Consider the following 135061-nt stretch of genomic DNA (forward strand, 5'->3'; position numbering starts at 1 on the left):
TTAACCTTTAAGACCCACATAAAATGAGGAGGATAAAAAAACATACTGATTCTTTCAAAAATCCTGCAAGAATAAATACGCTGTGTGCTGATATAATTAAAGGCTCCATGGCTCACACAGGCACCTTCCTTCTGACATTTCCTCGGACATTTTTAGGCAACTTGGCAACCAGAAGAATGTTTTTATTAGTTAATGGGTTTTGTGTCAAACTGTATTTGATTTACCTTGTATGCATAATTTAGTCTCACGCCTGGATACTTGAAGAAATTATGAATTTGTAAGTTCTTTTTCCATTAGACTACATGCCTTGTAAGTATATCTAAATCATGCCATACATATATTTAAAACCTAGGATAAAACCTCTCAATTTTTGTTCTAACCTTTGTCCACAATATATTTTGTTGCTCTAGAAAACTTTCCTTTTATCAGCTTTTTGCTCCACACTATCATCACTAAAAAAGAAATGTTTCCTAATCACCAGACATGACGGGGCTTGCTATGCTTTGAAACAGCAACATGCTTGGGTGCTTAAGAGCATTTGGCTTTGTGCTTTGCATCCAACCAACAACACACCCAAGTACGCTGCTATTGGACAGGGACTTAATCCCTGTCATGTTTAATCACTACATTAAAAGATTTAAAGACTAACACTAAAGGCCATTCAGTTTGGGCACCATAGATTTAAATGATGGGGCTTCTGTTCTGCATGACAACAATAAGAAAGTTATCAAGTCCATACTAAATGCACTGAAAAATCCCATCCATGCTCAGTGCATAACTCTCTGCAGCAAGGATGACTCATCAGTTCCCGAGTGCAGAAGACATGAGGGGGCCGTCTTGCATTTCTTCAAGAATGTGACCCCCAATACAAAGTCTCCTACTTGAATACCACATTGCTTCAGGATGTGATTGCTAGCAGCAGCAGCCAGGGCTGTTTCTGACTGTCCAGTTGGCTAAGGAGTTAAAAGCCTCTCTTGGAGGTGTGGACTTTGCTACAATTCCTCAAGTGCTGTTACTCCATGCTTAACTCAGATCTCAGGAATCTGCATGTTATGGTTTTTCCCCTAGGGCTACACATCTCCCATGTTGCACAAATTCCATTTGTTTCCAAATTCATTTCTCCAGTCTAAATCCAGTATTAGGCATTTTCAGCCTAAGTAATTCATCAGCCAGAGGACTCTGGTGCTACACATGAACTATGGGGCAAACATAATTTCTTTGTTGTGTCCTAAGATTTCAGTTCCTCAATGTCCAGATGAGGGCACTGATGGACGCCACCATGGATTCTTTCTTGAGCTTCTTACAGGTTTTCTTCCAATGGAAACCACGGTAGGCACTAGGGGAGGAGTGATGCATGCTCTCTTTCTCCATAGCCTGCTGTCAGGGTACAAGTACCACAGCTCAGAGGCATCCTCATACAGCTGCCTCATGTCTCAGAGGATATACTATTCAAAGTCCCTTTCCCTGGCAAAGACCAAGTTTAATCAGCTTCAGAAGATGCTTTAAGGATAATTAGTTGTTTAACCAGATCATTTCCAGAGCGTTATTGAGCAGACCAGAGAACTTGAGGAGTGCTTTTAGTCTTTTAGTTTTCACTTGCTCACATGTTATGCTAGTTAACTTTGTTGCTTAGTTTATATCTGTGTTAAGTGTATCTGGAGCTTGTATATAGATGCATCAAATAAAAGAACAAAGTAATAAAATTAATCATTATATTGATTTTAACCATATTCCTACAATAAAAATGGAAGTTGAAATTCCGTTTGAGATGGACACCTGAGATGATTCCATTGAGTAGGGAGAAAATACACTAGAATACCATAATAAGGAATTCTACTGAAGATACAAGATCTTTTTAATTGTTTTCATTAATTCATATTAAAAACCTCAAGGTTTGGAATTCAAATCAAAAGCCAGTTGAAAGACAATTTGGGTCTGCAGCAAGGTTTCCCCACATTACAACCCCTCTTCTTCCAAAAAACAGTATAAAGAACTGAACCTGCAAAGCCTGACTCGTATGATCTTCCCTGTGAACAACAGGGGCTGTCCAAAGCCTCTCTCTCATTAGTTTCCCAAGAGGGTAAGAAATTAGTATTGTGATAGCAGTGCATATATGATAGCAGTACCTTTATAATTGCTTTATTTACTGATAAAATTCCATTTTTCACAGACAATCCTACAGTAATTATCACTCTTTCCAGCTACTAGAAGCTGGTACACACTTCCAGGGAGCAACTCTCTTTCAATAATCAGTTTCTGCCAGCAGCTGTGGAGCAAAGACATCCCTCTCTGATGCTTTCCCAGAAGTCCTTCCTTCCTGTGCTGCCTTGACTGAAAATATTTTCACAGCCACAAAGCTAACAATATCACACATCTTTTCAAACATCAAGTCTTCCTGATATGGTAAAAAAGAAGAAATTGTAAAACAGCAGACCACACAGTAATAACCACTGATATAGAATCTACATGATAAGAAAGTCCTATCAGTAAGGTCATTCTTCATGAATGCTTAGTTAGAATTACAATGCCTCTATATAAAAAATTAGCAATCTATTCCATTTATCCTCATTTTATGTTGACAATATGTACAGTCATTCAAACCATGTAACATTTTCCTTTCTATTAAAAGTAAGCCACTGTTGTTTTCTGACCGGTTACTCATGAGGGTAGTAAAAATTGTCTTTCTCATAGGTGTATGACATCCCAATATGGGTAGGTTTTAATAGTCCAAAGCAACCTTTTCAAATATTAGCCTTTGTCGCACATTTGACTTGTCTTTTCATGCATCACTGCACACATACACACATATACACAGATAAATACAAAGAGCAAGCTAAGAAAAACAGAATACCTTCTAGCCCAACCACTGCTAGCAACAGACACTTGAAAATGAGACAAATCATGATCTCTGTATACAAGAGAATTATTTGTTCGAGTAGGTCAGGGAAGACTTGGCCTAGGATGTTGTTTAACGTAAATGTAATGTAAATGACTTCGCAGTTTGCTATATTCCATCATTAACATGACTCGCATACAGTCTGTGGCATAAATAGCATGGAAAGTGGGCTTCTCCTGTGCTAAGTGTCTTTATTTATTTATTTATTTATTTATTTATTTTTAAGAGAGTGGAAACAGAAATATGAGTACAAAGAAATCATCAATGGTTGTCACTTGGTGAGATGGCTTCTCCAGTTCTCCTTCATATGTGTCTCTGTAAGAAAGATAAAAGTTGTATGCCCTCTGTGTCTGCAATGGGACAGCATGAGAGGTGTTTTCTTCTTGTAAGGAAAGTTCAACATGAAGTACAGAGCTGCTGTATTCCTTTACCCAAAAATTTGCATATCACCACAGAAGGACTGAGGATCAGAACTTCACTTGTGTTAAACTTCAGAGCTCAAGTCTAGTCCCGAGTGTTTTGACATTAATTTTTATATTATTTTCAACTACTTTCATCAGTTCATGATTTTACAGATTTGGCATCACTTTTGAGTGGGTGGGGTGGGGGGAAGATTTAGGCATGACAGCTAGTGTTTTGGCTAGTTATGTCTTAATTAAAAATTAAGCATATGACACACTGTATGAAAGTACTATTTCCAGCATTACAAGCATTATAGCATTAGAAAACACTCTACAACTCTAATTCCAGTTCATAAATTATTATAAGCACTTACTATGCTATAGAACTCTTAGCTGAGAATCCCACATGCTTATAACTAAGCTTTTGAGAAGCCTGGAGTCTTGGCAGAGATATCAAACCACAGCATCCACTCTCAGGGCAAAGATTTTCTTGTGTAAATCTTGCTTTCATGTTCAGTAGAAGTGTTCTTACGGAGAAGGAAAAAAAAGGCATGGGGGCTGCTTGCTACATTTAGGAGCTCATTTGTTTAATTGAAGAGTGGAGAGCATAACAGTGTCTGTAACAGTGTCTGTAAGCATCGAATTAACCAAAATTATAAGATGACAACCGAGAGATGTTCCTTCTGGAGTGTAACATGTCAGTCTTAGAAACATCAGTACGGATACTTCTGTAAAAGATAAACCCCCGTCCTACACCATGCGTATTACCACATTTCCCCTCATTCTGAGGTAGAGACTCTTCAGCAATTTCCAACTATTTACTTCAAGTTGGAGAGGGCAATTTGTACCTTGAAGGAAAACTTCCCATTCCAACATGAAAGTTCGAATTGGTAATGTAGTCTCAAAGATGCAGTTCATACGATTTTGGCTCTAACTGCACACCAGTTAATATACCTTTTCACTTCCTTTATGGTCATTACAGATAAGAAGTCCTAAATTACAGACAAGCATCCAGGCTTGTTCATACAGTAAGAGCAAGAAACTTAAAACCGGAAGACTAAGTTCTGACGTCCAAGTAAGTCTTCTGTCTGCTCTGACAGAATCTACATTGGTCTTACCAATGTAAGAATATATAATGGTCTTACCCTTGAAGTTATGATTTATGAGTGCTCATCCAACTTTGTAATGTCTTTATGTCTGTAATGACATCAATTTTGACCAATTTAGAAGTGTGAGATTTTATTAATTTTCAATATCCTCTCTAGAATGGTGAGGACACCAGGTGAGGTACTTCCTGTCAGATGTCACTTGTGAGAAAGCATATAGGCACTCACCCACTGCTTCTTTTTGCAAAAGTGGTATCAGTTCAATCTTTCAGGGTTACAGAATAATCCCTGGACACAGAATCACATCTGCTCTGTGGGTTTTTTTATTATTTCTTTCTGTAATTGCAAAGCTGTCAGGGAACTTGTAGGCTTGTAGGCTTACAAAGGAAAACCTGACAAGAAGTCACAATTAACGTTTATTGTATCTGAATCTGATTCTCATGTGCATTAAGAGCTCTATATTTCTTCTTCAATGTCTCTAAACAGTGAGAAGAAGCTGGTATTTATTTTTAAGTGTCTGCAATAAGATCATTGTAGATTAGTAAAGAAACTAGTTCAAAGGAGCTTGTCCAATCTTTAGTAACACCATAGTTTGCTCACATGCTTGGCTTTTTCCATATAAGTAAGTACAGTAAAATCAGTATTTCACAGTTCACATAGATTAAACACCAGCCTAGAAAATCAGCACCAAAAGCAATACACTGTTTCATACCTGAGCAGACTTTCTGAGAGACCAGGGAGTGAAGATCCCATTTTCAAAAGATACTTATTTTTAGTTCAAATGAGTTCTGCATCCAGACAGCTCCAGTCATCATATTTGAAAGAGAAAAGCAATGGGAACAAGGAGCTCTGAAGAACCTTGGTAAAACTCCAAGGTCTATTTCCATCTCAAGGGCCAAACCTTTTAGTACTTATTCAGGCAAAACTCCCACATATTTTTCCTCTGTCCGGTAGGATTTCACTTTCTCAAGTGCAAATATCTGTATTTCTTCAACATGCTGTACAGCAAGCATTCCTTTCTAGCAAAACTGTGCAAGCAAAATCACAAATGCAAGGAAGATCCCTTACTGTAGATCTGTATTTGGGCAGTGGTGGATTGACATGTACGGGATAGATGTTCAATGCTTTTACAGACAAAACATTTATTGAATGCATTTGCTGGGTACATAATGGCCTGAATGATCTCTTCTGCACATGGATATTACCAGTCCAGAGTATATTTCAGTTCTGGGGTCAAGAGGTACAACATGGCCACATGCCAATGTTGCATGGGGCTCAGACAGGGATCATATAGTAGATTCCATAGAAAGGTGATGTAGGCACACAGATCAGATGCAGCCTGCAACAAACTCTAGCAGGAACCTAAGCATAGAACTACATCCTCCAGCAAGATATCTGTAAGATAGTCTCAAAATTCTTCCAATATTATGCAGTATTTCCCAAGATTACTGCTTCTGTGGTCAGCACTGGGGATAGGGGTTTTCTCAGGAGACAAACAAGCTATAGTACTTTTAAGCTCTGGGTTCAAACACAATTCACCTCCACTTTGGTAATAAATTAACATTTTCATCCCTTTCTCCCCAGCTACAATCAGTGATCAATGCCTCCCATGTCCTTGTACTTCTGCCCCTCCTCTGATGATCCTTGGAAGTCAGCGAGTAAGACTCAAAACACAGGAATTAAATTTCTCCCTAATACTAAAACCAGCCAATTCACTGGGACAAGACACGTGAGGCAGCTTAAACTCTCCTCCTTCTCCTCCCATCCCCTCTTACTTCTGTGTTTTCCTCCAAAGGGCAGCCAGCCAAGCATCTGGTGTTTATATACTGATGATAAAAATGTTGTGAGTTGTACATTCTACATTTTGGTTAAGGACATACTTCAGGGTAGGTCCCAATAGCTACAGGAGGTTGAACCTGGCATAGCTGTCTCTGCAGCAGCAAGAGCTACAGTAAAATGAGTACTGCTGCTGAGGAAAGGAGGCGACACTTCTAACATCTTCTAGCACCTGAGCCTAGAGAGGTTGGAGCTGTGGCTGATGCTTTTCCTTCTCAAGCTAAATAAGGTTTCATCTTCAAGCAGAAACCCCCTCGGGAGTGCCCTCCTTCTCAAATTAAAACCTCCCCAGACAAAAGTGCTATCAATGCAGCTGTATAAAAACACTGGGCATGGAAAGCTGCATATTGCATGCTAATTATTTGAGCCTTCAACTTTTCAATTATCTCATGATGACTTTTTACAATTATTTATTGACTGGAAAATATATGGATAGCTGTTTGGACCCAATTTCACCAAAGCACTGCTGCAGTGCTAATAACCAAAGCATACTTTGCATTCAAGGAATGAACTGTTTAAATAGGAGAGTAATTATGACATTAAAAGGCCAAAGGAAAAAAAAAAGGTAAATTGAGTTTGTCACTCTGTAGCACAACCCAAGGGTAAAGTGAGCTTCTGGCATGACACAAGTTTGTCTTGGAAAAATAGTGTCTCGTCTCAAAAGCAATTGGGCATTGTGCGGTCCCTTGTTTTAGAAAAATATGTGTTGTGTTTGCACTGGGATTGCTTGCCAGATTTTTGTTTTTAGCCACGGCAGGTTGATAAATGCAGATGCCTGCACCCTTCCAAGCATTATTAAGCATGTCACATTAATTGCACAAAGTCATTTTCCTGTGCTCAGCAAGTTAGACTTCTATATATATCTTGGAAAAATAATGTAGGCATGTGGTCAGAAAAGCAGCTGTCAGTCAGGCTCCTTTTTTACAACCAAAACAACAGTTACCCAAAACCTGCACAGCTATGTGATGTAAGGCAGTTTCAGCCATGCTGCGTGCTGCAGAACATACCAAGATTTCCTCATGAAATCTCTGAGTAAACAAAAGCATTTCTCCTAAGCATCTTTCACAACTACAGCAAGTACTCAAGACTTCTTTCTGAAACCAGACACCATGTCAGGAACCAGGGCCAGGCTGTGAATGTAGAAAAGTGTGCGATACAGCACATCAGACAGCAGAAAGGCAGAAAAAAAAAGGACTGAAAATCCCTGCAATGCTGGCATCCTCACAGCACAGAACCAGCAAGAATGCAAAACAGCCAAAAAAAAAGAAGAACATGTCCAGTTCATCTGTGGAGGTGACCAAAGGAAATATTGTGGAGATCTGTAGCAAAGCACAAACCCCTCACTCCATGGGAAGAATCTCTATGCTCTGCTCCTTCAAGAAGACTGGAGGAGGCAAGTGCAAGGCTGGCAGAAAGACGATACACTAGATTTGGAGATGAAGGCGTGTGCATGAGCTGCTTCTTCTTTCACCCTGTTTCCTTCCAGAGGCCATTGTGCCTGGCAAGGCATTCAGGGAAACAAGACTTTCCTCTGATGAGCTTATCTCAGCAAAATGCAGCAGGAAATCTCCCTCAGCTTGCAGGGAGGAACCAAAACAATCTCACTTGATCAAAATCAGCCTTCCAGAAATGGGAACCACTTTAAGATAACATGACCTTCCACATCACACCTTAACCACAGACCAGTTCATCTCTTCAAGAGAAGAAAGAAGAGAACAAGTGTGCTTTTCAGGACACAGAAGCATGCATGGCCCTTCAGAAATGCCCACAGAAAAGTTCAATCCCTAGGTTAAAATGAAGAACCAGATATAAAGTAGCTCAGATTCTGGAACAAAATATTGAAAGCCACTCTTGATTGTATGTTCACAGATCACGCATCATCTTTTCTTTCTTCAAGTGGGGGGATTTTAGTTAATTGGAAGCATACCTGACAAAAGGCAATGTGGAGTTTAGTCAAGGAATGAAATAAACTTTTCTGAGTATTGCTTACATTTTGCTTCTGTACTTTTCAAACTAATGTTTCTGTCTTGTGAATAAGAAGTGCAGTAATTTGGTAGAATTAAAACATTCTCTTTGCTATTCCTACACACCAAACCAATGACAAAAGCTAAGGGTTTCATACACTAAAAATTAACACTGGCAAAACCCCACACCTATATAAAAACATATGGGAGGTGGGGGGAATCATATCCAAGCCATCTCCAGAGGACTTTGAAAAGTGAAATGCATATGTCTTTATTTCCACTTGCTTCCCTTATATCTGACTCCATTAAGAATTTTCCCACAGCTTTCAGCACAAGGAGGACCATGTTTACCATACACGGCAAAGGGTAGAGTGGCTAAGTGCTGGACAGGTTTTAAGATTTCAGTGGCACAATATTAACCACTTTAAAATACTTATCTCCTCACCATCGTGACAGGAGTGAGAAGAGAAAAGGTTAGAAGCACGGCCCGTTTCAGTTGTGACCTGCCTTCTACATCCAGGGCTTGAGGTCAAAGCATCTCACTTGACTGCCAAGGCCTGGCTGTGCAGTCTCCACCACACTGTTTTTACTTCACTGCCCTCTTAAGCTAAGGATTACACTGTATTAAGCTAAATGATTTGCAGTGCACTATAGACAGCCCTTAAGGAGCTCAAGTCTCTCCATTTGCATTAAAAATGAGATCCGAGTCGAGAATGTTGCTCCCACCTTCAAATATCTACCACGGCAAGAGATGAAAAGATGAGAGAACAGATCACCACAGTCCATCATAATCACCCAGTCACTACAGGGATTTTTTATCTCCCAGTTGCCCAGACTAAGCACTAACTCAGAACTCTGATATTTCATTATATTGATGATGATCTTTTCCCCTCACTTATCTTTTTATCTGCAAAGGGATGCATAAAAGATTCAGCTATCAGCAAGTTGAAGCATTTGGCTTGGCTCCCAAAGGCTCATAGCACTTCAGTGTACTCTTTCTGTCTAAAAGGATTAACTAAGGTAGATTGTTCACTAAAAAGATGCTACTATCTAAGGGGTTACCCTTACAGAGATTCAAAATCTAATTTTCACTCACATAATTATTTGAAATCAACACCAAAAAGATGAATTATCAGGTAATTTGTATTGGGGGTTTCACATGAAATAAGAACAGCACACATGCATCGTTCTGTGTGTGCGTTTACAAAGACATCTCCAGAGGAAATGATTTTCTACAAAGTTCTGAAGTGAGACATCAAAATCTACTGAAATTAATATGCAGCAGACTTGGTTAACAATGGCATTTCTTCAGCATCACAAGTAAATGGTGAACGAGACTTGGGATTCTATTTTTAATATCCTTTTCCTCCCGCTGGAAACTGCTGCCTATTCCATATAACTTGTGTATGAGACAAGTTGGTTTTGTTCTATTTCAGCATCTAGAAGAGAAAGACAATAGTTTCCAAATGTTCAGATGCTAAGATTAGATTTTCTGCAGGGCTTCTACTGAGTGACCAGGTTATTAGCTCTAATTCTTAATTTTTTACTTTTTACTGAGCATTACTTCAGTCACGCAATTGAAGCACCTCACTGGAGCCTGCTCTGTGGAGGGGATTACTGCATAATACAGTCTAACCACTTGCTCTCCTCAGCTGCAGTCCACACCCAGGCCCTTGAGCAGCAGTAGGGATAAAGGAGGAAGCAAGGAGGGAGTGGTGGCTTTTCCACTGGGAATTCCAATCAGATTTCTCCAAATTTGGAGTCTGCTCAGCTGGGCAGATCCAGTTGCTTTCCAGCAGCTGGTTATATCAGTGTACAGTAACTGAAAACACTCGAGGCAGCAAAAGCATTTCTGTACCCTAATATCCTAGCATTTCTGAATATGTAACATACTTAAATGAGGCAGGAAAGTACAATTATTCCCTTTGTAACAGAAACAATTTCGGCACACCAGTGGACACCGTTTATCTGTGGTTAGTCAAGCTACTTCAGAGTAAGAAAAAGTTACAGCACATGCTATAAAACCTAAAAGGAATTTAGTACTTCCCCCAAAATAACAATGTATCCCTAGCAGAATCAAAGTGAAATTTATCATGCAGCTTGGTCACTTGTGTAACACCGCTATGGTGCAATTTGCTCTGGATATATTACTTAGCATTCTTTGCATGTCTACAGCCAACATGATTTGTCCCACACCTCCTAAAACAGAAGGAAGGCTGAGTCTTTTCATACCTGTGTCCTATTCAGAGAAGTTTCCTTCCCATACATCTGCATTCAGCCAATGCAATAAACCCCAGCATCCCCATCAGCTTGATCCACACTGCACATTTCCTCCACCTGCTATCATCTGCCTCTTCCTAACAATTGCATTGGTTTCTTCAGATGAAAACCTGCAACATCTCTAAGCAATATGATCTCAGAGCAGTGATGGACCATGAGCTGTCCATTGCTAACCAGGAACAACATCCCAGGATTGCAATCAGAAGTTCCATGGAAAATAAAAAAGCACTTGAGGTTCTGTAGGGGACAAAATCCCCAACTCCAAACCAAGTGTCAGCTACTATTTGATAAGAAAAAGGGGTAAAAAAAAGACAACCATCATACAAATCCACAGCATTCTTATCTTGGATATTTTGAGAGGCCCTGGTCCTCCCTGCTATAAAGGTGGGAGAAGATGACCAAATGTCCCAATAAAAGTCATAGAGACAACTTCCACGCAATGACTGACTGGGATATATTCCAGGAAGAGGTATAGAAGCATCATCTAATCATGCAGGGGGAAAATTGTGAAGGCCAAAGCTAGGCCACAGCTGAAATCCATGAGGGATGTGAAAGACAATAAGAGCATGTGTAGTTACACCACCAGCAAAAGGAGGACTAACAAAATCATGGTGCTGCTGCTTAATGGGGCAGAGCACCTGGTGGCACAGGACATAGAAAAGACCATATCAGTGTCATTGCTACCAGCAAGGTGTGGTCTTGGAACTCCCAGATCCCTATGGGTAGTAGCAAAGCTTGCAGGAGAAAGGTGCTGCTCACAGAATAGGAAGATGATGTTATGGGCTACCTAAAAAAACAAGACATATGTAAACTCATGGGATTAGAAGCAACCAAGCACACTAAGAGATGTCCAGCATCACTGTGAGGCCACCTTCTGTCATCCCCGAACAACTGTGGTGGTCATGGGAGGTCCCCAAGTGCTGGAGGCAAGGAGGATCTAGGGTATGGGGATCAAGGAAGACATGGCTCATCAGCTTAACCTGAAGTGATTTTCAGAATCAGTAAGAGCAAGATGACTGGGAACAGCCTGCATGGATTTACCAAAAGCAAACTATGCCTGACCAGCCTGAGTACCTTTGTGATGAGAAGACTGGCTCTGCAGGCAAGAGGGGAGCAGATGTTGCTTACTTGGACTTTACCGATGACATGCTTCCCCATAGCATCCTTATAGGCTAAGAGGAAATAACGACTGAACATGTGGGCTCTGCAACAGATCAAGGGAAAGGCAGCAAATGAGTGCATCTTCCAGATCGAGTTTTCTCAGTATTACTATTTCTGAGGTAACAAGAAAGCTCATGGCACAATAAACTTTGTTCTGAATCTGAAATTTTAATACACCAAAGCTGGCAGGGTTTGCTACTGTGTGGGAGAGCGTCCAGATGCAGAAGTCTATGTTCATTCCAGTGATTATTTTTAGATGAATAACAATGTCCATCTTAGCATAGCAATATACCCTGCTTTCAGACCACGCTGTGAAGTACTCTTGCACTTCAGTCTTACTATTCCAATTATACCTCTGCCCACCATATTCCTTGTGAGCACCAGGACTCTCTGCCTGATCTGTAACAGTGTAGTTTAAGTCCACCAGACTCACCAGCTATTGCCCTGTAGCGTACACCTTAGGTCTTCCAAAACTGTGCTAAAAACTATAATGTATCCATGCCTTCTTAGAGATCTTAAACACATTTCCTGGCCCAGAACAAATACTTCGCTTCAGTATCGTACTTTTGAGAATTTATGTTTATGGTTTTAACAGTTTATTGTAACATTTAAGAACTTCTCATGCTTCTACATTTATTTATTTATTTATTTGTTTGTTTTTAATAAAAAAGTATACTATCTGCAAGTGTAGAATCATTTATATTAATTTCCTTTATTAAGGAATAATATAAAAAAGATTCAGATCTGTTTTCCTTTTACTTTCTACTTACTCCTTCCTCTCCTTCTATGCTTGCAGCTGCACAAATTCAATGCCTTAAAAAAGTCAACATCCCAAAACCTCAAATTTTGCATGCGTTGCTCAATTTTGAAACTACCTGATCGACCTGCTTTCAACACTAACCTGCCAAAGCGCAAATTTTACCTGTGTTTTTAAAACCCCTCAGAAAGCAAACTTGCAATGCACAGGCATTAGTGTAGGTAGGGGAAGGAAAGAAATGACATATGAGTTAATGGAAAAACTGTTTTCAAGGGCAGGCGAGCGAGGCAGCCTTCAGGCACGGCTGCTCAGGGTCAGGGTTTCTTGCTCACCCTTAGTCCGTGTGCTGGGTCCTCAGTGCTCCCCAACCCTCCCAGCCCCAACAGCCAGTTCTGCCCTCTGTGCCCCCAGCAGTTTTGGGTTTGAGTAACATGGGCCTCTTGCTCTGCCTGTCCTCATCCTCTCCTCCGTCGCCTGCACAGGGGTCTGACACAGCCGGGACAGCCATGCTGCGTGCTGCCTGTCCTCATGTGCCTTGGCCAGCAGCAGCAAGAGCAGAATACGGCCCCAGCGCGGGCTCCCCTCCAAAGGTCATTGTCCGTTCCCCTTCTTGCGCTCCCTCCTGCCGGCCAGCCCTGGCACCCAGCCCGGATTAAACTTGATACACCCTGGGCGGACTGCCATGGGGCCGCGGACAGGCCTGACACTGCAGCAGGCCTTGATGGTGGCCGGGCTCTCCTTGCTGAGGGCTCAGAGGTGGCGTCAGTTGCTCTCCTTGCCCGCAACAGCTGTGTCCTCTTGCTGTGCCACTGCTCACCTCTATGTCTGCGTACTGTCCTGCCTGCAGCCCTGCTGCGAGCAGGGCATGTGTGTGTGAAAGCATGCATGCGTGTGCGTGCACATGGGTGCGCCTGCGCAACTGTGGTGTATCAGTGCGCATGCATATGTCTGTAACATATGCATGCGCATACATATATAGATAAGCATGTAAGCATGCGTGCACGTCCCTGCACACATCCCTGTGTGTGCGTTTACATATTTGTCCCTCGGCGTGAGTGTGGATATAGATTCACAGAACAATAGGATGGTTTGGATTGGAAGGGACCTTAAAGATCATCTATTTCCAAGCCCCTGCCATAGGCAGGGACACCTCACACTTATACCAGGTGGCTCAAAGCCAAGGATGGAGCATTCACAGTTTCCTTGGGCAACCCATTACAGTGCCTCACCACCCTCACAGTAAAGAACTTCTTCCTCATACCTAACCTGAACTTCCCATTTTAGTTCGAACCCATTGCCCCTTGTCCTATCATATGTATCCTATATATACCCTATCCTATATGTACATGCATGTGCCTGTCAATCCCCACACACAGGTGTATATATATGTATATATGTCCGTGTGTGCATATATATAGGTGTATATATGCATATACACACACATATATAAACGTGCGTGCGCACTGTTCGACATGCGCGTGTCACCACCGACCCCACGATAACTGCCGCACTCCTCCCGCCCCCGCCCCGCAATCCGCCCCGGGCCTTGGACACCGCGCATGCGCCACTCCGAGTTCCGCCCCGTCCTCCGCGTTACCACCCCCGCGCTCTGCGCAGACAGCCGCCCCATGCGGAGGGAGTCCCGCCCCCCGAGCCCTTCGCCCCATTGCCCTCTTCCAACATGGCGGCTGCCGCCTCATGCACGCAGGCACACAGGCACCGCCCCGGCTCCCTTCCGCCGGGAGCAGCCAGTGAAAAAAACAGGAAGAAACCGGCCCAGGAACTCTATGGTTTCGCGGGGTGGGTACCGTGGAGCTGCCGCCTTGTCCGCCCGCCCCTGCCCGCGTTGCACGCCGGGACGCAGCGGGTCCTCCTTCCCGCCCCCCCTCCCCCCCAACCCCCGCCCGTCCTCCGAGCTTGCGCCGCGCCGATATCCGCGTTGCTCCCAAGATGGTGGCGCGGGGCTCGCGCTGAGAGTGAGCGAGTCCGCGACAGGAGGCGCAGCCGCGGGCCTGGCCCGCCCTCCCGCCCTCGGCAGGCCGCTGCCTCACGCCTTCCCGCCAGGCCGCGTCTCCGTCTTCTCCGCACCGGGGCCCCAACGGCTCCTCCGGCAGCGGCGGCTCCTCGCCTGCGGCCCGGCCCCGAGTGCAGCGTGGCCCCCGCATAGAGCCCGGGCGGCGGTGGCTGCGGGAGTGACCGGGAGCAGCAGGCCGCGGCGCCCAGGTCTGTAGGCGCTGCGCAGCGCCCGGCCCGGGGGAGGGCCGGAACGGGGGATGGCGCCCGGCTCACGCCGGCCCTGAGGAGGAGGGAGCCGGGAAGCGGCCCTGCCCGTTTCCCTCCGCTTGGGAGATCCACTACCGGGGGTGGGGACGGCAGGCGGGAAGTGTCGGCGGCAGGGGTGCGTGGCCCCGGTGGTCATCCCCCACCTCCCAGTGAGGCACATGGGTGCGGGGCCGCCCCGTCTCTCCCCAGAAGCGGGAAGGCCGGGCGGGCTGGTGGCTCTGGGCTGCAGCCCGCCCCCAGAGAGGACTGGGCTTGCTGGGCGACCTTGGGTGAACCTAGTCTGTCCCTGCCTCAGTTTCCCGGTTCCGCGGGGCTGCCGTGGGCACGGGGCGCCTGGGTGCTCTCGGCATGGCCCGCTGGGGCAGCAGGGGAGGTGCGGGTGTGTGAAGTACTGCGAGGGTGCGTAACTAGTGTGCAAGGCCGGCTTAACAAAGTAGGTGTGTTCACTTGCTCCTGTTACCTTCTATCCAGTCTGAAGAGTCGGATCTTCTAACCTTTGAACAAACTGCTTTGCTAGTAAACGGGATCTGTTACTTCCCACTGCAGCACTTTCAGGGTTCCGTTTTTAAGTGTAGCGGCAATATTTCTTTTAAAGGAGCTCTGTGGGGCATTACAGTTCACAGCTGATTTGTATATCTGGTGTCTAAGATGAAGTGATGTGGTCATTCAGAAGTTAGTACTGCTGAGGGAACAAAGCATGATCCACAACTCTCCTTTAAGTGGCAAGAACCTGTAATCTGTAGACTTTTGGTTATGCTACTTTTTTTTCTTTTTTTTTTTTTTCCCCCCCCTCTAGTTAATGGAAATACTTTTTCTTTGTTTTCTTCTGTGTAAGCTGTGTTAAAACTCTGGAAGGAAACCTGTGCTTAACACATCACTTCAGGAATGGCCTTTCTGTGTCTGTATGGAAACTTCCCTACCTCAGTAGGTGGCTATGCAAACCTGAGGCTCTGTGAGAATCGACTTGTCAGATTAGTTTTACCATGCCTCTTGCAGGCCTACCAGAAAGTTCCTCAGTGGGAAATTGTATCTGATTTTAGCTTTGATTCCTAACAAAGTAAAATGTACATGACTGTATTGTTATTTTACCTTTTTGTTTATGTTGTTGACTGGTTTGAAAGGGAGAGGTCTAAAACATAAGATTAAGTTACTAATTTATGCAAATAGCATCCAGTTAGAGATTCCACATGAAGAGGGAAGCTAAACTCTAGGTTAAGTGTGTTGTTAGACATCTATGACTGGGTGGGATGATAACAGAGGTGGTGAGAGGTGCCCCTTGATAAGAATGAAAACTGCTGGAAAACAGGCTTTACAGTTTTAACAAACTGCTTAGTTTGGATGGTAGCACGGGATACTCTGTGCCCTTTCATCTTGGAAACAGTTGAAAGTTTGAAAATACTGTGAAACTTGGAGTGTGTTGAATTGAAAATAGGAAATGTACATTACCAAATTGCTATGGATATTCCATAGTTTTCCTTACACTCATTTGTCTTTTCAAAAGAAATGAAGTTTACAATGCTTATGACTTGTCTTTGTAACAGTAATGTCCTGTCAAATTGATATAGACAAACCTTGAAAGAAAATCTAGACCACTGCTTAGGTTTACAGGGCTGAAAAATACCTTTAATTGAAATTATTTCTGTGCAGTGTTATGGGATGCTTCATCTCTCTTTTATGAGTACCTTCCATTCCACTCTAAATGTTTGCTGTTTAATGTAGTATCTTTCATACTAGAATCAACAAGTTTTTTTTTCTGTTTACCATCACTGTTTGCTGGTTTTCCTTGCTGGACTATCCCTAGTATCTCCCAAGAATTTATAAATAAAAACATCAAACCAGATGACAAAATAGTTTGAGTTGTTTCGGATTTTCTAGGGGCATGATTCTGTGACTGCGTAAAGAAAGTGACTGAAGGGAAGGCAAGCTTGAAACAACAGAGGAGTTTAACTTGTTCATAGCAGTGTGTTTTAAAGCCTAGAGCTTGCAGTTCGGGTCCTCTTCAGAACTCTTAACATTGTGTGGGTTTTATCCTTTTTTTAATAGCAAACAAAGCTTTTAGTCTTTTTTTAATTACTGCCACTGCTTAAAGACATATGCGAATGATTATTCTTTTGTGGATGGGATTTAAAACTGTGTGTGTATGTTAAATACACTGAGGGATGTTCTCAGCTTGTTAGAGCACCTTGAGATTGTCCTTGTTCTAATTGACTTGAGGAAATAAAACAGGTTGTTTTTCTTTTCACTTTACGTTTGGTAGGAGAAAGCCGTTTTCAGAATTATGAAATATGTACCCCAGTATGAAGTCATGCTTATTTCATTATGAATATTTGCTTTTTAAGCTTGTAACATTTTGTATAAACAATAGTGTAGTACATGATATGGCATTTAATGTAGAATGAATATAATGTTTACATTTTTATAATTGCATCAAATATGTGTCACCTTATTTTTTGCTATGGAGTAAATATTTTTTTTTTTTTTTTTCCCCTCTGCTATTTTTGGTTTCAGTTTATTTAATGAATGTTCAGAGAGAATTAATCTTTTTTCTAAATGCAGGAAATGTCTTTCTCTCTCACCAAGGCAGTGTATTCAGTGTATCACTGAAAGATAAAAGCCACTAACTCTTAAAAATAGAACATGCAATTGAGGGACAAGGGGAAAGAATTCCTAAAATATGTAGGCATATATCTCATTTTCAGTGTCAGTCTTTGGTACTGTGGGCCAGGTCTTTGCTTCACTTTAGTTAATGAATTTATATTGATTTTTAAACAAAGGAGATGTTTTACACTTCTTCTGAAGTGTCCGGTATATTTAAGGTAGCTGTGAGTTTTACAGAGAAGCAGTGTTGAAAGATTTTTCTGTCATTAATCAAATGTTGATTTGTGCATGGAAGAGGGTAATACATTTGCTGTCAGGGTCTGTAACAAATAATTTAGAATATGATGTTTACTAAAAAAAAAAAATAAATCATTTTTTCCCCCACTCACAGGAGAGTGCTGTAAGCTTTGCTAAATGTTTGGTTCCCAGAGACAACAGCAATGAGCAAACCACATGTTAGAAGTGGCTTTTTGTCACCTTAATATTTTGACTTTAACTTTTACTGCATTAACTTCTTGTATTTACAGGCACTGCATGACAGCCTTATAAAGCTGTCCATGAATAAAAGCTTGGAAAAAACCAGGCTCATATGAACAATAATGTGTGTAATGTATCTGGTTGGTTTGCAGAAAGTCAGCAAATGCAGTGTAAAGGTAACATTTTGTAATGAAGCAGCACTTCAGTAGCTATGCCGGCTGGTAAGATGTTTCTTCAGGAAAATAGCCTTGTAGGATAAATATTTAAAAAAAAAAATAAAAAATTATAAAATCAAATAATGTTGAGATCCAGGATTTGTGGTTACCAATACAATACATGACCAAATAGCACTTTCACTTGCTATTTTTGAATAGTTCCATCTTCTTGTGGCTGGGAGTTGACAGGACTTACTAACAACTTACTCGTTGCAAAATTACATTATAAATTAAATATTACCATGCTGTTCTGTCTCACAAATACTCGTGAACTAATCTCTGAAAGGAAGCATTAACTAATTCTTACTTGTAATAGGTTGAGCCTGCTTCCCTGTATTATGAAAAGTGCTGAATGGAGAAAGAGGGTGGAAGTCAGTCTTTAGTGATACTCTTTCCATTGCCATCCTGCATGGTTCTTTACCTGTGTTTTACAGAGTGTTGAAGAATTAGGAGAAGCTGCAGTTGTTCAGCTGGGTGAACTAAATGGGTGGCTTGCCTCTGGACCCTGACTCTCACTTCACTGTCTTAGGTAAGAGGGGTGACCTGCTTCTTTTGAAGCAACTTGCATTTCCTTAGAACAGGTGTATGTGTTTTAAGAGAAACTTCTAGCTTGTGAAACAGTGGTTTGGGTTGGGTTTTTTTTGGTTGTTTTTTATTTTTTTTGTCACCTGGTGGCTTGAAAAGAACCTTAACAGCATGTGGCTGTTCCAGAATTGTCTGTCAAAAGCACTCCTATGTGTATCCTACATACCTTTGAAAACATGCTCTATGTTGACATACTTTACCTTTGAGAATCATGCTTATCTTGTGTGGTATTTCGACAGTGGAACTGTCCCATAGGTGAATTACAGCAGTGATGGTTTAGCACAAACTTGAACTGATATACCAGCTGACTGCTTGATATTGAGGGTATAACTTTTTTCATGGAATCATAGAATAGTTTGTGTTGAAAGGAACCTTTAAAGGTCATCCAGTCCAACCCCCCTGCAATGAAGCAGGGTCGTATATGACCAGATCTGATTGTTCAGAGTCCTGTTCAGCCTGACCTTGAATTTTTCCAATGATGGGGTATCTACCACCTCTCTGGGCAGCCTCTTCCACTGTTTCACCACCTTCATTGGTAGAATTGCTTTCTTGTAATTAGTTTAAGTCTTTTATTTTAGAAGCATTACACCTTGTCCTATCACATCAGGCCTAAGTTTGTCCTATCTTTCTTATAAGCCCCCTTAAGTACTGGAAGGCTGCAGTAAGGTTTCTAAAGTCTACCTGGAGCCTTCTCCAGACTGGACCACCTCAGTTTGTTCAGCCTTTCCTCATAGGAGAGGTGCTCCTGCCTTTTGATCATTTCTGTGGCCCTCTTCTGGACCTGCTGCAACAGATCCATGTCTTTCCTGTCTGAGAACCCAAGAATTGGAGGCAGTACTCCAGCTAGGGACTCGCTAGCGCAAAGCAGAGAGGCAGGATCACCTCCCTCAGGTAGCTGGTCACAGTTCTTTTAGTGCAGCCCAGGATACAGTTAACATTCTGGGCTGCGAGTGCACATTGTCATCTCATGTTCATTATTTTATCCACCAGTACCCTCTAAGTGCTTCTCAGGGGCACTCTGTATTGATATCACCCAGCCTGTGTTGATACCATGTATTGCCCTGACGCAGGTGCAGGTTTTTAACACTTGGCTTTGTTGAACTTCATGAGGTTTTCATAGGCCCACTTCTCAAGCTTGTCCAAGTCTCTTTGGATGGCATTCCATCCCTCAGGTGTGTCAGCTGCACCACTCAGCTTGGTGTCATCTGCAAACTTGCAGAGTGTGCACTCAGACTGTCCATATTAAACAGTACTAGACCCAATACAGAACCCTAAGGACCACCACTCATCACTGATCTCCATCTGGACATTGAGCTGTTGACCGCTACCATCTGGATGCAACCATCCAACCAATGACATGTTGAAACACATGCTGGTTGTCTTGAATCACCTCCCTGTCTTCCATGTGTCTTCATGTTCAATCCTGGTGTGACATAATTTCAAACCTGTGACCTAAGTACCTACATAAGACAAAGTACCAAAACCTATAAGGTAGTTTGAAATCCAGTTTAGGTTTGGTCTGGGTGAGCCTTGCATCAACCAGTGGGATCACAAGCATAAAATCATGGAACCTGTATTTGGGTTTGACTAATTGCATAGCTGCGATTAGTCTGCATGATTTTCTTTTTGTTCTGTCCTGTGAGGACTGTGGCAGAACTCCTGCCCTGACCAAGCTAGAGTTCTAAGGACAAAGCTGGTTATTCATCTGTCCTTCATAGAGGAGATCACACTTCTGCTCTCTTTGATGGGCCCTTTTTTGGACTTGTTGATACTCCCTTGATAATCGTTACATTAAAGAAATTGGTGAAATTAAAGGAGAATGACAAATGAACACTCCTTTTCCATACTGTGTGCAGGGGAGGCACAAGACCTGCGTAACATGTTGCCAATCTTGCACGGTGCTGAGAGATGCCAGACTTGTCCAGGCAGCTGGGCTCTGGCACTGCTTGTGTACTCCTGCTTTGGTATGCTTTGTGGGACCCAGGTTGGAGCAGCTGCAGTTCAGCAGGCTTGGGGTGTCAGGGGGTGGTGGAGTGGCTCTTAAAGGAGCTGAACTTCTAAAATGGTCTGCAGGTCAAAATACTTCAGAAAATGCTACCATAGTTGTACACAAGTTTTTCTTCTGCAGATGGTTAGTCATGTGCAGGAGCTGATTAATGCTTAAAATATTTTGATTTTACAGTATGGTAATTTTCATTTTCTTAAAAGCTATCAAACTTTTACAAAGCTAGATGATATTGAAGAGGTCTATCACTACTTCAGAATTTCTGTTTTCAATATCATGTTTCCAGCTTGCTTATTTGTATAGCCATATTAAGATAATGATTACTTTTTATTTCATAGTGAAATCTCTTGAGCAAAATTGTGGTAATAAGTGCTGTGGTTTAATATGTGTGTATACCCTATATTATTTTTAGGAAGTTCATGGTACATGAGCATACACAGGCTGCAGTGGCAGCACCTAGATGTGTGTCAGCTGTTGTAGCAAAACTTACCTATTTGGGACTATGGGATTACATACGTACAGTCTACACAACCTGCAGGTCCCATCAGAGTTCAAGGACATGGGAGCTCCTAAGGAAATGTGTCACTTTTGTGAAATACTGGTATTTCTTCGTTGTAAAGGTTGAGCCCTTCACATTTTAAGGTGGTGATAAATACTCCATTTGCGTGGCTCCCCTGACCTAAATATCTTACTGAAAGAAGGGTGTTTGTCAATACTTGGTGGTTGTTTGGCTAAAGTTATGTTAAATATGTCAGTCAGTCAGTCATGGAAGAAAATTATTATTTAAACTTACAGATTTTGTAATACAGTTTCAAATACATAATGCTATATAAAATACCTACTTTCTTTAAGGGTAGCGCTCAGAATTTTTTATTTTGCTCCTGTCTTGTGACAGCTACTGCAAAAAAAAAAAAAAAAAAAAGGGAAAAACATTGTTTAAGGACCAGATAGAGGGGATTTCATGATGTCTTTCATCGAGCCGGACGTGAAAGTTGCAAAGTATTTTTTGTAATTTAGAATTAATTTCTTAAATATTTTGCAGTTCTGTACATTATAGTTTGGTTAATTCAGTAGCTTAGCATCTTTGTTAATATTCAGTGTGCCTTGAAGTCTTCTTTTATTGAAAATATATGACAGTTGTAAACAAGCAGCTCTTTTGGCTTTGGTCGTGTGACACATCAAGATTTCTTCATGTTGAGTGGAAGGAAGCAAGCGTGTTAGCCATGCTTTTAGTCACATTTGCCATTTGCAATTTTTTAGGCAGTTGTGGTAGCCTAATGCTAATTAATGAGTACTAAAGGTGAACGTTGAAGCACATCTGACTTCATTAAATTATTTTCATTCCTTTTAGACAAGCATTACAAATTCTGTATTTCATTTTGATATTGGTCATGTAGCCTCTGAGTGTAGTTTTTTAGTAGTCTGCTGAACTCCTGCTCTGCTCTGGTGGTAACTGGTGGAGGGAGATTGAAGAAAGAGGACTAGAAGTCCAGGAGCTTTGGGTTTGTGTTGCTGGAATTGCTCATCTGCTGCTAGCTACATGTTACTAAGCAAGTCCTGTGTCTCCCATCTCCTCTGCTGTGGTCTTGTTTCTTCTGTAAATTGTACTGTCTTAAACTACATAGCTTCAATTATGTTGGGAACCTTTGTTGTGTTTTGTCCTATTGCTGGGTAATAATCATAAGTCTGTGATAGATGTGTGATTTTGATACCTTTTCATGCTATACTTCGTGCTCTGCTCATACTCTGTGCATACTGATGGTGTTTTTGTACCTTAAAGGAGACTGTGTAATTTTATATAGATGATACTGCTTTATCTGTGAATATGAACAGTTATATGCATTGGTGTTAGAGCTGGAAGTCTTGTGATACAACGTGTGAAAATATTGGTCACATTTGTCAAAATATTTCTGAGTTTGCTTAATGGCATCACTGTGAATGAAGAATTATTCTTTAATAGAATATAAAATAGATATTGTAGATTTCTGTTGGTATGGAGTAGAAGTGCCACCTCCAAACAGGAAAATCATCAGTTATTGTTTCATATTGTTCAAACAATTATTTTCTTTTTCTTCTGAATGGCAGTGAAGTTTCATTGATATAGTTGCATAACATTAACTCATTAATCCTAATTGTACATAAACCCACATAATTATCCTAATTGTTTGCTGAAATAGCAGTCTTGTTTCATGAAGCAGGTAGGGTGCCCTGTTTAATTTTTTCTTTAAATACAAAAAATTGTGGACAAACTGTTAGTGGTGTAGAGAGTGCTTTTACTGGCATGACTGTTTCAGACCAGGGTCACCCCATTTCACATCCCTGATAAAGAACTGGGCCTTTGGTGTACTGGATAGGTTCTCTGTGGTTTGACGTCTTTTGAGGCAAACCTGAATGTACTCTTAAGGTAACCAGATCAGTGTTTCCTTCGTGGGAGCCCTGATCTGTGTTGGAGATCAGCCTAAATCTGCAGCATTGGATTTGATTGTTCTAAATAGAGTTTTAGAACCAGAAATTAAGTATTAAATCGTTATGGTACTGAAAATGTCATACTCTGTGCCAAATAAGTAAGTTGAGTGTTTTGATTTTTGGTTTGTTTTTTTTTTTTTCCTTTTGAAAGTTGCTACTAGATTTCTTTATCTATATGCTTATTTCTCTCACTTTTTTCTCCCTGAAACTGGTTGTGCTTTTAGGTGTTTGTTGAAAATGTTTGAAGTATGTTTTTAGTCATGTGTCTATTGTTAGTTATGGCTTCCCGGAAAATGAGTGAATTGTAGAGAAGTTTATCAAACTCCACCAGTTTTGTGCAGCCCAGACAAAGATGTGGTTCTGTCTGTGACTTCTTTGAGCATTGGGTGGGTTTTTTTCTAATGATAATTACCATTAGTTAATAAAAAAAAAAAAAAAAAGCCAAAATAAAAACACCAAAACCCAAACAAATAAAAAACCCAAACAAACAAAACCCAAAAAAATCCAAAGAAACACACACACATAAAAAAAAAAAAAAAAAAAAAAAAAAAAAAAAAAACCAAAAAAAACCAACAACCAACCAACCAAACAAAAAAACCACAAACAAACCCTCCCCCCCAAAAAACCCAAAATGAAACAAAAGCACCAAAAAAAAGTGGGGGGAGCAGGAGGGGAGAGAGAAGACCTTGCCAGAATCTTCCAGAAGGAAATGGATATTCATAATGAGCTAGATGAATGGAATTGCAAAACTCTATTGCATTATTGTGGAGGAAAGATCAGGGAACACTGTATGTATGGGCTTTCTGCTTTTGTATTTTCCCTAACATAGTAAATATTTTCTATTGTGGTTTTTATGAGAAGTATGATTTAGCATGGGAAGTCGTGGTTTTACCTAGTCCTGTGAGAACAGGGGGTTGGACTCTTAACTTTATGGGTCTCTTCCAACTGGACATGCTCTGTGATTCTATGTTTCCTTTAGTTGCAACTTGTGACTGATTAAATGTATCATTTTGAAGTTGTGTTGAACTTGTACCAAGCACAGTGTGAAAACTGAAATGTAATAACGTTTTTTTTTTTGTATTGTAGGTACAAGAACTGTGGAAGCCCATTTTAAACTCTGAAAGAACAAGTTTCTGCAGCTCTGGAAAGATATGGTATGTTTATGTTTTCACTCATAGTGCATGTATGCTAATAATTATAATATGAAGTAATTATCTTTTGTTCCCTGATTTAAAAAATGAAAAGTTGAAAATAAATTCAGGAAGAAAAATGCATTCATTTTTCCTGTATTTTTTTAACTGTGATGTTTACTAGTTAGGCATAGTGCTCTAGAAAACTGACTTAATTGAGATTTTTATTTTTTTTTTTTCCTTGGAGAATACTGAAGATTTGGTTTTGTTTTGTTTGGAGTTTTTTTCCTTCCTGCTGAGCACATTTATAGTGAGACTTTTATAGGTTTTAGGAATGGCTTGAAAAATAAGTTCATAACTACTGGAAAACTTAAGTAAACATCAGTGTAAGTTAAATTTGCAAATTGGAATGCTAGGAAACAACATTGCCCGTAGAAGTTGTGGCCGCCCCATCCTTGGCAGTGTTCAAGGCTAGGCTGGATGGGACTTTGAGCAACGTGGTCTAGTGGAAGGAGTCCCTGCCCATGGCAGCAGGGTTGGAACTAAATGAACTTTAAGGTCCCTTCCAACCCAAACTATTCTATGATAGAAATGTAGCCTTCATTAGTAGTGCTAACTACTGGCATATGGCATTTGGCATATGGCATTTTTTTGTCTAGGCTCTTGAATGTCCAGCCAGCTTAAAAAAATATATGCATGTATTACAGCAAGGCTGGAAACTTAACTTGTAGTTATTTTAATTTTCATTTTCTAACTTTATGCTGGTGTAGTCCTGTGGAGATACCTGGTAGTACGGAATGACTGCGCCTAGGGTTTCAAATTCTGTAGTTCTGCAGCTTGGTACTTAGAGAGAAGTTTCTTGCGTTACTGCATTCAGAAAAACAATTACTGAGTTTTTTTTCTACCATATGAAATAGGTCTAATAATGTACATAAAAGCTCTATGTGAATATATGTAATATATAAAATTAACTGCTTCTAAGCTACATCTGTACTGTTTTTAATCACTTAAAACGTGGGAAGAAATCACTAACTGCTGATAGGAGTTTTATACACCATGGGTGTATATCTAGGGTTTTGTTTTGAAGATATTTAACATAGGAAAATATTTAAAGTTTTGGAATCTCAACCTTGCAGAAGGATTGTTTGGTGTCTGTCTTTTAAGTTCTGTTTCATAGAAAGCTGTAGACAGGATTAATTCTAAGCTATAACTTTAAATATAGTATGTGCTAATTAAAGATTGTAAATGACTTAAAAAGCTGTAGTGCTACATTATCACAGTCCACATGTTCCTGAGAGAATTATAAAAATTGGTCCTTTACTGTAGCAGGGATCTGGTAGGTAGCGTATATTCATTTTTGCACCCACAGCACCACTGGGACCACCCACTTGCTTCTTGCTGTCCAGTTCAATACCAGTTGTGTGTATGATGACTCTTCTTCAAACCTAAGCTGTTACTTCTTTCTTGCCATTTTTTCTACTGGCTGCTGTTTTCCGAATGTTTAACTGCTTGCTGCTGTATGTATGCATAGCCTGTGTACTGGTATGCACTTCATAAATTGATAAAGAATTCCCCCCTAATCCTCCACAACTTGAGTAATGAATGCTAATGGAACATCAGAAGAGCTGTATGTTATGCTACAGAATTGCATGATTGCTTGGTCTTAACATAAACTATATATAAACAAACATGCTGGTGACACTGAAGATCTGGGTGAACAGAGAGGTATTTTACATGGAAGGCTGCATGAAGGATGGGTAGCAAAAGAAAGCAAAATAAGAAAGTATAAACAAAAGGACAGATGGAATAGAAGTTTAAATATTAAAACTGAAGTGAAGGTGTAAAACTCTACCTGTTTGGAAAATAATTTGATACCTAGCCAGTAAAAGAAGAGCTACTAGAAGAAGTTTAAACAGATGATTGGATTCCACCTCCTGATGTAGGAGGGGCTTTCTAATCATAACTGTATATCATTTTGGAGGGAGCCTGAAATAACAGGCATAATTGAGTTAGAAACAAATGGCTCTGCTGCAAAACCAAGGAGTGTGTGTAGTGGAAAAAAACCCAGCTGTGGTCTAAGTGAAAAATGCAGAAACTAAAGATTATTTTGGATCTTTCCCTCTTTTACAAAAGCGAATAAAGTACATCTATGATCTTATTTAAATATCAAACCAAAAACAAATGTTGAAAGGAAAATCTAATAGCCAGAATTGCAGGGGTGGTTTTAGAAAATAACTCTTGGGCCTTTAGCTTTGGCACGAGGGGAGGGAATGGGGGCAAACACTAGACTTTTTTCTGTTACTGTATGATTTCTGGACTGTTGACATACAGGCAAAGTAAGTATACGAATATTACAAGATTAAGCTTTTACATAAATCTGTAGTTGATCTCTGTATATTGGGATGCACCAAATTCTACGTTTATTAAACTCAGTAACTTGTGTTTTTCTGAAGTGTGAATTCCAGAATGGTGTCAGCTTTAATTTGAAGATAATAGCAAATTCAGATCCCTACCCCAAATAATTTATTCGAGTGTTAATTATCCTTGCTCTCCTGCATGTTCCTCTTCCTACTCTGATTTGAATTTGTCAGCCTTCAGTTTCTAGTCATATGGGGGGGTTTATATGCTTTCTTTTAATTGGAAGCTCTTTTTTATGTATTCTTTATGTGCAATAAGAGGACTTAGTTACTTCCGGTATCCATATTGATTAGCATGATTGACTTCGAACTTTTTCCATTATCTAATCACAAGGCACTTTTTCCTATATTCATGCTGTCTTTGTGACTCTTTTTTGCTACTTCTAGAACACTACTGAAGAAAATTGAATAATTGGAGAACTGGGCACAAGTTTTGAACATGTCTGAAGTACTTTATGTAGATGAACAGGCACTTTTCCAACAGCCCTTCATATCACTTGTTCTAGCTGTAATACTGGGAGCACATGTGTGTTTGCACATCAGTTATGACTGTTTTAATCACTTCAGGTTGCCATTTTCCATGATAGAACCCAATTCTTTTGGTCTTCTAACTGTATGACTTTGTATTTGCTAGATGAATGGTTTGGCTTACTAGGCAGTGGGGAAAAAAAAAAAAAGTATAGATGCATTACTACTGGTTTTCTGCAGCTCCATTAGGATTTATGTTATCAGGTTTTCTTAGTGGATGTTTTATTTTACTTTAGGATCATTCAACCTCCTATTAGCTGCACGAAGAAAACTTCTGGTATCTTATGGCCGTTCATGTTTTCTCTGCTGGAAGCAGCATGCAGACAATTAAAATAATTTCTTGATAAGGTTGAAGACATCAATTAAGTCTCAAACATGACTATTACTACTTTTTTTTTTTTGTTTTTGTTTTTTCCCTCCCCTGCAAGTGGAAGTTAAGATGGAATTTAGGGATTTGGTGAATATTCTACAGTTTCCTCCAGGATACTTAAAACAATCTCAAGTTATAAAAGACCAGCTTTTCTATTAATTGTCAATTCCTTTTTTGAAGTAGTAACCTAGCAGGGGAAGTTCTGAGGGTACCTTTTACTGCGTAGATAACAACTGTTCATTTCGTCATGGTACTCAAAATCCAGGAGTGTATCAAATTCATTCTTGGAGGATTCAGAGTGATTCTTCAGAAAACATACGAAAGCTGCCTTTAGTGTTACCTTCATGAGATGGATGATTATTTTTAATTAAGCAACTCAAATTCTGGCACTGTAAGGTCGGGAAGGTCATGGTAGTTCGTTGTTACAGGTAAATCACCCCTGTTTTCATGAGATCACCTGTTAAAAGATAATCTTAAAAAGAAGAAAAATTGGATCAAAGATTACTTGGGTGGATACTTAAAGTTCTTTTGTAAAAGAAATTCTTACAAATGCTACCTCTAGGGCACTCATTCTTCAGTGAGGTCAGTAAGAAGTTATAGTTTAAATGAGAAAAGTTTTCCTTCTTTCTGGAATCTTCCTAGACCTCAGATACTAGGTGTCAGCTGCCAGATTGCTGTGCTTTCACAGAAAATGAACATCAGATAACACAGAGAAAGTAATGGGTATAGAAAATCCATTTAAGTGATAACTTTCAGTTAAGTGATTTGTACCTGGAAGTTTTTTGGCTTTATTTTTGGCTGCTGAGAAGTAGGTGCTTATGTTCTCCATGGTGTGGCTTTAAGGTCTGTATGTTGAAGTTGGAGACCTCTTCTTGGCTCCTGTTTGCCATCCTAGACTTCTGAGATTAAATGAAACATGCAAAGTGAAGATCTCATCAGGCTATGCAAAGAAGTTGCTTTTAGCCCCTTTTAATGCATCTGAACTTGTTTCTGACTTCCTGCTCCTACACTCATTTATTATTTTTTGCCTCTCTCTTTTTGAGTTCATAGAAACATTCTTTTCTGAAAATGTGCACTTTTGCCCCTTTGGAGAAGGGGATCTGAGTTGTCTCAGACTACTGCATAAACATTATTTATCCTGTTGCATCTTGATGAGAGCGATTCTAGGAAGCCACATAAGGTTCTTCAGATGTATGGTTTGAGGGCATGGATCTTGTGTATTGCCTTGCTAATTATAATAGGGGTTGTTGCAGTCCTGGTTGAATCTACCTCTTGTAAATAGTCACTAAGCAGATACAGATGTGTCTCTACTGGAGCCTGCCCAGTCCCAAAGAGCCAAGCAGCCATCTCAGATTTCTTTGACATACTCCACAGGCACAAATTTAGATATGTTCAGCTGCTCAGTGTGTTAGTGAAAGCCTAAACTGTAAGACGTGCTAATCATAATTATAAAAATCTGTTTGAGTAATAAGAATAAATATCTGCTCTGGGGCTGCTGTTCCTACCTTAGAAAAGGGAAGTTACATCCAGAGTGTGTTTTGTAATGGAATTCCTGTGACAGAAAAGTAGTTGGTTTAGGTCAGTTTCCTATTCTTCATAATGTCAGTTTCCAAGATGCTAGTATTCTCATCAGTGTAGTTTCCCTTCTCTGATCAAATAGTGTCCTTTAACTCTGTTATTTGTTGTGGGTTTCTTTGTTTGTTGTTTTTATTTTTTTTGCATCGTTTGGATCAACAATCAAAATGTCCTTTGTTCAAACAAGAATCAGAATAAGGGATCTTCTGATGGCAGTCTCCTTTACCACCCACCCTATGTTTCAGCATGCTGGTGTCTTTGCCGGGAGATACTACTCTGCTGATGCATGAATGAGTAAGGTTTTAGAAAAATTCTTTCATCTATGCTAGGGAATCTTTGCCTATCATATTCTGTCCCAAGGAGTGGCAGCAAGGATAGGTGGGAAAGGTAGGATAATAAGGAGATAGAAGGGAAAATGATTCATTAAGATTTCTAGCATCTGGATTGTTGAAAAGTAGCATGCGATTCATAGACCCCATACAGTAAATCTAGTTTTAAGGTATCTTGTTACAGATCAGAAATGCTGTAACTACCCATTTCAAAGCTGATTCAATCTGTAGACACAAATTTCACTACAAAACTTAGATGAGTTAACTTCAGCTTGGTGAGATTTATGCCAGTTTGGATGCTGCCTCTTCACAGAGCTGCTGTAGATACTATGTTCAGTGGTATGCTAAATTTGACTAACAGAGTTGGAGCTGTGTCAGGCCTGGGCACAAACTTGTCTTGGCCATGATTGGTAGAGGTGCCACCTCAGTGCACATTCTTTGACGTTCCAAAATCTGATGGTTTTTGAATCCAGCACCAACACTTCATGTGTTCTTTCACTGGAGACAGGCTGAGAAAGTTGCGGCTGTTCAGCCTGGAGAAGAGAAGGCTGCGTGAAGACCTCATAGCAGCCTTCCAGTATCTGAAGGGGGCCTACAAGGATGCTGGGGAGGGACTATTCATCAGGGACCGTAGTGGCAGGACAAGGGGTAACGGGTTCAAACTTCAACAGGGGAAGTTTAGATTGGATATAAGGAAGAAATTCTTTACTGAGAGGGTGGTGAGGCACTGGAATGGGTTTCCCAGGGAGGTTGTGAATGCTCCATCCTTGGCGGTGTTCAAGGCCAGGTTGGATGAGGCCTTGGGTGACATGGTTTAGTGTGGGGTGTCCCTGCCCATGGCAGGGGGGTTGGAACTAGATGATCTCAAGGTCCTTTCCAACCGTAACTGTTCTATGATTCTATGTTGATGGCTTCTATAATAAGAAACCTCAGGAAAACCTTATTTTAAGGTTGCTGTCAGCCTGTTGTTCTAACATGCTTCCACTTGAATGGAAGACTACTGTAACTAGCTTTTTGCCCATGGTCTGAGTGGTACAGAACGCAAATCCAGGTAGGGAGTGATTGATTTGGAACATGAGCTGGTACTGCCAGCAGTTGGAGAGAATGCAGATTTCCTAACACATGAGGAAATTAGAGATTAAACCACTGTCCTCTTTGACAAGCATACTGAAAGTTTCTTAGGCAAAGGTCTAGAAGCGGTGTTAATTTCTGCATGCATTTTTACAAAGCAATTTCACATCAGTTCAGTAAGCAGCAAGAATTTAGATTTAATTTTAGAAAGAAGCACTGCCTTGGAATAGGTGTCTGTTTATTTAAAGCAAAGGCTTGCCTGAAAGTAGACACTGTCAGGTCTTAAATAATCAGAATGCCATAAGAAGTGTTTTAAGGTTTCTTAGTTTTGCATCAGCACTTGGTTTTTGCTTTTTGCTTTTCTGTCCAGCTGATGGTCAACGAACATTAATTTGAAAATCTTTACCCTGTTTGTCGTTTAATGTTGACAGATGAGGAACCTTTCCAACTGACTCTTAATCATTGCACTGTGTTCCTGGCATTGACTCAGTTAAACTTTGACAACTTATACCTGTAAAATATAAGTACTAGAGAACCTCTGCTTTGTTTCAGAGGTTTTTGGTAACCTGCTTCCTTTTTACTTATGTCAACTGCACTTGTGTTTAGATGAGAACACACAAATATAACTGATGTTAAAATAATTAAATAACATTTTTCCTATCTTGAGGAATGTACCCAGTAAAGCTAATAAGCATCATTCCAAAACTCATACAGATTTGTTCTGTTGTGGGGTTTGTAGCAGAATAGCAAAAATCAGCAATTTTTTCTGCCAAATATTTGAAAATCATGGGCCTTGTTTACTTATAAGTGATTTCATATCACTGACAGGTCAGCAGATAACAAATTAGCATTGAGAATGCTTGATTGCTTATCGAACTTAAGTCTTTACTGAAGACTCTTGTAACAGGTTGGACTGAAGCACAAAAGCTTTCTTTACTGAAACATTTAAAGCTGTCTGATATGCTCTCTTAATTCTTGCACCAGATAATTGTGACTTCGGAGAACTACGGGTGTGGCCTGAATAGCTTTCTAGCCTTTGTACACCTTGCTTCTGTGTGAGGCTTCTTCATGGCGACCTTCAAATGTGGGGAGTTTTGTCTGGAGCTGAGCCACAGGAATAAACTTCTCTGATACTGTACAGAGGTCTGCCTTCATAGCTACTGGTGTTTAGAAAAAGATAACTTTTTACATACTAAACACAGTAATAACATTTCAGTTTTAATCAAAACTTTATATTAACAGAAAGTGAATAATGCTTTGTAGTCTGACTCTCCATCAGAGGCCTTTTTTTCTTTACAGGCTTTGTCCAGTGCACTTAGGAGCTTGGGTGGGAGAGAAAATGGGGTTGAATTGAGTGTTGAGGGTTATATTTGGAAATATTTTTTCAATTAACTTTAGCTTAGAGTAGATAATAGCAGTAGGTAAGAGACTAACTGGTTCCTTTTCAGCCATGGAAGTAATCAGCTGGGGTGGTCCCAGGGCGCTCTGGGCTCGAGTATTGCTCGGTGATCATTGGCTGCCACCTGCGTGACAAAATAAAGGACCAACCCTTCAATTTGTACCGTGGAGCCAGATCACAGGAAACAGTTGACAGGTAAAATACCCTTTTGAAAATTTAAGGGAGAGAAGAGTAGATGCAGCTTAAATGGAGCAAGGAACCTAAAATATTGGCCACAGATAGTAAGGGTTGCTCCTCTGAAACATTTACATAGCTTTAGCCTACTTTATTTTGGGGAGAGGCACACGGCAAAGTGCAAGTTACATGCTGCTCCCCTGGGAACACAGAGCCTCATTAGGAACCAGTATCAATTGAGTTCTGGCAGAGAAACAACCAGCGGAATTTTATTGTAGTTAGAAATCACAGTTCATATTTATGCATATGCTTCCAAATCTTTGAATGCTTGTTGTCCTGATGTTTGGTGCTTTCCACTTTTCCAAAAGATGGGTTTTAGTTTTTTTGGAGAGGCTAACAATAAGTTGATGAATTTTCAAGTTCACCAGTTGAGTGTACTGTAATGAGCTACTTCAGAAGTCTTAAAATGCCATTCAGAAATTAACTTTTTTTTTTGTGCAGTAGGTCTTAATCTTGCAGTTAAAACAATGCTTAACATTAGTATTTTTTCTTTTATTTTATGGTTTTTATTTAGCAGACTGGCTGAAAGTAATTTGTAAGGACTTATAACTAAATTATTTTTAATTATTCAGAGTTGTTGAGCTTATGCTTAGCCCAGCGTGATACAGGACTGGTGTGACAACTCGTTTTTAATCAGTGAATCAATTGTGATCACCCTGATGTCACCGAATGGCCACAGCTTGTAAAAGGTAAGTATCAAGTGTACTGTGTTGTTTCTCAGGATGAGTATGTTTCATTTTAATATTTATTTTTAAAGTATTTCATTTGTAAGACTTGAAGTTAGTTTTATAAATAGTATTAAGGTGTATTGTTTGTTTAAGATAAGTCAGCTGTCAAAGTTGACTTGCGCTCTTGCTTAGAGTGATTTCAAAGCTCGCTTAGCTTGTCTCTGCCTGCTTTTTAGAATAGGAGTACTGTGGTGCTCTGTGATAGTCCTCTTAAGACCCATATTATCACTTTTGTTTCTGGTGTTTTATACTGTCACACTGAAATTCTGTATAAATTTTTTAGCATTCTTATTCAAGGAGTGGCTTGCAGAATGGAGAAGTTGCTCCCTGTGTTATTGGAAGTGAGCCACCATTTCAATTTGCTAGCTCATACTGCAGTATTCAGATTAGTTAGTGTCTTGTGATCCGTATCTAAGATCTAATTCAAAGCTGAAATTTATAAGAGCATTTGCTCTGTGATTTTCTCTGAACAGAACTCTTGTTTCAGATTTTAAGCATGATGAAAAGACATCTTGCCATACTGTGTAGTTCTTTTTTCATACTGTTGCTTGTTCAGAGGAATAACAAGGTATCTTGTTTGTAAACAATTGGATATTGCAGAATAAATAGCTTCTCAACAAATATTACATTTCCTGTATTTAGATTGATGTTCCACATTGTTTTAATGAGTACTGAAAGCTCATTTTATTTGATGCTTACATCACCATGTGAAACCTTTTAAAATCTGGTTAGTAATTGCATTAATACTTCTACAAATCATAGTTATGCTAGGTCTGTTCATGCTATAGAAAACAATTAGCTGAAGGAGTTTGATCCCTGTTTTCTGTAGAATCATTTACCTTAAAGGACCAAACCTTTTTTTTACTCAGCTAGGTTTATTTTTTTATGAACTTTCCTGAAACTGTGTCTTGTATTATTTGTCTTACAGAAGAAAATTGTGGTTTGGTTTGGTTTTTTTTTAGCATAATAGCATGTACTAACTGTGCTGTCTCTTCAAAGCCCAGAAAAAACTCACACAAATGTTAAGGATAGAAAGAGATTTTGGGTATACAGATAGCTGTGACTATGTCTGTACTGCAAATTACCAGGCTACCTTTTTTACATGATATGTTTAGGTGCCAATCTGCCTTTTTTCCTCTTAATTTTTCATACTGCTGCATATTTTGGAGGCTCACAGCATACTCTTGATGTTTCTGTTTTAATGCTATTTCACCTGTACTTTCTTAGAAACTTAAAGCATTACTCTTACCCAAAGCTTCATTGTGTCGTATGACTAAAAGATCACAACTGCCTCAAACTTCCAGTCTCTTTGCTATAGTTTCTGAAGTCCTGGATGTGAATAGAGGAACTAGCCAGTATGAATATAATTAACACTCTTCTTTCCACTGTTCTTCAGGTCATACAGCTTCTAGCACTTGGATGCTTAGGTGAATAATTAGGGGGAAAAAAAAAAAACAAACCAAAACTGAGGTGTTTTTTTTTTCTCTGCTAAGTGCTTAGTGACCTGGTTTGGTCACTGGAGGTGAAGGGAAATGAAATTTTGATTTGTTTTGCTGTTGAGCATTTTTGCCAGTAACTGTCTTGTCAGTCCTGAACTTCAGTCAGTGAGGGGAAACATCATTTGGAGGGAATAAATAAAGACCAAATTTTGAAATTGGGCAGTTTTTATTATTTTCCAGCTAGAGAGTATTTGCATTTTAAGCATAAGATCAGTTGGATGGTAAGTTCAGAACTCTGTTGCTAGTGTTAGTTGAGTTTTATAACAGTGAAATATAAACAAATAACTTCCTATGTTCTTCAGCTGTCACTGCATGGTATCCAGCTTGCCTAGGAATTTTTAAGTTGTCTGCCAGAAATGCTTTCCAGGCACTGGATCTGTTAATGTAGTACAGTTTGGTAATACCCAGAAAGTTGCCAAGATCTGATATGTCGGTAAAGGAACTAAGATTTTAGTAGAGAATTGAGAGAATAGTCCAGGCTTTATTAGGAGGGACCACCCAGTAAGGTAGCACAATGAAACATATGAAAAAAAAGAAATGCTTCAGGCTACAGGTTGAGATTTGCAATAGCGTTTCGTATATATAGTAAATAGAGAAATTCAGGAATTCCATTCCTCTAAACAAAGATTTTCTCAGTGAAGCTATGGCAAAGCCTGCTTAGCTGTGCTAAGTGAAGCCCCATAGCAAACTGTTGAAACCCTACAAAGTGAGTTCTATTTGAAGATTTTAGCTCACTTCTGTTTTAAGAAAGCTGTCATGAAAGACATTTTTGTTCATGTAAGCTACGGGGTTTTACTGCAATGGCTGTGCTCTATTTCCACTTCTCGGGCAATATATCCTTTGTGTCAGTTATGGTCAACTGTACCAAAATCTATACCCCAGTGAAGGCTGGCTAATGTTCTTAAGGTATGATTCTCAAGGCAGCTTAAGGTGATTGAAGTCAAAACTGCTGCCTTGTCTCCTGGCTCATTGGCTACAAACTCACTACATAGGAGGAAGTCCTGAAGGAAGGAAAAAAATAATCAGTCTAAAAAAATTTTATTAAATGTTAACTTCTTGAATTGGTGCTGGCATAAGGAAGAAGATGGGAATAAGGAGGAGCTGTAATTTAGCCTGCTTAAGTTAATATGGAACTATACCCCTTAAATGAGTTTGTAAATTAAGTCAAGGGGGTTGGTAAGCTGCTGGTAAGGTGCTGCTTGTGTGTTCAAAAATGCTAGGCGGTAACATGTAATCCTGAATATTACTGTCTGACCTGTCGGTTGGAAGGAAGGAACAGCTGTCTGCAAGATTATTTCCATAAATTCAATTTGAGACATATGAAATTTATTTTGAGATTCTATTGAGACCTATTTTAGAGCTGCTGCTTCTTAAGAGTCCAGCTGTGCAGAGAATTTGTTTGTAACAGTTGATCAATGATAAACTTTGAGTATATGTTTTAGTTACAAAATTGATTGTGAAGGTTTAGCCCAGAAGTGGTGCAGTATGTAATCTGAATAAGGAAGTATTGCCAGCAGAACTCTTCTCTAATGGCTACTGTTGTGTAAGCTGTGAGGAAAAAGTGCTGTCCTCCTTAAAGAAATTTGTCTTAATTATATTGTCAGGATTTACATTCTAAACTGTCTTCTAGGGTTTGGTCAAACAAACTGAATGTGGAAGTGCATAGAAGTTGATGTTTTTACTGGCAATAATACAGTATCATCACTTTCCACCTTTCCTAATTTCATATTGTAATGACTTACAAAACTTTAAGCATTATTTGTTATTTTATCTGTATTTGCAGATCACCAGGAGAACCTCACTCTGAAAACATTGAAACTAGCCGAATGTAAGTAAATGAGTGTATGAGTTTAGTATATCTTGTTTCAAAATGTTTTGGACATATGTAACAATTACTCTCACACCCGCTTAAAAAAGAAAAAAGATGACCAAAGCTGAGGAGAGCTGTGGATTTACCGTAGAAAATTTCAAGTTAACATTTTGCTATGGAAAAATGAATAGTTTTAAGCCTCTATAGAAATTGATGATTTTTTTGTTCATTGGTTGGGGGTTTTTGTTTTGGGGTTTTTTTAATTGTTTTTTTCTGAGAGAATAGAGTGAATAGGTTGAAAGTTCAGGCGTTTCATTTAATGTGAACCAGTAGATGGTAGCATAATACAGTGTCAGAAATCTTCAGGCCTGTCTTCAGACTTGACAGTAGGGGTGTAATTTCTACCTGCTGTTCACTAACATCTTGCATGGGTTTGAAGACACTTCAGTACTAAGGCACAATACCTGCTAATATCTGTTGTGGCAAATGGATTGCTGAGCTAAAAAGACTAAAAAGTCTGAATTTGTCATGCACATACTAGTTAATTCTAGAAACAGAATGCTAGCTTTCTTCACTAAGTTTAAAATACTAAACAGTATTCATGTAGTGTCTTGCTCTTAGTTTTGAACCTTGTTTTGGTCTATCTTCATTAGCCTAGAAGCCAAGATTAACTAAAAGCATGATTGTGATAGGCTGAAATCTTCATTTCTAATTTAAAAGAGCTGCAGGTATGAGAGAAACAAAAAAAAAAAAAAAAAAGTTATTTGAGGCTTTATTCTTCCCTGAGTTAGCAAACACAAATTCTTTTGTAGCTATTCAAACTGTCCTGTCATGGAACCCTGAGAAACCACAAACTGCTTTTCTGGCTTAGAGCACAAGTTCCAAAATAATAGAGAGCATAGCTGAGTAGTTTGGGTACTGTCTGAAGCTTTGAAAGATCTGTGCTCATTTCTCTGCCTACAAACTTCTCTGATCTTAAACTGTCTCCTCCACACCCTCCCCCCAAGTGGTCTAGCATTCTACACACTGTGGCTGAACGCCAGTTTCAGGATGTTTTTCAGGCTTAGGGATATAGTGTGAATTGCTCAAGGACTTTTGTGCCGTAGCTGCCCAACTTTGGGATGAGCAAAGCTGAAGTGCCCACATTGGACTGCATACCTAACCTTAAAAGTGATGAGAAAGAAACAAGGAATGCTTTTCCCATGTGTTTTTAACAAGTCTCTGCAGTGAAGCCTTTTCTTGTGCAGGGACTTCTCCTGGGACCTCTTCTCCCTCTCTCGTGCACATCTGTTACAGAAGCGCTGTCTAGCTGCTTTTCTTAGGAGTACAGGCTGCAGGGGTCCAGACCTTAGAAGTGACTGGCTGTTGCTATGTGAACATGTGTTAGAGGCAGAGGTTGCAGAGCAAAAAACCTGACATAGTCTCTTCTGTTCCAGTAGCAGCCCCTCCTCCACTGTGTTTTATTGTTCCTGCAGCAAGTTGAGTTTTGTGTTCTTTTGTTTCCCTGGCCTAGTCAAACAGGGGAAATCAGTCTGTAGCCTGGCTAATAGTCTACTCTGCATATTGTCAGTTGGACTGCTGCTTTTTACACATTGTAAGGGAAGATATGTTGGAAACAAGCATCTTGACTGGCATGAAATAAAGACTCTGTAAGGACCTATGAAAAATGAGAAGGAAAAGGCAGTATAACTTTTTCTTTTTTCCTTTTTTTTTCTTTTTTTTAATTCTAGCAGTTTGACAATTCTTTTGTGTGTGTGTGTTATTATCCTTAAAACTGAACCTGAAAAAATATCTACAGTAGCAAGCTTTTCTATGGGAAAATGAATTTTTTGGTGCAGAATGATGATCACGAGTTTCTCTGAGGTTTCAGGTGTCTGTCTAAAATAGATGTAAGCCAGCAAGCTGTAGGGTTTCACATATTTGAGTAGTAGTTACACAATATTAATGCATGGTACAGTTTCAGAGCTATATTTTTTTAACCATAACACAACGTGATGCATACATTACTTAGACAATTTCTGCGATCCTGCTGTGTGGCTGCTCTTGCCACGTCAGGTGGAATGGCAGGCTGGGTAATACAGTGTGACCTGCAAGCCTACTGTGTAGCCAAAATAGTTACAATGTTATTTACATGCCCTTTATTCATTAATAAATACAGGCACTTAAGCAAGTGTTTTGTTATTTGCACACTGAGTGGTTAAGTTGGTTTTGCTCTGGTTGACTGACATAATTGCTATTTGTTTGTTTTGCATTGCAAAGCTTTATACCAAGAGCATAGTCATATATGTTTCACATGTGTGAATTAAAATTAAAAAAAGTCAACTGACTCTTTCATATTCTTAAGCAACAAATTCTTTCATGGAGAAGTCTTGCTTATCCAAAACTATTCAAATTCTGGCTCGATGCATGATGAACATCTTAGTGCGAGCTCAGCATTAAGAGTCTTTTTTCCTTAGAATTCATTCAAGTCTTTGAATTTTTTAAGATCCTGTCACAGGTCTACATTAATTTTCAGCTTCAATTTAGTATAACTTTCTTAAAATCTCTTTAGCACTAAATTGCATAAATTTTAATTGTTTAGTGTAACAATAACTTGGCTTCTTATCAGTTCATGTAATTACACTATGTGTATCTCGTCACATATCAAGGCAAAGGTTTGGGTATTTTGATATGGTGGCTTTCTGTGCATTCATCTTTACTTTCTGTTTTTGAGGATTGGATGCTTTCAGATATGAAACTTCCTTCCCCTTTTTTATATTAAATATTTGACATCACACACACACACACACACACACACATTTAAAGTGGAGTAGACTTGATAGTTTGCCTTTGAAAGAATGGAAAAATAAAAATTCTGCAGCAGCCTCAAAATATGCCAGAAAAACAGATTGCAACCACTGCAAATGTGTACAGTAACTGTATAAGTATTAGTGTTTCATACTACATACTTGCAGATGACATTCTAGTGCTTTCTAGACATAGAATGCCTTAAATTAGTTTCTAATTAGTCATAGCTGAAAGCACAGGTGGTTTTGCATGACATAACCATGGGACATGCTGTTCATGGCCTGTGTATCAAACTTTGACACATAGTGTGGTTTATGTGGCATTTGCTGCTTGTTCTATTGCCATTCTTCGGAGAAAAAGGTGTAAGAAATATCTTTATGTATACCTGCAGCCTTGCACTGTATTGTACATGGCAGGGGGTTTGGAACTAGATGATCTTAAGGTCCTTTCTAACCCTAACTATTCTACTAATCTGTACTGTGGTATGTCTAGGATGAATGAGAAGATTTCTTGGAGCCTCTTGCAATGCATCATTTATACCCAGACAGTGATTCCCCTCAGGAAGCTTCATCAGTTAATAAGACTGCATTGACCTACTCAAGAACTATTACTTTCTTAAATTTAGCAGCTACTTAAGTTACAATTAAGTGTCTGGTTTACCTTTACTTCCAAGAGCAAAAGTGCAGTTTTATAAAAGTGCAGTTTGACTGAGTTTTATAATGAAAGAAAGGGAATTCCAGGTTTTACACTAGAAGACATAAGTGGAGCAAATGTATTGTAGTCCTCAGTTCCCGTGGAGCTTGAAGGATGCTGTAAATTTACCAGTTAAAAATAGACGAAAAGAAAGCTTAAAGAGGAGAGATCATTCTCTCTGGAGCTGTCTAATCCATGAAGGGTAGGTTGTTGTTAAACTAGAAAACTTGGGTGTTTCAGTCTTATGATCCCTATTATTTGCACTTAGTTTCTTCATGATCATGGTCATCCTTCTAGGGCAGCGTCATGCAGAATGAAGGCATAATGAAGGAATGCTACCATGGAAGCCTATGAACATATTTTAGACTCTACTAACAGAGTTGTGTGTCACTTGCTTGTACATGGTGATGTTTCTTCAAGTTATACAAGATTGATCAGCACTTATGTCTCCTTGCAAGTCTTATGATGAAAAGGTTAGATATAAATAGGTATTTTTGTCTGAAATATTTTGTCTCCCATATCATGCTTTCTACTGAAACACTCCAGTGGTCTAGAAGTGGTTCCAGAATTGGAATCAGTGTCTTCAAATTACTGTCTATATCTTTTGATATCTCACTGCAATGCTGATATTAATCGTCCTTTCTTTGATTGGGCTGCTGATCAGGATACAGGATATAAATTTCGTACTTGACAAAGCTAAGCTTTTTCAGTAGAGTACAACATGAAGTTTAATTGTACTTGCTCGAGTTCCAGGACTTCCTCAATCAAGGGAAAGCATCATAAAAAGTATGTCTTAAGCTTAATGTCTGATTAAAGTATTCGCTATTAGTTTTGTCCTGAGTGTAAAAGGCTGAAGGATTCCTGCAACTGTGTGAAGTTATTGTTGTTTCATTACTTTCCAATACAGACAGAATTGGTTTTATTGTGGCCTAACAGCCAGTACAGAGTATTAGAGTTTAGGATTCTGTACTAGATAATTTAAAACAAAATTTGGAGAGCTGTTGAAATGTTTTGTGTGGTTAGATGTGATTATTCTTTGAGAGTTTAACAGCTGATAACAATCATGTACTTCCTTTCTTTAAAATACTAACATATTTATTCAAAGAGAGTAAGATGTTGTAAGCTTATGATCAGTCCAACTTATTACTAAGTTTATCCTGGCAGTAACTCAAATTTCTTTGTCGTTAAATAAATTTATGGGCTTTTCTATGAAGGGTATATTTCTCCTTTCCTTTTCAAAAGGTACTAATTCTGTAAAAGTGAGTGTAGTATTTAAAACACAGTCAAGTATGCCTGCAGTCATTACCAATTGCAATAATTGCCTAATAATTGTTTCCCTGTCATCAGTTGCTTAATGGCTTCAGGCCTGTAATATTGTGGGGCTTGGGCTGGAAAAGGTGGGGAGCAGGGATTGGAGATTTTTCCTGAAATTGCTTGGGTTAAAAGCCAGGATGTAATTGATGCATTATTCATCTCTCAATTTTATGGCTAATTGAATGTTGGAGGGATCACATAGGTGACAGGGCACTGCGATCCTTCTTAAGGACAGATAGGAACCACAGTATGAAACCATTTGGGGTGGGGAATGACATTATTTCTGAAGAGTCCTGAAAGTAATAACCTGAAGAGGAAAGGGCAGTAATAAAGAGTGCTTTTCTAATAGGACTGTAGGAAGGTAATTTGTCTGTGAGACAGGATTGAGAGATAAGTGCTGTGTGCTAGACCCTTTCTCTCTCTGTCTTCATTGCTCCATAAAACCAGAACAGCTCTTCTGTTCTCAGGTTCACGCTTCTTGAGGAAATGCCATGTCTTCATCAGCACATGTTGTTCCCATAGGCACAATGGATCTAAGATACGTGGTGGGAAGGGAGGTCCCTTGGGTGACGCCACTATGGTCCAAGGGGTTTCATGGTCTGCACCCCGGCTGTCAGGGCTTGCCACACTGGAAAGAACGAGGTTTGGAAAATGTGAGCTCCATGCGCTATGTGCATTTGCAGACATACATTCCCTGAGGTGCCAGTAGCTAAGGCATATAAGGCTGATAAAGGATGTTACAACACTGCTGGAACAGAGAACTCGGCTCCAGCTCTGGGTGGAGTGTTTGGCAGTTCAGTGTGGAGGCAACTTCAAAAGGGTCTGTGTGGGCAGTGCTTTTACGGGAAGTTTGTCTTCTCTAACATTGCTGTTCTTAACTAAACAGAAGCAGGAAACCAACATGCAAGGTTTGAAACTGGAACTCTTAGAAAGCAATATTTGACAGATGTTCATCCATAACCCACACTTTTTTAACAGCTTTTGGTTTGCTGGTCATCTTACATCCTAAGTATATAATTGTTGCAGGTGTGTAAGTCTCTTTATGCTCCTCTGTGTTAAGGAATATACTGAAAGTTGGTTTACTATTAGTACTAAAAAACCAGTTCCTGGAGTTTTCCTACCCAAAAGGCAAACATAAATTTTCTCTGGTTTCCATATACATTAATGTTCTTGTTGGGTTTTTTATTTGGTTTTGGTTTGTGGTTTTTGTTTGTTTTTTTGTTGTTTATTTGTTTGGGGTTTTTTTAGGGGGGCTGGGTTATTTGGTTGGTTTTTTTGTTTGTTTTGGGGGTTTTTTTGTGGTTTTTTTTGGGTTTTTTTTTTTTTCACTGAGAAAGAAAATAGCTTATGAACATTTTGGCACTGGTGAATTCCTAATAGTTGTGTTTAAACAGGCCATTATAAATTTCCATGTACTAAAATCAGTCATCCTGGAGTGATGTGAGAGACTTCTTTGTAGAGATAAAAGTCATGTCCCAAGCAGAAACCAATCAGAAATACGTAATTTTATACAGGTATTTCTAAAAAAGTAAGAAATATGTATGAAAGTTTCAAATTTAGGTGAACTTAAAGCTAAAATTACGCATTTATTTTTTATTTCAGGCAAGTTTTGAAACTTGGATGAAAAAATCTTTGTTTTGTAGATGAACTCTAAAGAATTATGCTTCACATTTTTTCTAGAATTCCTTAAATGCTTAAATTTCTTTTTTTTTTTTCTGTCACAAAAGTTTCCTTTATGTAGTTTCCTCTATGTATTTAATTTGAGAAATGAAAATTAGATGCTATTCCATAGGAACTTTTGAACCAGTGCACTCCATCTCATTTTGTATAGGTTTCAGACATTCAGAAATTACTTTACGACCCAAAATGCAGCCCAGTTTTGCCTAAGTATCTTGAAAGGCAGAGGCTTAGTGGTGCAAGTTTGTTGTGATACTCCACAGTTTCGGCAGCATTTAAATTACAAGTGCAAAGTATTTATCACCTGGCTTTTTATTAAAGAACAATTAAAAAGTATAAAAGCTTTTTTTTTTCCCAAGTACTACAAAAGTAAGTCAGTGAATATTAATGTATTTTTAAATGGAAAAATTATGCTTATGAAATTGTTGGACTTTGGGAAGGAAGATCATGTGTATTTTAGGTGCCTCTCCTCCTCACTGCAGTAGTGTGTCTTTGTTTGAGGAGGTTATACAAGGCTCAGTGTGTGAAAAGTTATCCTTAGGCCATAAGGATATGCCTGTGAAATGTTTACAACTGCAACCAGACTGGTGCAGTTTCATACTTGGATGTGCAACAGCACTGTGAGTCTTTGCAAACATACATGAAAGTCAGTCATTGCAGCCTCAGTAACACTAGAAAAGGTGTCTGTGTGCTATCATAAACTGGTAATCAGATTTATAAGGGACCAGTTAATCTTCACTAGATCATTGTATAGGATCTTAAAGGGAGCTGCAGTCTTCACTGTGTAGTGTGAGCTAAGAATAGAGATAGGTTTTACGTTACCTTGCTTAATGACCCAGTTTTAATGTCTCAGGCTAAGAACCTGAGTTTTCTGCATCCTAAATGAGCAAGGGAATGTGGAAAGAGATCAAGTTTTCACCTCTGGAAAGCAGGGAAGGTATGCTATGTTTTTTATTCTCAATAATAAAGGAAATGTGGCACTGGACATTGACAATAATTCATCAAGTACCAATGGGAATGGTATGGAGTAACTTACGGTTCTGTAAAATCACACACTGGCTTACTTGGAACTGCGTTCTCTGTAAGTATTTTCATGGATGGACCTCAGTAAGGGCAGCTCTTGTGGAAGGCTCAGTAAATTTCTTTCTACCTTTTGAGGTCTGTATCCTTGCTTTGAGTATCCACCTTTTTTATTTATTTAAATAATTTATCTGAGGCCGTGTCCAAAGTCTGTGGAACAGCCCACTGGGAAGAGGTGGGAAGAAATCCTAATATTGTTGTGTTCTTGTACTGTTGTGCTGTTTGCTTCCACAGCTGATTGAAAAAAAATAAAAATAAAATTAAAAAAAAAAAGATTAGCTTTCAGTCAGACTTCTGTCTCTGATAGAATTTCACGGAACTTGAGGCAATGAGTCTGCAGCTACAAGTCAAAATGAAAATGTTTATACAAACAGCAGTATTGCAGGCATGGCACAGTGTGACAAGTAATTGGTGGTTAAATATTGGAAGCAAAATATCTTGAGTCCCTCAGAAGTTAACTGTTAGACACAAGTCAAAGCTTAGCTTTGTCTCCTGACATCTCTGGATGTCATTGAAGTGTTGTTTAATGTGTTAAAATGTGTTGTTAATGTATCAGTGTTTATACTTTTACATATCTAGTCTGAATAAAGTTATTTTAGCTAGAAAGGTGTGCATGCCTCTCTGAGAGTTAACAATTTCTCCAATTTGAAAACATAAGTTATCTCTTCTTAAGAAATTGATCAGCTTTTCATGATGTATCTGATCTGAATAACAACTCCAACTGCTTTAGGTTCTTAAATACATATACCCATTTTTATACATGCACACACAGGGATATATGCAACACATTATAGATATACATACACTTAAAACAGCTCTGAGAAATAATCCATGTAATGTTTGTGGGTGTATTACATAGGTCAGAAGATTATGGCAAAAAACTTGTGATCTACATATAGACTGCAGTGGAGAAGTAAAATGGAAGGATAAAATGATAATGTGTGTGTGAAATAATGACCATTTTGTATGCATAGGAGAGACTGAAAGAGAAGCAAATACGGAGTGTTTTGGAGAGACAGGTGGTCGTAGTTCAAGTGTAAAAATTCAGTATTAACAAAGAAAGGCTTTCACATGATATAATTACCTGCTTACAAATGACAGTATTTCACACTGTAAATCTGAAGGTCCGGAATGACTGAAAGACAAGCATGATCAAAGCATGGAATCTTGTCATTCAGAAATAGGTGTTTGCGAAATCATGTACTGGTCTAAGCTGTATTAAGATGCTTGGTTTTTTTTAAAGCCTTTGTCCTGAAAGCTGAAGTAGATTGTCTTGAAAGACAAGATCAAAAAAAACTTGCATTTTTATGAGTACATGGAGAAACGCAGGTTTTAAGTCTACATATAAAAATGGGAGAGGCTAAGAACTCTTTCCTTGGATCAGAATGCCGCTATTCCCTGTTTATACAGTGGTGGTTTTGATGGTATTTCTCATGCTGCATTTTTTAATTATATATTTTTTTTTAACGATCTTTCACCTCCATCTCAAAGTGCCATGGAAACTTCTCAATTATTTTTTTTTTTTTGTCATGGAATGCACTAGTGCATTTAGAAATTCAAGTTGGCATTAAGGTAATGGTATTCTTTGTAAGAAGTATTTTCTTCCCTAGGCTCATGAGATCTAGAAGGGTGAAAAGAAAGGAGTAAAGGTGTGATTGCTGAATAATACATGGCTTGATAGTTTCTTTCAGAACTTGAGGACATTTTCCCTTCTGAAGCAGCTATCATTGAAGCTAGTGATATTTAACCAAACAGTATTAAGACCTAGAGTACTGAATAGTACCAGTCAGTCTAGCACTTCAGTTCTCTCATACTTGTTCTGCGCAGAATCTATGCATGCGTCAACATTGGAAGAGGCAACTTTAACACAATTTCTGATTGAAATCTTGCTTCACATGTTCTAATCCTTATAGTACTGTATCACTAAAATTAGGTAAAAAGCTTCTATGTTTCACCTAATCGAAATGTTTGAAATGCTTCATAGCTGGTATTTTTCATTAATAACTTGTTTTCTTCAACCTCCAAAACTTCATTTCTTGCCAAAATGTAGTCAAATATGTCACTCTAGGTGCAACATGCAGCTGCTTCTGTCCCAGTTACCTGCAGCTGTCCCGTGATTTCTTTACAATTTGCATGTTTCTGCATAAGTCTGTGACCTTAAATAATTGGCCAGTTAAATTTTCTTGTGTGTATATATAGTACTGAGCACATTGACCTACATAGTAATGCACTTGTAATTCTTCAGCATACATACTTGCCATGTATAATTGCAAGAGAAAGGAGAGGATTTGGTGAATAGCTTTTCTGAGAACCATATACCTTATTAAGCTGAGGGGAATTATATTGAACCTTGAGCTCATCTGTAGTTGTGGTTTTGTCATCAGTTTAATTAACCAAGCAATATTTTTCCTACAGATTTAAACAGACTAAATATCTGAAACCTTAAGTCATCTGGAATCTTGTTTAAAAAATGGTTTAGATTTTTTAAAGGCTTTAGATCGTATTGGTGTAGTATTGATAGTGTTACTAAATAAATGCCTGAATTGTTTGTATTTCATATCTCTTTCCTCTGTCAGTGGCAATCATACCTCAGTACTATACATCAGACTTAATCACCTGTGTGAGATCCAGTTCTGTTTCATTTGGAGCCTTGCTTTGCATCTGAATTGGTCTCTCTTCTAGTGATAATTGAGATTGTTCAGAACTGAGAAAGATCGTGTCCACTGTAGCACTAAAATGTAAAGCTGAAAACTACATAAATAGGATTTACCTTCCACTTACATAGGACCCACAAATTAAATTGTGTTAAATATAATAGCATTTGTCAAGATGAGAATCCTGCATTTAAAAAACCCTCCTGATGTGTCCTTTCTGACACAGAAATCTTGTGTTTCGGTGCCTGACTAATCTCTGCCTTGCTGATGCTTTTGAATGAGCTTTGTATGTGAAAGCTCTACTAATCCTTGTACTTACTGTTTGAATGTTTGCTACAGGAAGCGAGCAGCTGCAAAGCATCTAATAGAGCGCTACTACCACCAGTTAACTGAGGGCTGTGGAAATGAAGCCTGCACGAATGAATTTTGTGCTTCCTGTCCAACTTTTCTCCGTATGGATAACAATGCAGCAGCCATTAAGGCCCTGGAGCTTTATAAGATTAATGCAAAACTCTGTGATCCTCATCCCTCCAAGAAAGGAACGAGCTCAGCTTACCTAGAAAACAATTCCAAAGGTGCCCATAACAATTCCTGCTCTGACAGAAAAATGAACAAGAAGGAAATGCAAGGCCCGAGAGATGACTTTAAAGGTAAGAAGTTACTTTAGTTTTTTTCATAAAATACATTTCATATGCATAATTATGGAATTCACTGTGGTGGTGTTCTGCTGAATGCAGGAGGTTTCTGTTGACTTTAAAATACAATATTGGGCAATCAAACATTTTACTGTGGAATCTGAAAACTGACTGAATTAATGCTGAACGCTGATTCTAAATCTGTATCTTTACCATGTCCCTGTTAAAATCCATGTGCATTTGTTGCTTTCTGAGATAACTGGATTTGCAAATATTGAGAGGTTGAGGTTTTTTAAATGCTGTTGTATGTCTGCTTTAGTTTCGCAACTCTTCTGTAGTTAATGAGCTATAAAGGTTATGCTTTAACTAGTTCCAGTTCTGTTAAGAAACAGATGAAGAAAAAATGATACAGTGGATGATAGGCAGTACTTCGACCAAGCTAAATTAAGCAAAGTGATTTCTAAGCCAGTGTATGAAAATTAAAAACTGTTCTGTATGTCTTTTGTAACTTCTAGTCAGCTTTTTAAACTCTGTAGGATAGTAAATACATATTAGTGTTGCCAAAACCCGTGGTGCAAGCAGAAGCTAAATGAAATTAAAGCCATTAACCTTTGAGCAGACCTTTAAGTATCATTGCTGTAAGTGGTATAAACACAGAAGTTCAGATTCATTCATTTTAGCTAAAGAAGGTGAAACTGTTTACAGCAAAGGATTAAAAAGCCCTACAGAATCAGCATTAAACATAGTACTGTGTTATAAGATGCTCCAGTCAATACCTACTTGCATCTGTTTGTTCTTTATCTGGTGCACAGATAAATTTGTCCTGAAATTATTTATGATCTGAGTAAGCAGAGAGGCAAACAGTAGGTAGGGGAAAGAAAAGCCAGTGTATATGCCAGTTGTGAGATGGGCAAGAGGAACATTAGGTCTGTTTTGTGATTTGTCTCTTTTGTGTATTTTTAATGGAGGCGTGCATGTACAGAACTTTCCTCCTTCGTTCTGACCATACTGTCCTCTCTCCCCAAGATAGATGGATAGATGTCTGAGTCCTCTAACCATCTGCAGAGTCAGTCTGTTGTCTAAAGCAGTGACTCAGACTTGATCTGTTGCAGCATCTCAAATTATTGACCCATCTTTGTAGCTGTATGGACAGAGATCATTAATGCATTCTTAAAGCCCATCGGAGACTCTTAATTACCTCTGGAATTGGATGATGTCTAAGGAATTCAGCACTCTGAATTGTTGGGGTTTTTTTAAGATCCATCTGCAGTAACAGTTACTGGGAAAACTGCAGTTAAGCAAGCCAAGGATGAGGATATGCAGCTTGCTTTTATGCTTGACATAGGATTGAAAGATCTAAATAAAACAAAAGAAATAACCTTCAGAAACAATAATTTAAATTACTTTTCTGTAGTGCTAAGCCCTAAGACTATTACCTTTGGAGAAAAATGTACCTGTAGGCTGTTGTCAGGATGTCAGTAATATCTTAGATGGCTGTCCAAAAAGAGGAAGGGAATGGAATGGTGAAATTACAAATCTGTAAAAAAGCATGGGTAACAAATGTAGTTATAGAGAGAGAGTGCCATTTCAAAATCTGTGTCATTATTACCTGGTAAGCTTTTTTTAACTTGTGGAAACTTATGTTTGACCAAAACGTGAAACTGGAAGCAGAGAACATCAGTGGACAGGCAGTGAGCACACAATCATAACAGAATTTCCATAAGGGATAATGAAAAGAAAATTAATAAATTTGTTAATTGGGGAGTGTTGCTGGCAATATGTATGTCACATGCAGCCTTTCTCACAGTCAAGGATCATTGCTAAAGCATGACTTCATGTACAGATTTGTCATGGAGTATTACTGAGACCAAGGTCTGAGAAGAGATACACTTACTTTGCTGGATCACTTAGTTGTAATAGAAGGGGTGAGAAGAGAAGGATGTAAAAACCCACGTCCTCACACAAGTCGACTAAAATTGACGTGAGTTAGAAGAAAACTTCACTATACATTTGTTCTTCTCTCGCTACTGTACTGTACTACACTACGTTTGTTCTCACTACTGTAAGGTAAAAATGGGGCAGACTCTTCTGATGAAGAGGATGGTCAAAGGAAATTATTTAGAACTGTTATGAAACTGCTAATGATAATACTAAATATTTTAACTGGAAATAGCACATGGTTAGATTCTTTAATACTAAATACTGAAACCTTTAAAAGAATGACTAGGGAATTCCTGTTGTAAGTACAGAAATCTGAAGAGTGTTATACTGTTAAATAGTCAACTTTTGCTGATAATTTTTATGCTGTGAATAACCTGTGCAATCCAGAGTTGGTGAACTTGAGGCTGTGGTGCTCATTTTGAAGAGCTATGGCATAAAACAACATCTGTATCAGCAGTTAATTTTCTTCTAGTCAAGTTTGCTTCTGGAACATGTACCACAGCAGGTACAAATAGGAGATGCTGTGCTAAGCATGAATCCTTTCATAATATTTCCAATGCTCTTGTTGTTGTAACAGGACAGATTTTAGTTTTGAAGCTTTTTCACTGTCTTTGAGTTGGTTGGAAGTCAGTTTCAGTAGCATGACATAAGCTTAATCTTTCCTGTGTTATATGTGCTCTAACAATGGCTTAGGAATCTGCAGAAATCAATAGGTTGTCTTGGCATCATTTAGTTTGTATTTTAATTTAATGACTGCTTGGAATGAATATTAGTGTAGGCAGTCACATTTCAAAATACTTTTAACATAGAACTGTCTTTATTAAAATTATACACTTCCTTCTTTCTGCACAGATAGTTGTTCTAGCATGGTTGGTGAATACAGTGCTGTGATGAGAGTTTTTTAGATCTCTAGAGATGCTATTAAACAGATTCTGTTTTAGTTCTAAATTATGTGTCAGTTCAGAAGAATCTGCTTAAACTAGAAATCTTTTCAGGGTCTGATCATGTAGTAATCCTACTCTAAATCATCACCTGACGTGAAAGAATCTGTGGGTTCTGTTTGAGAAGTAGCATAGAAAAGATATAAAACTTTTCTCTTTAGAAAAGAGAAAAAAAGATTTCAAATAAAAAAGGACTTATTTCATATCAGGGGTTTCGGGCAGAGGCGGCAACAGACAGGTATTTGGAGTGCATGCAGATGATGTATGTAAACCAGCTTGTTCATCTGAATAGCATGTTGATGAGTATACTCAAGATGTTTGTCTCACTGAGGCCTAATGTACAAAGAAATAACCCACATACTCAACTGTAATTTAGAAGGCAGCATAAATTTCTGAGCATGTATTGTGGTTTTTGAGAGGATTTTCAGGCATCGGTTTAGAATAAAAACAGTTGCAGAAAGCATTAAAAATAAAAGTAAGATCTCATATTCCATTAATATTCACCAAAACTAATTATTGGATTTTTTTTTAAAAGTCTATTTCTAAGGGAGAAATAGTGTGTGAAGTCCATACATATCTGCTGTGTTTGAAAAAAGATGTTGATCCAGTTTAGTTGGTGCATAGTTTAATGACTTACACATTAAATGAGCAGATTTACCAGAAGACTGTGTTATCACAGAGTTGCATTCATTAAGGCTTTCAAAGATTAAACATCTTAGTGATTGATTTAGTTGCTCTTGTTTAGATGATACAATACTGTTAACTACCAAATGCAGCTAATAGGCTGCAAAACAGTTTTACTGTTGAGCATGTTTTCTATCAGGGATCAACATCCATAAATAAGATATTTTACACAATCATAGTGAATGAAATCATGATTCTTCATGCCAATGAAATTTTAAAGTATCTGTCTTAAATTTATCCAACGCTGACACTGTTTCGGGGTTTTTTTTCTGGTGTTAATGATGATACACATTGAGTAAAGCAAACCAGAAGTATTTTATCTTAATAAAATTAATACTTTATCTTTTTATAGATGTGACTTTTCTAACAGAAGACAAGATATATGAAATTCTTGAACTATGTCGGGAGAAAGAGGATTATTCCCCTTTAATCCGAGTGATTGGGAGAGTATTTTCTAGTGCTGAAGCATTGGTACAGAGTTTCCGAAAGGCCAAGCAGCACACCAAGGAGGAGCTCAAGTCTCTTCAAGGAAAGGATGAAGACAAAGATGAAGATGAAAAGGAAAAAGCTGCCTGTTCGGCTGCTGCTATGGAAGAAGATTCAGGTGCATCATCATCTTCGTCATCAAGAATAGGTGATAACACACAGGGAGATAATAACCTTCAAAAACTAGGCCCAGATGAAGTGTCTGTAGATATTGAAGCAGTCAGACGGGTCTATGATAGATTACTTTCTAATGAAAAAATAGAAACTGCCTTTTTAAATGCACTTGTGTACTTGTCACCTAATGTGGAATGTGACTTGACTTACCATAATGTGTACTCTCGGGATCCTAACTATCTGAATTTGTTTATTATCGTTATGGAGAATGGCAATCTTCACAGCCCAGAATATCTGGAAATGGCTCTACCGTTGTTTTGCAAAGCAATGAGCAAACTGCCCCTTGCAGCTCAAGCAAAACTGGTCAGATTGTGGTCTAAGTACAGAGCAGACCAAATTCGGAGAATGATGGAAACATTTCAGCAGCTTATTACTTACAAAGTCATAAGCAATGAGTTCAGTAGTCGTAACCTAGTGAATGATGATGATGCTGTTGTTGCTGCTTCAAAGTGCTTGAAAATGGTTTACTATGCAAATGTAGTAGGAGGGGATGTGGATACAGATCATAATGAAGAGGAAGATGAAGAACCCATCCCAGAATCAAGTGAACTAACACTTCAAGAGCTATTGGGTGAGGAGAGAAGAAATAAAAAAGGTCCTCGAGTGGACCCACTGGAAACTGAACTTGGTGTTAAAACTATAGATTGCAGAAAACCACTTATCCCGTTTGAAGAATTTATTAATGAACCACTGAATGATGTTCTAGAAATGGACAAAGACTACACTTTCTTCAAAGTAGAAACAGAAAATAAATTCTCTTTTATGACCTGCCCCTTCATATTGAATGCTGTTACCAAGAACCTGGGATTGTATTATGACAATAGAATCCGGATGTACAGTGAAAGACGCATAACTGTGCTCTACAGCTTAGTTCAAGGACAGCAGCTCAACCCATATTTGCGACTTAAAGTGAGACGTGATCACATCATAGATGATGCGCTTGTCCGGGTAAGTCATGCAGCAACATGGAACTTAATTTTGTTGGTTCTGACTACTGCAAACTATGTGGGCTTTGACTTTCTGAAAAGGACTCTGTGTGAGTGCAGTGGTTTATGTACTTGATTTCCTCTAGAAGAAACTCAAATAGCTGTACCATATTAAATTTGAATTTTACACATGCTGCTGAAGATTTGTATGTTAAGCAGAACTGCTTCTACTCTGAGTGGTTGCAGACTTAGGTATTTTAAAGTGTCAAATAGTTCTTACTCCCCATTAACAGATTCTGCAGTTACAGCTTAGTCTCATTTTAATGATGAGAGTGACCAACTTCTGTTTCAGTACTTCTCCTTTGTCCTCTGGAGTGTCTTGGATCATCTTCTGATAGCAGAATTTTTCAAATGGAAATTGGAATTAAAACTTTTCAGTTGTGTACTCTTGTTGTGGATTTCTGAATTTCAAGATCTAAAGTGTGGAGTGCTTGCATAAGTAGAACTACTCACTTCCTTAAGAGTTGTTGCAATTTGGTGCAAATACTGATACGACCGAGGAAGGAGAAGACAGACCTGTTGGTACCTGAGAACTGTGAGAGAAGCTTGTTTCTGAATATGCTGGCTTCCTAAAGTAAAACTTAAAGCCATTTGTTCACACATTTTTGGAAGATGGGACTTATACAGGATACAAATGATAAAGAATACTTCACAGAAAATTTTCCTGTAAACATGCCCTTTAAATTTAGGACTTTTCCTACTTTTAGTTTCTTGCTTAAAGCTGTTATTTTTCAGGAGCTCATTTTCCTGTGTTCTGTTATTAAAGCACAACACTGTTTACAAAACTGTAAATTCAAACATAGGTTTAAAGCTTGCTGAAGAGCCAGACAGGTATTTAGAGGGACTTCAGAAAAGTACCTGGTTTTGCCTCTCAGCTCAGCTGTTACTTTTAGTTAAATTTGATGACTTTAACTGCTACTGAAGGTCAATTGTGAGAGCCCTAAATGAGCTCCCACCTTGATTTTTCTGTGTGCCTATGAATTTCCAGATGGGTTAGCTGTTTCCTGGGAATTGCCACCCCTCACAGTTTTGTATTATCAGCAGACTTGCTGAGGGTGTACTGTCCCTTCATTCAGTGATAAGTTGAACAAGACTAGACTCAGTACTGACCCCTGGGGATCTCCACAAGCTACAGTCCTCTGACTAGACTCCACCACTGATGATGAAGCCCTTTGAGTGCTGCCATTCAGCCCATTCTCAATCCACCTCACTGTCCACTCATCTAACACACACTTCCTGAGCTTACCTATGAGGATGTTACGGAGATTGCATCAAAATCCTAGTCAAGGTGGACAACATCCAGTGCATTCCCCTCATCTACCCAGCCAGTCGTACAAGGCTCATTGATCAAGCGTAATTTCCTCTTGGTGAACCCACACAGACTACTCCTAATAAACCTTCTTCCCACACAGACTACTCCTAATAAACCTTCTTGTCCTCCACATGGAGATGACATCCAGAATGAGCTATATCACCTTTCCAGAGATGGAGGTGAGGCTGATTGGCCAGTTGGTTCGTGGGTTCTTCTTCTTGCATTTTTGGAAGACTAGGGTGTTGTTATCGTCTCCCCAGTCCTTGGGCACCTCTCTTGTTCTCCATGCCATTTCAAAGGTGATGGAGAGTGGCATAGCAATAACATCTACCAGCTCCCTCAGTACTTGTGGGTGCATCCCGTCAGGGCTCATGATACAGTTGTATCCTGTTATGTTTTGTCACATTAAAGTAATGGGGCTTACTTCTTTGACTGCTCAGCTTTCTGATATGTAAGTACTGGAAAAAAGGGAGGGACAGTACTATCCCTTTAGGAGAAGATGGGCTAAGAAAGGATATGAGCTAGTTTTGGGGAGATGTTTGTTTTGATGTCTGTTCTAGCAGAGAGAAAGGAGAACCTTCTTCCTCATGCTCATGATGGAAAGGAAAATCTGTAAATACGAGAAAAGGCCACATACTGCTTGTTGTGGAAGTTGAAATCTTTGAGGACAGTAAAAATATGTTTACTGTTGTTAAGAAGGCTCATGGGCAGCATCAGGTTAGTGCAGCTGCTGTATCACAGTGGGGTCACAGCAGTTACTGCTGCGCACGCTCTTGGTCTGTTGGAAATTTAGGTAATTTAAATCAGAAGCTCAAACATACTAATTTGTGGTGTCCTTGCAGCAGCCCTTGCACAGCCTAGCAGTCTGCAAATTCATGCCTGGGCAGTTGCCATGGATCCTCTTATGGCTGTTAATTTAAGCTGTCAGAACATGCTAAATTATGGTGATCTGACTCTGTCAAAGCCACAAGAAGAGTAAGATTTTAAAATTGTTTATTCTGGAACAGAAAATAAAAGAAAAAGATAAAATTGGTCTAAATTCAAGTAATCTGAGCTGAACTGTGCAGCCCAGGAATTTCTTGAAGGAAATAGATTATGTTGACTAAAATGGAGATGAGTGAAGGCTCGCTGTTCTTGCCAGAGAGTATATGCTATTTCAAACAGATGCAACAAGGTAACTGTTGTAAGATGATGTGGCCTTAAGAAAAAAAACATGTTGATAAATATATGTAAAGGGTCTGCAGAGTCACATTTTAGCTGTTGATACATTTTAACTGATGATATGATGTATCAGTGCTCAGAAAGAGATTTTGGATATTCCTGATGCAGTGTTAGAAGTTAAGAAGGGACCGAATGGAACATGTAGTAAACATTGTCTCTGTTTACTACAATGTGCCTTTGCCTGTCTCTTTTGTTTTTTCTCATCTTAATATCAAAACTAATGCAATAGAAATGCATTAGGAAGGTCTAGAGTATCTTCAGAGAGATTATAAGTCCTCTTAGTGGTAAAAAAGATGACAGTACATAAAAGATGGCATGAAGAATTGGAATAGGGAGTACTGGTTTTCTTAACTCATAGCACCTGCTCATATTATCAGGAAGCAGGCTTAACATAAGCAGCCTTACCTGACTACCTTAAAGTTGTGGATGTCTTTGCCCAGAACTTGTAGCTTTTTATGAAAGATCTATCTAAAGGTAATGGGCATTATAGGTATTTTGCTGTGACCAATGCACAAACCTCAGAAAGTCTCTAAGCTGCAAATCTGTGGGAAAAGTATTTTAAGGAAACTGCTGTTCCATGCTGTTGTCTCGCAGCTTCTTCAGTGAGTGCCTGACCTAAGAATTGCATGCTGTTGTTACAGGTACTTCCTGTAGCAGATTGAGAAGTGATTTTAGTAACTTTTAAACTTCATTTCCACTTCCTAATTGGTCTGAAATAAGTCTTCAGTCTTGAGTCCTAATCCTTAAAGTTACTTGTTCTATCTGTGATTCTAGTCAAAGATGGATACCATGCACACACAGCATATAAAACCTACGTGAAAGCTACACTGTGTGAGTTTGTTATCAGTAATGGTTGTGGTTTTGGGTGCACTACTGAACTTCAGAAGGGTCTCACTGAAAACTCAGAAAGATCGTGCCAAGATAATATTCTTAAGTAGTAAAAGCATATTCTTAGATCTGTCTAGTGGCAAAACATTTTCAGAGGTGCTTAAATTACAGGTAAGTAGTTATGATTACAAATATCTTTACCCTTGAATTCTGTATTTTTATTTCTGGAGTTTGAATACTTAAAGACTTTGATGTAATTACTACTCGGGTCATTGGACCCGTGTCTTTACAGAACAGTCAGTGCAGGCTGTTTTAACTGTATATGGAATAACTCTGAGAACTTCCCGATAAAAGCATTTTCATAAGTATTTATTAAAATGAGGCTGAGATTCTTATTCGTATTTTCCTTATTGATGCTGGATATTTTTCAAGCAAATATATCAGCCTTTATAATTTCTTCTTGCAAATGGACTATACCAGTCTTTTCTCTACTAATTGATCAAGATAATTGAGTGATCACCAAGCTGGGTTTCTCTTATCAATACTTAATATTTAAACTTCTAGAATTCAGTATGTACATCTCACTGTTTGGACTTCATTAAAACAAATATGAGCACTGGTAAGTGATTTTTATTATTATTATTACTGCAGGATTTTTTCTTGAGAATTTGAAGCAATACATTTTAAATGCAGTAACTTGTTTAAAGTTGCTTATTAAGAGAATCGCAGTTCACTCTGAAACATGTACATCTAAGCAAAAACTTTATTTACATATTCATTGTTCAGTTTCTTTGCATGTATGAAACTTGCATCAGAAACTTCTTTTTCATTTTTTTCATTGAAATGGACTTAATGAAACATGCTTTTCTGTATATTACATGTTTGTTGTATACTTGTATGTATGTTAATCTGAAAAGTCACTGGGGTGAGGAATGCTGTAATTGATAAAGCGCTAGTCCCCACTTTTATTAAGGAGCCCTCACATCTGGGAGCTGGTAGCTCAGTTTGCAGTTTTTGAAAGCAGTTAATATGCCTTTTTGCATCTAACAAGTTTAAGAGGTCAGCTGTACTTCTGCTGCATCATGTTATGTGGATGTGGTAGTATTGAAAGGAAGTTTATCCTTAAATCCCCTCTTCATAATCCCTTTTTTATCACTCAACAGCTATTTTTGTGTGGATTTATTCTCAGGTAGCAGTAATTTAATGGGTGTGAGCTACAACACACAAGTTGTGCAAGTGAAAATGTGGTGGATTCCTTCACCAGAGTCTGGCTGGTACTTGCTCACAAATTAGAAACTCAGTTTGACAAATTTCACATGGAACATAGATAGCTGGCAGGCAGCAGGCCTCTTGCTTGTATATATTGCTGAATATATTGATGAGTATGAACTCTTATGTGACAGCTGAAGCCGGCAGGCAGATTCTCTCAGAGTATATTAGCAACAAAGTACTTAAGGACTTTTTTGGTTCTTTTAGAACTAAGTTGATGTTTGCGTGTCCTGTTGAATATCTCAGCACCAGTACACCTTGGTTGCATGCAGAATGTGTGTGACTGTGTCACATGCAAGCCCCACTCAAGCGTATACATGAACCATAAAGTACAGCGGGCAAGGATGCTGCTTAATCATTTGACTTATTACTTCACATGCTGTTTTTCAGAAAAATGTAGTGATGGACTTGTCATGACGTGTCACTGGTACTTTCAAAATTGAATTAGTTGTGTTCATGTCATTTCTGTCTTCTAGTGAGGAAAGTATTCCTGCCACTGCCTGAAAGAGAACTTTTATGTTACATTACTAGAACTTGAAGGGGTTTTTGATTGGTTTTAACTGAATAGAAGTTAGTTCAGCTACCATCAGTTTTAAGGTGGTAGCCAAACTCTGGTGTTACATCAGGCTTTTTAATGTTGTCATACTGGTGTCATATATTTCGAAGTTCGTATGTCCTTGCTATAGAAACACTGCTGCAGTTCTGTTAAAATTAGTGCCTCTCTACTATCATGACTAATGCTGTATTTTCCACTCAGTTCCAGTTTCCTTGTGGAATGTCAGTGTTGAGACAGGATGTTCAAAGGGGAGCTAAACCCACAGCCTTCAGTTGAGCAGCTTAGCAACATTGTCCTGGTTATAGAATCTACTTCAACGAAAATTAGGCTTTGACTCAAAATGCTAGCTTTCTGGTAACCCTTTATCTAACTCCCTCACAGGCATCCAGTGCACTGTTCCAATATGTCCAGCCAGTGTTGCTCAACTACAAGTGCTTCCTTCCCTTTTTTTTAAATGCTGCGTTTCTTTTACATCACTCATTGCAGTGTAGTTCTCAGCCAAAAAATCATTTTTGAAATAATTTTAATTGCTTTATAAATATGAGAACTCTCCTTAGTAGAAGTGTATTTCTATGACTCAAAAGCAACAAAGGGTTGCTGTCCCAAAAGACATGCAAAGGCAATATTTGCTTTTTCAGAACTCCTCAAAATTCATGAAAATTGCAAAATAGAAAACTGCTGATGCTATATACTGCAGAGCCAACAGCCATAACTGGGGAGAAAAAAAACAAGCCATTATTAGTGCCACTTGTAAATGGAAGAGACTCAACTAGGAGAACTGTCTGTCCAGCTTGAATGTATAACGGGTATTGAGGATCTTAAAATAAATGCTGCTTCTCTGTTTTGAAAATCTCAGTTATATTTGAAACATGGCTTAAGCTCTTCATGTTCAGGAAGAAAAGATTTTACACACCTGTAAGGTGCATAATTTTAAGATTTTCATGATTTTACAAGATAAAAGATTACATTTTATGGAAAGCGTGTGATGAGAATAGCAAGGCAGGGGATGCACACCACAACATAGTTTTGCTGCAGAAGTATTGTTGATAAAAATTACAGTGAATTTCAAAGAATAAATATTATTTGATCTCCTTAGAGGCAAAGCCACTTCACTGCAACTGGTATGCGATAGAATACCAAATGGTTTATGTAGTACATAACTATGTTTTCCAGATGATCTCGTAACAGTATCGGTCCCAATCAACTGATCTGACTTGCCATCTCTGTTGGGGTCTTCACGGTTTGCCTGTTGTTTTGGGGTTTTTTTACCTGAGCTTTATATGATCTGAAGTTACACTCTGTTTCCTTGTGACACTAGTTTTCAGTTCCAGATAGTGCAATTTTCTCCACATGCTCTTTTTGCATGAGGAGCTTCAAAGTCTCCAGACCTGTTAATGCTAACTACCTTTAGCACTGTCTCGCATCTGCCCCTGCTGTGCTGCTTGAAACATGGGCTGGCTGATTTGGCAGTTACCAGGAGAAAATGTGTCTTACTGGTGGTGTCATTTTGAGTTGATGGTGTGATTATTGCTACCTTTATCCTCTCTGTTCTGTTCCTGTTCTCCTTTACAGTTGTGTAGTAAAACTCTGGGATGTAAAGAATGTGTTGGCGTGTGTGTGGATAAGGTAGGGTAGTGGAATAGAAGTGGGTTCGGTGTGTTAAGGACACCTGGTGGTAAGTACAGGTTGCAGTAGTCCGGATTAGAGCAAATCTCACCAGTAATACAGTCTTGGTGGAGGAATGCACAGGTCCATTTGTGCTTTACTGCTGTTGCATTTTCTTCTTTGCCACAACAATATGTTTAATATAATCATGTTGCACAGGTTTAACCAATATATTCATGCTTTTAAGCAACATATTATCGGCTGCAAGGTATTCTTGCATAATTTTTGATTAACTGAAAGGATATATTCTTATTGTAAGAAAGTGAAAGACCTGTAATGGCCTTTATGTAGACGTGAAGTCCTTTCCTGTGAAACATTATAACTGGTATTTGACCTTAACTGAATATTCACTTTCATGGAAGCAGTGCAGTAGATCTGTTTAAAGGCACTGAAGAAATAAGAGCAAGAGATTTCTGAGACTTCTTCATTCCAGTCAAGAGGAAAGGAGACCAATTTGACTGTAATATTAGTGTCTTCTAATTTCTGGGGTGGTTTTGTCTTTTTTTCTCTGGCTCTTTCTTTGTGAGATGCAATTATTAGTCAAAGGCTTCTGTCTTTCACTCTGAAAACATATCTGCTTAATCCCTTCACAAAACCATTTGTTGTCAAACATGTAGATCAGATTGCAGTCTCTTTTCATTGTCAGATGAATTTAATTATCCCAGTAATACATCTTGTTTTCATACTGTTCTGTGAATTTTGTGCAACACAATGCTAACTTATTTTAAATAAGTGCTTAAAAAAAATAGAAATGGAGAAGGCTAACAGCCTTAATTGGCTAACAGATCAGATCTGTGGTGAGTTTCTTGCTGTGTTAATCCCCAAATTCTGATACAGGCTTAGAGTGGTTTAGCATTACTATTGGTTTCTGATATTTTACCATTGACATTTATACTTGCTTTCTTAGGTTCGGAGGGTAGTTTTGATTTCATTTTTTGATATTCAGTTGACTCTTCTGGTAAACAGATTCACTAATGAAATACTTCTGTCTGTTCACTCAATAGCTAGAGATGATTGCCATGGAAAATCCTGCAGACTTGAAGAAGCAATTGTATGTTGAATTTGAAGGAGAGCAAGGGGTAGATGAAGGAGGTGTTTCCAAAGAATTTTTTCAACTGGTTGTGGAAGAAATCTTCAATCCAGATATTGGTATGTGCTACAATAATTTACTAATTTATCTAATTTTTCACACAAAAGGTTGGAGCAGATGATCTTTCAAGGTCCCTTCCAACCTGGGCTGTTCTATGTTTATGCAGTGCCTTTCTGTATCTGCTGCTGCTTCTTTCTGAAGCTCTCCAGATTTCTTGGTTATCATGAGAGTATTTGACCCCTTGAGGCTCACTGTGTCTTTATTATCAGTCATCCTCCTAAGGAGGAATGATGAAAAGCCATGTGTGTAGCTAGTGAAAGCTACCACTGCTTGTTTGGATATAAGTCAGTAGTATAGGGTTTCTTTGCAGGGTTCCTGTGTTTGTTCTCTCACCTTTCTCCTCGCTTTGCTTTGTGATTAGCTTCTAGAATTAGTAATCAAACCAAAGAGGAAGAGCTTCTGCAATAAAACCAGAGTAGGACTTATGGTGAGTTTTTATTTCCTCCCCTTCCTCCAGCTTTAAACATCTGATAGTCTCAGTTCTTCTAATGATTTAATCTAAAAGGGGTACAAATCCAAAATGTAGCAGTAATGTCAGATTTCATTGTAGTTACTTAGAACTAAGAGATTTTGATATATCAGAGCCGAAGTTTTATATTTGTGTTTTAACAGTCGCATTTCCATCTTGCCTTTTTTCTCTTTTCCCCTCCTTGCTCCCTGCACCAGTGTCTAAGGCTTCTGCTTCATACATGCAAGGACATACTGCTTTTAATGCAGCTGGTCTGCTGCTCTGAGAAGATTAAAATGTCTTAAAATGTTACTAATACTTTGTGTTAGAATAGAAATGAGACCTACCAGGTTCTTATACTAATTTCATAGTTTCTGAATGATGACGACACATTGCAGTTCCTGTTAAGGCTTCCATTAAAGAAGCTCAACAGCTTGTAGCCATTAGTTAATTTGGGTTCATTGAGCTGTTTTAAAAAATAAAGCTGCTGGTTTTGTAGCTTAGAAAATTGATGAATATAAACATAAAAGTTCAGTTTGTTCGGGTTGAAGAGGACGTCCCCAGAATCAGTAACAGCATCTGAACCTTGGCATTTGCCATTAACCGTACACAAGCCAGTTCTTATAACGAGCAATACAGATCCACAGACAAGTCTTACTCTGAAAACTACCATTAACTTTGAGGGATTTGGAATCTGAATTAGCAAGGTTACTTGGAATAAATTTGAGTATAGCAAAATAGGGATGTCTCACTACTTTGACAAAGGTGTATTTTCAATGCAAAATACATTTATTCTTTTTCTTTTTACCTGAGTTTAGCTAAGCAGAAGTTGCGTGGGATGCCTATATTGAAATAATCCCATTTAGTAACTGAAGTTTGATTCAGCTAAGATCCAGCCAGTGTACATATGCTCCCTGTGTATAGAGATGGGTAATAGATTAGATGTGCATGCATGTTTTATATTTTACTTCTGTGTTCAAAATACAAAAAATTAAAAAGTGCACTTTTTGTATTCATATCAACTTGGGGGGGGGGAGGGAGGGAGAGTATTTATTGGCTTTTGACATAAATGTGCAAAACCAGAAACTGTAGCTTGCATTCATACTCTTCTTTTGCACCTTTTAATATGCACTGCAGTTTAACAGTTTATACGCCATATATGCCAAGTGGTTTTTTGTTGATTCGTAAACACTTTATTTACCAGAGAAAATGAAGGAAGTCCTTTAAATGGAATTTAAAATGTCATCTAATAGGTATGTGTGAAGTCATGCATAAGCCTGTAAGTTTTGTTGCCATTACATTTTAAGTATTTTGATATTAAACTACTGTAAAGTTTTACTCAAAGGAGGTAATAACTTGAACAAAATTAGATTTATGACCAACAGTCACCATGGTAAAAGGGAAGAAGGAATAACTTCATATAGTATTCCAACCAATGCCATGCAATTGGTTTTGTCTTATTGCAGCCTCCACTTTGTTTCGGTTTTATTTTAATGCACTATAGTCTTAGTTTTGGTCAATAATGTGAAATACAGCATTTTATTCAAAGTGTTTCCAGATGTTGGTCTGGGTAAAGTATTAGTCCTTAATTATTAGACATTTGCTGGAGTTGTTTATTTTGACTGTTTAACTCTTCCGTCATCTTCCAGAAAGTACAAGTAATTGCTTTTATTTTGCCAGTAATCCAGAAGTTACTTCAGTTAATTCAGAAAATGGAATGCAGGGTTCTCTTTAATGTTTCTCCTATATATGTTTGTGTTGCTCATCCATTTCTGATTTCTGATTACCTTACCTGATGTTAGTCTTGTTATTTATGTGCTTCCCCTAATAGCTGGCCCTGTCCTAGTATCTTACTGTGATAAATAATCTTCAATTTGGGGGAATAGATAGTCTCTGAATGAGTTTGCAGTTCATTTCCTTACATTGAATGAGAATTCAGGCTTTATCTCTTGGCTGAAGGTGACATTTTTAGTCTTGGGAGTAATTCTGTGGCTCTGTTTGTGGCTTTGTAATCAGTTTGTGCCATCTCAATAGGCTGTAAATAAGCATATCTTTTAAGAGCTGACAAGATAAATCCTTGTGGCAAATGCAGTTCATGTTGTTGACCATGTGCATCTAAATTCTGTTGTGTTGGGATGAAGGAGCCTGGGCACTTTTCCTTAGGCTCTGCCTGGAAATCATGAGACTGAGCTGTAAAAGTAACAGGTCACTGTGACTATACTAGTCTCTCTCTCTCTCTCCCCTTAAGTCTATGGGGTTTGAATTTATCTTGCTTTAGTATCTAGTAAGGTAATAGATTTTACTGTAGGGTTCATTTAAATAGTGCATTTAAGTTGTGCCTATGCACAAACTTGGGTTTCATAAACAAGAGCTAATCTACAGCCAAAAGGGTAAGGCTTTATCCTTGTCTTGCCTGTACCATCATATCCATTCGCTGTAGCTCCCGGCATGTGCCAGTTCAGCTGTCTGTTGAAGGCTTCTGTAAAGGTACTCAGTTTGTGGACTTTGCAGATAATCAGATGAAGGGAGATAGGGGAACAAAGCAAAACCTCTTTGCTTCCAACAGTGATAAAGTGTTAAAAGTTGCATCCCCTCCTGTGGGACACAGTCTCATATTTTCTCCTGAAGTTCAGATGTATGTAATAGCTGCAGCAACAGTGGGCCTTGCCAAGTACCTTTAAACAAGCAAAACCCAAATGTGTTGGGGATCTAACTCTAAGATTATATGTGATGGTTAATCCATGCTCCATTCTCATGGCTTCCAATTAAGTAATAGGGCTGCGTCTAGTCCTGTTCCTTTGCTGGAACTGACCTGGAAAAGCCTTTAAGGAAAGGCTATCACTTTGTAGTAATTGGAGTTCTTTGGGATTATTGCAGCCACATGGGTTTTGATTGTTATTTTCTTGCCCTGTTATATTTATCGAAGTTACAATGTAAGTTGACAGTGTGCTCCTGGTTACTTAGTAATGGAAGGCGATGAAAGGTTGTGTCTGCACAGGTTTAGTGGGCATTGCAGGATGTTGTATCGCAGGTCTCCTGCATACTTTGAGTGGTAATGTATTTTGAGCAGCTCAAATTACCCTAAGGTAAGTAGGTTCTCTTTGCATTAAATTCATGATAATGTTAAGCTAAGCATGTTTTAGAGGCATTCTAATGCACATGTGTTTATAAATGGTATGTTTTACATGTCATTTTTATTGAAATGTAACCATGATTGTTCAACTTCATTTTTCTTACAGGGATGTTCACATACGATGAATCTACAAAACTGTTTTGGTTTAATCCGTCCTCTTTTGAAACCGAGGGTCAGTTTACACTGATTGGCATAGTACTGGGACTGGCTATTTACAATAACTGTATACTGGATGTACATTTTCCCATGGTTGTCTACAGGAAGCTAATGGGCAAAAAAGGAACTTTCCGTGATCTGGCAGACTCTCATCCTGTAAGTTCATTATGTTCTTTGAGTTTATTGATGCATTTGTCATGCAACAACTTAATCTAGGTTTAATGCAAATCCAAGATCACTGTCAGAAGTGGAAGTGAAATAACCAGTGACTTGTGTAAGGACGCTGTATTTGTTAAATAAATTCATAAGCAATAAAATCTCTTACTACATCTGGCTTGGAGGAAGAAGAATTATCAAGTCAACAAATAGGGCTGGGTATCAGTAAAGCTTTGTTATATTTTTTACATGCTGCCTAAATTGTTTTATATCACTAAGGCACTACTAAGCATTAACTATTATTCATAGTATCTTCCCAAAGAGACTTCTAAAATTAGGCTGGTTATATCTATTTGTAGAAGTAGATTTCTACAACAAATATGAAAGTAACAGTAGACATGCAAAAAGGTGTGATGCACTTGGGGTTTGGTTTTGGCTTTTTGTCTTAAGCAAAAGACAGATGAGGCAGTCTGAATATCTGTACAGTTTTGGAGCAGTGATCAGGATCCATCTTCCCTACCTCTCCCCAGCCAGTGGCTATACAAAAGCACTAAGCCATGCGTGTGTTTCAAATAGAGCACAGAAGCAGCTATGCAGGGTGACTTGTCGTGCTTCATCTGCAATAAAAAATCACCAGTAGCTTTCTCACATGCTAGCTAATATGAGTTGAAATGCTTCATTTCCCTTTTCATAAGCACTTATGCAAATCTTCAGCTACTCAAAAAAGATGAGTAGAATCATAAAATCAAGTATGTTTGAAAAGACTTTTAATATCAAGTCCCAACTGCTAGAGCATGGAGGATATGGTGTTCACCAGCCCTCACACCAGCAGTTCCAAGTCCAGTTGCTGGCAATGCAAGGTATTTTAAAGGTGCTGTGGAAGAATCAAAAGGATACATTTAGTGAAAGGATGAGGCTTACATGTAAACTCTCAATAACTGAAACATTGAGGAGAAATTTATTATTTGTACTTCACCATAAAAAAAACAATTGCACTCAGTTGTTGCTTTTCCTTCGTTTTGCATTCTTGAGTCCTACACCTCTGCCTCAGCCAAATAATTGTTCCTTTTGCGCATAGCCTTTGGTTTCTAAAAGAGTCTTGAGCTTTTCTTGAGGCGTGGCATGGAGGAAGGTTGGTTGCTCCTTTGAATAGAGCAAGCTCTTGCAGTTAATTTCAGATTCCACTTGGCAAATTCTGGCTTAACTTGTGATTTTTTTTTTTTTTTTTTTTTTATTTGTGCATAAATGTTTTCTTACCTTAATGACTGCCCATCTGTGTAGCTTCAAGATTATTTCCTAGTTTGTTTGGGGTTTAAATCAAGATGTAGAAGACAGAAGCTTGCTGCCTGGAGTTTGTCTGATATAAGATACAGCATTTTCTTTGATTTTAATACGTGTATGTTCAACCTACAGCATAACGTGTTCTGGATGCCAAAAATAAATACAGTTTCAAGAGAGGTGAATGGTAGAGAAGTAATCAGTGGCTCTCAAACTACAGGTTTGACCATTGCATTTAGGAATATTCCTGTGTACTGGTAGGCTCTTTTAAGGGATTTATCATTCATTGCCATGTTTCTTTTTTATCTTTCCTTAATATCTGCTATTGGTTCTTTCAAACACTGAGGTTAACAGACCTTTGTTTGGACTGTCATGGGAGATCTTAGGGGACTTGGGTCATAGAATGCAACAACTGTTTTTGAGCAGATGATTTTCTGCCTTCTGGTATTACTCGGTGAAATCCTGAAATTTGTTTATGACAGATGTGTATTTATTTTTTTCTCTAGGTTCTTTACCAGAGTTTGAGAGACTTGCTAGAGTATGAAGGAAGTGTGGAAGATGATATGATGATAACGTTTCAAATATCTCACACGGATCTCTTTGGCAATCCAATGATGCATGATTTAAAGGAAAACGGTGATAAAATTCCTATTACGAATGAAAATAGAAAGGTACACTGGAATGATTTTTAACATAATCTGTAATTTTTAGATACTGTACGCAGAATTGTGTAGCACTGCAAAGGTTTGGTCTCCCTCCTGACTTAAGCTTAAAAGCCTTTTTAAATTGCTATAGCACAGTATAGTTGGAAGCAGGAAAGGCTTATCTTTTAAAGAAAGCATCAATAATATGCATTTGTAGCTTCTGGATGGGGTGTTTGACCTGTCTGAGAAATATGTGAGACTTGGTCTTTATTATTGCTACGTAGAAGCTGAACCCAGGTAATCTACATAGAATTACACGTATTTTGGGGTCTTATATTTTTGCAAGATACTTCGAGTGGCATGTGTCAAAGTACTAAGTTTTTTTTGGGGATTGTTTCGTTACAGGAATTTGTCAATCTGTATGCTGACTATATACTCAATAAATCAGTAGAAAAGCAGTTCAAGGCCTTTCGGAGAGGATTCCACATGGTGACCAATGAATCTCCTTTGAAATATTTATTTAGACCAGAGGAAATTGAATTACTTATATGTGGAAGTAGGGTAAGAATCCTGAATGTACACCAGAAAGTGGAGCTTTTTTGATCCTAAGTACATAACTAGTGGTCATTTTAAAAAATGTCATCTTCTTACAGAATTTAGATTTTCAAGCACTAGAAGAAACTACAGAATATGATGGTGGCTATACCAGAGACTCTCTTATTATTAGGTAAATTATTTTCTTTCTGATTTCTGAAAGAGAAAAAGCACTTGACATGGCTGTTTCTTCATAGTATTGTAAGATGTAGTATTTTTGTAGTGCTGGAGATTCAAGTGTCTTATGTATAATTCCACTTTACTCAAGTACTGTCATTAGGAAAGAGCACATAGTTGTAAGTACTGTCTTTAGCTTCCAGTGAACTTTGGTGAAGATTAAGAGGGATTTTTCCCTGGGTTTTTTGTCTCTCATACCATATAGTTAAATAATCCCCAGTATAAGCAGGGCTGTTTCAATAAATAACCATTGCTTTGCTGCTGTTTAAAAAAAAAAAAAAAAAAATGAAATCACACTGAACTGTTTGGATAGGTTGCATGTGTAGATCCTTCTGCTCTAATTAGAAATCAAATAAATTCAGTGGTTTTGATGTTTCTACCTTCTTGTCCCCTTTGACTAGAGAACTCTGAAGACAAGGGTTAGGGAAGTGTGCATCTTGAGTGCTCTAGACTTTGCCAAGTACTTAGCTACTTCCTGCTAGGGTAGAAAACCTTGACAGTAGCTGTGTTTGTTTACTGTAGTGTTTAAGATGGTGGCAGAAATGGACATTGTAGTGGAACATTGTAGTGTAATTCCTTAGGAAATGGGAATCCTAAATTAAGTGATCTGCAAATAGTCTTCATTTATCAGCCAAATTAACATTTTAAAACAGTTAAACTGCAGTGTTTTGGTAATAATTCTAATTTCTACTTCTGAATCTCATTTGATTGGTAAATAAGTTACTGGTTTGGTTTATGAATGTAACTTGTAAACTTGCTGTTAGGGTTGATGAGGATTACTAAACATTCAAAGTTCAGTTACTTCCAAGAGTCTCATTTATACCAGATTTCAGTTCACTTCTTGATTTCTTCCTTCATAGGGAATTCTGGGAAATTGTCCATTCATTTACAGACGAACAGAAAAGGCTATTCTTACAGTTTACAACGGGCACAGACAGAGCCCCTGTGGGAGGACTTGGAAAGTTAAAGATGATCATAGCCAAAAATGGCCCAGATACAGAGAGGTAAAAAAAGGGGAAAAAAAGTCTTCATTTTTCTTGTTTGGTTATAAATGGAAGCAAATTCTTTGCTTTTAAGTTAACTTGGTTAAATCCAGAAAGTTGAATCTTTAAGCAAAGTGAATTCTCTTTAAATTCATTACCTTGGATCTGTGAAAGAGCGATGTATTTCTTTGCAGGTACTGCATGTTCGCAGGTCTGAATTCTTGTTTTTCTTTTTTCCTTTGTTTTCCCCACAGGTTACCTACATCTCACACATGCTTTAATGTACTTTTGCTTCCGGAGTACTCGAGCAAAGAAAAGCTTAAGGAAAGATTATTGAAGGCCATCACTTATGCCAAAGGATTTGGCATGCTGTAATGAATATAACAAAATAGAAAAAAATATATTAAAAAAGGGATTAAAAAATGATGGTGATGATGTCCCTGTCTAAAAAGGCCATAAGATAGTGAGCTACAGTAGTCACCTGTGTTTGTGCCTCCCTTCTTTACTGGGGACATTGGGCTGGAACAGCAGATTTCAGCTGCTTATATGAACAAAATCTTTATTTTTTCTTTTAGCGTGAAAGTGTTACATATTCTTTCACTTGTATGTACAGAGAGGTTTTCCTGAATATTTATTTTAAGGGTTAAATCACTTTTGCTTGTGTTTATTACTGCTTGAAGTTGAGCCTTTTTGAGTATTTACAAGAAAACAAACTGTACTCTCCCAAGGAAAATATTGCCATCATTTGTAGACCATGTAACCTTCAAGTATGTGCTATATTTTTGTCCCTGTATCTAATCAAATCAAGAACTGTACTTTTTGAAGAGTTTGCTTTTGAAACTTGAAGTCTTGGAAAACAGTGTGATGCAATTACTGCTGTTCTAGCCCCCAAAGAGTTTCTGTGCAAAATCTTAAGAATCAATAAAGACGGAAGGGAGAACTTGGAATGTTAAATTGCAGCCTTGAGAACTTTACTTTAGTCACAGCACAACAATTAAATCTCATTTCACTATATGTTGCCTACACGTCTTGTAATAAACTGTGTTTTTAATTAGGAAACATTTCTTAGCATAAGAAAGGGTAGAAATTTTAGTTACTTTTTTAAAAAAGACGTTTACTGGGGAAAGTGCATTTTCAACTGAACAGCTTTAGAGTAGGGAGTGAAGTGTTTGGAAAAAAGATAGGAAGTTTTTGCTTTATTATAAACAAAGCATGTGGAAGTGCACTTAAAATGAAGTTTTATTCTTAATTGCCTATTACGTTGACATTTTAAATAGACAATCCAAAGTCTTCCCTACATGTTATGTCATCACCGTTTATTTAATGACTTATTGTTCCTACTTATCAAGGCACATGATCAGTGTTGCAACATAATCTAAAGGGATGGCTACTGTATTCTAATCTCATCTAACAATAAGCAAAATTGAACAATATTAAACGTAAGGCCTACTTCATGTTGTACACTTCCAACCATTAAATAAACTGTTAGAAAGTAAGTACTAAGGTTATGTTCATCTACTACATAAAGTATTCAGTAGGTTTTTAATTTAACTCTACAAATCATATCAGAAATAAATCCTTTACCTTTCGTAGTCTGTGTTTAATGTTAATTTCTCCTGTTGCAGTGTATGACAAAGGGATTATGCGTTTTTAAGTGAGGATGTAACTGGCATATCTCTTTTTTCCAATGCAAGCTGCAGCAGATGTGCAGAGCTGAGCTTGTGCCTTGACAATTGCTTATAACTGACTACTACCGATCAATCCCGTGACTGTGTGGAATTGGCATTAAAAGGCATAGTTTTGAAATTATTGGAGAAAGAGAAGCTGTCTTTCAGGACTATTTTAATAAATTCTTTTTAGTAATAGAAACAGACAACTGTTATGTGACTATGATGCTGAATAAAACAGTGACCTTTTTTCACCACGGTTCAGTGAAAAAGAAAACAAGTGACTTCCTTACTTTGATGAATTGGATATTACATTATTTGATTAGAAAACATTGTAGTACAGCATAAGTTGAGGGTTACAGGTACGGAAATCTCTTCAGAGGTGAACTGTAGTGATGTGGGGTCCAGTGATGTTCCCCTCTCAAATCCAAGATGACCTCGACACAGGGACTGAACCTCGCTGAAGAAGGATTGGTGCCGGTTGTCTTCTCGTGCTTGAGCTGGAGGTTACAGGTAGGGCATGCTGTCCTGCATGTTCACCTTATTTCATGTCCTTCAAGAGGAAAACAAGATATACCAGCCTCTGGGTAGGGAAGTTGACAACAGTGCCTGCAGATTCCTTCAGGTTTGGGGCATCTTTTACTGTAAGTGGTGAGAACAAGATTTGCCAAGTGCCTTGAAGTGTTTTGTGACAAGTATGAACCCCATCATGATACTGCTGTGTGGTATGTACTACATCAATGGTCTAATGCTGTTGAGCTGTGTCCCTATAACTTGTCTTATTCTGATATAGCTATGGATATACCCAGCTAACAAGTGGGTAAAATTCATGTTGGTTTTTTTTAAACAGACCCAAAACCAGGGCAGACAGCATCATTGGATAGCAATACAAAGTTTTCCAACTGAAGTGTTGACATTGTGAATATGCTTTTTTTTATCTTCCTTTAGCATTAAGATTATAATAATACATGATTGTATTGGCCTTTAAAAGTATAAGCTGCTTTTCAGAGAATCATTTTCAGGTAAGATATAAGCCCTTCATATTTGACAGATTTCCTGTTTAAATATATACTGCCTCCCCCAAAATGTCACTGTATCAAATACCACGTTATCTCCCTAGTGGTGTTACAGATGTGCTTGTCCAGCTGCAGCAGCTGATAAGGTTTAAAGTAAATAAATCTTGAAGTCTTGTAGCTGCAGGCTGCTCTCCTGCCCTACAGAAGTTCCAGTCAGTCCTCTGCTGCTTGGAACAATTGTCATACTGGGGAAAATGCCATTTTAAGTTCTTTTTTTCTCCAGGCACACCTGGAATGTCTTTAACTCTCTTGTAGTCTCTCATAGTCTTTCAGCAGCATTCAGCAAACTTTAGGTCTACAAAGCTGACCTTGGAAATGTAGGTGTACCTCTGTGTCACTGAAATACCTCTTTCAGGTGAGACATAAGGCTCCTCATTCAAGGTAGCACTGTGATGGCAGTGTGCTGGTGCTCTCTTTTCAGGGTGTCCTTAATTTGTCAACAAGAAATTGTTTTGGGCATCTCAGCATTGTCTCATGTGACACAATCCATTTTTTCATTTTATTTTTCTCATAAAAACGTATTTCACTTGGATGCAAATTCCTATTTCTCTGAACTGTACTGTATGAAACATCAGTGCCTCTTTTGCAGTGGCTGGTGTATGGTGTGGGAGCTGGGCTTGGCTGGTGGAGTCACTTGTGTTGGCTGGTGGGGGAGCAAGTGGAAGGATGAGATGGGAGAGGAAGGGATGGGTCAACAGAAAAAAGTAACTAGATGGGAAGAGAAGCAGTTGGAAAACATCCTGATTGACAATGGCTTGGGAAGATGAAGGAAGCAGAGATGTGCTTGGTTTTATTTCCTTAACTGAAAGGAGTTCTGTAAAGGATCTTGGGAAGACAAGGGATGTGGGAAGGGGGTTTTAATTGCAGAGGGTGCCATGTTGAGATACACCAGCATGGGTTCTATTCTATTCTGCAGTATTTGTAGGGTAAACCCAGCGGTCCTGACAAGTAACTGAAGTCTGCCTGCTATGCTTGTGTTTATGGACGTCTGTGCTCGATATATATCCTGCTTCAGGGTTTGTGTGTGTGGAAATTTCTTGAGAGACAAGGACACTGGAGATACAGGTAGAGGGCAGGAATAGTTACTCTATTTTAGGATAATAAAATAGCCTCAGAAACTGCTGCGTTATCTTCCTGGGTATGTTTGTGCATAGTTTTGAGGCTTAAAAACAAAAGCAGAGCTAGGTGAAAGTCAGACAGTGATCACTGGAGTTGGCTCCTGCCTTTGGAAGGACCCACAGCACAGCTAAACTACAAACTACTTGTGCAGAGATGCTACGGCTCGTACAGGCCTGGCTGACAACTAGAACTGAGCAATGTCAGGTGAAGATAAAACCCAGCAGCTTGATTTGTGCCTGAACTGCTGTCATCGGCAAAGCTGACGTGAGGCCTTTCTGCTTAATGTCAGTGCAAGCTGTGGTGTACATTTCTGCTGTGCCAGGGGGTTCACCTACAGAGAAAATCCCTTAAATCTGTTTTCCCACTGCATCCTTTTGCTTCCAGACCCGTGTAGTACCACAGTGTGAGCAGCAATGCTCACGAGTAACTGTTTATCAAAGGCAACAAGTTAAACATTTCTGTTCCATGTTTTGAGATGCCATACCTTATGTGCTGCTAGGCTTGATTTAGTTATTTCCTGTTGCAAACACTCAGTGTTTGAGCAGCAAGGTGTAAAGGTCAGGTGAGCTCATATGATGCAATTAAGGGGGTTTCATTATTTCCTAATAGAATTGATGTTAATAAAAATGGGAAGCTCCACACTAGAATGTTCCATAGATGAAGATGTTTTCAGAATAACATCCCTTGTGCTGTGTACACTGATTTTATTTACTTATATAAGTTTTTAATGGTCATCTGCTCATGAAGAATCCTTGCACTTTGTAGCAAGTCACCTAACATAAAGCAGGTGACATTTTGCCCTCACCAACAGGGATACCTTCTCAAAACACAGCACTTTACTTCCTTACAAGCATCTGATAAAGGTTGCTCTTGGGCCAGGGTTTTTCAGCTTGAATCTCTCCAGGGAGTGTCTCACATTCCCAGACTGAAATCCCCAATGGATACAATTTCTAACAAAATGGCTGTCAGCTGCTTCGAAGCAGGGCTGCAGCCACTGGGCTCTGCCCTTGCCAGGCTCCAGCTCAACGGCCATCCGCCTGCCCAAGTGAGAGCACTCCTCCTGGGCTAGAGCTCATTCCCAGTGGCAGTGCTTGGGCCTCTCGGGGGCAAACGTGTTCCAAACCTGCAGCTTTTTGGCCAAGCAGTTGGACTCATCCAAGCCTGTTCCTTGCTGGCTTTGCTTTTGGAGAAGAGAGGCCTTGGTGTCCCAGCCCAAGGAAAGGCTTCCTGGGTTTGGGACTCTCTCTGGGACCACACGCTACTGCTGTTACCACCTTTGGAGGATGGTTTTAGTCCCTTCTCTCTTTTGTGCTCTTGGCTTCTCTTGAAGGGACAGTGGGTGGTGTGGAGCCAGCACACAGCTGCTGTATCCTACTACAGACCAGCAGCTGCAAAGGGAGAAGCTGGAGCTGCAGAAGCAACAGGGATCTGCTCCTGAGCCTCAGCCACTGCTGCCCGGCTGCAGGTGGTAAAACTGAGCTGTGTTGGCAGCATCTGCAAGGTGGGAGCCTCCAGCAGCCATATTCTGCTGTTTTCACGCTTCCTCTAGGCATGTCCCAAGAGTGGTTGCAGCCTCTGGACTCTCCCAGTGGCCAGCGGCAGCACCGCTCGGTCCCATCACCCGAGTTCCTTCTGCCTTTTTGTTTTCTGCCCTGCACAAGTGAGAATGGGGCCCTGCTGGACTGAAACCCACACAGAGCAGGTAACTGCTGTGCTGCCCACTGCTGCTCCTGCCCTTAGCACTGCTTTTGGCTTCAGGTTTGAACTGCCTCTGGCTGCCCTGAGGTGCTGCATGGCTCCTTCCTCACTGTGCTTATGCTCCTTTGGAGCCAGTGCTTGCAGCTGGTGCAGTTAGGTTATGGCAGGTGAAAGCCTGCCTTTCAAAGCAATTGAAACCCTGAACTGAAGGTGTTTTGCTTGGGGCAGCTCCTCTCTCAATCCTACCCCGTCTGAACCATGCACAGAGAATCCCGGCCACGGCTGACAGGACAAATGGGCTGTGTGGCTGCAAGTGATGTGTTTGGAAAGGTGTGAGGTGCTTCCCTAGAAAAACTCTGCAGCTTTTTGTGGCTATACCTGAGCTTTTTTCCAGCCTTCATGCAAGCGTGGTCAGAGGCAGTGGTGTTACGCCAGGGAGATGAGGCATTGGGGTTCAGTAGTCAGAATCCATTTAAAAAACTCACCTCTGGATCATTTCCTTCACCACACAGTGCCCAAAGTCACTGCTGTTAAGAGGCTTCCTTGTGCCAAGAACCTGTGAACAAGCAGCCCTGAGGCTTGCTTTAAACAGCCTAAATCTGCAAGTAAATACTGATGACAGCAGAAATCCCATGGAAGCTGTTTGCATGAACTACCTGCACTGTAGCTCTGCAGGTAACGCATCTGTACTGCAGTGGGCAACTGGCATTGATTCTCCTAAAAAGCACAGATTTTTGCAGCATGGTCCCTTCGATTCCTTGGCCCTAGAGGTGAGCTGAGCCAAAACCAGCTATCCTTCAGTGCAATCCATCTGCCGCTCTGGGAAGGCAGGCACTGCCCGCTGTTCTCACTGTGATACCCACCTGGAGCAGTTGCTTGGGTGCAGTGGCTGCTGTGGGGTGACCCCTTCCAGTGTGATGTGGGAAACAGCTGTTGGCAATAAGAACAGAAGGGGGCTGGGGGAGGTGTTGGGTTTTGGGGGGATTTGGGGTTTTTTTGTGTTTTGTTTTCTCTAGGCAGGTGACTCAAAAAATGTCAAAACAGCCAAAAAGCTGATAAATCATGAGCTATTCCCCAAGTTGTCCATTCAGTCTGTAATGCAGTAGTCCTTTCCTGGTTTTCCATGTTACTGTTCTTCAGTTGCCCTGTTACAGAAAGGCTGATACCAGCCACTATAAATGTTAAGGAAAGAAAAACAGAACAGTAGCCATTAGTAGATTCCTTTCACGTTTCTGCACTTCTGGTTTTAGTAACCTACCCCCAGCTTACAAGACAGGTCCCTGTCAGATTTGGACCATGTTGTCCTTTGCCGCTTGGGAGAACATTGGAAGGGACGGCATGGGAGATGTGGCCACTGGCACTGTACCCTGTGCTCTCCCAGCAGAAGCCAAGCAGTAATGGTAGTGCTGGTGAAGATGATCTCTTTGTGAGAACTGCTGCTGCTTCTGGATTAAAGCTGATGTTTGTGCTCATCCTTGGAGCTGAGGCCACCCAATGTCCTGCTCCTGAGGTTGGAGAAACCACTTTTGCTTAAATAACATGAGTCTTCCGTTCGTTGCTTACCCTGCACAGAGCACAGCGGGGTTGGGTTGCAAACACAGAGCAGCAGAATTGTGTTCTCCGCAGTGAAGCTGTGAGGGACGTTCATTTCTGAGCTGCGAACGGCTGCCAAACCTGATATTCATGAAACAAAAGGCCTGACCATTTTTAGCCCCAGAGGTTGCTCCTCAGGGCTTGCATGTGTGTCCCTCCCAGTCTGCCCAAGGCCGAGCGGAAGGGAGTGGGGCTTCCCATCCTCCCTGTAAAGGAGCATCCTTCTTGAGCTCCGGGCTGTGGCTGGGGCTGCAGGGAGAGGAGTGTTCCTGGATTGATGGCTTCCCACAGGAGAGCTGCCACAGCTGGAATCTTGTGCTTCATCTGCCTGTTGACTTGCCAGCTCCATTTAGTGCGTAATTGATTTTGCTCTCAGGGATAGGTAAAGGGTTTTTCTGAAACTGTGTAAACAAGAGTTTGATTCTTTCTGTGTGTTCCAGGATGGAAACACTGATGGAAGCGCTGCGGGACTTTGAAGCCAAGTAAAACGCTGTCATCTCGCAGTCTTCAAGATGAAGAACAGCTCTTCTTTAGTCAGCCTGACTGTATTATCCTGTTGGACAACCTGAACTGGTTTGGCCTGTGCAACCCTCTCATCCTTGCTGTCAGCAGTGATACAGGAACGTGTCTTCCAAACCAACAGTCTCGGAGAAAGCACTAAAGCAGAAAGCACTAATGCTTTCATGGGGGAACGGAAAATGACCAGTTTGTTCCTTAATGTAAAGCAGAGCCCTGTCTGGTTGTAAACATTTGGCAGGAATAAAACTGTAAAGCGGATGCCTTAAGGGAAAAGAAATAAATCCAGGGTTGTTCCTTCCCTGGACTCTTTCTGCAGAATGAGCTGCAGAGTTAAGCTAACCCCAACCCTTGTCTATATGTAAGGGAGTCTGTACAAAGGGATGTGCTGTTTTGCTGTCACCACCATTTCTGTTGTCCAGTTCACTGAATTTTCCTGAGCTGAGCTTTCTACTGTAAAATCTGTTAAAGTAAAATAATAGTAGGGAACAAGGGAAAAAGGATGGGGTGCTATGGAGAGCACTTCACAGAGCAGCACAGCTTGAATCGTCTGCTGTTAGGGAGCAGGGCTTATAATTCAAGGCCCTTACACCATCATAGAATGCTTTGGGTTGGAAAGGACCTTAAAGATCACCTTGTTCTACCCCCGCTGCCATGGACAGGGACACCTTCCACTAGACCAGGTTGCTCAAAGCTCGGTCGAACCTGGCCTTGAACACTGCCAAGGATGGGGCAGCCACAGCTTCTCTGGGCAACCTGTTCAGGGCCTCACCACCCTCACAATTAAGAACTTCTTCCCTGGAAAAGCTTGCTCCAAGCACCACCTGGACCACACTGGTGCTGCTTCACCAACTCTGCCCTCCTTTTGCACCTGCAGCAGATGTTCAAGCACCTCTGGCCTTCCCCATCAGGTGTTTCAATCAGCACAGGCAGTTTGGAACAAGACTCCCACCCCATGGCCACCCCTTCGGCACAGGTTGGCTCCTGTACCTGTGCAAAGTGAACGCTGTGCCCATGAGACCCCTGTTTGCAAATTCAGGGCATGTGTTCAAATGCCCTCTAAGAGCTGTCTCCTTCCTGGCTTTCTCTTGTGGTGGGTTGAAAGACCAGACAAGCCCACGCCAAGTACTCCCCAATGCCCTGGTCTAGTGGAAGGTGTCCCTGCCCATGGCAGGGGGTTGGAACCAGACGAGCTTTTAAGGTCCTTCCAACCCAAACCATTCTCTGTTTTCTGGTAGGTGACACATGTGTGCAAGTAGCAGAGTGCTGACAACACATTTATTTCTGCCGGACAAGGTGGCATCCCTGCTGTGTCACCCTGCCATGGGGAAAGGGAAGGCAGGAGCCAGGTGGCTCTGCCTCCCATGAGGCCTGGTGCCGCTGTGGAAACAGGGAGGGGGTCAAGGCTCTCGCGCCTGTGTTGTATCTGCAAACACAGAGATGGTGTCAAAACTGGGCATGGGACCAAAGCTGTGTTGTGCTAGCTGCCCCATGCTGAGGGGAGACCAGCGCCATTCCCGCTTGGTTTTCTGTCACTTCAGATCTCTGTTCCAGCTAAAGCTTTCTGGGCAATGTAATTGACATGATGAAAGTCTGTCATGAAACGCTAAAATCCAGAGGGATATGGGTAAGAGAAACCACAGAGTTGCTTGAATGTCACTCAGAATATTTTAATGTACATGCTGCCACATTAAAGAAGTGGAAAAAGCATCTTACAGAGATGATAGATGTCAAAGGATGCAATTTCATCATGCCAAAAGCTATATGTTTCCATTGACTGAAGCCAATAACATCAAAATAGCTTTTTTTCTGGCATGTGGAAACCAGACAGGAAGTACGCAAAAGGGAAGAGCAAACACGTATTTAATGGATAGATAAAGCTGTTCTGATCCATCAGCTGACAAAGCATTCTTCTGTTTGTGGGAGTTTTTAACAGGTACAAATTTGGTGTAAGTAATACTTTAAACAGTTCTATCTGTATATTCCTAGAAGGCTGGAACAGCTGTAGGATGTTGAGTAGGTAGTTAGATATTTACAGAGAACAGTGACTGATGTAGAACATGACAGTGAGTATGAAACCCTACCAGACATGGCATTTGAGTAACACAACAGCAAACATCAGCTACAGGCGCATGTGGTACCTGCCTGTTACAAGGGGAGAGCTGCAAGTTCAGCAACCTGTGACTATCTGTGCTTACAGTACCAACCCAGCCCCACTTGCAACCCTGCCTTCCTCAGTGTGGGGTGAGGAAGGCACTCAGACCCCTGCCAAAAGTGCCTCTCTTACCTCTCCTACTTGTCTCAAGCCCCTGTGTCGTGGTTTAAGCCCAGCCGGTAACTCAGAACCACGCAGCCATGGTGAAAATAAGGACAAGATTCAGCTGAAGGACTCCCGAACTCCACTGGCCAGAGGTAGATCTCAGCTACTTTCCAAAGCTCTTGTTGCAATCAGTGGAAACTTTGATAACAGAGGTTAAGCCCAGCCTACAGTAGATCCCTAAGTCTAGCTGGCTTCTAGGCTGATGATAACAAGAGTTTAGACATGGGCTGCGTGTGGACATCTACTACCTGGTGGTCCCTTTGGCAGTGTCCTGGCAAAGCGCTGTTGCTTTGTCACTGTCAGATTTGTCTCTCACCAGGCCCAAAAGTATCAATAGGAGGGGGACAGCTGCTTGCCCAGATACGAGTGCCTACTCTGAGCACCTGTACTCACCAGAGCAACGGTCTCTCTTCATTTCATTATCACCTGCGTAACCCACCCTCTTCTCTGTGGGTTTCTCACCAGTTCTCTAACAGACCACCTGTTCCCATTTGCTGTTAGGGCTCTTAAGCCAAGGTTGATGACAACTAAAAGGCAGAGCACTGTCCATGGTAATCATAGAATCACAGAATGGTTTGGGTTGGAAGGGACCTTAAAGATCATCCAACCCCAACCCCCTGCCATGGGCAGGGACACGTCACACTGGACCAGGTTGCTCAAAGCCCCGTCCAACCTGGCCTTGAACACTGCCAGGGATGGGGCAGCCACAGCTTCTCTGGGCAACCTGTGCCAGTGCCTCAGCACCCTCACAGGGAAGAATTAAGTAATATCTAATGATGCTGGAGGATCCAGCCCCCTGGGCATAGATGCTGAACAGCCTCTGCTACTCCCTATGCCTCTAAAGTCAGTGAGACCGGAGAATAAAAGTAACACAGAGAAAGCTACGTGGCAGAATAATACTGTACAGAAAAATGACAGCCAGTATCTTCCCAGGGAGAGAGTATTGAGAGAAATCCTCCCAGTGGGAGGGAGAGAAGCCTGGAAAGAAACTGGAAGCAGTGAGGTAGGAGAGGCTAAGAGTGGTGTGTAAGAGGTAAATCCTGAGGTTGCAATGGGATAGAGCAAGAAACCTCAGTACTGTTCTGCCCTGCATATCATAGCAGGCTGAGTAGACCGGACCCTTGTATTCACCTCAGATCCAGACTGTCGGCTGCTCTGCAGCAAGCAGAAAAGCAATCAGCACAACTAGGTTCCTGTCAGCAAATGTGGCCTTTGTTCTCCCTAACGGAAACATGGCAGTTCGGAGTAAAGCTGGCAGTAAGTAGCGAAGGGAGCTGGAATAGGCATCCTTACATGAAATAAAGAGGAAGAAAACACAGACCTAGAGGCAAGAATGACTTTGGAACACAGGGTTTGTTCTCCCTGTTCACAGAAACCCCCCTGGGGGAGAAAGCTGGCTGAAGGCAGAGACAGCCTGTCCTGCCAGCCCATGCGGGTTCTCAGCAGCCTCCCTCTGGGACCAACCACTTGCTGAGATGGAATTCACTCAAGACCCTCCATACGGGAGCTGCACACAACTGGGCCCTCTGTTCTCTGCCCAGGTTTAGTGAAGCCATATTGTTACAGATGCCTTGCATCAATGAGCTTTTGGGGACTCCCTTCCATGTAAGGGTTTTACCAGTGGAGATGGGGCTGTGCTGAAAAAGGTGGGGGGAATCTTCCACTCTCCTCCCTTAGTAAAGCAGTTGCACAGCAGCAAAGGCTGTCACAGACCATGCCAGAAAGGACATGAATGAGCACTGTCAGCGTGGCCCTTTGTGCAGAGTCCAGCTCATTAGAAAGAATCAGACTAAAGCATCTGGGTGCACGGGTGTTTCATACACTTGCACAGACCGGGTACATGCTGCTGCTTAGCTGTAGTCCAACCACTTCTGCAGATGCTTTACTGTGAAAGGACAAAGATTTTGAGGAGCCCAGGTGAGCATCCATGCATTTGATCAGCTATTAAGGTAGCAAGGTACAGCTATTTACGTACCCTTTAAATATTTTTGAAGCCTGTAACAAAACCCCAATCCCTTCTGCTTTAAGTACAACGCCTGCTTAACACAACAGAGATGGGAAGAAACAATGCGTCAAGATCTACACACACCACACACAGTAAACATTCTGAGCATGACTTCTAAGAAACCCACTCCCAGTACAAAAAAGTACCCAAATGCCAGACCAAATGTCCCCCTAAGAAGATGACAGTGTTCTATTTACAAGAAAATACTGCTTTAGTTAAAAATGCTAAAACCCATTCTCTTGAGTTCATATAAAAATAATCAGGTCTGTGTATGCACACACATATTTACATACGTTTATGGCTTTCACAGGCTTCAACCTTCTCCACTGAATAAATGAAGAAGTACAAATACTCCATTATTGCTTTTTCTCCTCCTCAGGTTTTTTACCCTCTGCTTCTCCAACTGATAAGGTGCCACTACCGTATGTTTTCACTCGGGTTTCTACTCTGGCCAGTCTCTGCTTCACCTTTTGCTGAGATGAGGTGTATTCTGCTAAGAGCCTCGCAAACCTGGTCTGCAGTGCATCCAGAGCTGTTTCAAGTTTTTCTACTTTTTCTTCCAAGTCTTTTGGGTCAGCTCCTGCTTTCGCTGCTTCTTCATCTATTAAATTGTCTTTCATCAGAATTTGTCGCCCTTTCTCTTCCAGAGCCTTTTTGGCTTCTGGATATTCCGTGAGGGCTTCCATTAAATCATCTTTAGACAAGCAGAACAAATCAGAATAACCAATACTCCTTATGTTGGCTGTCCTCCTGTTGCCAGATTTGCTACCTTTGATGTTTAGGATGCTGATTTCACCGAAGTAGCTGCCATCACTTAGAACTACAAACTGGGTTATGCCGTCATCTGCCACCACAGCCAGTTTTCCCTCTTTAATAATGTACATTTCTCTCCCAATATCTCCCTTTTTGCAAATGTAGTCCCCAGGACTGAAGACTGTAGGTTTCAGTTTCAGCACCAGCTCAATGAGAAGGCCAGCTTCACAATCCTGGAATATACGCACTTTCTTCAGTGTATCCAAATGGACATTGATAGCGATTTCAGCCTTCAACTTGTCAGGCAGATTTTTGAGAACTTCCTTCTCATCCACTGTTTTCTTGTTGGTCCAGAGGTAATCGAACCACTTAATAACTCTGGCTTCCAAATCCTTTGTCACTTTTCGGAAATGCATGTACTGCTTAATGGAATCCACTTTGGCCTGGAACTCTGCCCTGGAGGCATTCATGTTGGAAATCATGGAGCCCACGTTACCAACAATGGTAGCGAAGATGAGGACACCCACCAGGAAGTCAATGACCACAAAGAGATACTCTTCATCTTTCACCGGGGGAGGTGTTTCTCCGATGGTTGTCAGCGTGAGTGTTGACCAGTACAGACTGTAAATGTACTTTCTAGACAGGCGCCCGTACTCTGGGATGGACACGTTGGGGTAGACCCAAGAGTCAGTTCCAAATCCGATGAGCTTTGAAATTGCAAAGTATATACACGCATTCCAGTGGATGATGATAAGAATGTATAAGACAAGGTTTCCAATACGGAACATATTGGGATAATTTGTCCTGGTTTCAGTACGGTCAAAAAACTCAAACAGCCGAGAAATCCTCAGCAAGCGGTTAAATCGCAGCTCAGGGTAGTTCAAACCAAACTTCAGATATGCCACGTCTGTTGGCACGACAGACAGCACATCCAGTTTGAACTGCAAAGTTTTGGTATAGTGATCTCGCAATTTCTTTTCATCCTGAACTAGCAAGCCTTGTTCAAGGAAGCCTTCAAAGAATAAAAGTACATATTTTACTTGTTAGAATAAAAATGCCATCAACAGTACTGACTGACTTACATTGCAGATACCTGAGAAGATTAACACTTGTACTGATCTGCATACAGACACTGATACGCTATGAATTCATCTAATGAAAAATATTTCATTGCAAATGCAGATATTTCAATGAAGTTTCAAAGCTGATATATAATGATGAAGAGCAATGACTCTATGATTACCATGCTCCCTGCAGGTTTCCACTCTGTTCTGGGACAGCTGTTATCTTTTTCTTTAAGGTATGTTTGCAAAAAGAAAGGGGAGATTCAAATGTGTCATTTTTTTGTGAATCACTGGCATGAGTCATAACTAAAATTAAGCAAGTGCTAAGCAATCGTGTGTAAAATCAGAGTGGAACATTTTTAAATACATACCAAGACGAAGTAGACATAATGGATTGTTGAAAACTTTTTTCCAAGCAATACAGATACCCTTGAGATAAAGAAACCCAGTTTCCGCCTCCCTGAGCCATGCTTTTCCTCTTGTGTCCAGTGTTACTAAGCAGAGGAAAACTAAGTTGCATGTCTTTGTGCCCTACACACCACAGCTGTGTTTCTGGAATGTGTGCCTATCTGTACAGTTGCCTCGTATATGTGTGTATCTGTCTTTCGCTGTCTGCAAACTAATGGTGACTACAAATGGAAGTAGTTCCCATGCCATGAATGTACTACCTCCCAGAAAGCTGCTGGAAAAGCTGCTCAAATATGCCCTTATTAACAGAATTATGCAACTACACAGAAAAGTTGGCCAGGCAGATGAATTTTGGCTCACAATTAAATTTGAAAACACCTTCCTCGTGAAGGGAAATAAAAGCCTTCAGCTCTTTTTTGTCCCCTCACAGAACTGAAGTCCTATATTAGAACCTTTTGAAAGCATCAAAATGCAGAGTATGCTAAACTCAATCAGCTGCTGAGACACGAATCTTTTCTGCTTCAGAGTGAACAGTCACCAAATAGGTGAAATGCAGCAAAACTGGCTCTGCAGCTAGACAGGACTGCACCACAGAGAAGCTGTGCAGATCATAGTAGTTGGAGGGTTACCTAGATCGCGGTTCAAAGCCAATCTCTGCCTTTAGACAGCAGGGAGTTACATTCTTTCCCAAGGGCTTCCATGACCTCTGTCCCCAGAGCAGATAGACCCTGCAGACTTACAGGAAAAGGCAGCAGGCACAGAGCCAGATGGGGTTGTTAAGAGAGTTGACAAAGATTTCAGCACCCAAAAGAAGTGACTTCCTTATTTGAGTGCCTGAAACTGCAGCAGACACCTGCACTGAAGTGTTCAGGAGATCTCTGTGGCAATTCTGCATTTCCAATCCAGGCCTGCAAAGCTGACCTTCTAACCACACTTTAATAGCCCATCATTGTCAAGACAGACTGTGGAAGTGTGTGATTTGCATTGCCTGGATATGCCCAATTTCTGCTCATTTTTTTCCCATTGCAATAACAAATGTAACTGCAGAAGAGAAATCTGGTTCGCACAGCTGACATTTCAACTACACAAAGAAGATGAAACCCCTCTATCCCGCCACAAATACAGCAGTCCTGTGATTTAGGCTGCTGTCTGAAATAGACTTTCCTATTAAACAAGGTACTTGCTAAGTTTAAGAATTTGGCTTGCCATGAGTTGTGCACTTCCCAGCGTGACAGCATTTTTAGCCTCTGTCTTATGTTTACAACTTGTCACAAACCATAATTAATGTCAAGCTGTCAACGTGATTAAAAAAAAAAAAAGAATGAATGAAAAAAGAAAACGTAAAAATGGAAGATTTAAAGAACTCTTATTTTTATAAAGATCAGTGTGGTTCTGGACCTCTTCAAGGGACTTTTTGGGGCTGAGTCCATACCAGAAAGTAGAACAAGCCAGGAAACATTTTCTGGCCTTGAGACCAGCTACCGTGACAGCTTCTATTCACGTGCAAGCTCTCACAGCCTCCTCCAACAATAACACCATGAACAAAACCCAGTCTCTGCTGTCCTTCCAGCTGTGTCCAGACACTGCCCTGAGGGAGCGATAGCTGTCACAGACCAAACTGCACGCACCGAAGTGCAAGGGCTATTGTAGCAATTTAATTATATGGATCACTGTATGGCATTGCTTAGGCCTATGTTATGATCTTATTTAGTTTAAAACAGATATTCTTTTAAGGCTAGAATCTGTGTCAGTTGGGCTCTAATATAAAATCTTCTCAGCCTGTCTGGTCTACAGAAACAGGAACAGGAAGCTGAAGAGAACTACTTCACACATGACATGGCACAGTCCTCACAGATCCTTTAGGTTAGTGCTTTCTTCAGGAAGGCAGGACCTAAGCACAGGTGCCGGGGTTAACCCCATACCACCACCTCCCTGGGTTAACCTTGTAACACCACCAGGCAGTGGGAGCCCCAGCCAGGACCTCACAGAGGCTGCAGGAAATACAGCTGGTGGCAGAAGAGCAGCACTGCTGGTTGCAGGCAGAAGACTGCAGACCAGAGGCTGAGATGGGTGCCAGGTCTTGTGCTTGACTGACTCAATAATCACTTCTGAGCAGGATGCTGCACAAGCTGGCTAGGAAAGCAGCACATGTGGGGTGCAATTGGTTTCTTGCTCCATCTAATGAACACAAGCAATACATCACACAGAGAACGACTGTGACATGGAAAGTGCCTTATTCTCCCTTCCCCCAGGCAGCCTGTTACAGTGGCTGTTCAGTTGGCGCTTGGCATGCCTATCACTCACTGACAGAACTGAATTTAGAGAGAAGTGAAGTGCAGGTGTTGGGATGTCCAGCCTTAAAACAATTCAAGCTGGAGAGACACTTCATCTTCCCAAAGCCTCCACTGCTGAGTTCTGCTGTAGACAGGATATTACACTGGTCAGATCCTACAAGGAATTTCTGTTTCCAGCCTTTATATCCATGTTGTATCTGAAAACACTGTAAAACCCCAGAAGGACTCACCTGTTCTGAATCTCACAAACATGTCAAAAATATAAATGATATCAGAGCCATAATCCAAGAACAGCCATAATTTAATGTGGTCCTCCTGTAGCTCATCAAAGCAGGCTCTAAAGAAACAAAGACACACATGCACACAAAAATTACACCAACTGCATAAGCAAAGTACTTGCAATGTGTTATTGCACATCACTGGCACTGAAAAATTACAGGCAGCATTATCTGCATGCCCAGACACCTGCACACTAAAGCTATGTCTAAACAGACACTAGGATCGTCTAGAATTCAAAGGTGTTCAGGCCAGGAACAAAACTTGAACACATATATGCCACACAATTAAACATGCATCAGATTTCATTTCAGATTGCAATTAAACGTGCATCAGATTTCATGGGATACATACCTCCATTAAGAAAATTCCCAAATACAAAATTTGTTTCTGAGTGGCAAGACACCCTCATCTCTCCCAGCCATCTGACACAGCCTAAGTTAACCATTTCCACAGGACTCCATTACTTTGACTCAAACTGTTTTCCACATTTTACAATGGAAAATAAATATTCGAGTAAAATCTTCCTGCCCCTCAAGCATCTATAGATGCCCGGTGTTTTTAAGATGACCCAACGCTGCCCAGACCTCTCTCTTCTGTTCTCTTATTGGGTGACCAGACGACCTATCTCTAGCAATGGCTGCTGAGCCTACAGCGACCAAAGCCCATCTCTGCATCTAGCCAGCAGGTGGCACACAGAGGCCTCAGCCAGCGCTCGCGAGGATGCTCATTGCAAGTCACGACACACTGATTGTGAGAAAAAGATAAACACTGGCTATCTATTCCTAGTGGCATATATCCCTAAGGGTATATGGACTGTAACTCTTCTAGGTAAGGCACCCAAAAAATACCGCAGGAAGATAAGAGGATGATTTACATAGGAAACATAATGAGACACTGCATTTGAAACCTAGAATTATTATTAACTTAAATCCATACCTGCACACTAGCATACACCAGTTATAGAACACGGGTGCTGCAATTATGGTCAGCCAGTTGTAGTAAATATTGCTTGAAGGATCTATCACAAAGATTTCTTTTTTCTTCCTGGAAATTAAAACATGCAGGTTTACACTGGATATGTGATGAAGTGACCCTGCTGGACCTCCCTCTTCTGGAGACTGCTCATCTCACAATGAACTCATAGCTGCCAAAAAAAGAGAAGGTATCCATGCAGGCAGCTCCAGATGAGATTCTAAATACTAGCTTCATCCCATCTGACATGCTCTATTTATTTGCTTGACCCAACTTTGGAAAAAGTAAGTATGAGTGGAAGAAAAACCACAGATATTCACGCTGCCACAGCTGGAAACCAGAGGTTTTCTCCGTATGACCCCCACAGAAAAAGAGTAAAACGTTAAATGTTTCTTATTACTATTCCAGCTAGAAGGCTATGGCCCATCACTAGAAGAAGAGCCTTCCTTTGCCAGAAGGATTAATTTTTATGTTTTTGGCAAATTCTGTGCCTGAGCACACACTTAAACAAGTAAAACACCTATGTATTGAAATACCTGTTTATACAAGTAAGACTCCGTGTGTGCATACACACATATAGTGTGTGACCAGAACTAAGACGTGTTATTACACAAAAGAAAATTTCACATATTCACAGTCCTGGCTCCCTAAGCCTCACAACAATGAAGAGATGCTAAATGAAGCATACAGGCCTGGAGTGTAAAGATTTAAAGAACAGCCTGGCTAATGGCACATGCAGAGTATGCTCAGAAGTGGCCTTTCCCAGCACAAGAAAAGTTGATATGGAAGAAACAGCAATAAGGCATGTTGTATGTAATCAAAGGAAATAGGTATTAGTGGATTGTGAGGTCCACAGCTGCAGAAGTTATTCCAACAGTAACATGTGATATCATGATCTGTGAACTCTATACTAGTGTGAGGAACATGTGACTGGGCGACGCTTCATATGTATTTGTGTGACTTTTCCTAATTCCCAAAAATGTAAATATATTAAAACATAATGATAATTTATTTCATATTTGTGTATATTTCTGGCATTAACCTTGCTGAATGTCCAGATGATAATGCTAGCAAAGGAAGCAGCTTTAATCAAAAAAGTATTTACTTTGTCCTCTTCACAACAGGTTTTGAGCCATTTTCTCTAGAAAACTGGTCACCACCTAAAAACTGGTAACCATGAAATATGGTCTTCACATGACAGAGTACAGTACCTTCTAGATATCAAATGTTTCTTTTCTTTGCCAAAATGTTTTAAAACCCTTTTGGCTACTGCAAAGCTCAGGCTCTCGCTATATAGTAATTGGAGCCAAGAGAATCCTTAGAGCAAAGGCTTTCTAAGCAAATGAAGCTTTGATTAAGAAAGTCAAGATCTTGAGACCAAGCAGATTCCATCTGGGAGTGATTCCCAACTGCATGTCCCCATGCCTACATAGCACATGCCACCATATACATACACATAAACTGCAGTATAGTACCTTAACATACTCCTTAACTGTAAAGTCCATTCAAATGCATATTTTTATGTTATCACTGATGTTTTTGATGACTGGCAATAACTAATTTGTACTATGTTTGGGTGAACTTTGGGGGAACAAAACAAAAGCAGGATCCATTTCTGTCCAAAGCATTCAAATAATCTTGTTTGATCACTGAAAACAAGACAGTTGTAAAAATACAGCATCTCCTAATCTGCAGAAGCAACCTTTAGTGATCACCAGTAATGAACTGCACAAATTAAGTAATTAAACATGCTAGTCAGTGTAATAACTAAACTTATTAGTAAATCTGTAATTCTCTACAGGTAAGACTTATCTTCTCCGTCCAAACCACATTTTGGTTCATCTTGTTTTAATTATTATGGACATTCTGGAAGAACTAGAAGTCTGTGCAGATCTGCAAAGCAGGCTGCTAACTTTAAATGCCCTCATAGTAAAAAGTGATCTTCAACAGCAAATCAAAGTGAGCAGAAGTAGATGAATTCCTTTTTACTGGCCTAGGAAGCTGTTGATGACACGCCTAAACACAGGTCTTTGAGATGCAACAAGTTTGTTAGGCAGTTGCACCTTTCCAAAGGGAAAAACACATTAAAGATTTGACAGGCTAACATTCTGCGGCCTACAGAACAAGAATTGTGGTGGGAGTGTTGTGATGAAACGCCATACTGTGCTTTGTGGTGTAGGAGGTGTATTACAAGCACACATTCATTCTTTATACTTACTCTTCTTTTTTTTTATCATCTTTTTTCTCCTCTTTCTTTTCCTCTTTTTTCTCCTCTTTCTTTTCCTCTTTTTTCTCCTCTTTCTTTTCCTCTTTTTTCTCCTCTTTAACCTCCTTCTTTTCTTCCTTTTTGCTGTGCAACATAATGTAAGGCTTAGCAATATTACTGATATTCTAGCAGTTAAGGGAGAGGGTGGATGCTGAGGTACAGGAAACTAGACTAGACTCCAGACAGAGTAGGACAGGGATCCAACTGGTAAAAACGGTTTACTGGCTGAGGCCTCTCAAACTGACACCACCACCCTATCACATCAGGTAATCAGCTGGCTGATTCGGTGCATTAGTTACCTGTGCTTTCTTGATCTCTTCAGACATCAGTGTACCAGGCTGATTTTACTTATATGTTTCTAGTTTATTTCATTCATTAGAACTCAGGCATTTAAAAAGGTATCAAATGATAAAAGAACTCGAAATGGCTGACCAAACTGTCAGCATTCTTTGCAAATCTAAAACCCCCCAGAGACTGTCTGAAGCTTTAACGGCAATTGAATGAAGCTGAATTTCCTCTCACGTCTTTTAAACTAACATGGAGCATAGGCAGAGGAGAAAAGAAACTTTGGGTTGACTGATCTTCTATTTATACATGCATCTCAAGTCAAAGAAACAGTTTTCACATACTAAGGCTGATTCCTACATGGCAGTGAGAACTGCAACTCAAGTATTTACTTCTCTGCCACTGACACCTCTGAACTTTATCACTTCTTTTTCAAATCTGCCCCCTAAACTAATTCTTATTTAAAAAATGTATCAGGATTTCACTGCACATTACTATGCATGGTGCCTGATCTGAAGGCCAAGTCACAGTTGCTGTTGTTAGCATTAACAACAATATTATCTTCAATATACTTCAAATAATATCTTCAATACTTCGAAAGTCTGGCGTTCCTACTAGAAAGGAAGAAATATGAGTAAATATAATTTTCAAAGGGTAGGGCCACTGTACATTTGTGGATGTTGGCATGCAGGGAAAAGTAGGTTGAGACAGAGAGTTGATCAGGAAGTCTTAGTGGTGGTGAACTTTGGAGGGAATATTTTGACAATTCCAACTTCCTCTGTTTTGTTTTTAAAAAGAGAAAAAACACTCTCACACAGCATCTAATGCCAACATTTTTTTTTCTCTGAGATCTACAAACTCATCTGTCAACTACAGGTATCTTTCATAAGTGAGTTTCTTCCATTTCTCTGGCCCACTATCCATCTCTTTATTGTGATAACTCCATATTTACCATACTCCCACCTACTTACAGGTGGAAGTCACTCAGAGGAACAGGATGGCCATAATCAAAGACTGTGATCTGCAGTTCCCCAAATGCAGGCACTTCTTAGGTCTCTAACATAATGAAAAGCTTCAAAAAAAACCTGCATTTTTTTTTATCAGTGCTCTTGAGAAAACTGGAATCCAGTAACTAATAAAGCACTTGTTTTGTGACTGTTCTCTTTAACAGCTGTACAGTAGCATCCATTCTGTGTCTCCAGCACATTAAAAGGAGCATGCAACTTCAGACTTAGAAAACATGTCTTTGTCAGCCCCTATGAAAACACTGTCATAGTCTTTGAATGAATCCAACATTTGCATTTCCCATCTGTCAAGTACTTTGCAAATCAAGTATGTTTCAGACTGTCAGGCAGGTAAGACAGACAGGTGTTGTCTGCATTTAAAAATAATGAAGCACTAGAAGGATGGAAGTTTTGCCCAAGATACACGAGTCATTGTCAGAAACAGAGTAAAAAATCAATATTTCCATCCTAATCGGCCCTTTGGGCCCTGACTAGCAGGCTCAGCTCCAGGCTTCTTGCACTTTTTTATACCAGTCTAAATAAAATTCCGAACATTTCTGTCACTGTTCACTGCACACTGTTTTTCTTTTTTAATAGAAGTTATGCAAACCAATCCAAAAAGTTGCTTCAGGAGCAAGAAGACCTCTTGTTCAGGTATACGCACAATCATTTTTTGAGTTTGCAGCATCATTCCAATGTACAGTTCGAACTAGCCTGTGATGGAACTATTTGTAGAGAATACCAAGAGTTTCCTTTAAGTTTTTCTGACATAATCAGAAACTATCATGATTATTTTTAATTTTTTTTTTCATCTGGAAATCAATAGAAAAAGAAAAAAAACTATCATCAGGACTGAGAACAGATCTGCTGCTGGATGCTACAGAGCAGATATGTCCTCAGACAGCTGTGGTCTAAGACATGCAACAAACATTGGTGTTGAGTGATGTTAAATTAGAGTTCTTCATTCAAGAGATTTCTCTTTGGTGTAACACTGTGAAATATCTTGTCAAATATATAAAATAAATTCCAAAGGATAGCTAGCTTCTGTCAGAGCTTCTGTTGCAATGCAAGCCTGATTATGTTGCCTGTCAATCTCTTTACATCTACACCAACAACATCTATTGAACTGAAACACACATTTTAAAAAGATGGTTAGTTTTCATTTAGACTGTACACATTGAGTGTTTTCTTGGTACCCTGATCAGTACCCGCTTCTCATTTGACAACCTGAAATTTTGGGGGCACTTGATTTGCAAGAAGGGACTAGTATGTTAAAAGAGAAAAGCCACTATTAGAAAATTAATACACGCCACTCATTTAAAAACTGAATAAGTAATAAACCAATTCGCAATGCAGCAAAATCAGCCAGCTGAACTAGAGGAGGTAGGGACTAAATGCTTAACCAAATTCACTCCTTGAGACATAAGGGTAACTTCAGACAAAAAGAAGTTCACAGGGGACACAAAGGATGCTTTTCATTCAAAGAAAACTAGATCTTTCTTCATAATCAAACTATATTCTTAGGAAAGACTTAGGAAGAGATAAGGAGTTTATACTACAAATGTTACTAGGCTGGAAAGGGAAAAAGAGAAGGAGCTAGTAGTCTAAAGGTGTTTGGAAGTTATCAGTACTTACTCTTCATTAGTGTTGTTGCTATAGTTGACATTAAACCTGGCCAAGGGCCAGCGGCTGCAGCAAGTTAAATAGAACACATTAAAGAGTGTAAAGACTATTGGTATTTCATACACGTGTTTACTGACATGAGGGACTGACTTAGTAGCTTCTCACATCTGCACTGATGAGATTAGAAAGGTCAACTTTGACTGCCATGATAAGCCCCTTTGCGTAAGTATTTCAAGGCACCAGTTTCTTTTTACCATGTGCTTTTTACAATGTACACATTTGTGACCACATCTGATGTCTGAAGCTTGTTCTTAGGCATACAAGTGCACGGCAACATGCATTCTCCCAATTTTTAGCCCTGTACTCATTTGGCCATTATTTTAAGCTTTCTTCAACCCTTTCAATCCTTTCAAGTCTTCTCCACACATGCACTGTCAAGGCGTATGGATAAGTAACAAGCATACCTACCACTGCTGCAGAGTTCCTGTCACTTGGCAACAGTGTAAAACGCAGAAGGCAAGGATGGATACTCCCAAATTCATTCCTCCTAACAGCCTTATGCAGAGGTTTTTTGGCCCATGATCAATGGTGCCATTTCTAACTACTTTGAATCTGCAGTTGCTACTGATCCAGACAACTGAAAAAATCAGACAACAATCTGGCTGATTCAATAAAATGTGCCTTTGGGCTGAATTTCTAAGGAGTAGATAAGTGAAGATAGTAAGGCTACGCTGGGCCACAACAGATGAAGGTAACGTGTATCACGCACAGCCCTTCAAAGGTTCTTGCTTTAATCTGAATTACTAGCTGAGATTTTGAAACAAATAAACTTATTACTTGGTTGCCTACCAATCTTCAGGTGTGCAAAACAATATGGGAGTCTATGCTTCAAAGCATAATGCCAAACAGAAAGTCAACTCTTGTCTTGCGACCTCATTTTCTTCTTTTAGCTTGATTTAAATTTAAAACATATATGTATAATGTAACGAGAATTCATCAAATCAAAAGATGGCAAACACAAAGTTTTCTCTTCCAAGCTTCTGTTGCTTTACTGGAGAAATTTTAAGGTTAAGACTGAACTTGCCTTCCATTCCAAAGACTAAGTAAGTGCCAATGTGCTAATGAGTGTATGCTAATTAGCACATACTAATGAGTATGTGCTATTATATTAAGTCGGCAGCCAGAAGATTTTCTCATTTCTGCATCAGAAGCCTTCTTTAATTTTAACAGCTGAACTCCTGGGTAGGTGTAACAAAGCAATAGCACATTTTGTGCAACTGCTGGTTTGGAGTTTCCTAACACTTGAAGATAATGTGCATAACATTAATGTCCTAAAAAGCCACAGTTAGCATTCTTCAATTAGATTCTTCAAATAGAAATGCATTCATCCTTAGTAGAGAGGAGTTCAGCAACACCAAGTTGCACAGATAGCATATCATAAAACCCCAGTTCTGAGAACCTGTTCTTGCCACAGTGCATTTGAGGGGGAAAGAGAAAGTGTGCTGAAAGCCGTAATACTTGAGTTATGTGAAGATTCCTGGGCAGCATTAGATACTCTGTTAGCTCCCGTACTAAGCTCCTTATCCTCTTCTTAAAATAAAACTTCCATCCTAATCACCAAGAAAATACCATAACCTTGGACGTCTTTGTTTAAAGTATAAACCATCTTCTTACCTGTTTACTCCCCCAGGCTGCTCACGGATGCCCAGAAAGGAGCGGATGTTACTTTGCCGAGTGGACACCTCTATGAGCTCTGGCCCTCTGATACGTTCCAAGAAAGAATCAGGTCTTTGGTCTTCATGGTGCGTATGTCTTGTAGCCCATGACCTCACAGATATAACAAATCGTGATAGCCTGCATGGAACAGACATACAACACTGATTGAACCAGACAAGGTCATCAGATGGCTTAAATTGTTCCCGCAAAGAGTAGTCCAGGAGGATTTTTCTCCACTTCTCCACCTGCCACAAAATTAAACTTGAGGGATTACCTGCATGAACCCAGTCACTTCCAGCAATTTCATACATCACCTTTTCCAACGGATCAGGAAAGTATCTCACACATCAGTGAGAAGCAGAAGAAACAGAATATTCTTTCCAAGTGGCGGCAAACAAAGTAGTTGGCATGGGGCAGTTGACTTCTGACAAGCTTCTGACATTATGTGATAATAGGGGAATCCTGGACTGACAGAATTAGATGATATAACGTCATTAATTTATCATTGTATCTTTATATATCTTTTTCTTTAGCCGCAAATTCACATTACATATCTTGACAATGTTTTCTGTCCAAGTTCAAAAGGAAACCATACAGACTGGCCTCACATCATGCATTTCCTCAGCATTCAGTATATTTTAGATCTGATCATGTAAAAAATGCTTTACTTCTTCGTATTCAGACTAACCTGTGTGAGCTCATTCAGCATCTCAAGGATTCGAAGATTTTTATTAGGAATGAGTAAGTGATGAGTTCAGAATCAAGGTAAAAAGCAGCTTCTGTTACTTTTTAAAGTCTTTCTTCAGATGGATTGCATCCATTTTCTTTGGAAAGTGATGGTTCTTCAACAAATTAAATTTAAGGCTGGAAATGATATTAGCATGTTACCTTGCCATTGCTCCCCTGCCTGTGAATGAGCTCGTCTGGGACTCAGATGCATGTCTTCCCCCCACAGAAACGACCCTCTGCAGTTCTGAAGACACATCCTCACACAGTGAATGGGTTCTGCAAAAGCAGATTATTATTTTTTTAATAATTTCAGCATAATAAGAATAAGACTTTCCCCCACCTGATTCTTTCCACCTTTACATCAGGAAGCAATGCAACAAATTGTCCTCTTCCTAGTAATATAGCATACATTTGACAAACACAGAGCTAAGCCTATATTCCTACTTCCCTGGAGCCATTCAGCATGAAATGAAGTCAGTGGAGGCTCTGCCATCCATTCCAGGAAGCTCATGGAGTTTATCCGCGGGGGGCTTTAAAGTGACTGCCCACTGCTTTTTTCAGTGTCATTCTCCTAGACATTTTTTGGGATTAACAGTCTGGAATTTGTACCAGTGCAGTTCCTATTTGTGACTCAAAGCAAATGCACATCTCTTTTTGCTTTCACTCCAGCTTGGACTGTAAGGCAACATGGTGACTTTACAGTACTTAGTCCTGAGCACCACCACTGCTATTCTTACCAGCCAGCTGCACAACTGCAGGCCTAATGCTGCTCACTTCATTAACACACACCTCACTTGTGGCGTAGCAAAACAGGCTACAGAACCTCAGAGCAGCAATGACATGAGGCTATTTGGCACAATGGAAAACACTGTAAACAGCCCAGTTGCATGCAACTGCACAGAGATTGTAAAGTTGAGCTACTTGCAGTGTCATGCCAACTCCTGTGAGTTCCCATCATCGTAAGAGTACTTGTTAGCATCAAAATAATTAACATTTGAGAAAATGACATTAAATTTTAGCCTCATCTTTCAATAATGGAGTTTTGAAATTGACTTCACTGGAACCTGGACATTATCAGGGATCACTCTGAATTTTTGTATAAGACTCTTGGGGTTTTCTCTGCCTTTTTAATTCTTCAGTATTCACTTTTATGAAACTTCATCACATCCATTAAGGATCACTTTTTCCACCTTTGTAATGCAAACAAGAACTCTCACATGAGTCTGTTAATCTGTATTGCCAGGAAAACACTGACTATAATGATACTTCGCAGCATCTTCATAAGAACTGGCAACAACATCTTGAATGCCCACAAAAGGATAATTAGCAGTGGAGTTTTGTATATACTCAAAGCTGAGAAACTGACAAACAGAGAATAAAAACTTTAGTATTCCTACACAAAGAACCATGCTACAGGAGGTATATCATCAGAGTCTCAGAATTCTCAACTTGTCAACTGTTTTCTTCTTCTATTCTAATACAAAAACACCAATAGATACTGCTTAGCGTTGACAATTTTATAAGCCGGTTTATTTTGTGGGCGCTGAGAATATTGTGAATGTCAAAGCTAACATGGCTTCTAGGGGAGAATGAACAAACTGATGGAACAGAAATCCATTACGGATTGCCAGATACACGGAGTCTGCGTTCAGCTCAAGAAATTTCCTGAGCTGGATGCTGGGACAGTATTAGAGAGAAGTATGTTGCAGATACTTGCAGTTTGCCCACTTGCTTTTTCCGTTTTTCCTGAAGCATCTGCCTACAGCCCTGGTGAAGCAGGGATACTGAGCTAGTCATTCTTTCAGACTGTACTGCTATGGCTAGTTTTAAGTCCTTCTATTCCTTTTTACAGAAAAATACACATTTTGTGTGATCTTAGACAGCAGTAAATTCTAATATTGCTACTTCTGTGCTTACTTAACAATTACTACTTTTGAGTCCTGAAAATATATCTTTAAAAGAAGATAGTTCAAGTTCTTTGAAAATAACTTTGAGTGTCACAATTCAGATGTGAAAAAAAAAAAAGAAAGTATTTTGCAGAAACAGATAGGCTTTCATGGATACTTAAGCCAGAATTTTTTATTTCATATTTGAATGGATTCAAAGTCTGTGTTCAATCAGTGACTCCAATAATGAGGAGTATCTCAAATGCAGTAATTCAACTGCTTTTAGTGACTGTACATTAACTTGTTATATTTACTCTAAATATAAGTTGTAAATTATAAGGGTCAGAAAATAAATATGTGAACAATAATACTGAAAACAAAGTAAACATGCATTAAAGTACTCTAGTATTTTATTCAAGTATTCAAGTAGAACCTAGAATAGAAAAAAAGATTATCAGAATGCATTCTTTATCAGTCTAAGAAAACTCTACACAGAGGTCAGACCCAGGAAATCAGTCCAATCTAAAGTCTCAGAGGGAAATATATTTAAACTTTATTAGGCTGTATAAGCATACCGAAATAAAATGTACACCATGTGATGTTCTATTTTGATATAACTGTGCTGGTTACACTCCAAGCAGGAGCTGAAAATTGCTATCCAAAATGCACTGTTAAATATCCTTCTTATTTCTTTTTGTAAACTTTTGTAAAAGAAAGGAGTGCTGGTCTCCTTTCTTACTGACTGTGCTTGGGCACCTGCTGACAATAAATAAAAGGCTAAGAATTAAAAGCTCAGCTTCTTTTGAGTATATACACAGGAAGGTAATGCAGAATCATGCAGAGAAAGCTGCGTGAGTTCTAAACAAGCTAGATCAGGTACCAAAAGTAATACTGTTCTACCAGCTCCACTTTATCAGCACAGTCATACTTGCTAAGCACATCATCTGTTAAGAGCTTTGTGTGCACGATCATCAACTCTGTACTCCTCAGCAGTGTGGAAAGCTGTGCTCCACTGTACCTACACAGGCTTATCATACTTTGTGTGTCTGTAACATTGAAAGTTTTACCAACTCTCTGTCCTCTTCCTAGCAGTAACTACAAAGCACTTAAAGCCACTATCTAAAAACAAATGTTTTCCATCCAGAGCATGGCCTTTGGTGTCCAGAGCCAGAAGTAAGTTGAAGAAATGTTTTCATCTAGGTGAAAGAAAACTGCATGCTTAATGTGACCTGATATGAACGTCTTCCAATCTGATCTAGACTCCTACAAAACCAATTAAAAATTTCAAATTATTTAAATTACTCTCTGGTCACTCACACTCACTGAAAAATTTGTATTCTGTAGGAATTCTGCAGTGAAATTTTTAGTCTATATTTTTATTTTGGTTGCTTGACTGTTTTTAAAAAGAATCTTCTGATTATTCTATATGTGCACCAAGAATTTCTACAACCAGGTTTATTTTATAACTAAATATAACCATTTGTAATTAAATTCAGGTTTATCTCATTAAAAAATTTATATGAATAACATGCATATACCACTTGGTAAAGCCAAAATCATTTTGTGGAAACCGTGCTGAAGTGCTTGTATTTCACTTTTGCAAATACAGCTTATGTATATTTGCAGCAGGATCAGAAAAAAATACACACAGAACTCCGACAGGCAACTCTTATGAAGCCTCCTGTTCAATATTACACAGCAATTACGAACACATTTCACTTTAATTCACACAAATGCAAATCAAAAAGTAAATCTAAAATGAACTCTTCCTTCCATTATTATAACTCCCTATTATAGAACTCACATACTCAGTCATGACTTTCCTGAAACCTGTTCAGATAATACAAGAGACTTTATTTGTCAGTTGGCTTTATATTGATGCAGAGGTACAGTTACAGATGGCGCTTTTGATGTAACACCCTCAATGCATGTGGCATAGCGTTTACTTTACTTTCACAAAGACAGATGCATTCCCACCTGGATTCTATTAGCATGTTTGCCAAACAGTAAGCATTGCCATTACTATCCAAGGTTGTTACACAGTCTGAAATCAACATGAGAAGAGAAAATACAGTATGCCATGAAATAGAGAGCAGGTTACAAAGCAGATACATGAGCAGATGATTGTGCTTCCTCCACTTATGCTGAAAAACATTTTATTTCCCTGGGGGTAGCAACACCACTGTGTCTTAGAGAAAACTCCTTGACACTGAGGTTCCTACCCTATGCCTCTTCAGCTCTCTAAAGCCCAATTTATTCCTAGCTTTCATGGCATCAAGAAGTAAGCTCTGGGAAGGAGATTTAAACCAGCATCTACTCTGTACCCATTCCTTGCCTTGCCTTATTTTACCTCTAGAAACACTAGAAGACCATTTTCACCTAAAATGCATGCAAATAATCCAGAATTTTCATTTAGTAGTAATTGCTTTGAAGTTCTAATCAGTTAAACAGGAAATGCTGAAGCCCTTTTGAATAACAACTACGAGCCAGAAGTGCAGGATCTGACTCCAGATGGCAGTGACCTAAATTAGGGGGGTTTAATATAAGCTGAGCATCTAAGTTCCTATTACAGTCAATTGCCATCTTAGAGCTTGATTCAGTTGCCTCAATACAGGAGTCTAGTACCATTTGGAATACCTCAAAATACTTCATCTGACCCCTGCAGAGAACACTGGTCTCACATCGAATCCACTAGCCCTAGCAAAATGCTTCAGGTACTCTATCATATATCAAACAGTTTTAGATGTCTATTTTAGGCAACTAAATACCTCTCATAATCAACAGAGCCAAACAGGCCTGAAGAGCTATTGAGCTTCAGGGTAAGCTGAACAGTTCTCCAGGTGCCACTATTAGTACTGACTACATCTCCACTGATGACAGTAGGAACTTAAGACATCTGTTCACATTCAATTCATTCACACTGAAATATAGATGTCTGCAAGGTACAGCTGAATCCTACTTCTGATTTTTAGAGAGGTAACCTGTGTCTACAAGCTAATGTGCTGCCTGTCCTATTTGAGGTGTCGCTATACAGAGGCTGGATTTTAAAAATGAAGACTCATGAAATATCTTTTGTCATGTTGGGTTTTGTTTTAACAGAATGGACTAACTTCATAGCACACTACACTGTAAGAATATGGGCTCATGAATCACTCACTTCAGCATAATTGAGAATGACAGTTTAAAGAACACTAGTAGCTTTCTGTTAACTGTTGCAGTGAATGCTTTTCCTTGATAATACTTCATTCCACAGAAGAAAAGCACTTAAGCACATCCTTAGCATTAAGCATAAATTTAACATCCACTGACTTTAATGAGAACTAAGTAGTGTGCTTAATTGCTTTGTTGAACCATAGCCAACAGAAGTTGGAGGAAGATAAAGGAGAAATGCTGCTACTCTAGAAAACCTGGTTTTTGGGGGTTTTTTCAAATGTCTATAGTTGTATCTTGCTACAAGTCAAAATATAACTAAAATTCTGGCTTTGGTCTATCTTTCGATACAGACATATTTTAAAACAAATCTGAATTTAAAAGATGTGTATCAAAATTCTTTGAGTGGTACTAAAAAGGTATTGCATACACCTACTAGAAACCACTTCAGCAATACAAAAACCTTAAATATATCTCTTGCAGAGTAAGATTGTAGCTTTTTACTCATCTATGAGCTGTAATTAATACTGCTAACAGCAAACTTTCTTTTAAATAAATGACTCTTCAAGACCATCATCATGATGATAAAGTGTGATTCATATTTCAGGCCCTCTATCTGTCATAAGCAAATCATTGCCTCTGAAACTGCAGATGACTGCAGTGATTTAATTCTACATTTAAACCTTTATTACCACACTCTCAAATCCCTGACAGTAATGCCATTCTGTGAGCTGCCAATCACTTAAATCCTCTACAAAAAAAAAGACATTTAAAAAAGGATACAAAGAGGCTGTATTAACATTTTGATCTGCTTTTTCCTGTTCCTGAGATATGACTGTAAATAGAGACAAAGGGACACAAAGGGACACAGCTCTTAAAAATCTCCCTAAAGAGACCATGGGGTGGTATAACTAATTCAACCAAGCCATACTGGGCAAGGTAAAAGCATTTTCACTAGTGTAGGAACACGTACATGACAGAAGCAATCATGTAAGCAAAGCAGAAAGGATAAAAAGGACCTTAAACAAGGACCTTTGAACTTACATAGGGGAATTTCAAGTTAGATATAAGAAATAAGTTCTTCCCTGTGAGGGTGGTGAGGCATTGGAACAGGTTGCTCAAAAAACTGGTAAATGCTCCATCCCTGGCAGTGTTCAAGGCCACGTTGGACAGAGACTTGGGCGACATGATCTAGTGTGAGATGTCCCTGCTCATGGCAGGGGGTTGGAACTGGGTGATCTTAAGGTCCTTTCCAACCCTAACTATTCTATGGCCAAACAGGACAAGGATCCCACCTATATTATATGCTAGGGGCATGCAATCCAAAATTATAGTAACACAGGAATCCAGGCAGTCCTATCAGTCCAGTGGAATTCTGAGTGCTCTAGTCTGGGTATACATTTGAACAGCAAGAGTCTGACAAGGTCCACATAGCAGAGGTGGTTGACTGCAACAAGCCAAAAGCAGAACACTTTTTCCAGCCTGTACAGGTGCTGTACACTTCCCTGCAGGCCCAACAAGGTTTGCTTAGACTAGACAAATGACTGGCACTATGTAAAATCTAAGTGCAAGCTCAGTGGCACATTTTAAACAGACACATTAAAACTATCAAAATAGAGAAAGATGAATGTAAAAGAACTGTTACAGTTCACCATACAGAGAGACTCTGAAAATCCAGTGAGAAAATGTTGCTATTCTTTATACACCACAGATGTTCCCTATCACAGGAATTAGGCAAATTGTAGAGGCTACCTTTAAAAAAACAAGGCTTTTCACTGCATGGCACTGGGAGGATCCTTTTTTCCCCAAATCTTACACAGTCTCTGTGGGGAAGCACAGACCCTGCTATCGGCATGGTGGCTTGAGAAAGAGTTTTCTCCTTAATGAGTTGGTGTAATTTCCAGTGCTGTAAAAATGGGCTTTATTCCTGAGGTAATATATATTCCAAAACTGGAAGTCATGACAACCTTCCCATTGCTGTATCTTCTCTAATTTGGATATACATTGGTAAGCCAGTTAAGTGCACTGGGTCAACAATACCATGTCAACAACACTCCCACAATGCAGAGCTAGTGCAACACCACAAACTATGCAGCAATCTGTCCTCTTGACTTTGATGAGAGGAATATATTACCTGATGCAGCCATTTTCAATCCTGGCAACATCGTCATCAGTAGTTCTGACAGACAGTCTGTGCATACCAGGGTAGGAGTGCTGGGTGTTGATTTTTGCCATTTTGCTTTACATATCAACATCCAAATGACAGCTGAAACAGGGAAGAAAAAAGCATTTTGTGAAGTTTGTAAAAGAGATGTGCTCAATACTTTAAAAGAGTGATTTATTAAAACAGTGGAATAGCAAAAAGCAATTTCAAGCATTTGAAGACTAGCCAGTGATATTTACACACACAGTATTATACCTGTTCCTTGATTTATTTGCACTAGTAAGAAAAAAGTGCTAGTAAAAGTATAACAAAATTCATCATGAACAAAGAAAACCGTGGCATGACATTGTATTAATTTTAGTTTCTCGGCTTTCTGAATACCTACACTATCATACCTATTACCCACAGTGCAATTGCATTTAAAATCTCATTAAAAGAAAGTTTCCATTAGAAAGCCAACCAAAAAAAAATTAGGTAATACATGTGCTAGGACAACCAATTCCACTGTAAGTTGATCCCTTTGTGCTAATTTTACCTATTTTATTATTCTTTTTTTATTCAAAAAATACATATTAAGTAAGCAGATAATTAATGAAATGTATCCCTTGCTTAATATACGCCACTGATTAATTCTGTATTATCTAAACTCTGCACAAAACACATACTAGGGTTTTTTTCCCATTTATTTCCATATGTCATTTTTATTATGCTGCTTAAAGACAAGCTCTGTTAAGATATTTAATAGCCCATCTCCTACAAGATTTAGGAAATTGACCTAAATTCCTTTCCAGATTTGGTCTTCAGTGCCTTACCAAATTCATTTCACATCTATCATCTGCAAAACAGGTTTTAAGACTCAAGACAAGTGTCTTAAAAATGAGAGACTGAAAGACTTTCAGTGAAAGCTTTGAATTTTGAAAAATGTTTTTAGGTTTTGAAACTCCATTCAGGAATCATTTTTGTTTGAGATATGACTAGAATGAAATTCTCTTGGATCACTCAGTGACCTCAGACCATCTTCTGTCCTGTTTTCACCTGTAATCCTCTGTCTCACTGATCATACAACACTCCTCATTAGCAGCAAATGAAATGCAGACCTTACAGAAGTTAACATTTTGCTCTGAATTATTTCTGAAGCAAAGTTCACAATCCAAGATTATGTTATGCATCCAGTTTCTTAAAAAACACATACCTGACTTACCCTCCATGCATTTCCCAGAGAACTAAAGGGAATCATATACAACTTAAAATAATTTAACATATATCAAAATAGAAAATACATTAACTCATTTTTTCTTATCCTGAACAAATTAAATTACTGTAGAAATAGCCCTTAGGCATTTAACACCTGAATATCTGATTACTATTTCCCATTACTAATTTTGCCTTAGTGTAGGGTCAAGTGGTGTAGAATTATGTCTCACCTTAAGCTGAGCCCTGTACATACTGGTTAACTTATATATTACTGGAGAAAAAGAGGCCATTTCTTTTACACATTGACATAAAAAAACAAAGAGAGATCTTTCAAACAGCTCTCAGATTTGAGTGCTTACTCAGAACAATTAATTCTTACAGTGCAGATGACATGCTAAAAACATAACTATGTATAAAAATGTTAACTGGAGAAGCTTGTTCAAAAAACATCCACCAAATTACTTATATGTATGTTAATGTATATCCATTATAAATCAATGAACATGTCTTTTAAAATTATTCAGCGTTTAAGAGACAAATGTTGCTATTAATAAATAAACCAGTCGAATAGGTTTCAAAATAGGTATGTGCCAAAGGTATCTCATCTAGGAAAAATTCTCTTTTTTTTTTTTTTTGTTATATTTAGTTATTATTTAGTTATATTTAGTAATATTAGTTTTTATTACTCCTTCTGCTACATAGAGAGTTGTGCTTCTACACATACTGTAACAAAGAATTAGATAGATGACATAGAATCATAGAATCATAGAATAGTTAGGGTTGGAAAGGACCTTGAGATCATCTAGTTCCAACCCCCCTGCCATGGGCAGGGACACCCCACACTAAACCATGCCACCCAAGGCCTCATCCAACCTGGCCTTGAACACAGCCAAGGATGGAGCATTCACAACCTCCCTGGGCAACCCATTCCAGTGCCTCACCACTCTCACAGTAAAGAATTTCTTCCTTATATCCAATCTAAACTTCCCCTGTTTAAGTTTGAACCCGTTACCCCTTGTCCTGTCACTACAGTCCCTGATGAAGAGTCCCTCCCCAGCATCCTTGTAGGTCCCCTTCAGATACTGGAAGGCTGCTATGAGGTCTCCACGCAGCCTTCTCTTCTCCAGGCTCAACAGCCCCAACTTTCTCAGCCTGCCTTCATACGGGAGGTGCTCCAGTCCCCTGATCATCCTCGTGGCCCTCCTCTGGACTTGTTCCAACAGTTCCATGTCCTTTTTATGTTGAGGACACCAGAACTGCACACAATACTCCAAGTGAGGTCTCACGAGAGCAAGAGTAGAGGGGCAGGATCACCTCCTTCAACCTGCTGGTCACGCTCCTTTTGATGCAGCCCAGGATACGGTTGGCTTTCTGGGCTGCGAGCGCACACTGAAGCCGGCTCATGTTCATTTTCTCATCAACCAACACCCCCAAGTCCTTCTCTGCAGGGCTGCTCTGAATCTCTTCTCTGCCCAACCTGTAGCCATGCCTGGGATTGCTCCGACCCAGGTGTGGGACCTTGCACTTGGCATGGTTAAACTTCATAAGGTTGGCATCAGCCCACCTCACAAGTGTGTCGAGGTCCCTCTGGATGGCATCCCTTCCCTCCAGTGTATCAACTGTACTACACAGCTTGGTGTCATCGGCAAACTTGCTGAGGGCGCACTCAATCCCACTGTCCATGTCACCGACAAAGATGTTGAACAAGACCAGTTCCAGCACCGATCCCTGAGGGACACCACTCGTTACTGGTCTCCAGCTGGACATTGAGCCATTGACCACAACTCTTTGTGTGCGGCCATCCAGCCAGTTCTTTATCCACCGAGTGGTCCACCCATCAAATTGATGTCTCTCCAATTTAGAGACAAGGATGTCGTGTGGGACAGTGTCAAATGCTTTGCACAAGTCCAGGCAGATGACATCAACTGCTCTGACCCTGTCCATCAGTTTCATAGCCCCATCATAGAAGGCCACCAAATTGGTCAGGCAGGATTTCCCCTTAGTGAAGCCATGCTGGCTGTCACCAACCACCTCCTTGTTTTTCATGTGCCTTAGCATGCCTTCCCCGAGAATCTGCTCCAAGATTTTGCCAGGCACAGAGGTGAGACTGAGTGGTCTCTAATTCCCCGGGTCATCCATTTTCCCCTTCTTGAAAATGGGGGTTATATTTCCCTTCTTCCAGTCTTCGGGAACTTCACCTGACTGCCATGATTTTTCAAATATGATGGCCAGTGGCTTAGCAACTTCATTCGCCAGCTCCTTCAGGACCCATGGATGGATGTCGTCAGGTCCCACGGACTTGTAGTGCTTTGGTGATTAGGACGTTTATTTTGCCGTAACAGTATTAAGGTAACTCCTGTTTCTCATATATTAATTGAACATAAATCAAGGTAAAAAGAAAACATGTTTTTCCTTCTGTTGTTACTGATTTCTTCAAAGTTCAGCTTACCAAAATCTGCAAAAGTAGCCTACAATTCAGACTCTATCTCTCTGCCCAGGTTCCAAGGCTTGAACTGACAACAGAACTACAAGTAGCCACGCTGTCATAGACACTTGATTTAAAAACAGTGCAGCATGCTTTTTGCTGACAAACTGCTATGCATATACAGAAAGTAAGGCACAGCAGCAAATTGCTCCTTCCTACTGATTGCTGCTTTTGCTGCCTATTTCATTTCCACTGCTTTGAGCTATACCAAGTATCATAAAAGATAACTTTTAAGAGTACAACGGCATAAGCTGCTTGGATTTTACTGCTCTGTATAGAACCTGCTCTCCTTTAAAGTTCAACAAAATAATTTCATTGGGTTTTTCATAATCATAATACAATTCTCTACCACACTGCAGGAGGGAGAGAGGAGTTGTCACTCTTGCACTGAACAGTGTCATGTATTCCCCATGTACCCCCATTAAACTTCCACTTTATTCTAGTTCAAGGTTTCAAAAGCTTGATGGTGGACAAAGAATGATTCGTAAGATAAGTAACAAAGCATTAACTTTTTCCTAAGAATGTATTTCCAGCACAGAGTTAGTACTGAGTTAAGAACTTGAGTAGTTCTGCCATCTAACACAACAATAACCCTGTCATTAGTTCTGGTGATCCATAATCAGGTTGATGTCTATCTACTGCAGTTCTTAGACAAGGATCACCTGGTTTATAACCTCCAACAAAATCAATTACTGTTTAAACAATAAAAGATTGAGATAATAAAAACCTTCTGAAATCTAGGGATGATGTAGATAACTAACTACCAACAACGTGTATTATCTCCCTGAAAAGACACATTGCTTCTGAACATGGAGAGTAACGAACAATGCCTTTCTATATGTCAAACGCTGTAGGTGTGACACATGAATTTCCAGGCCTGACAGTTCTCCATCCATTTCTGAAAGTTTGGTTAAAAAACATGAAGTACAGTATTTCTTTAAACTTCAAACTGAAATAGTTTCTTCCAATGTTACTGATTTCTGGAAATTAGATATTACTAGTTTGGAATTAGACACTACTAACAGATACTAGTATTAGATATTCCAAATCTCCTGGAATGGTTCAAGTATGCCACTGGAGCACTGAATACAGGAAACACTTGTATAACTTTAGTAGACTTCCAAAAGCTATGGCACTAAAGAAACAAAACAAGTCATAGGATATGATATATAAAACCAAACACAATTTCAGATAAAAAACTAGCTTCTTAGAAGACAGAAAGCAACAATGGGATAAAACCTTTACCGCTACAGAAGTTTAAGAATGGTATTCCTCAGGGTTCCATAGAAAAACTTCTCATTAATGGTGATGACGAAAAGAAAGAGCAGTGAAACAAGATCTTAGGATGGCAAAAGTACTATGGGCAGGAGAAATAAAAGGAGTGCAAGGAACTAATAAAAATATGAAGGCAAAATTTGTGCTCATTTCAGAGCCCCTGCAATTACTTCAGCTCAAAATCCAAATTCAATACACAGTGTGGTCTGAACTTTTGCTCTGCACTAGACTGGAGGAAAGGAGGATGTAAAAATCTCACAGAAATACAACTCTACTATTAGCAATAAAATATATTAACATATTTTTGGAAAGAGGTAGGGAGAGTGGATGAAGGTTCACTGTTAAATTTTGCTGTGCATGCCCACCTGTGGTAGAGAGAGACAGAACACAGGACTGGTAGAAATAAATAAAGTGGTAATTTGGGTACAGTGAAGGTGGTGAGACATCCTGAACATGGTTTTGCCCTACATGAAGCACACAGAATTCTGACAAATTACTGGCTATCTGATACAGAAGAAATACTTGTTCCTCCTAAGCCTCCAAGATTCCTAACGATACATGTGCCTACTGATCTAGTGAGATCAGCATTTCAAAGCCAGATCCAAAATCTGGCAAGCAACTGACTATGGAGCAGCTTAAAAAGGGCATGGGGCTGGCTATCAGGAGTCAACAAGCAGGAAAGTGCTGCAGAGGTGTAGGTCTCCCAAAAAGTCTTTGCAGGGCCACAAAGAAACAGCTGCAACTAGCTGGGATCTAGAATTCTAAAACTGCTATGGTAGAGCTAATGTTTAGAAAACAGTTTTAAGAACTCGGTAGAGCTCAGCTTTCTATTTAAACAGTTCTTACAGCAGTGTGGTGGGTTAGCCTTGGCTGGCTGCTAGAAACCCACCTGGCTGCTTTCTCACTCTCCCTCCTTAGCTGTCCAGCAGAGAAAGTAAGATGCAAAAGCTCATGGGTCAAATAAAGACAGAAAGATCACTTACCAATTATCAACACAGGCAAAGCTGACTCAAACTGAGGAAAATTAATTTAATTTATCACCAATTAAAATAGAGTTGGAAGGTGAGAAACAAAGACAAAACACCTCCCTTCCTCTTTTTTTCCCTGGATCCGACTTCACTTCTATATTCCCAACTCTCCCACCCCACCCAGCAGTACAGAGGGTTGCAGTCAGTCCACAATGCTTCCTCTCTGCTGCTCCTCCCTCCCCACTCCATTCCCCTGCTACAGTGTGGGTCCTTTGCACTGACTGCACTCTGTCACAAACTGCTTCAGTGTAGGTCCACTCTATGGGCTGAAAAGTCCTTCAGGATAAACCTGCTCCAGTGTGGGTCCTCCATGGGCCACAGTTCCTGTCAGGAAAGCCTTTTCTTGCATGGCTCCTCTTCACTGTCTTGCAGATTCCTTCAGAAAATAGCTACTTGCTGCACTGTGGGGTCCTCCACACTGGATATCTGCTCCAGCATGGTCCTTCCCATGGGTTGCCCGTGAATCTGCTCTGGCAGATGGTTCTCTGAGCCTGAATCCAGTTACCCAGTTTTAGGCAACCAAACTGGATCACTGAAGTATCCTTGTAATTTTTAATTTTCCAGACCTAAGTGACTTATCTTTAAGTACAGCAAGTTTGGTAACTTGCAACTATGGAAAACAAAAACTGCCTCAGGTTGAAGAATCTTCCAGTGCCAGACAGCAAAACAGAACTTATCTGAAACAATCCTAGCTCTTGAAAGATTGGCATCTTTACCAATGACTTAAGCAGAATTTTAAGATACTTTCTCACTGTTTGTTTCCTGGCTACCAATGGAAGAGATGAATAATAGTTCCACACTCAAGAAAATTACTTTTCAGTGATTTTTTCAGAGACTGAAACTAGAGCTAAATGAGAGAGACGTAGTATCCTACTAAAAATATGACAAATTATACATTACTGATAGCTCTCCCTACTCCAAATGCAAATAGTTTATGTCCTCTTTTATATTCTTCCTTTTGGATTTGGTAGCAACTGACATTTTCTGTTGTTATTTTATATGCACTGTATGGTATAAAAGACCTGTGTTACCAAGACAGCCAGCTGTTTGACAACAAATAAGAGCTCAAGTAACGTATGAAAACATCAGTCTCACGTACGCCTTTCTCAATTTTGAAAATCGGGTTCTACTTATCTCTTTGTAACTGTAACATTAAGGACTTAGAACCAGACTTACAAAGGCTTAAGCGTCTAAGTTTTAGGAGGCTGTAGCATCCAGTGTATTTCCTACAGAATGCAGGCAGAAAAGCAGGTATCTAGGAATAAGACACTGAGAAGGAAGCTACATACTCTAGCCAATATGAAATGACTGAAGCTAAAACCAGAGACTGAAAATAACATGACATCTAACTCCATGTCAAAAGGAGGCGGCACCCAGTTCACAGGCATTACCTTGGTTTCTCAAGTCTATTTACCCATTTGCAGCAAACTACATTGTGCTTTGGAGCTCCAGCTCGAAAATGAGACACTTTTCAAGTCTGCTTCAAACTAAGCATGCTAAAAACGTTTTTCCCCCTTTCTCCAGAACCTCTTACCACAGACCTGCTTTCCCATGGGTTTGCAGGGTTCTGAGAACATATACCTTCAGCAGCATGAATGACTGTTTTCAGCACCCACTACAGTCAAGGCCTCTGAGCAGCTTCCTTGGCCTGGTTTTCAGACAAGCTTGATAGCAAAAAACTATAGTCTCCCTCTCAAGAGCATTGAGAGTTCACATTTGGGCTACTCTAGCAATGTTGGGCAAATGTGCTAACTCACCCTAACTTAAATCAAAATTGCTAACCAAACAAATATTAATATTTCTGATATGAAGTAAACATAGTTGGTTGTCAAGTAATGATGGCAGAGCAAGCTTTTTATATCACCATTTAACAGTCTTAAAGCTTATTTATTTAGAATAAAAGGACTACAGCCAGAAACTGTGACAGAATTCACAAAACAGCTTTTCAAGGTGAAATATGTATCACTGTCACAAAGTAAAAGGTGACCTTACATATGATTTCATAATGGATCCTCTGTATTTGTGTGGTGGGTAATATACTATTACTTTTGAGGCTTTCAACAACATCTTGCTACTTGCTGTGGAAGCAGTGATAAGCTGCATAGGATCACTTACATCATTTTAGTTAAGATGCATTCCAAATCCTCACAGAGCCTCTCAGGTTCAACCCTGGTAAGTCTCTGGGATTTATTTTGGGATTTGACCTCCACCTACATGATCCTTGTTACATCACCTCGTAATAGTTGTGGTTCAGGTGCACCACTGTGTTACGTGTGACAGTCTACAGTGCCAATGTATCAAGCAGTACAGGCAACAAACATATATCAAATGCGGGATACTGGATCTTTAAGAAACTATGTGATTTGAAGACAAGGTACAACTTTTTTTTGCAGTGATTTGGAGGTTTGTCAACTAACCTGCAGATTTAACTCCAGCACATTCTCATGGGAATCAGTTCTGTATAAAAGCTACTGGATCGAGCCCAAGGGGTTGAAAACATAATAAGCAGGCTGTACCACCTTACCCTCCTGCATCATTATGCATAATAGTTTAAATCAACAACTGTTACATCTTATGACCGCTTTTAGAAGTAAACTTTTCAGATTTCATTGCTCACTGCTACATCTCTGCCCCATAGTCTGTAGGCACTGGTATCTCCTGAAAATGCACATAATTTATATGCATAGCTTAGTAAACACAGTACTAAAGATCTGTCAAACAAATATGCAAGTTGTCGGCTGGCATTAATGACTACTGCATATTCATATAGGTATAATTTATATGTTTTATAATGAAATCCATTTGATGGTTGAGTCCCTGGCACCCTATAGCAGCAAAACAGCCTTTTAAATAAGTTGAATTATTTGTACTGAGTTTCCTTTCTGTATCTATGAACTATTACTAACACAGTTCAAAGTTCTAAGATTTAATTATTTTTTTTTTTCCCAGACCATTTTCTATGAATGTATCATTTTTAGACTGGAAACTGTTCAGGAGAATCTAGCTGTGTATATTGAACATAACATTGTAAATTAAAACACAGTAAACTACAAATTAGAGTTGAGTGGACAACCAAGTCACATCATGTTGTTTCTGTTGCTAGTATGGGTTAATGTCATGCAGGTATCCATGTTTCTATACAGCAAATAAACTCTCTGCAAGACTTCTGTCACCACTGTCTAAAATGATGTGCCACCCCTGGAGGCATTCAAGGCCAGGCTGGATGTGGTTCTGAGCAACCTGATCTACTTGAAGATGTCTCTGCTCGTTGCATGGGGGTTGGATTAGATGACCTTTGAAGGTCCCTTCCAACCCAAACTATTCTATGATTTTATACTCTCTGTCAGTGCATTCATTTGCCAGGGTAACTCTTAAAAGCGAACATAACAAGGACATGAATACAGCTAAAACACAGAAGGTTTACATTTCTGAATGACTATATAAAATATTTAATATGTTTACACATGTGCATGTGCATACATGTGAATGTGACCCATTCAAATTCACTCCCTACCCACTTAATGTAAACTATTACAGTAATCCCACGTGGCTAGGGAAGGAAAACATGAGAAGTAATTTATATCACATTTCATATGCAGTAACAAGGCATTCAACCGAAGAGGATTTAAGAGATGCTAATGAAAAGAGATGGCAATACTGGAGAAGGCAGCAGGATAACGTGCTGAACCAAAATGACAGAGCTTGGGCACAAACTGGATGACAAAGGCTGGGATGCACAGAGATACACACAGAAGGCAAAGCTGAGAGATGCTGACATGGAACAATGGTGCGTAATTTCTTTAAAGCTGATGTGCTCTTCCCTCAAGTTGCTCAGTGCTCGTTTTCTGTGATTACCCTTGCTGATTAGACATCCTGACACTCCCATTATCATCTGCAGCATGTATTTTTCTAACCAGCTGGTTTCAGCATTGTACTCAAAGAAAACGACATAAAAATATCAGAGGAAAAAAAAAAAAAAAAACAAAACACAAATGTGCCGACTGAAGGCAAAGTCCTGATATTTCAAAACCTGCAACATCTGAAACTATAACCTACTCGCTTGTAACAATGAAAATTGCAGATTTTAAATACAACAGCCCCTTTACCACTTGCTTTGAATGTAACAACTCTGAATCTGGGAAACAAAATATAGTAAAAGTTGTCCACTACTAATAGGTACCAGAATTTACATTTAACATCATTTCTCCAGAGACTTAAAGTAACATTCATGTCAATTTTCCTTGTCTTCTTTTGGCCTCTTCCTCTTAGCGAGTGAGTGGACCGTGCATTAGAGAAAAATACTGATTATTGTCATTATTGTATCTTGCACATTCTTAGGCACACCATGGCCTGGCTTACACTACACAAGTTTTGCAAAAGATGTCATATTGCTAAAACCAAGGTCAATTCAGCAGGAGCACCAGGAATCCCAGCAAAATTATTTCCTTTCACTGAGCTTGTACCATTTGCTAGCATTTTCTTTATGTAGGGTTTAACAACCTGATGCTTGTACCACCGGACAGCAGAGAAGTTAGAGACAGGCAGATCAAACTGGTAAAGCTAAGCCTCAGTCAACAGGAGTGGGGCAACTCCCCTAGGCCCTGCTTTTGGACGGATTTGTGTCCTGATCCAACTTAACTGTGGATACACGGATCTCTGTGTCAATTAATCAAATTAACACTCTTAAAACGCTAATAATGAAAAAAAAAACCAAAACAAAAACAAAACGAAAAAAACAACGACACCCCAAAACCCAGCGCTCATAAGTTACGTTCCCGTTTCAAGCTTCTGAGTTAAGAACTGAAGTCGGATGCAGGACATGATCCCACTCTCACGGGAATAACAGAAACAACATCTTACTGCCTACTCCTTCAGACTCACCTCACCACGCTTTCCTCCCCAGTATCCCAACTGAGAAACTGCCTGTCTGGCGCTTCGGGGCCTTTATCCTCTAGCAACATAAAGAGGCAGCTCTGCCGTTCCTTGACGCTGCTCCGGCCAGGAGCCGCACCCGGCCCCCGGCGGCACTCACCGGCGTGGTGGAGCGGTCGACGGGGCAGGGCCCGCAGGGCCGCCCCTCCGCGGGCGGATCCCGGCCGCTGCCCGCGCCCTAAGCCCGGCTCATCGGCGAAAGCAGCTCGGAGGGCTTTGCGATCCTGTTAAGTTCTCTGGGAGGATCAGGACGTCAAAGCAGCTCGGCGGCGCCCCGGCACATTTCTTGCCACGCCGAGGAAAATTGGACAAGGCAGGGCTGGCCCGGCGCTGCTGCCGGAGCCGGGACCCGCGGGCCCGGGCGGCGACACCGAAAGAGATATAATCCCCTCTGCCACACACGGTCCGGCCTCCGAGGCACTGGCTACCTGCGGGGCGGAGCTGCGCCCGCCCGGACGCTCATCCCCTCTTCGCTGCGCAGTTGGCGGGCTCGCTGCCTCAGTCGTTTTCGTCCGGACGAGGTCCCGCAGCTGCCGACATCCAGCTCCCGGCCGCACTCACCGCTCCCACCGGTGCCTGCGCGGCTGCCTTAGCCTCCATGCCGCGGGGAGAGGCCGGCCGGAGGAAGGAGGAGAGCCCCGTGCCGCCACAGAAAGCCGGCTCCCCGCAGCCCACCGCGGCCGCCTCGTTCCCGCGCACGCAGCCCCCTGCGCCTTCGTGTGGCGGGGCCGGCCGTTGGGGCTGAGGGAGCGGGTTTGGGCGGGCGGCGAGAGGCGCCTCGTCAGGAGGGGAAGGCGGGCGGGGGACGTGTCGCTGCCAGCTGGGAGCGTGCCCCCTCCAGCAGCCCTCGGGGAGCAAGCTCTGCCTTACTTGAGGGATACGGTGAGGAGATAGCCCGCAGGCGGTCACCGCACTACTGCTGGGACCGACGGCTTCTCCTTGGTGAGGAGACGTTTCTCGTCGGTGTACCGCTGAATAGAGTTCTTCTTCAGTACTCTGTTCCTCTCTCGCTGACCTCCTGGAGGAGGCTCACCTTCATGCTGACGCTCAGCCTGGGCCGGGCAGCATGCTTCCTGCATCTTGTACTGAAGCTCCCCGCAGGCTTCAACTCTGCCCTGAACTTCACCTGCTCAATTCTGATTCTGCTTTTCAAAGGGTGCCGAAAAGCTGGAAACAAGGACAGTGTATGAAAGTGCCATAAAGTGATTCTTCAGCTGGAAAAAGAGTCAGCAAAAGCCATGTCACCCCTAACTAAGAGGCCACTGCACTTTGCTGTAAACATCAGTTCAGCTAGACTGAACACAGCGGGATAGTAGAAATGCATTTAAGTGCTTGGGGTTATGGAGAGGCAAAGCTACTTCTCTTCCCTTGCTAATAACTATTTTACATAAGAAAGACGAACCACATCACACAACAAGCACTAAGGAGAGGAAAAGGCCACCTCTAAAACTTAAAACCCCATCAGAAACTCAAGGTCTCTTTCTCACACAACTATATCATATCAGTCTTCAGAGTATCAGGGTTTTGGGCAGTCAGAACCGAAAAGTTTGGGAAGGAAGAAAGCATTCGAAGAGCATGCTTTGTTACTTCCTTTCCTGCTGGATTGCATCTCCGGGAGACTTCCTACTATGACAAGGTCTAGTGCTATACCTTGCCCCCATGTTCTGGTTGCTATGTAAAGGAAGCTTTGGAAGAGAATCCAGAAAAAATCTGTGGGTATTTCCAAAGGTCAGCAACAACGAATGTCCACATCTAGAATGCATTACTTTCCAAAGTCTGTCATAGTGCTCAGAGGTGCTAGTGTAAGAAAATTTAGAGAAAATACTGTTAAATTTACAACATGTCTTCACAGTACCTTAGTTTACCTCCCTTAATCAGAGGATCAAGTCTTTTCAAATATTTTATATTACAGAAGTAAATCTCTGAGAGAAAAGATGTTTCATAAAGGAAAACAATGTTAAATAAATTTATCTAAGCATTTATCATAACATGATGTTTGTTTAAAAAGACTATTTTCTATTCAAGGAAGCAACGCATTGTCAATATGAAAACTTTTTACAAAATATAGGATTATTTCTCAATTTTTAGATGAATCTGAAATGCATAATTTTTAGAAGAGGTAGTTGATTTCTCAGTGTATAAATATATAGCCTCCACTGATTGTTTTTCCTTCTTCTCCTTTGGCTTCTTCCCAGAGTCATCATTCTCTGTTAAGCTCCTTACAGCAAGAAATTGGAACACTGTTACAAAGCATCATTCAGGCATTGAAACCCCCTGAGGAGTGCCACAGAAGATTTAAACTTGCTACAGTTTTAAGAAGGCTTATTATACATGTGCCTATTACATGTGAAGTCAATCAAAAGAGCCTTTTTCCACTATACATGCTAAATGTGTGCTGGAGACACACACAGGGTGAGAGTGGTCCAAACTGATTCCAGCACTCTCTGTACTCTGGCATGGTGTAGCCAGTGAGCAGCAGGGACCTCCTTCTGATCCTCTTCCATCTTTTTCTTCTGCTGAGGGCTTTGTGCAACTCCTGAGCACCACAACATTCAGCTTGTTCACTAAAGATGCTGGATCAAAACCAAGTCTGATTTGCTACCTATGCTGCTTTGTAACTATTGGTAACTATTTCAAACATTGGTATGAGGACTATAACTCTTCAAAGGCAGCCTTAGTGATGTGGCTAATAATTATATTGAAATAATATCCAAAATAAAATGTAACTAGTTGCAAAACTCACAGATTTAATTCTGCTCAATAATCCCCCGAAGAGATTGAACAAATACATTCAAAATGTAGAGCTACACCAGCGAAATGAACTGTTGATACAGAACCACTAACACTCTGAATATACTTGCCTAATAGCATGAAGTATGCATAGCAAACTGACAAAAAGGTTTGATTGCTTTTTACTGTCATCAGTCACTGTCAAACTAGTAGGCACTAGAGGCAGAAGACCATCCCGAGTCCTAGTTAAATTTGGCAATATTTTCCAGTTCTCATATCTATTCCTGTATGCTAATTATGTTCTGATTCAAACCTATTTACTCTCAGGTTTCAATCTGCTGGTGGCAGTTTGGCCAGTCGCCTAGGTATTGAAGATGACAGCAAAAAAAGAAATACGTTTTCGCTTGTTCCATTTTCTGAATTATTAGATACAAAGTGAAAACAGGCTTATTCGGGGAACAAACATTCCTTCTTTCCAACACTTGTATTTAGCTCTTGCTTTATTTGTACAATCATTAAACCAATCCTTTGAGAGCCATCAACAAGGAAGTTCAACACACTGACAGCTTCAAGACATCATCCATCAAAACAGTTACGTTCAGCAAGACGCTACTGATGATTTAACTCAGTGACCTCAAATTACTGGTCTCTGATAGACACCCCTTGAAACACAACCATGAATTAACATGTCTAATTTTGACAAAGTATTTTGTAGTTGTGAATGCTAATTAAATATCAATTTTGTTCCACTCTGTCTGCAATTAAGCAAAGCATCAATGATAGTTTGCAGCTGGAAATCATAATTAATAACAAAGGGAAAAAATGGAGTTCCAGCACCTCAAAATAGAAAAGAGAAGGGGAAAAAAGAAAGAAAAAGCAACCGCTTACATTAGAGTCTTTCACACCTTGGTCCTTAGCTACCTAGTCATCAAACAGAGTCTTCCCTCTCATAGCTTGCTTTCTCTTTTTATTCTTTTTCCAGCCTCCTTAACAGCCACTTCCTGGGAAGTTGAGCTTCAGTATGGGTAGTGGTTGCTCTGGAAGACAAACATCCTAATACGAAATTCTCTTAGCTTTTCTTTCTGATCAGCCATCATATGATACACAATATTCCTTTGGCAAGTTTGGGTCAGCTGTCCTGGCTGGGGAGGGGGAATGTTGTAGAGACAGCCATGATGCTATGTGAGCACTGCTCAGCAGAAGTCAAAACACCCTTCTAGCTACTAGTATAAAAGCACAGCACTAGGAGGGCTGCTGTGACAAAAATTATCTCCATCTCAGCCAGACCCAACATACAGCCTCTGGTCAAAGACCTTGCTGAGATTTTTATCCTCTTATCAATCAGCAAAACAGACGCTGCAGGAACTTTCTACACCAAGCCAAGGAATCTGATGAAGGGTCCACATTCCCTTGGCTTCCCCTGAAAAGTTTTCCTTCTTAGAGCTCTCCCATTCTGGTTTTGCAGTATCCCTTTCTTCTTTCAGAGCATAACACAAAAAGTACAACGTGTCTAACACCAATTCAGAGTGAATGACTGTGCTTTAAAAATCCCAAAGCTGCTAGAAAATAGCTGATGAGGTGAGGTGATACATCTCAAAATATTTCCTGTTAATCCTTTTTTTCAAAGAGTACTTTTTAGGAAATCTTTGTGTTCAGTAAGTTAGTTGTAGTGCATGGCTTCGACTATTTTCAGGGTAGAAAAGGGGGAAACAGCCTTTTTCTGTGTTTTGTGACACTGCCTGTCTTGTTATTTGCCTGTCTTGTTATTAGTATTAGAGAAATACTGCCGATAACAAAATGTCTAAATGTCCATAAAATTATACATAATTTTGAGCTATTTTCTTAAAAAAAAAAAAAAAAAAGAAAGAAACAAAACTGGGGATAAAAAAATCACAATTATTAAGTCCATAAATAAATTGCACTGTTTTATAACATGCACTTTGACAATCTTCTGAGAAAGATTCTCGCACAGTTCTCTTTCTGCAGCTGCTTTCTATTTCTCCAGAGTTAGTCTGTCAAGTTGAAGCTCCCTTTAACTGCATGACCAGCTGGCTTTTGAGCTTTCAGATTAATCATCAGTAGCCTCTGAGAAATAAAGGAAAAAAATAAAAGTCAGATAATGCATCAGTAACTTCTCCCAAATGCACCAGGAAAAAATTAGTTAATTGCAACAGGAGTTTTTGGAGCCTTGACTGAGTCCATCATAGAATTAAATCCTGAGCCCATGACAGCTTGGATGCATTTGAAACTCATCACTTGCTGGAAGATACACTGCAGTGTCTCTCTGCATCCAGCATCAAGACAGCATTTTGAAGCATGTCTAATCTGTGAGGCAGAGTAGATCTGAGGAGAGGATTAAGACAGCTGAGATTTGTGACCTTAGTTCTGTTTATCTGTCTGCTGTGCTCTCTGCCAGCTTGGGCTCCAAGCATTGATGTGGAGTTCAGTTTCACTGATTTCACGGAGTTGAATCAGGCCCCAAGCTGGAAGTAGACATTATATCAGAGCCACCCTTCAACATCTTGAGGCCAATTCCTGGCGTTAGCCATCTGAGCATAAACCCCAGTTGTTCAGTCACCTGAGGCAGTACAGCTCACAGATCATGTGTTGTTATAATGCACAACCGAAACACTGAGAGTCAGGCCCCACAGGGAAGATGGTCAATAGACAAAGCGGAATTCTGGTATGTAATCATTCTTTGTTGTCAAAAAGGAGTAAGTGTTTAGTGGCACTGCTAGAAGTCCCCTTCTGAATCTGTTAGGTGATTAATGACAACGTATACAGTGACTTTATTCAAGAAGCAACACCTCTGCCTTTCACTCCAGTGAACTTCAAGTTCTCAGCTGCTCTAAACTGGTGGTGGTCCCGGGCGACCAACATAGCTGAGCTGATTTACAGTATCTGAGGCTTTGGCTATGGGGTTCTGTTGTGAGAGGCATTGACATTATTGCAACAGTTCTCTCAAGACCGCTATGCTCTGCAGGAAAGTACCATCAGGATGTGTTACAGAAGAATAAGGCTTTAAAAACTAGTGAATGAATAAAGGAATGAATGAATGACTGTAGTTTAAAATCTCATTTTCTTCAGGTTGAGAAATCATCATTTCCTGTTTTGCACTGTAGTTCTGGCCCATTTCTTGTGATTGTTCCAGTTCAGAGGAATTAAATGAACAAAGATCTGTTCACTAATTGGACTGAATTGCAAACCTGATGAAAGCTCATTTGATTTCACTCCCAAGAGAAACACTTATAAGGTATGTCTTAAAAAGCCATTTGTATTTTAGCATTTTGAGTTATGCTTTGGAGACAATCTATAGAGTGGGAGCTCAGTTGAACAAACTCATGCAGTGCATATGTGCAAATGTGTCCTGGTTTAGCAGTAGCAGTCATTTTTTCTACTGGTGCAGTGCTGTGTTTTGACTTTTGGCCTGGGAATAATACTGATAAAGCCGATGTTTTCAGTTGCTGGTCAGAGTGTTTACCCTGAGCAAGGACTTTGTGAGTCTCATGCTCTGCCAGGGAGGAGGAGAAGCCGGGAGGAAGCAGGGACAGGACACCTGACCCAAACTAGCCAAAGAGGTATTCCATACCACAGCATGTCATGCCCAGGATGTAGAACTGAGAGTTCCGGGAAGGGCTGGATCATGGCAGGGTGGGGGTGAGGTACCGGTTGGTGAGCGGTTGTATTCTCTTGCTTGTTATTTCCTTTATCATTATTACTATTAGTGGTAGCAGTCGTGATTTGTGTTATACCTTAGTTATTAAACTGTTCTTATCTCAACCCGTGGGAGCTGCATTCTTTTGATTCTCCTCCCCGTCCCTCCAGGAGCAGAGGGAAGAAAGGTGGGGGGGGAAGTGGACTTCGTGGTTCTTATTTACGGCCTGGGCTTAAACCACGACAAAATGCAAGACAAAAAAATCAAAATATAGACAGAAAAGAAACAAGGAATGGAATCATTCAAATAGGGAATGTGAAATCCACATCACAGGTATTTTCACAGTCCTGAAACAGCCTAATTCTGTGAGGAACTGACTACTGCAGAAAACTGAACATGACCAAGTCAAACTCAGAAACTACTCCCACTAAAGAGAGACATCTCCTGATAAAAAAAAGCAAAAAAGCACACATACCTGTTTAATGTTCTCCCTGTAAGCACCATCTTACCCTAATTATAAGTGCATAAACTCCATTTATTTTACCTTAACCTTCACCACTGGAGGGGAAGGTACAGTAAGGGGGAAGGATGAGACTGTGTGCAGTTTTTTTTTTAACCAAAATGAATGATTTTTGTCTGGGTTTGAATAAAAACGAATGCTGAATACATAGCAGCTGCTGTGTTCCATTGAAATAAATGGAAAACATCCACACATTTTGGTATAACAGGATTGGATCCTTTATATATCTATGAAAGCCTTATCATCCGCTTAAAGCTGGTCGTTTTTACAAGCAAAATCACAACACATGACATTAAAGGCTAAATTTCCCAAAGAAGTAACAGTAAGCCTCTAATACTGTTTGGTGTTCCTTCAACAGCATATAGAGGCATTTGCATGAGAACAGACCAGGGCACAGGTAGATAAGGAACCTTCCTGCTCATTGCCCAAGCAAGCACTCAGCTGGATCCTTAATGTAGCACTGCCAGTTTGTAGAGCATTTCACAGAAAAGCAAGTGCATGCCTCTGCCTTAGCGGTTCTCTGTCAGAAGAGAGCCCGGAGGGATGGGGAGCAAATGGTCACTGATGAGCAGGGATCAGCCTGAGAGCGGTATGGAAATTCCTGCTGCGTGTGAGCCTACCTGTGAATTCACTTAACACCATGTGTGAGTCAAACCGCCTGAAGACACAGGCTCAATGAGCTGTGCAGGAGCACTACAGATGCTCAGGAGATTTTTCATGCTGCTGTGTTGAAACAAACATGATTGCAAATGCAGCCTTGTTAATGTTTCCCCAGGTGACTAGCTTGGGACAGTAAGTATACACAAGAATACTTATTTCTTAAGTTGCTTCTCAGGACAATCCTATCCTTAGTGAAAATAAAACTATCCAGCTGTCTCCAGGGGAATTTCAGCAAAACACTGGTCAGGCTGGACAGAGGTACAGCCAATAGGGATACAGCCCAATTCTTCCAAACAGAGTAAATTGCATTTTCAGTGACATAATGGTGATTCGTTAGAAGCAAGGACAAGGAAAGAGAGACACGTGAACTATAAAGTATAGCTTAAAACCTTTTCTCATTGTGCTCTATGAAGGCTGTTGCTGTCATTGCTGGGCCTCACTGATGAGTCTGAGGAAACAGCTGATGGTTTGCAGCCAAATGTTGGTAGTCACAGATTAAAGATGTCTCTTTCATGAAGTCATAAATATCTTTACTTGGATCTAGCAGCAGTCCACCCAGACTCTAAGATGGACTGTCCTGAGATACATGAGACAGGTAGCGAGTGGTAGGTCTCTAACTGCCTACTGTAACTCTCTAGCTACTCTTTCCGTAAGCACTGTGCCAAGTTGTAAACTGAGAACTAAAGAAACTAAAGAAATTGTATGAGAAAGCTACCAGGGTAGCTTGTTAGCAGAGCTCCAAGTGTCCATGTGCTGATCCTCATTTCAGCAGCGCTTTGAGCAGTCTGATGCCTCCCATCAGAAAGCTATGACTTACCTCAACCACTGAGCAAAGAGGAGAACAAAAAATCCTATCCTCTTTATTTTGCTTTGGAGTTATTTTACCCAACACTATTTATTTCCATGTACTGTCTACAAGGCTCAAGGTGCAAAGTATGCCTTGCAAATACGGGTGTTAATAATAGCCATTAAAACCAAACATTTGAAAATGGAACAGAAGTTCAGTATTTCATCAGAATGCTGAGTCCTGCTGAACCTTCATTGATCTGGCACTGCTAAATATCTTTATATGACTTTCTGCTTACCAGAGAGTAAATCAGGACAGCAGCACTCCAACATGGTTCCATACAAACTACCTGCAGCTATGGGCAGTTCCAGGTCACACAAATTAGATGAGTCAAAGGTGAAATGCTTTTAAGGAGCAAATATCACTGGTTGAGGTGGTGAAAACTGTTGTCTTATGATATCAAGATTGACTACAGACAACAAAGGCAAAGACACCAGAAATCTTTGCAAGTGAGAACATACTGTATTCAAGCTTTGCATAAACAAACAATTTGTCTGAGACCTTGGGTAGGTGATTAATGCACTCCCTCAAAGACTTACCTCAACGGAACATTTTACTGGCTCTCACTGCTCTCCCCCACATAGGGTGGGAGAGACGGATTCTTGTTAGATGGCTCTTCTGTCTCTCTCTGGCCAGGTTGGATGGGGCTTTTGAGCAACCTGGTCTAGTGGAAGGTGTCCCTGCCTATGGCAGAGGGGTTGGAACTGGATGATTTTAAGGTCCCTTCCAACCCAAACCATTCCATCATTCTATGATTACTATGAGATATCTTTTGTAGTGTACTACACTAGGAGCAGTAGGTTACCTATGCCCTAACTCCCTTTAACTTAAACATACACACAATTAAGGTATGATAACTTACCATAGACTGGCATAGCCCATCAGAGTGCATATATTCATCATGACAGTGAAATCATCCTAGCTTCAGGCCAGCTTGTCCTAGTTCCATACCAACAGGAGTTTTATTCCAGCAAACTAATAATATAATCAAAAATCCTGAACAATGATCCAAGACCTTCCATAGCAGTAACTATCAGCAAAACATAAATTTGCAAGTTTATGATGCCTGTGAGCAAGGAATGAGGAAGGCTATGCCTCATCCTGTGCCCCTTGGCATGAGTAGACCTGTGGGATTGCCTTGGGGGTGTAGAGCTTTTTCAGCAGGACTCAAGGGAGCAGTATCAATATAATTTTGCTAATGTCACTAGCATCTGTGAACGCTATTCTGCTTATTGTCTACCTACTATCATATTCAGAGAGCAACAAGGCACTGTAATACAGTGCTCTGGATTAGCCACCTGCAAAGAGATTGCAGCTAATCTTCTGATGCCTCTTGGAAAGTCAAATGAGAAATGGAAACACAGCTGCCATGGGGAGAAGAGAATTCCCAGGATGCTGCTCTTTTTTTTTCAGCAAGAGGAAGCTCAGGGAAGACTTTGGCAGGTCAGCAAACCTGAGGGCTGGAGACAGACCCAGGGAACTTTTTGAAACAGCTACAGAGGCTGGCAGTAAGACAGAAGAACTCCTGAGATTAATCCTGCTAAAATCCTGTGGCTGATAAGAATTAACCATGCTTGCAGCTGCTTACACACAGAATCACATATACTGGCTAGTTTGATGCTGGTAATGGTGAGAGGGAAAGGAATGTTTTGCTAGATTACTATTTATTGCCCCACATATGGAGAACAGCACTGAAGGACAAGTTTCATGCCACTTGAGAATAGCTTTCCTAAAGTTAGGTTATCCATAAACCCTTTTCTTGCCAAGGGAGATGGGCATACTAGAAAGCTTGATGAGCTAAGTGTCTTTATGCAGAAATAAAGATACCGAAAATCAACTTCAGAGACTTGTCTTGCTACTGGTAGACTGGGCAGGAGAGCTCAGCAGTTTCTTTTGCTTTTTCCATTGCCATGTAGCTGACTTTCACAGAGGAAATCTACAGGTTCTTTAGTGCTTTGGTTTTAGCAAGATATATTCAAAAATAAATCCCCAAACTATTGAAAAGTGACACTGCTGCGTGTTACTTTGTCTGAAAAACGTACAAGGTAGGTCAGGTGACTAAATCGCAGCTGTACTAGTTTCAAAGAATAATGTAAATGAAATTAGGATAGTACTCTAGAAATCACTGTACCACACAGAAGTGAGTAGTCACTTTAATTGTGGCTACATTTTGTTTATATATAGTATGCGTGAGTGAACAGTAGAGGGTGTTATTTTAAAGGAAAGCTTGAGTTCACTCTCTGGAATATCTCCTGTTTGCTACAATTTTCAGCAAAAATATCAGGTGCTGGCAAGCACCACTGTGGCTCAGTGTAAATGGCACTGGGGAACCTGTCCATCACCTCATCTTAAAGACCGAAGCAAATAAAAGAATTGCAAACAAATCCATTTTCCCACCTCAAATATTACTTCACAAATTCTTTGTATCCAAAGAGAATCCAACTGGGGATAGGTACGGTGGGGTTTTTTTGTCCTCTCATATTATAATGATTCAGCAGGCAAGCTCAGGCTTCAGCTGGGCTCAGGCAGACCGTGTGGTCCTGACTGGAGCTCCGGATTAAATCCTGCCAGGTGCTAGCTAGTGTGCAAACATCATCAGCACCTTCAAGCCACACAACACTGGAGTGAGCCCTGGGCTAAAGATTTAGTATTATTTACATGTTTTGTGCAGTTTTTAACAGCAGCAGCCACTTAAATCAGCAAGAAATAAGTATTTTTGAATGTCTCTGTCAGTTCCTGTCTATTTTGGCACCTTGAGGCACCCCAGGGCATGCAACTGCAGGCAAAAAGTGCTCTCATATAAGAGACTAGCTCTCTTTTGCATTTTCTTTGACAGCTGAAAGGAGAAAAGAGCCATGGGGGCTTCTTTCTTCCACTAGTGAAGTACTGTTTGAACAAACACAAGGATCAAATGTGTCAACTACAAAAGCAGGCCAGGAAGGAAGAGTGGCACTGACAGAGCTGGACACTCCATGCACAGCTGAATCCACCTGTAGGTTGCAACAGATTTGAAAAGGTGCTTTTTCTTCAGCCAGTGTCGTGGTTTAAGCCCAGGCCGTAAATCAGAACCACACGGTCCACTTCCCCCCCCACCTTTCTTCCCTCCGCTCCTGGAGGGAAGGGGAGGAGAATCGAAAGAATGCAACTCCCACAGGTTGAGATAAGAACAGTTTAATAACTAAGGTATAACACAAATCACTACTGCTACCACCAATAGTAATAATGATAAAGGAAATAACAAGCAAGAGAATACAACCGCTCACCAACTGGTACCTCACCCCCACCCTGCAGTGATCCAGCCCTTCCGGGCGCTCTCAATTCTACATCCTGGGTATGACGTGCTGTGGTATGGAATACCTCTTTGGCTAGCTTGGGTCAGGTGTCCTGTCCCTGCTTCCTCCCGGCCCCTCCTCCTCCCTGGCAGAGCATGAGACTCACAAAGTCCTTGGTCAGTCTAAACATCGCTGTTATCAGCTCCGTTCCCAGGCCGAAAGTCAAAAACACAGTGCTGCAACAGCTACTAAGAAGGAGAAAAACTGACTGCTACTGCTGAACCCAGAACAGCCAGGAAGCCTTTGTCTTTGCTGTGTAGCTGACAGACCTGGCTTTGCAATCAGCAAGTTTCAGGATGATAGTTATGTTAATGTTTTTATGTCATTTTGACTATTTTTTAGACTTGAATGATTTTTCAATGCACTTTGCAGAACGTATAAATGTTCTCTTGAAGACTTTCTGGGCAGCAGCTCAGAAAATGTTTTTAATGAGATATTTGTCCATATATCATAATATTATATCATAATACATATAAAATGTATTTAATGAGATACCAGGCATGCCCTGGTATCAGTAGGTATGCCTTTGTTTTCTAAAACTTTCTAAGGGAAAATGATTCCTTTCACTCTTCACATAATCAAGCAGATATAAATAGTAATGGATATAAATGGACAAACCAAAGCCTCTCCTGCAGTATTCACCAGATGGAATGATTTTCCTGGCAGGGCTCAGTGCTATTTTAAGTGCTGTAGATTATCTCACCCAGCATCTAGCAACAGACCAAATGAGTCTTCCATAAGTCTTATGTCATATATGCCAGGCTGAACCAGATGTCTTGGAGACCCTTAGGAATGTCAGATAGCACTGGACAGATGTGTCTAGGCAGGTGGACTCTAACCTGTTTCTTTCAATTCTATGTGTTGAAAGAGATAAAAAAAAAGATAAAGTTTCTTCAGTTATTTAGACTTCCTCAGGAAGCATATTTGTGGCTACAGTATTCATGAGCATCACATCTACATCCTGAATCACTGGATTTTCCTCCCACTCAAGTCAGTTAGATGCTAAGTTTGTATTCTGGACACAAATATACTCCCCACCAAGTGCTTGCATTTATATTTCATCTCTCAGATGAAAATTGTCAAGTGTGGGTCTTACCACTCACTTGGCTAACTTTCTTTTGTATGTTTTAGCTTATAAAACCCCATTTAGGTCACAAATCATAGAATCATAGAATAGTTAGGGTTGGAAAGGACCTTAAGATCATCTAGTTCCAACCCCCCTGCCATGGGCAGGGACACCCCACACTAAACCATGTCACCCAAGGCCTCATCCAACCTGGCCTTGAACACCGCCAAGGATGGAGCATTCACAACCTCCCTGGGCAACCCATTCCAGTGCCTCACCACCCTCTCAGTAAAGAATTTCTTCCTTATATCCAATCTAAACTTCCCCTGTTTAAGTTTTAACCCGTTACCCCTTGTCCTATCACTACAGTCCCTGATGAAGAGTCCCTCCCCAGCATCATTGTAGGCCCCCTTCAGATACCGGAAGGCTGCTATGAGGTCTCCACGCAGCCTTCTCTTCTCCAGGCTGAACAGCCCCAACTTTCTCAGCCTGTCTTCATACGGGAGGTGCTCCACTCCCCTGATCATCCTCATGGCCCTCCTCTGGACTTGTTCCAACAGTTCCATGTCCTTTTTATGTTGAGGACACCAGAACTGCACCCAATACTCCAAGTGAGGTCTCACGAGAGCAGAGTAGAGGGGCAGGATCACCTCCTTCGACCTGCTGGTCACGCTCCTTTTGATGCAGCCCAGCATATGGTTGGCTTTCTGGGCTGCGAGTGCACACTGCCAGCTCATGTTCATCTTCTCATCGACCAACACCCCCAAGTCCTTCTCTGCAGGGCTGCTCTGAATCTCTTCTCTGCCCAACCTGTAGTTGTGCCTGGGATTGCTCCGACCCAGGTGTAGGACCTTGCACTTGGCATGGTTAAACTTCATCAGGTTGGCATCAGCCCACCTCACAAGCGTGTCGAGGTCCCTCTGCATGACATCCCTTCCCTCCGGCGTATCAACCGAACCACACAGCTTGGTGTCATCGGCAAACTTGCTGAGGGCGCACTCAATCCCACTGTCCATGTCACCGACACATTTGAAAAGTATTACATAGTCAGAAGTACCAGGTGAATATTATAGGAATTAACTGAAGTCATGTACATTGGTGTCTGGAGCACAACAATCCCACAAAATGATCTGGAAAGATCAAAACTGCAGCGCCATTGAACTTAGTATTATACAGCTGGTAAGAAGACCCAAGCCCCTGTAGAAGTACTCATAATCTAAGTCAAGGGGAAAAAAAAAAAAAAAGGCAAAACAGCAACAGTTGTGCATGTAGGTAAAACGTACAATAAAAGAAAACTACCTACTTCACCAGAGCCAGCTACGTAAGTATTCTCAGATCTTTTTGCCAGTTTCTGCAAAGGAATGGCCCTCACCTCTCATCTTCTCCCTGACTTTTTTAAAGTTAAAAAGTGCTTGCCAAAGCACATATAAAGCCCATGCACACACGGACACATATATACACGAACAAAAGTTTCTATGGCAGACACAGTCAGTGGTGGCATGTAAGGGATAGTTTGTCCAGTGCCTTGGCATGCTGTAAACTTCAAGGTCTTTGCACTCAAATTGTACAGATTATGGTTAAAACTGGTAAGACTGGTCATTTGAATGTATTAATCTCTTTTTAAACAATGCAGGGTGGGCAGGCTTGGAAAAGAAAGAAAAATGGACCACAAGTTACTAATCAGATGCCAGCTTGTCACTAGGAAATTTCCTCTGGGTGGACCAGATTCCATCCTGCACAAAGTGTCACAAATATATAGAAGAAAGAATGCCCCAAATGCCCACCAGCTACAGAAAATGGTGGGCCTTTGCTCTTTTGTGCCACCTAAAAAGCACATCCTCTTAAGCTTTTCCCTTGTGTGTAACCCATTTCTTTGTGGCATTAAAATATGCAATCTCCTGCTGCTCTGACAACCAGAATGAAGCTAAAGAGTCCCTGCTACAAAAATGAGAAAAAAGAGGCAAAGAATATTAATTTTGTCAGGAAGACATGAAAGAAGTCTATGTGCAGCTTTCGTTCTCAGGATGAAAGCACAAAATGACAGCGTGTAGCTGCTCTTTGACCATAAAGGCTGGCAGAGCTGCATGGGACTAGCAAGCACAGCACCACTTGTCCTAGCCAATACTAATGTGGCTACATGCATTTAGCCATTTATTTAACTAAGACAACTAACAGACCAACTCTGAGCTGCCAGCACTGCAGGCATGCTCACAGTGTAATTGTCTGAACTCATATTTTTAAATTCATGTGCCAAAAATATTTAAGCACTCACTACCAGGCTGTTAAGTTGAAGTGCTGCCTCTTGTTTGGCGAGGAAGGGTCTGAGTTCCTTCATCTGTAAAGCAGCTGGAATGAACAGCTTTTCAGTAAGTACCCAAATGTACTTCTGCTCAGGAAGAAATGGATCCCAAAATAAAGGTATAACACCCCCTGCCTTGGCGTTTAAGTCTGCCATCATTCTATGGGTTATTTATCCAATCCAACAGCATCTTGACTTGTAATGGACAACTGGGATTCAGTACCCATGGCCTACAACAGCAATCCCTACAAAAACTTGCCTAGACCCTGTATTTTGTATGCTTATCTTTGTATTTATTTATTTTAATACTTTGCATGCCTAGCAAGGGCAAAGCTCTTTCAGTTCAAGGTGACTTTTATGTTAGAGAAATGAAAACAAAAGGAAAGAATAAAGAGCAGCATCTGGGTGGTGAATGAATGCGTTATATGAAAAGACTTTCAGAACAAAGCCAGGCTCTGCATACAGGCAGAGAAGATGAAAGACATGAGGAATAGCAGGAAAAAAACAAAACATATTCTGCTATATTACCCATATGTATTCATCTCAGTGCCTGAATTAACTCTCCACACACATTTCTTAGTAAAAGGTTTGGTTTTCCATTTTAGCCATGAAAAGTGAGTAGATTCACATTATGTTGTATTGGAGCATGGAGAGATGGTAATTCTACAAATTGTTGGGATGTAAGAAGATTATTCCCCACATGCTCAGAAATTACGCTTCATGTTCTTAGCACACACAGTACCGTGTCATCTCAGCAAGCAGGGAGACTAATGTCCCAAAGACCAAAGTGCCCCATACTGCAGAGCTGGACCCTACAATAGCTCCAGCCAGTGCAGTACCTGGAGCACAGGCACAGTAGTGGCACTGTTGCACCACATACTGCACCAGCTACAACTTAACATAGATGCTAACAGGATAATCCAAGGAAGTAATGTTAGTGACCTAATCTGTGGAGAATGCTGAGCTTGAAAAGTCAGTGTCCACAAGTATTTATTACTTACTGCTGACCCAGATTTTCTTTTCAAGCACAAGCTTTAATTCTGAGCTTACTAGCAGCTGCGTAGCTCTAGTAGTGCAGGGTGGATCTTAAACCAGTGCAGGCTGCTTATCACCAGGGCTGATCAGTGCAGGTTCAGTACTGCCATAGCCATGTGGCTTCATGTGGCTTCTGGTTGACTTAGGGTCCTGAGAAAGCTGTTTGCAGAAGAAATCTGGTTGAGAAATTAAAAAGTAGAAGCGGTCAAAACCAGTGATATGCGAACTCAAATATGCCATGCCATGAACTCAAGATATGTTCCATGATTAGGGAGAGCTTGGGTGGAGCTTATGAACTCCTGGGAACAAAGCCGGTGTAGGTTTGAATAAGTCTGGTCTGGTCGGTATCTGTATAGCGAAACTAGGGAAGATCTGCAGGAATGTTCAGGTTAGCCTTGAGTTTTAGAGCTCAGCTGAGCCTGAAACTCACAGCTTACCTCAGTGGAACTAAAGCTGTTGGAATTAGCCATAGTCCTAAAATCAAAAGCTTTCCATCTAATCCTGCCTTAATCACTCCTGTCAAATTCAATGACAGTAATTATTTTTTTAAACTACTGAAACTAGGGACTATAGTGCCAACACAATGTCACAGAGGAACTGCTCAGATACGAGGAATAAATGAGATTAAAGGCAAGCACTAAGAAATAAAAAAAAAGACCATCCTGGCAGTTGAGGCCCTATAATAACACCACTGTACTTCTTTTTATGCTGAGCCATACAACGGGTTTCTGGAAAATGTTTTAAACTTGTCCATAACCATCATTTCTCTCCAGATGAAAGGCTGTTTCCAGAGGAGGAAGACATGAGCAGTCTGAGGAAAAGTTCTAAAATATCCCCATCTCATCAGCTACCCTGAAAACTCCTGTCCTGTCCTCCTGGCATCTCCTGTCCTAAATCTCCATCTCTCTTTGACCTGCTTTCCTCTCTGCTGCAGACACACAACATAAACCAAGGACGAAGTGTGCAGGGATCTCCAGTCTCCTCATCATGGTCTGTCAGAGAGAAAAATCAGCTTACAGTTACAAAACTGGGCTCAAGACCAGTGCATGCAGGTAACTATGACTACGTGTTGCAGCCTGTCCCCTGAATTTTCCAACAACCTCTCTACAAAATCCTCAGGCAGCTAAAGATCATGTGGAAAACAAAGAGGCTGAATGTCAGCGGCACAGATGTCTCAATGTTCAGATCCAAGTTACCCATGGAGAAGACTGTCTGGAGCAGGGAATGCCACTGGAGATGAATGATTACTTCTTCTAAACCTGATAAGGGCTGAGATGTGGAGCAGCTTTCAGAGGAAGGGGTAGCACTGGCAGTGCTGAGGCCCCAACCTTAAGTGGCCTCAAGGGGCTGGAGTGGAAGAGCTGGCCAAAAAGAGCTGATGTTCAGTTTAGGCCACAGATATGTTTGTATTTGTTTGCTTCTAGCTCTTTCCTTACAGCCCTGTAATTAGAAGACTGAGCTTACAATGTGCTGAAATCAGCCCTCACAGTTTTGCCCTTCAGCATGTTTTCTATTAAATTGGAACCTCGGCACTAATGAACCACTTTGAGGTGTGTGTCTCCAGAAGCAGCAAGGCTTCACCAGCAAACCTCATCTCGTGCATTGGTTAGGGACAGCACTGGCTTAGTGCTGTTGGCCTGGCTCCAGCGGCAGTGCGTCAAGAACTGGCATTGCTAACTGCTTTGTGTTCAAGAGCAGTTGGCATAAGCCTGCACCCTTTTCTGCAATCACCCTCTCCTTCCAGAAGCACCTCACAGCTGGGGGAAAACCTCAGTTTTTATGCTAACACACTCATTTTATCAACAGGAGGTGGTTACCGGCAGTCCCAGATCCACTCGTAGCAGTGAGGATGTGTGGTGAAGAGCAGCCATGTGATCTCTCACACTGTTGTCTATCAAAGGACTGAGCCCTTAGGAGCTCAACTGTATTTATGCAGCAGTCAAGCCAGCAGTGTTCTCACTAGGCAAGAAAGGAAATAGCTATGGAGAAAAAGGTCTTGTGCAAATTGAGTCAAAGTTTTCTATACAAACTTCTTCCATGAAGCTGCCCTTTTTCTTGTAAGATAGGACATTGATCTGATTCCATGGTTTCACAACTTGAGTAAGATGCTACTGGTGACTTTCTAAAGGAATTCCATCTCAAACGCTTTTCCACTTATTCTAGTTCTATCAGCTGGTCTCATAAAAGCCTTCAGACTCATATTGTTTTTGATCCTCACTTCCCTTGGACCTCAGGAGTTTCACAGCTACACTACCAACATGACAGCTAACACTCGCAGGTGTTCTCTTCCTATCTATGCCTTTCTCTTGCACAACCAAGCTGTCCAGTATGAAGTATTTCCTTCTTACCTTCTTGTGCAGCACCAATGAATGCATGTAATGTTGAATGCCAGGGGCTGAGTCCCAACCGCTTGGTCCAGAGTATGATCCAGAATGACAAATGCAGGTGAGGGATGACTTCTTTTTTGTTGTTGGGGTTTTTGGGGTTTTGTTTGTTTTTCTGTGTTTTGTTTTGTCTTGCAGCCTATCTTACTTTATCAAAAAGAAGCAGGAGGGAGGGGGAGAGCGAACAGGAAAAGTACGCCCTTAGTAGCTGGAAAAGAATCACAAAGAAGAAGTCTGAGCAAGTCTTGGCCAGTCCCAAAGCCAGACAGGCAACCCAAATCCCACCACTGCCAGCTTTGTACAAGGCAGCATGAGGAATCAGCAACCTGGATTTTCAGCAGTCTGGTTATGCTCTATTGACAAAACCTAAAATTAGGCAGTCCTGGTCAAACTCAGCCATCTGGCAAATCTAATTGGAAAATTCATCTTGCTGACAGACCACCACAATATTACTTGCCTCTTTAAAACAGATCACTGGAAAGAAGCAAGCATATGAAAATGTAACCTGTACATCTGCACCATGGTGTGGAACTCAGGACAGAGCTCGCTTTGTGCAAACAGGCCAAAAGGAATGTTTAAATGGAAGAATAAACCATCCTGACAGTTCCCAGGCTTTACACATAGGAATGCAATGAAACATTTAACCAAACTGATAGAAGGGGGGTGGTCAGTAGGTCGAGAGAGGTCCTCCTTCCCCTCTACTCGGCCCTGGTGAGACCGCATCTGGAATATTGTGTCCAGTTCTGGGCTCTTCAGTTCAAGAAGGACAGGGACCTGCTGGAGAGAGTCCAGCGCAGGGCAACTAAGATGATTAAGGGAGTGGAGCCTCTCCCTTATGAGGAAAGACTGAGGGAGCTGGGTCTCCATAGTTTGGAGGAGACTGAGGGGTGACCTTATTAGTGTATATAAATATATAAAGGGGGAGTGTCATGAGGATGGAGCCAGGCTCTTCTCAATGGCAAACAATGATAGGACAAGGGGTAATGGGTATAAACTGGAACACAAGAGGTTCCACTTAAACTTGAGAAGAAACTTCTTCTCAGTGAGGGTGACGGAACACTGGTACAGGCTGCCCAGGGGGGTTGTGGAGTCTCCTTCTCTGGAGACATTCAAAACCCGCCTGGACACATTCCTATGTAACCTTATCTAGGTATTCCTGCTCCGGCAGGGGGATTGGACTAGATGATCTTTTGAGGTCCCTTCCAATATCTAACATACTGTGATACTGTGATACTGTAAACTTAGGCAGGAAAAAAGACTTGTGGGCCACAGCAGGGAAAATGTTATCTCATGTCAGGTGCTTCTTGGGGTCAGATTGTGCACCCAGAAAGCAACAGTGAAATAGATCCTTAATAACAAATGAAAAGGGAACTCATCTATCACCAAGTGTATTTCTGTAATATATCGCTTTTTAAATGTAGCTTATTTAAAGAACCAGCAGTGATTAATGATCAGCCTTTATGCAAAAGAAAAATTCACCATTCAGACTATCTGTGCTGCCAGTTTTGATTCTGCATCATTAGCATTTGTATTATTCACAAATTTGTATTGCATCCAGTGGAACACTAAGGTAAGTTTTCTTCAGCCATTTTTTCAAGGGGATCACAGTCTTTGTCACTGTGGCATGGCACACAGTCCAGCTGCACATACTAAACATCATATACATGCAAAATTGGACCACAGTCCGTGTTAATCATGTTACTGGAATTGCACATGTTGAGCCTCAAATACACAATAATAACAAGAGACATAGGTAAAATGATCATGTCAATGCTGAGTATGTCTAACTGGACCACAACTTCTTCTGTTAAAAATGAGCAAGTAGAGTCCAAAGTCCGTGTCATTGAAAGCCCTTCTTGGGGGCAAAAGTAGATTTTCAGTTCAATGAAGCTTTCATTTAGGTATCTTTTCTACCAAAGTGTACAGGGCTTTTCCATCCATCAGTAGTGCCATTTCCTCCAGAAAACCAAAGTGATCATGTCCGCAGTAGAAATATTTCTTTCCAGGTATCCTGTCCTAAAATTTCATGGATGCTGTGATATAGTGATAACACTTATTTTTTCCTTTGAGTAGAACAGATCCCCAGTGATTCCCTATAATCAGGACTCTCTGTGTGTGTGCTAGCTCCATTCTCCAACAGAAAACTCCAGGACATCATGGAATAAGTGAGAAGCCTGACCTGCAGAACAGAAGGCAACATAAACTATCAAAAGTAAAACTTCCAGAACAGACCATTTCAGAACTAGTTTTCCCCAGGTTTGAGTCTTCCCTGAACCAGGCTTGGCAAAAATTTTGACACTTTCTCTCACATTCCACTGAAGTATCCTGGCTGCAAGATCATTCTGGCTACACAAAATCCATCATTCTCCTTTACTAAATAAACACATTTTTTATAGCTCAGTGTTTTCCTGAGAAATACTTATCTGCACAGACACTGTATAGGACTTTCCTGGCCAAGTGTACATCTGAAGTAGTTGCCTAGAGTAGGCACTTGTAATATGCATAAAGGAAGTGCCTGAGAGATGTCTGAAATATATCCTCAAAGATTCTGTTTGCCTCGATTGACTATAGAAATGTGGGGGTTTTTTTAATACTCTCTTCTAAATGTTGGCATCAGGCTATTCTCATTTCATATTAATGGCTGTTAAAAATGTGAAGCACAGACAGAGTGGGGCTTGAGATTTTCAATGTGCTTGTATATAAAAACACAGCCAGTAAATTGAGCCCAAGAGAAGCAGGGTATTAAGTATGGTACTTTTTGTTCTCATAGATCAGGGACACCCATTCATCTGAAAATAATATGGTGCCTTCTCCTTCTCTGAGTGGCTCCTTGAGATTTGGTAATAAGCACCACAAGCAGCTCCAGCTGTTGCTTCACACTGGCCTCAAGGAAGTCTCTACCAGCATTGCCATAAACCAAACATGACCGTCCTGCATCTGTAAAATCAAAAGAGAATATTTCACCCACTCCATTGTACTGGGGATTTACCTTACAAAAGCAATGTACTAGCAACATGGAAAGACCTTTGATGAGCATTTCATGATGCTTGGGATGTCTTCTGTTCATTGATCTGTTTCTTTTATATTTCAGGGCCAAAAAGCCAAGGTTCTCACCATGCTACCATGGTTACATTGTGCTAAGAGATATTTAGTGCTTAGAAGAAGGGCTGCATGAAATAAATCTCACACTCAAAGAAGGCACTTCCTCACTATTATTCTAAACAGAGACAAACACATAGGAAGACCACAAGAGAAGCCATATGGTAAAATGCCTGGGCTCTTGCCAACCCTAACTTAGAATATCTTGAGCAGAGGAGATGTCTCCTGTATTTCTGTCCCACTCATTTTGCCACTGATGGAAATTATTTTCTCACATATCTATGCCAAAGTTACTCTAACAACATGCGCACATCTATGCTCAGCTGCAGAGACATCCTTGATTTACTGCATCACTGACTCTGTCAGGGCCCTGGAGTCCCTGGGAACAGCTAGCACAGCACCCTTATCACTGCCATTTCCACATCTGCAGTAATGATTTTGCTCTGGATATTCAGAAGGTCCTGGACAGCCAGAACCTGTCTTGTAAGGTGAAATTGTCTCTATTACCCCTTTGTTTAATCATGCAGCAATCTTTAAAATTTGCTAATTCATTGTCGTGGTTTAAGCCCCGGCTGTAAATTAGAACCACGCAGTCTACTTCCCCCCCACACACACTCCCCAGAGGGATGGGGAGGAGAATCGAAAGAATGTAACTCCCATGGGTTGAGATAAGAACAGTCCAGTAACTCAGGTATAACACAAATCACTACTGCTACCACCAATAATAATAATGATAAGAGAAATAACAAGGGAAGAGAATATGATACCGCTCGCCGGAAAAGAGAGCCCGACCGAAAAGAGGACGTGCCCTTCCGGGTAGCTCCCAGTTACATCCCCGGGCATGACGTGCTGTGGTATGGAATACCTCTTTGGCTAGTTTGGGTCAGGCGTCCTGTCCCCGCTTCCTCCCGGCCCCTCCTCCTCCCTGGCAGAGCATGAGACTCACAAAGTCCTTGGTCAGTCTAAACATCGGTGTTATCAGCTTTGTTCCCAGGCCAAAAGTCAAAAACACAGTGCTGCAACAGCTACTAAGAAGGAGAAAAACTGACTGCTACTGCTGAACCCAGGACACTGGACTGTTCTTATCTCAACCCGTGGGAGTTACATTCTTTTGATTCTCCTCCCCATCCCTCTGGGGAGTGTGGGGGGGGAAGTAGACTGCGTGGTTCTAATTTACAGCTGGGGCTTAAACCACGACATTCATTCAGGAAGATATGTGGAATGTAATAATTATGTAATACTGATCTAAGAATATCTAAAAAGAAGAATCAAAGTGTAGAGGAGGTAATAAAGGAAAAGACCTGAGATATTACTGCTACATCAAAGATGAAAAATATCCTAGTAGTCAGACTCAGTTATGAATATGTCATGTATCTGGCACACAAAAAAGGTCTGTGATAAAGTTGGCTATCATAAAAGCTGGAATTCATCAAATATAAATGTACCACTGGGTTACAATACATACATGTATATACTTTATTTAGCCACCTTCTGTTTCTACTTGGTTAAGTGTACCTTTTCAACTCCACTTTACGTCAAATATAAACATGAAAACATACATCTGCCTGGAAATTGCATAGGTATCTACAGTCAAGCTTGTGAGAATCCTTAATGTCCATGCACCCTGATATGCCAAAAACATTAAGAATCAGTCTTCACCTTCTTGACAGAAAGCCCTAGACAGCCATTTGATTGTGTTAGTATATCCACAAGTCATATTTTGGTTGAGGTGAGAATCTTCAGTGCTAAACACACTACATCCCTCTGACTTGCTATTTCAAGTGTTGTATCTTGGACAGCAAATATCGTGTCACATTTGTGAGACAGAGAAAATTAATATTCATTTGGATTTTCTTCTTCTTAACTGGGTTCAGTCACCTACCCTTTATTTAGGAGCTGAAAGTAGAAATGCTCCTAAATGTGTCTAGGTGCAATTTCTGTTTTCATTTATAATGCCATAACACTGAAGCAATTCCTCTGCCTTCAGAGTAGCCAGAGTAGCACTGGCTTTATATTGTACATCATAGAGAAGAATTCAGCCCTTGTTCTAAGCCTATGTTACCAAGAGGCTAGTCTTCAAGGGCAAAACACCTTGTCTGCGTTCTCATGGGACAGTTTGTGTGAGTGGAAAAGCTTTAGAACAAAAACATGTGTAAGTCAGCAACAGGGGAAAACTGAGTAAGCTCCCTAC

At 40.3% G+C, this 135061-nt stretch overlaps 2 protein-coding genes across 16 annotated transcripts; one reads left to right on the forward strand and one right to left on the reverse strand.

Annotated features, from left to right (window-relative positions):
* The first annotated feature begins 14064 nt into the window (after positions 1 to 14064).
* UBE3A (ubiquitin protein ligase E3A) lies at positions 14065 to 70936 on the forward strand. Of its 15 annotated transcripts, none has more exons than XM_080612177.1 (15): positions 14065 to 14201; positions 18409 to 18503; positions 24117 to 24184; positions 31899 to 32044; positions 32656 to 32772; positions 36064 to 36138; positions 46665 to 46975; positions 50879 to 52134; positions 60028 to 60172; positions 63861 to 64066; positions 65851 to 66015; positions 66394 to 66549; positions 66642 to 66715; positions 67620 to 67763; positions 67997 to 70936. In XM_080612177.1, the coding sequence occupies exons 5-15, from the start codon at positions 32753 to 32755 to the stop codon at positions 68115 to 68117; spliced, it is 2673 nt and encodes an 890-aa protein (XP_080468303.1). In that variant the 5' UTR covers positions 14065 to 14201; positions 18409 to 18503; positions 24117 to 24184; positions 31899 to 32044; positions 32656 to 32752; the 3' UTR covers positions 68118 to 70936. The 15 variants fall into 15 exon arrangements, with proteins under 15 accessions (XP_080468303.1, XP_080468294.1, XP_080468296.1 ...); XM_080612174.1 differs by lacking the exon at positions 14065 to 14201 and adding an exon at positions 14305 to 14624; XM_080612180.1 differs by lacking the exons at positions 14065 to 14201; positions 18409 to 18503 and adding exons at positions 14305 to 14624; positions 31435 to 31593.
* Positions 70937 to 80092: 9156 nt separating this feature from the next.
* CNGA3 (cyclic nucleotide gated channel subunit alpha 3) lies at positions 80093 to 100400 on the reverse strand (the record flags this gene model as incomplete). Its single annotated transcript, XM_080612288.1, has 6 exons — positions 80093 to 81501; positions 84486 to 84592; positions 85471 to 85578; positions 92359 to 92538; positions 93289 to 93405; positions 100300 to 100400. The coding sequence occupies 6 exons, from the start codon at positions 100398 to 100400 to the stop codon at positions 80093 to 80095; spliced, it is 2022 nt and encodes a 673-aa protein (XP_080468414.1).
* Between the last annotated feature and the right edge of the window lie 34661 nt (positions 100401 to 135061).

This window comes from Psittacula echo, assembly GCF_963264785.1.
Source record: "Psittacula echo genome assembly, chromosome: 3".
NCBI lineage: Eukaryota > Metazoa > Chordata > Aves > Psittaciformes > Psittacidae > Psittacula > Psittacula echo.

Excerpts from the sequence above, each read along its gene's own strand:
- UBE3A (XM_080612177.1), top strand. The coding sequence starts at position 32,753 with ATGGCCACAGCTTGTAAAAG. Across the intron at positions 60,173-63,860 it reads AATCTTCAATCCAGATATTG|GGATGTTCACATACGATGAA; the intron begins GTATGTGCTACA and ends TTTTTCTTACAG. Across the intron at positions 66,716-67,619 it reads AGAGACTCTCTTATTATTAG|GGAATTCTGGGAAATTGTCC; the intron begins GTAAATTATTTT and ends CTTCCTTCATAG.